Below are 144,179 nucleotides of genomic sequence, written 5' to 3' on the forward strand. Positions count from 1 at the left end.
AAATATCTATGTCTCTACATATCTTGATATTATCTTAATTAATTTGAATTAAGGGCTATTTATTTTGGACAGGGCTCTTACTTAATTAAACATTTTAATTTTCAATTGGCAGGCTTAGAGGAGATCTGAGTTTGCAGCTAGACATATTGCTTTTAGTGTAAACAGGAAATTAATAAACACCAGAAGATATCAGCAAATAAAGAGTGAACAGTGAAATGGTGATATTTTTTTCTTGCCTCATTTTGTCTGTCTTAAAGAAAGATAAAACCATCTTTTGAATGTAGAACAGCATTCTCCACATACTGTTCTTTTATTGACATATTGGAGTAGTGAAACTCCCTGCCCGTGTTTTATGGTGCCATAAGATGAGAGGCCCACAATGAACTTTCTTTGCTTTACACGCCCCATAGATCCTGCTGTGGAATATCCCATATCCTGATGTATTTTTTTTGCTCAGCCCTTCTTGCTCCCTGTGCTCAATCCTTGTGTCTGTTCTTCCAGCTGCATAGAAGGAATACTTTCAGGAAGGTGTTTGAGTGGAGATATGTTTTTATTATATGGGAAAGGAACAAAGTCCTGAAGACCAGAGAGAAGGAATGCCTCCTTTGCTACCTGCCAATGCATTCTGCTGTTGAAAGAAGTGCAGAATTCCTGAATGCTCCCTCCATGGGTAAGAAAGGGCTAGAAGCAATTTGTCAAATGACCTTACTATCACCAAGAAGTCTATTGTATCTATTAATATAAACATCAAATTTGCAGTGCATAGATGCATAATGCTTTTCTTGCAAACAGTAGTAAATCATATTAATTCTGTGGATTGGGTTGTACTAAATTTCTTTTTGTTAAGCAACACTTGCTAATACTGAGGACTTCCACAAGAAAATATGACTCAGCAAGGATCATGGGAAGTATCCTTTTATATTAAAATTTTATTTCTATCTTTTACAAAAATACAGAAGCAAATCTGTCCACTTACTTTTGCACATATGGACGCATTCTTTCATCATTAGAAGAAACAATACAAGTTATTTCATTCTGAAGCAAAAAGAAAAACAGTGGTGGTCCTTCAGATGAGACACTGGGGATGTGCTTTAGTTCTGCAGTACGTATGCATTCGTCACAGGTGAAAAGTTTCTGCTTTTAACTATGCTGCACAAGGTTTTACCTGTCCTGCCATCAGCTCTTCAAAGGGCCCACATCTTGACTCTTCAAGACTGGCTGCTTTCCCATTAGGCAACAGGAACACTGGCTGCCCTAGAGACTGCCCCTGCCACCACCCAGTCCCTGACTCTCTTTACTTTTAGCCACAGACTTGGTGGATTTGCCATGAGGGGTTTTATGATCAGAGGACTAGAACAATTAGCTAGGGGGGCAGTGTATGCAGGTGACTCAGAACCCAGTGCTGGCTCCTATAGCACTGGAGCCTGAGAAATCCTAAAGTCCAGGAAACAGCTCCCCTCTCTATATAGTTCATCAGTAAATAGCATTGCACACTTTCTTATGATCTATTTTCTCTATCTTGCAACTGTAAAGCACTTAAATTGCTTAATGACTTTAGCTATGTACTAAGCATGGGGTCCAGTGATGCTGTGTCACTCCTTGTGTCCACACGGGGACTCCCGGCCCGCTCTGGCACAGCCATCAGTGGGGGAACTCTCCCGTGCCTCGGGAGGTTGGGAGGGCAGCTAAGGATTTTGGCCTTGTGGGGTGATATGGATGTGACAATGGTGGAAGTAAGGAGTAGGCTCCAGTTGAGGGTAAAGTCCAGATTTATTGAGGAGAGCTCCTAAGAGATCCGCAACCCAGGGGAACCGGCCGACCAAAGCACCGGACTGGGCTGTGCAGCACAATATAAATGGGGGTGGAAACATGGAGGGAGATCACCCACCCACCAGTGGGAATGTTCAGGGGAGTGGAAGGTGGGGAGACAGACACATGGGGAATTCATTAGGGGAGGTGGGAAGGAGGGACCCCTGGCCCCTGTCCAATCACTCAACGCCCTTTGTGGAAGGTTCTGGATGAGTGGGATGGGGAGTTGAGTGATGGACTGATCCAGCACACTGGGGGGAGATTGACATCAGGGAAGGAGGAGAGGATTGGCATACAAGGAAAGGAGTAGTTCAGGGTAAAACCATGGGGGAAATGGGGGTAAAGAGATGAACCACTACAGAACTGGTACAAAACATGAAACTTAAAAACACAATACAATAATCCAGCACTTGTCATTAGCAGCCTTGTACGTTCAGTTTATGCTACGTATCTTTAAATAATATGTTTAAAAATTATTTCCTATATAAGACTTCAGGTGTCCTGCACTGTTAGTGCTGTGAGGAATTGTAGGTATTCCGCTTGTTAGTCCTTTATCAAGCTCCTTATCAGTGACGTTCTGGTGATTCAACTGCATAACTTTAACAGTCAGACTTCTGCTCTCTCCAGGCCTGCAAAACACTTCTTTAGTCTTAATTCTGAGGTCATGTTTCTCAGAAACAGTTTATTATCTAGATGTAATTTTAAGTATCTTGCACACAAACCATTTCAGTAGCCTCATGAGTTCCTGGAGCAAAGGCTAAGGTTTGCTTTTGAATACTGAGGTGGGTCTTAAACCCAGATAACCACCAATATCTCTATTTCATCTCTATTCTGGTGGAACTGACAAAAAGGGAACCTTTCAGAGTCTGGACCTCTCTCCTGATCCCACAGGATTACAGGGCATACAGGCAAGCTCCGAGTTTGTTTCTCAGATCTCACTCCTCCTGCAAACACTATGGTTCTCAGAGATGTGCTTTGGTACAATAATTTAAAATTATTTAAAACACTGTCACTTCCTTGGTTTAAGCTCTGCCTCCTGGCCAGAGACTGCTGCAAGGAATGTTTATGTTAGAGGTGAGGTTTGTTTGTACTGAGATAACAGACTGTGAATTGAGGCAGGAGAGACACAAATATGTCCTGTTCTACTATGAGGATGGTATGCTCTGTGAAGAAGTCTGGCATACTGCAGTGGGCATTAACCTTTCAAATTCATTCATCTAACTGGACCCCTTAGGCACTCAAATAATTTTACATGGTTGACTGACACTTTTTTTTTTCTGTGTTGTTTACAGCTACTTCCATGTGGAAACCCACTTGCTTTCCTAGACCTGTTTGGCATGAAGGTTGAAATCTGCTGGACAGTTTTTGTATGCTTAATCTGTCTAACTAATAAATTTATCCAGCCTTAGGAGGAGAACAATGGCTGAGCCCAAGCACGCCACTCAGCCTGACAAGCCCAAGGACACTGAAGAAGACATTTTATAAGCATACATGTCACTGAAAATGACAGCCTATATGCTAAAATATTATCTCAAGACCATCAATACAATTTAGCATTTCTAGCAACACCAATCCAGTAACCCAAATTAAATATTATCAGTACAAAAGATAATGGAAGCAAAAATGAGACTTGAAAAGACTGAGCAGCTGCAAGAATAAAAGCTGGACTTTAATTTCTACTCTTACTTAAAACACATTGCCTGCAAAAACCTACAAGAGGGAAAAAAAAAAAAAAACAGAAAACAAAATAAGAGGAAAAAATCAAAAACAAAACAAAAAAGCCCCAACTAAACAAAAAAATTCCCAAAACCTAAATCTCGTCAAAATACACTAAAAAGAGAAGAAAATAAGCAGTGAAAGGTTGAAGGGCTGAAAGGCGTCATTATTAGTGTTCATGAAGGCACATTCAGTTTTCTCTTGGTTTCTGTAATCAGGCAATTAAATACCCATCATAACTTCAGCATTACTGGTCTGTATGGCTGCAGAAAAATTAGAAAATAACATTTTAAATGACTCGGTATTTAGATAGTAGGTAAAAATGGATCATTCATCTGGATGTTCCCAAGTTTATCTTTCTAAAAAAAGGTCATGCTGAACACTTTGTCTCAATGCCCAGACTCATCAGAAAAAATGAAAAAAATAACATTGTTTCCAACTTTGCCTTTCCTAACGGTGGCCTGTCCTCTCTGTTTTCTGTTCATGGCTGTGCATCTGGCTTGAAGAGACACTGAACTCTACTGGCAATCATACTCAGAGAGAAAAAGGATCTATCTTTTGAAAACTTGGTTTTAATACAGAGGGGCAGCTGAAGGCCACTGGGGGTTGAACCTTTTAATAATAATATAAGAAGGCATTTGTAGGAGGCTGGTGCCTACAACAAAAGTGGATTGACCTATTTCCATGATATCTATGCAAAATATATTTGAATTAATATGAGTCACTGAATGGATTTCACAGCATTTCTAAGAGAGATCTAAAGGAACAGCATACAACCGAGTGTAATGGTCTGAAAAACTGAAGCTGTAGGGAACTGCCACTATGTAACATCAACAACCATTAGATTAAATGACAGGATCAAAATACACACCCCCTGAGGGAACAGTCAACTTACATTTCTATTCACTAACGGAAGTTGTACCAACTACGATTCACGTTGACAGTCATACAAAAACTCTGAGTTAAATAATGTAAAATAAAGTACAAAAATATTTTGCTATGTCGTGAATGTTTATTTTCTAACTAACCAGCTTATTCTTTCCAAGCATTACATTTCCAGCATTGCCACAGTGTACACACAGCAGGCTACGTGTATGGCCCAGGATCTGGACACGTCACTGGCACCCAATGTAGAAAATACAATAGCAGAATTTGTTTCCAGCCTTATCCTATGAGTGTGGAGAAACAACCCTCTGTTATTCGTGTGACGCTTTAGCAGGAGACAATGCCTTTCAGGAACGCCGCTGGGGGCCTGAGCAGCCATCGCACACCTGACCGATGCCAGGCTCTCCGTGCTTTGGCTCGGCGTTGCCCGCGGGCCGCCAGAAGAGCCGAACCCGACTCCCGCCCCGCGGGCTTTGTGACAAGGTGAGAACGTGTTTCTGTCCCCAGCACGTTCAGCGCTGCAAAACTCGTCAGAGAGCTGAAAGGGCGCTTTATACGTGAATTTTGGAGGTCTGCCCGTCTAAACTCTCCATCCCGGCGCCGGGCGCCTCCGCCTGCCCCAGCGGCTCCGGCGGGACTCCGGCCGCGGCGGAACCCGGCCCGCGGGAGGCTCCCCGGCCGCGGCGGGCGCGCGCCTCGCCCGCGGAGCGCTCCGCGCGGCGGCGCTGCCGCCAGCCCGGCTCCGCGGCGGTCCCGCGGGCGCGGAAGCGGCGCGCAGCCCCCGAGCAGCAGCGGTTGGGGTTCCCTCCCTTCAGCGATTCCAAACTCCGCTCCAACGCGCCGATTTCCTCCTGCCTCCCAAGCCAGCTTCCTGCCCGCGCTGCCACCGCTTCTCCCCGGCATCCCGCCCCGCCGCGCCGCCGGTTCGCGGGCGGCCCGGGACGGTGGCGGCGGGGGCGGTGGGCGGCCCGCGGGCGGCCGCGATTGGCGCAGCCGGCGCACGTGGGGCCGCCCTCTCGCCTCGGCGCTGGCAGCGCGGCCGCCGCCGCGGGGCACGGCAGGGCAGGGCGGGAGCGCACCGGGCTCCGCTCCGCGCGGGTCTCCGCGCACCGCACGCGGCGCTGCGGCGGCGAAGGGAGAGCGAGGAGTCAAGCCGAGCCTGCGGAAAGGTGGGTGCGGGGGCCGCGGGGCGGGCGGGGGCGATGTGCCCATCGGCTCCCTCGGTGGCGCGCCGCGCTCGCCCCGTTGGGGCTGCCGGCTGCGCGGCGCCCGCGGGGGGAACTCTCGGAGGGAGCGGGGCAGCGAGTTAGCGATCAACTCCGCCGTGGCGCCCTCCGCCCCGGCACGGCGCCGGGACCTCCTGGGGGTGCCGGGCCGAGGCTGCCGGGTCTGCACCCCGGGGGGACGCGGCCGTGCCTGCGAGCGGGGGCGGCGCTGCCGGAGCCGCGGAGCTCCGCCGGGCGCCGTCTGCGGCGCGGCCGGGGCGAGGCGGGCGGCGCGTCCGGCAGCGCAGCCCTCCAGCCCTCGCCGTCGGAGGCTGTGGGAGCGGGGGGGCCCGGCCCTGCAGCCACCCCCCGGCACAGGAGGCTTTGCTCTGACACCGGCCCCGAAGTCTGCGCTGTCTGGAGCTGCTGGTACAGCCCGGCGGTGGTCGGTCCCTGCCGACCGTCCTCGGGAGGTTCTGCGGGTGGTGAAGAGCCTCGCAGAACCGGCCAGTAAACGTTAAGCTGCTGAACTGGTCGCCTTCCAACGCGATGTTTCAAGAGTAACCTTGACAGTCCAGTGAAACGGCCAGCACCACCTTCCCCGAAAGCTGTTTGAGCCAGCTTTGATAATGGAAAAGTAAAATCTTCAAAAACTGTTGTCATTATCCACTAGTCTTGTGCTGATACTGATGAAATCTGAAGTTCAAGGAAATATTTACCACTATTTAGAGAAATGTGTTATTCGTTTTTCATCATATTTTGCCCCCTGTCAAACAGAGGAGCTTATGTTTAAGGCATTACATCACTTTGCAAATCCCTCTATCTTTCTCTAAATATAAGCTGTCTTTTAGGATGTCTTCAAGTTGGCTGTTTTCCTTTTGTGAGTCAGAGCTAGTGTTACTGCTTTTCATTGCTTGAACAGGCTCCACAGACCCATGACACCTCTCTTAAGAGTCTTAAGAGTTGTTGCTCATATGATGGGGATCATCTGGCGACTCTGCTTAACGTTACTGAGGCAGACAGGACCTTTTCCTTCCTAAAATATGGAAGATGACGATACGGTATCTTGAATTTTCATTTGTTTATGACATCTAATCAATGCTGCAGTGACTAACTGTAGGGGAGGTCTGTAACGTGTCATCTCTTGTACGGGAGGGGTAAGCAGAGGGCAGGGAAGTTGTATCTTGCTGGTGATGCATTGTGTTAGCTACTCAGAGGTTTCTTTTTCACATCTGTAGTTTCCAAGCACACTTTACCCCTGATTTCTTCTGTAATTCTAGTAAGTTATTGTAATGAGGCCCTAACAACTCAGAACATAATGAACACAGAAGAATACTTGTGGTAGTTTGAATGCAAGTAATCATAATGGGGAGCTGGCCATTATTTTCCCCCTCCATGCTCTGTGAATAGAAATTTACAACTTCTGACCCTCAGGAAGACTTCCCTGTGGGGCTGATGTTAGTCTGCTTAGTGAATTCTTGAAAAAGTCACTTTCAGTGAAATATTTAAGGCCTTTCTGCTTGAGGGAATGCAGCTACATTGTAGTCATGCCCCCTAATTTCCCGTCTATTACTCTTGATTTTCTTCAGGACTATGCCTTAAAAGTTGCATGGCACCTTTAAAAATGCACTAAGGTAAAACAATGAAAATAAAAAGTACTGTAATATTTTGAGTGTAGAGTGAAAGCACTATTTTGGAAGTTAGCCCAATCACCATTTTGTGATAGCTTCCTCAGGTGAAGGAGTTTCCAGGTGGAAAAACAAAAAGGCTGTGAAGAATTGTGCAATGGAAAATAAGGGGTATCTTACCCTTGAGTAAGAGTGTTTGCTGTGGTAACTGAGATTTCTGTTAACTTGCACATGTTCATTGCTCATCTCTTTCATTTATTCTCAAGTTTCTGAATGTCTCCTAGACATGGTCTGGATAGGAACATGTAAAGTCAGGGAAGTGTGATGATAACATGGTGTTATGAGTTATGGAAGGTTCAAAGAGAAGTGCTTATTTTTTTTTTCTTACAGATTTGTGCTCAGATCACTTCAGTCCTGTGTGGATGTGGGATGTTTAGGCAGTGAGGATGATATAAGCCATTTATAAAATCCTCAGTATGAAGGGTTTTTTTCCACCTAGCTAAATATTTTTTCTTTTTACTACTTAAGGCTGCTTTTGCTAGAAGTTCACTTAAGTCAGATTAATTCATTAATAGGTGGTACTTGTGTTTGTAGTGTTGTTATTAGATTAAAGCATACATTTTAGAAAAGTTAAAAATACCTTTTTTAAAAAATGCAGCCTATAAGACTATATGGGATAAGATGTCTTCTATTTTATGATGAATAAAATTCTGTGAAATGCCAGCTCTGTAAAATAGTAGCTGTTAGTCTCCTTTGGGAAGAAGCATGCTAAGTAATAGTGCATTTGTTCTTTCTTCTTTCCTTGTAACTTAATGTCTATTTCCAGTGTCCAGCTGGTAAGCTGACATTGTCAAGGTTGTACAAAAGTGTTTTAATCGTAGGTGTTTGGATAATATGTTGGCAAGACAAATTTGTTTTCTGTTTTTAACCAAGCAGGAACGCTATAGCTAACATGTGTGCAGAGAAAAATCAAGTCCTTGAAGGAACACTTATTTTTCCTAGTCCTGGGCTAATGATCTAGTGATGTTGGAGATATGAAAAATGGATGAACTAAAAAGCCTTGACATTAATTTATATTGTATCCAGACATGCCAGTGAATTCATTAATACACTTCTGCGTATGACTTCAGCCGTTAGTGCTGGTTTAACTGCATAGAAGCATGTTTAAATTTAGGCTTTTGGTTTGTCTATTTCTTCTTATTCTGAGTCAGGACATGCAAACTAGGATGTATCTAGTGCTAATAAACACTGTGTGATTGTTTACAGTTTCTTGTTGTGTAGCATTCCTTGGTTATACAGATCCTTAATCTTATCCCCAAAAAATTTCTTAAGCTTGGAGAAAAGCAGAGGAAAATAGTAATAATAATTCCAAACAAGACCATGTTAACAAGAGAAGAGACTATTGGTTTTCCTGCTTAAACAATGTCATAGAACATTAGGCTGTGAACATTAGGCTGAGGATCTCTGGTTTTAGGGAAGTGGGAGGAAGGACATTGCCTCTTATTACCTTTTTTTTCCTCCTCTGGGTAATCTTCTATCATAGAAAGGAATGATGATTTTTCATAAGCAAATGCATTTCTGAAGCTATTTATAGCAGAAATAAACTCCTGAAATGTATTCACTGGGTAACTGAGGACCAAATATATATTAGACCATTTAACAAAATCATTGTTTTCAAGCTCTTTCAAAACTGCCAGTATCCTCCTCCATCCTGAAAAACCTTTTCCCAGTCATCCATTTTCTTTTTCCAGGTTACATTTGTTGGAGGCCCAGTTGACTTCTGGCATGTGTTGTTCATTGTGATAGCTTGTAGTTGAACATTAAGCTGCCTTTTCCATCTTAAGCTTAGGCAGACATCCTCTTCACCTGAGGTTTTTGACACAGACAGTGCTGTGGGGCTTCTTTGCCATAATATAAAAGATTCCTTTGTAAATGGGATTTCATGACTGAGTTAGCTTGTTATATTACATATTCCTACTTTCCCTTTCATAATTTTTCTTTGCAGATCATTTTGGGAAAGGATTCCTGCTGTGCTGAAGTCCTGTCGGGACTGTAATGTTCCTGGAAGGATGGGCTGTGTTCTTTAAAAGACAGCAATTGTATTGGATTTCTGATGCTTGGAAGATCCAAGTTTCTCTATGTGTGTATTGTCAGTTTCAGACTTTTATATGTATATAACAGTGGTAATCTACTGTCAACAGCCCCAAGGGAAAAAAATCAAGACATTTCTGCTCTGTAGCATTTTCCTTAATAAAACAGGAGCATTGTGGGAGCTCAAGGTTGCTCAGTGGTGCAGAATTCTTACCAGTGCCTGTGAATACAAGTTACTGAAGGTTTTACGGTTATGAACTACGGATTAAAGCCCAGCACTGAAAGCTGGACTTGGAGTTTTTTTGCCCTTTAAACTTGGTACTAGTCTTGCTGTAGACATGAAAATGGTGCCAGCTCCAGGAATATCTTTTTTTTTTTGTTTTTTCTTCTGCCTTTATTGTCTTGTGTGGTTTTAAACTTCAGACATTTTCACTTCATTATCCCTTCCTAGAGACTGCCCATGTTTTTTCTATATGTAAAGTTTCTAAGTAGTGTGAAACATGCTGTCTTTCTGTACAGACAGATCCATTAATAATAGGGCAAACCCCTGGATTATGTGTACCTGTATGAAACACTTAGGATGGAGAGACTTTGGAAAACAGGTTTCTGGGTAGGTTGAGTTTTTCTTGTCTGTGCGTAAAACAGTACAATTAAACATGTAACAGTAATAAATGATGAACTTGTTTTGGATGAGATCAGTTATTGACAGATTGGAATTACGCAGTTAGAGTGAGTTCCTGTGAGTTCATTTATTTCCTTGAGCTTGTATGGCACGTTCCTGAAAGTGTAATAATGTGTCCAAGTGCTCTGATATGCCCAGAGGATAGTGACTAGTCTGTTAGCACCTCTGTGACTTTAATGTAAACATGGCAAATAGTTTTTGAAGCGCAATTTGTTCAGTGTTAACAATCAACTCTACCTCTAAGAGCAAACCCCTTGTAGTCTGTAGGACTCTGTGCTGGGGCCTTAGGCTTTCAGGCAGCGTGGAGAAAGGATGGATGCTCAGAGATGTGCTCTGCTTGTGCATAACAATGCAAAGGGGCTTCTTTCTGGCTGCCTGGTGGCCATCAGTTCCTTGGTGATAGGCATCCACGGCCGGTGGGCTCTGCACCTGGGCACTTACCACGTTCTTCATTGCATGAAAGATTCAGGGAGACAAGGAAGTGTCTGGTGTCTTTCCACAAGAAAGGGCCAACAAAAAAACCTTGTATTCGGCTGCCCTTAGTGTCTTAAGGAAAGATTTAAAGGCGGGTGTTTAAACTCAAATTTACAACTTAGTTTTTTTACACATTTTACAACCTAGATATATGCTGAAGGCATTCCCTTAAAGAAGCAGCCTGACTTTAAAGTACAAAACCCCCCAGGAGATCACAGAACTGTAGAAGAGCTGACTGGGGATGGGATCTCTGGGAGTTTCTTTTTATAGTTTTATTATACCATTCTCTTAGGAGAAGAGCTGTGTTAAGCTTAGCTTTTTTTGGACAGTGCTCTTAGGCCTGTGGTGTGAATCTTGGGTTTGACTGTGCAAGACCCGGAGTTTGACTTCATGATCTTTGAGCGTTCATTCCAACTCAGGATGTTCTATGATTTGTTTTGGGAGATATAGAAAGGAAGTTGCAGCTTGTAAATATAGAGGTTCACTAGATGTTAAACAAAGAAGACTTTGTTTTGTAAGCAGACAGCTGAGTGAAATCAGAGGCACATCCGCAGATGGAATGGAGTTCTTGGTTTCTGGAACTGAAATTTTCCTGACCTAATTTTTTGAGCCTTAAATGGAGACCTTTTTAGAATCATCTTACATTGTGCCCAAGCTATTAAGTTTTGTCTCAATCAGTACAGAATTTCAGTTTCAGCATAAACACACTTTCAATATGTTCTTTGAAAAAGCATTATTCTTGACTGATTTCAGTAAAACTCACAACTTAAGAAAATTAATGTGTCAATTGTTTATTTAAAACATCGGTTTTACTGTAGCCTGTGTGCATTTGCAGCTGTTCAGAAGTGACTGTCAGAGGAGCAAAGAATGATTCAACAGCATATGAGGTGCTGGATGCTTCCCACATCATTGGTAGCATATGATCTGTATTTAAAAAATGTAACCAAGACTGAATATCTACGTTTCAATGGGTTTTTTTTTGGGGGCAATTGACTAGTTTGACTATAATATCAGACTGGGTTTGCTCTAAGGGTATTTGGATCGCTTTCAGTTTAGCAGGGCCTGAAATATACTTACAGAAATTCACGATGGAAGTGTTTGTTTTGAAGATTCTGATTTAATTTAACTCATGTGGAAGCTAAAGGCTGTAGCCGACTTCAGTGAGACTTGAACAGAGCAGGTAGGCAAGCTGTGTCTCATAAGAGTTGCTTTAATGTTTCTGTTCCCAATGTATCTGCTTAGGCTTCAGATGTTCCTTTAGTATGTAACTATAGGATGAGGTAATGTGTTTCTTTGATGCTGAGACACAGTTACAGTATATGATCTATTGTTTAAATACCCAAATACAAAATTAAGGATTTGCCGTAGGTGATCAGTTGTACCTTGCAGAGTTGTTAATTAACCTGTACTTAGACACAGATTGCACTTGTGATTGAGTCTGCGCTTAAAACGAGAGTCTTTATGTCAGTTCTGCATTGACTTGTGAGTTAATGCTGTCTGCTTGGGCACCTGATTGTCTTCTGACCTGAGGTGTCCACATTTCCTGTCAAGTCAGTGGAAGGAGTTGAAAGCCTTGGGGGCATGAAGCACAGCATTGTAGTGTTTCACAAAATAGTAATGACATTACTTCAGTAAGAAGTATTAAAAAGCATGAACAGAAATAGCTTTTTTGTGTGCTGGGAGTAAGGCAATACAATTTTGTGACTACTGTATTAGCTGAAGGTAGCTGTGTCTGTTGGGTTACACCTCATTTACACATCTTGACACAGCACTGTCCCTGCTTCCCCAATTTGCCAAGGTCATCCTGAATTGTGGGCAGTTCTTGTTCCCAGCCCAGGAAATCAGTTGCATGGGGGTGTCTCTTGAGAAAGCTTGGGAAGGTAAGCTAATTGATTATTATTATTGAATTTTTTCTGGAGAAAGCTAGGACTTGGGACTTCTAACTTGCTTTAATTATTTTATGGGATGTGAAATATGACATTTACTGTCTTAAAAGTAAATTCTTTGTGTCTAATATTTTTAACTCAGAGCCCTTATCTGACCAAAGGCTAATATGACAGCCTTGAAAGGATTAAGAAGCCAGTGTGCCTATACCTCGATTAAGGAATTTAGTAGATAGGAGCCATCTATAGGGCACCTTCAGATCCTTGAAAGAATTACATAAAAGACTAGTTTCAGGTTCTGTTTGGTTGCTAGATGATGTTTCATTTTAGAGGACAAGAAGTATGTAATTAAAACATACTGGACTTCATTAACCTTTATTATTATTTTTTTTTGTAAACATCATGCGTTTTAACCTCCTAAAAAGAAAACTTCAAAGATAAGCTCTGTAAACTAAGAAATATACTGTATTTAGTCATGTCATGTAAAACAACAGTACATTAAACTGCCCTTCTTTTGGTGGTGATTGTTGTATTTTGGAGTTGGAGTGTAAGGCTTATGATGGTTCCAGATGATTGCGGGCCCAATTCTACTTCCAGTTACTTTTGTATAAATCTTCTCATTTATTCTTGTAGAAATGACTGTTACTAGTGAAAGTGGGCAGGTCTGGGCTGAGGCATGACTTGATCCTGTTGTCCTTGGAGTGCAATAACAGTGCTTCTGCATTCCTCTTAAGGGGGTGATAAGACCATGTTTGCAGCTCTGCTTTCTGTTCCTCTTCACTAGTTTATTAGGGAGCTGATTTGGTTTTCTGGATGCTTGGCTAAAGAAAACTGGGAATTCTCCAGTAGTATCAGACACATGTTTATTTCATGTTTGTCCCCTATGGAAACTTGTGAAGCAGGATATAGCCAAGATGCGGACATAGCTTGTAATTAGTTGCTTGTTTCAAACAGTAATAAATAATGAACTTGTTTTGGATTAGGTCAGTTATTTACAGATTGGAATTATAAATAGCTGATATCTTCAAATCTTAACTTGAAAATATTGACTGGTTTTGTGTGTGAAAGTAGGTTTGTTATTCATTCAAAAGCTAAATTTGAATTTTGTTTTTTGTTTCTTCTATTTAGTTTGGTTACAGTGGAAAGTGCAGGAATGGATTGTCTTTGACAGTAACCCAGGTACCACTTTGGGTGCTAAGTGAGGCTTCCTTACAGCTGTCTCTGAGCAGTGGTTAAGCTGAAGAATGCATTTGTGCAGCCCTGTAATACTGACCTGGTGGTCTCATAAGTGCTTAGCAGATGCCAAACTCTCCCATACATTCATGAGCTGGGTGTGGTGACCAACCCCTCATTTTCTGCATGAGGAAAGGAAATTATCTTGAATGAGTTGTTCAAGATGATATCTGTGGTAAAACTGTGATAATACATCTATTTCTGTTTTATTGATTATCAGCATATCAGACTTTATCTTTTAAGCCATTCAATAAGAAACTTGTAATCAACTCAGTGTGCATTTGAAGGCCTCTTAAAAATTTGTGAATTCATCTCACAGAGAATCTTGCCCAATGTATAACACAAACATCTTCCTTTTCCAGTTTTAACAAACCTGTTACTTAGGTTTATATAGTAAAACAGGCAGTGATGTGTATAGACTGTTTTTCTGTCTCTTTCGTGGCGCATCTGTTGTGTCTTCCTCTGTGTCTGACATAGTTTGTGCATGTACCCCACACAGAGTCTGTGCATGTCTGTGCACAGAAGGAAATGAATTTTCACAGGTGGAGCAATAAAAGCCACCCTTGTGAAGGTGTAGTGTCTGGGTGTTTCATAGGGAGCTGGTTTGGTGGCTATGAGCATTTTCTCACTTCCTGCTGCTGACAAAGCAGTAAATCCCAGATTCTTTTTCTCTATGTTCTCCCCGCTATGTGGATTTATTTCATGTTCTTACAGCACAGGCTTATCTGAATTTCAGGATGTTTCCAGCTTTGACTTGAGCACTCATACTTATTTTTGCCTTTTCATTTAAAAATTTCTCTTCCTTCCCTTTTCAAAAGGGTAGCATAAGGTGAGGTTGTCTATTAAAAGGGAGTCTTGCTTTTCAGATAGTGGGGTAAATACATATTTTAGTTTGCAGTAAGAGGAAAATACTTTTCATTTCACTTAGTGAGCAGTGCTGAGTAGGGATCAGAAAAATAAAATCCAGACTGTGATATAATGTATTGTAGTTTGTTATGTTGAATAAAATTTTCTGAAAATAGAAAAGAGATACTAGAGTACTCCCAGGAAGTGCAGCAATTCCCCTACAAACGTGTCTGAGATGGGAGGAGAGTTCAGTACCACTGAAACACAGAGAGGTGCAATGAGTTTCTTCTGAGGTGTGGGAGCTATGGGAGGTATTTATCTGATTAATGAACCAGTAGCACTGGTTCAGCTGTCTTCCATGGGCAAGGATTATTTCTGTAATATGGTCTCAGCTGTGTCTGAACTCCTTCTAATCTCACTCTTTGTTTCCTGCCTTTGTAATTTTGTCTGTTTCTTCCTCATTTATCACTATTTTTTGTCATAGCAACCCTTGTATGTGATTTTAGTCATGAGGCTGTTCTCTTTCAAACCTCATTTAGCGGTCCCCAGGGACTTCTTAAGGGACTTAATAGGTGTGTATTTCCCTGTCATGCGTCAGTTTAAACATTAACTTTGGCATCTTTGGTCAAAGAAAGTTGGCTAGAGATTGATTTCCTCTATTTTCTCACCTTTCTTCATGTTCTTATATCTTCATTTAAATAATTATACTTTTCTAGTTTATCTTAGAAACTAGGTAACTTTTGGGAAGAGTAAGATGGGACCCAGATGACTGGAAAAGGAGAAGGATTGTGCCCATCTTGAAAAAGGATAGAAAGGAGGATCCTGGAAGCTACCAACTTGCCAGCCTCATGAAGGTCATGGAACAGGTCCTCCTAGAAGCCATGCTAGGGCACACTGAGGACAGGAAGGTGACTTGAGACAGCCAGAACGACTTCACCCGGGGCAGGTCCTGCCTGATCAAGTGGCCTGTGTTGGAGTGACTCCATCAGTGGACAAGGGAAACTACAGATGTTGTTTATCTGGACCTTTGACAAGGTCCTCCCCAGCATCCTTCTCTTTAAATTGAAGAGAGAAGGATTTGCTGTGTGGACTGTTAAACGGGTAAGAAATTGGTTGGACAGTCCCATCCAATAGTAGTAGTCAATGGCTCAGAGTCCCAAGGGACATCGGTGACAAGTGGTGTCCCTTAGGGATCTGTAAACTGTGTTATTTATTATCTTTATAGTTGGCATAGACAGGGGGATTGAATGCACGCTCAGCAAGTTTGCTGATGACACGGAGCTGAGGTTTGCAGATGACACCGAGCTTCAGGTTGACACACCTGAAAGATGGGATTCCATCCAGAGGGACCTGGACAAGTTCATGCATTGTGCCCATGGGAATCTCAGGAGTGTTAACAAGACCAAGTGCTGGTGCTGCAGCTGATTGGGACAACCCCCAGTACCAGCACAGGCTGGGGATGGACAGACCAGAGCAGCCCTGCCCAGAAGGACTTGGGGGTGCTGTGGGTAGAGGCTGGACATGACCCAGCCGTGTGTGCTGGAATTGGATATTCTTTAAGGCCCCTTCAACCCAAGCCATTCAATAGTTCTGCAGTTGTGTGACTTACTTTATAGTTTCCATTTCCCTATACTTTCAATTCTACTCCTCTTTTACAACTTTTCTTCTGAGTTGCATGCTTTAAATGAAACAACAAAGTTATTGATGATAAGGGATGAAAGGTAAGTGTTCTACAAATGCCACTGTGGTATGTTCTGGATCTTTCCAGATGTGTTAATACAGTCTGTGACGGGATTAAAATATTTTACACACACTGAGTAAATAATAGCTGTTATGAATAAATGCTTTTAAATTAGCAGAGCTGGATAACTTTTTTCTGAATATTTTAAAATGAAAAGCCTGAAGAAATGTAGATAGAATAAGGAAGGACCTGGAATTATGTTAGATATCTTATTAAATGGTTGCTTCTTATTCTGTTGTGGAACAAAAGAAGCTAGTGCTTTGCCAGTGCTAAAGGGTCACTGAAAAGAAAAAGACAAATTTGAAGTTGTGGGTGGTTGTTTGCCTCAGTGTGGTGCTGGCAAATCTAATATATTATGTGCAGACTATTCTGTATTTAATTAAGCTTAAAATGTGAGTAATATACATTCAAAGGCAAGATAAATGCATCTGTTATCTTTTAATCTTTCATTGAATGGAGCAATTGATTTCAGTGTAGAATTATCTGTATTACGATGTACAGGACACTGAAGGGCTGCTTCTGGTTGGCATTTTTCATTGTTCTAAAATGTCTGAGCACTTTAAGTATGGTCAGACATACTTAGTATCTATAGTATCTATATAGTACATATAGTATCTATATAGTACTTGGAATTTTCTATCGTGTTTCTTTAAAATTATTGGTTAAAGGTTATCTTTAGTATACATTATTTGTAAATTAATTACATATTTATGTATACCTGAGATCTTGCTTTTTAAGAGATGAATTTGCATCTCTGCATAACCATAATTTTTTTTTTTTTTTTTTTTTTTTTTTTTTTTTTTTTTTTTTGTCTTTGGCCTGAATGGACAGCTGAGAAAAAAGTTTTGGAAAGTTTATTAGCAGTAGGTCCTTGATTCCAGATGGAAATATCTCAGTTCTCTTGGGGGTCCTATGAAATTGTTCTTTTCTACGGTAATAAAATAGTCTCTCAAGTATAAATGATGCTAGAATTGTCAAGCTGAACAAGCAACTAAAACTAATGAGTTGCAAAGAATTCCAAGTATGCATCTGGCTATTAGGGCTATACCCACAGTTTTGTGATATCTTTATTTGGGAAAAATCTCTTGCTTTCTTTACTTGCTGTGCAGATGGCCATACAAATGATTGCTCTTTGAGGAAAGACTGAAACATCAGTAGGCATAGTGGATAAAAGCACAGAATGCTTAACACTCTCTTAATTTCAGAATCTTTCTTTCTTATGAGGATTTAGAAGCAGCTCTTATAATGATGTAGCTTTTGAGAAATTAGTATCCTTGTAAAAGCTAGATGAAAGCCTTTTAAGAAGTTGTAAGAACAATATTTGTACCGTGTGCTATATGCCTACACTCATGGCTCTTTTATTATAGATGTTGGTTTTTACAGAGTTGCCTGTCCTTGCAAAACTTTCTGTATTACATTTTCTTGGAGAGACAGAAATACTCATAGATCTTGTAGTCCATAACATGTACTTTGCAAATGAAATGCTTCTTTCTTTTTTCAGCAAATGGAGTAATGTGAATCCTTTTTTGAAGAAAAAACCAAAACCCTAAGCTTCCCTGCCCTCCTTTTCCCCTTGCCCGAAGCATTTAGGGATATTAACTTTAAAAATGTAGTTGATTTTTCTTTTCATCTTTGAAAACTTTCTCACATGTAGACAGGAATAGTAAATTTTTTTAATTACTGCAATCCTGATAATATCCACTTTTTAAAAAGTGATTGGTTCTGTTGGACTTTAGAAAGCATATGAACTTGCGGAATACTAAGTTCTGCTACCTAAGTGATGAATGACCAGAGGAAAGCACATGTAGTTTCCATTTTGGGTGCACTAAGACTCTAATAAGGATATTCCTTAGTGGGTCTCTTTTTTTGAAACTTCCCTGCCTATCTGTATACATTGTGTTTCATTGGTGGCCTCGCTGTACTTGTCAGGTTGAATAAAGGCTGTAAATTTATATTCTGACCCAGTATCACCCCTGAAATGTATACTGTACATCTGCATTTTACGTAAACTCCTTATTAAAAAAAACCCAAACAATATTTTAGTATTTCTTTTATCTACCAAGGCTTGGATTCAGACCTTTGAGTGGGTGGGCTGTTTTCCTTGAAGACTGAAACTTACATATGCAACCCTGAAAAACTGTTGTGATGGTAACATGATAGCTGATACTTACTGGGTGAGGATGAAAATGTTATTTGCAAAGTGAATGTGTGCAAAATCAAACAGGTCTGCCTTATCTTTGTGGGGTATGGGAACTTTTTGGTTCGTTTGGGTTTTTTTTTCTTTTGTGTTTTGTTTATACTGTGTTTAATGTATTTTATTAGTGATAACATCTGCCTTATCTTTGTGGGGTATGGGAATTTTTTGGTTCGTTTGGGTTTTTTTTTGCTTCTGTCTTTTGTTTATACTGTGTTTAATGTGTTTTATTAATGATAACATCCATCATAAAATGCATGGCTGAATCCTTGCATAATGGGAAAGCTACTGAAAGAGCTCTTAAGTATAAGTAATTATCTGTGAGGCTTTACCTACCTGTCCTGAAGATCTCTCTCAGGGATTTCTCTAGTTGTTGAACATAATGAGCACAGACCATCATTAACTTTAAAGATACTTGTGTGCCTCACAGGATTCTGGGTGTCTCTTGAATGGATGACACTTACTGATTTTCTTCCTCTTGGAGGAAGACATTTCTCCTTTCTTTTAAGTCTGTCTGGTCACTGTTACACATTTGTCTTTATATAAAAAGTAGCAGGGATTCCCTTCCTTGTTTCCTTCTTTCTTATGTTTCCCATTGTTCTGGTGTTACATACTTGGATTGCCTTTCTTTTATCTTCTATTCCATCCCTTCACCAAATTTCACACAGCTATGGGTGATTAAAAAGACTGTAGTTGCATCAGGTTGCTTACTTGGGTTACAACATGATTAGTGTAAAAGCTTAATATTAAAAGAAGATGTCAAAGAAAAGTGTTAAGCAAAAATGTACAAAACCTTGATATTTAACAAGGTATAGAATGCCATGCACACTTCAGTAAAGAGTACTGATCACAGAAGTGTATTAGTAACAATAATCTGGATAAGATTTTTACAATTCTAGAACAAGATCCTAGTTGATGCAAATTTGCTTAAAAATATTTTCCTTCTGACTTAGTGTACGTTTTCACACTTCTCTAGCCTTGCCACTTTTTTGTAACAGGGCTTACACCCTGAGTAAAGCCATTTTTGATTCCTTTCAGGAATGAAAAGAGCAGGGAATTGCGTTTCTGGTGAAGACAGAGCTGAGTACAAGGAAGTAAAGTACTAGATCTGAATCGTTCTTATTACAGTTGTGAAAAGGCATCAGTGGTAAATCGTTCTGTTGTACAGCAGGAAAGACAAAAGACAGTAAACATTTGCATTTGATCTTGAATTTGATTTGCATAGTTTATTTAACAAGGCTATCTGCTTTGATTGTAGAAGAGCAGGAATTGTTGGTGATAAAGTGAGCAATTTGAGTTTCCTTTTATGCCTTTCCTCTGGTGTTTGCACCTGGGGCTTTCTGGGTGTCAGATGCCTTGAAGCAGTTAATATATCCGCAAAAGCTAGAAGGGTACTGCGCACATTTGAATGCTTAGCAAACATATGTACGTTATTTTAGGAAACCTGACAGGTCATAGGGTAAACTTAAAAGTCACCAAATGTGCTGGTACATAGAAAACACATCTCCTCAGTGTGAATGCAGCTGTACTGCCCTCCTGACTACTGGGAGATAAGATCCTGGGAAGGGTGAGTTCTGACAGAAGGCAGAGAAAACCTGGTGATGTTTGAAGGACCTAGTTCTTTCTGTGCGTGAAGTGCAGTTAGCATCATCTTTGCAGGACAAGGGAAGAGAAAATGAGGTAACCTTCTTCTGAGAGCTTCAGAGGCCAGCCACACTGACTGGGTTTGAAAGCACTGCATGAAAACGTTGTCATTTTCTGTCCCTGCAATAATAAAGCCTGGGAATAGGCCTGAAGGCTATGGTTAATATCTTTGGGTGTTGGCAAATTGCAAATGAAAAAAGATTACATGGGCTTGAAGGGAAGATGAAATTCATCTTCTTTCATTGTCAATTTCATCTTTCATCTTCATTCATTGTCAATTACAGCAGAAATAGCCAGAATAACATGTTAATTTCAAGTAGACTGTTCAGTGTAGATTTAAAAACCCTGAAATACATAGAATCACATTTGTTCATTAAAGTTGGGTAACTTCAAGCAAATTGGGAATGTTGTTCTCCCTTTCACCTACACGCCTCTTCACATTTTGAAATTATATTGGGATTGTACCACCAATTTCTGTCATGTGTGATTGCAGTGTTTAGGTTTCTGCCTCTCTTTAAATAAATGACATCATTCCTATTTTCATTGAAAATGTGTTGAATAATAACAATGAGGGCATTTTGTTAAAGCTGTAAAACTGTCCTAGATTTCTCTCTCATCAAAACATTGTTCTTCAAACAAAACTGAAATATTCCCAAAATGTAGTCTATCAATATATGTGAACTAGAAGATATAAGCTCAAAAATCAGGCACAAAGTAGTGTAAGCACTTACTAAAACTAAGTTTATGTAAAAAGTGGTAGTAGGTAATTTCTTTTTATATCTTCTTTGGGAAACACACTCAAAAAGCTAATAAAAGCAGGGTTGTGTGGATCAGAACTGGTAATATTCCACCGTTATGGCATTCAGATCCAGCATTTTGCTTCCAATTCCTTTTCTTCTGTATCACCTGCATAGTACTGCCCACTCCTCCCATACTGGAGATGCATAAATTGGGAAATGATTTTGTCTCCTGTAACCAGCTAAGTTCATTATCACTTCTGTGTATTCAGGTTGTGGTATGAAATTTGCAGATTTAAATTGCTCAAGGCATTCTTCAAAACTATATCGAAACTGGACAGGAGTTACAACTCGATGGAGTTGAAGTAGAGGTGTTGAACAGAATGTAGTACTGTGGTGAAAAAATAATTATATGCCTACATTATCATAATAATTTTAAAGGATCTTGGGGCTGATTTAGCATAGAGACAAACATCTTTTTCTTAAACTGTATAATCAGAGGAAACACTGCAGTAAGAGACAGACAGTTCCTGCCAGACACTAGAATTAGAACTATATTGATAAAGTTAGTTGGGATTATTTTTTTTCTTTCTAAGGTGGAGGTGGCAATTCCTCTCTTAGAATATGATTTCTGAGATCTTCTCTTAATGTGTGTCAAGTGTGACTGCCAGAAAATGGTTTTCTAAAAATGCAATCTCTTAAGTCAACCAAATGCTTCATTGCCAGCAGTTTCTTTTAATCCACAAGTCAGTAGGCATCAGTCTTGTTTAGTGATTTGAGTTTTAAAAGAAGAACACTGATGTCACACTGAAGCTTGCTTAATGCCAGTGTGGCTGCCTAATACATATTATTTCTGTGAGATGTTCTAAATTCTAGACTTCACTGGTAGTACAGATACTTTACATCATTTTATGGAAAAATAAATGGGTGCTCTTCTGGATACTTTTTCCTGCATTATTTTCCATGTTCAAGATTCAGAGTGACTGAAGAAGGTCCTTTTTGCCTACCATTTTCCACCAGTGGGCACAGCAATGTTTGTAGATATTTCTAATTTAGCAAAATTAGTTTACGAAGGTAATCAAAGAAAGGTCATTTTGAAATAGAGCAGGAAGAGAAAGGGAGCCTTCCCCTATGGATACTCTCCCTGTAGTCAGGTGAGAATGGTTTGGAAACCTGACCTTTGCATATGGGTTTGCTTCTTTCTTTTTAGCTTTTTTTCCTTGTTGGTTTAATAGAATGGGTATACTGGACATAAACACATGTTAACCCCTTTGTTATAGTATGTGAGGTGCTGTCTCTGAACTAAAATGGGAATTGGGAACGTTATGTGGGACAGCAGGATACAACTTATAAATGTGAGTTTTCAAATCTAGTGCTTTATTTCAGTGTACTTTGTTTGCATCTGTTTGTGTACTTGGCAGACAATTACGACTCTTTACTTTAGGATTGACCATTCAATTGGTGGTGTTTTTTTTTTTTTTTTTTTTTTTTTTTTTTGTGTGTGTGTGTTTTGGAGCATTTTGTATTATTAGACCACCTAAAATGTAACAGTTTGTCAATGAAGTTGATAATATCTTTTGCTGCTTTGGCTTGAAGGAAGAGCTGTGCTCTCTGCTCATTGATAACCTCTTTGTTTTGTATGATTGTGCTAGAAGGTGGAAACTGGCATCTTGCTTTTTCGTACTGTTTAAGGATGCCTTGTAGTTAATATCATTTGCTGTTCTTCAAGGTAACTAATTTACATGTGCAGTAATTCAAAGGAAACTAAAAGGAAGTTACATGGCATTTCTCTTTTGGTAGTGCTTGGTAAGCATGTTTCATCATCCCAGAAATTCTGTTCAGTCAAAACCTAATTTTGGAAAAGTTAAAAAACTGTTTCTGTCTGGAACTTGCTTGATACAAAGCAAGCAATTAAGCTTTCTGCCTAAAGACTTGTAATTCATAATTTGAGAAAATTAATAACTATAAGGGAAAACTCAATAGGAATTGTAATCTTAGGTTTTTCATTTGATTTCAACTGTCACTAAGACTTGACTGGTTTCATTTCTTCACCTAACCTCTTTTTATGAATATGCTCTAGGTTTCTAGTTTCCTTCTCCTTTGGGAATGCTTGATGGCTGTCATTGTGGATTTTTATTTGAGTGAAAATGACAACTTAAGTATAAGTGACAGTTTTCAAATCCACTTTTAAATAGATATGAATTTTCCAAATTCCTTGTAAATTATATCAAACCCCTTGCAGTGCTTTTAATGGCTGTGTGGGATCTCTTCATCAGGTGGAAAGGATAAAACACTTGTCAGGATCATCATTTATCCTTTGCCCATTGTACTGTCTGTGGTTTTCTGCAAAAGTGCTGAGCTATCCCAGCATGGATGCATGTGACTGTTGCATACTTTTACCTTGTGCATAAGCCCTGCAGCTACCTCATGCTTATGTGTCACAAGCACAGGCATGAACCTGGTGTGTAACAAGGAATGCTCAAGTAAGACAGGAATGCTTGGCAGAGCACTGTAATTAAGCATGGCTCAAACAGGACATGTCCGTCTGCCGACTATGAGCTGTATATTCTGCAACCAAAATGTCCAAGTAAGTGCTCATCCTTTGCATGGACAGATTTTTGGCATTTTTGATCTGTCAGTTCCTAAATGACAGGATTATCATGTGCTAAATAGAAAGCTCTTCCTTTTTTCAGTTTTAAATTTGAATTTTGAAGATATAAATCTGTATTTCTTCTAATGCTGTTCAAACTAATTTTATCCATCAAGACAGGGACAATAGTTTCTGATTTTGAAATGTCAAATTGCTAGTTTCATTACTACTTTTTAGTGCATTTATTAACTCTGTCAGTGCTTGTGAGTTTGAAGTATTATGCAGATGCAGCTGAGGTATAAATTGTAGAAATTACATTAGTAGTAAGTTAGACTAAAGGCTATTAAAACAAGCCAAGAAATTGCTTGTTCCATTTATTTATTCATTTATTTATATCTTTTATGCTTAAAGTGGGTTTCCTTTGACTTAGACAGATGTAGCTGCAGCTAGTTCTCTGTTCTTTCTAAGGCCTGCTTTCCCAGCTTTCTGAACATTTTCTTACCTTTACTGTTTCCCACAGGAGGTTACCTTGAGTTGGTGTTAACTGCTTAGAGAAATATCAGTTGTAAATAATACATGTTTGAGTTACCCCCATTAGGGACTGGATCTTTTGAAATACTTTTGAAATCTATTTTCTGAGTTTCAGTAGAGTTAAAACTTCTTTCTGAACAAAAACTTCCTCATTCTTCTGTCACCAGAAATAAGTTGATCCATTGTTTTTGGTGTTCTACTATGAGTAAGTCTTAACTGAAATTTTGCCAATCATTGGTACCTGTTTATTTAGATTTTATTGATATTTTTTGCTTTGCATTTCAAAATGTTGTCTCCTTATGCAACAGAGAATGCTGTAAAGAATCTAAGTGGGTATAAGAGGAAAAACCTTTGGAAAATAAGCCTTTGAAATTCAGCAAGGTTTATTTTGAAATATTACTTCAAAACTGTTCAGGGAGAAGTTGCAGTCTTATTTTTTTTATATACCCAGCATTTTGAAAGATAGAATTATTGAGGCTTGTACCCTAGTGTCTTACTGATAATTACATATTCTAGTGAAACTAGAACATCTGTGAAACTGCTTTTACTTTTTTTGAACTACTGCACAAATTGCTCAAAAATCTGATTTTAAGTGTTAATTCCACTGTTATGTATACGCAATAGCAATGCTAACTATTTGAACTTTTTTCTTTCTGTTTAGATGTGGTTATAGGTTCAAGGATTTATTTTCTGTTCTAATTTCAAATTTACAGACTTTCTTAAATTCAGATGACTGCCTATTGGTGGCCCATATGGAACAGGAACCAGTTTTAACTGTGAGCGAAACCATTTTGTGCATAATTCTCCTTTTTGCTTTGCTCTATTTATCATTTTACTAGAATTGGATTATGCTCCCAGGATGTTGCTAAATGTTGATGAGTTGTAATCTGAGCACTATTATGCATGAACTGTTGTATTTGAATAACCAGGAATTTTTATTGACATATAAAGGATGTATTTGTCTCTCTAATTATCATACTGTTGTTGAAGTGGTTATCTTGTTATCTTGACTTAGAGTGGAAGAACTGGCAAGGCTTGCAGCTCCTTTACCTCCTATCAAATTTGGGTTTCTTGCCAGTGTCACTGAAGCAATTTTTAATGTGCTTTTATTAGACTGGAGTTGCTTGTGTCATTTTTCTTTTCTACTAAGTCTCAGCTCAGAGTTTGTCATTAGTTACTTTGGCTCTGTGCATTGAGGCTTGCCTACAGGAGGTGTGGTGACTAAGGGAGATTCTGCAGCCTTTTTAGGCCATCGTCAAATCAGGCTGCTGCTGTCATTCTGCAGAAGCTTTGCAGCCCTCCCTCTGAAGATCTCCATCTGCAGTTTTGCAGTCCTTGCTGCCCTTGCTAACCACATATAAGCAGAAAGTTTTTGATTCAGTAGTATAGCTTTTCAGATGCATGTTGTCTTCATTCCCACTGCTGAGCTGGGCAGTCTCTTGCATAATTACCTTTTATTTGAAGAAGAAATAGCTCCAGCTGGCTACTGCTGCTGCATTACTATGTGCAGGCAATGATTAGGTGTTCTGACTTTCCTTCCTTGTGCTTCTCTACTCTCAACACTTTGCCTGTCCTTTGCTGGTACCTTCTGCAGTAGTGTCTCTCATGATCTGCCATCCATTACTTCTAAAAGAGAGTAAAAACAAGTTTTGTTTGCTTGATGCCTTTGTTTTCCCTTCCCATGTACTTACGAACCTGGAGTAACTGCAGAAGGCGTGAGTAAGCCCAGGCTTTGGATCCTGTTTGCCGCCTAGTGCGTTTGCTCAAGCTGCTGCTGGCGTTCCTTGTGCAAACAGCCGCTGGTGGTTTTAAGCTGATCTTTGGTTTCTCACGTTGGTTGAACCTGCCCAGGTGCCCTGTGAGTGGAGGTTCCCTGTGGCCGTGGCACCAGCATGGTGAGGTCCAGCCTGTCGGGTGGCCTCAGCCTGGGCGTGAGACACCTCGCTGGGGATGCGGTGGAGCCAGGCTGGGCTGCCAGCCCACCGGCAGCTGGGCTGGGTCACCGGCAGCTCTGCTGGGCAGAGCTGTGCTCACTCAGGGCTGGCGGGCTGGGTCACAGGCAGCTCTGCTGGGCAGAGCTGTGCTCACTCAGGGCTGTCAGGCTGGGGCTGGGTCACAGGTAGCTCTGCTGGGCAGAGCTGTGCTCACTCAGGGCTGTCAGGCTGGGTCACAGGCAGCTCTGCTGGGCAGAGCTGTGCTCACTCAGGGCTGTCGGGCTGGGGCTGGGTCACAGGTAGCTCTGCTGGGCAGAGCTGTGCTCACTCAGGGCTGTCGGGCTGGGTCACAGGCAGCTCTGCTGGGCAGAGCTGTGCTCACTCAGGGCTGTCAGGCTGGGTCACAGGCAGCTCTGCTGGGCAGAGCTGTGCTCACTCAGGGCTGTCGGGCTGGGGCTGGGTCACAGGTAGCTCTGCTGGGCAGAGCTGTGCTCACTCAGGGCTGTCAGGCTGGGTCACAGGCAGCTCTGCTGGGCAGAGCTGTGCTCACTCAGGGCTGTCAGGCTGGGTCACAGGCAGCTCTGCTGGGCAGAGCTGTGCTCACTCAGGGCTGTCGGGCTGGCGCTGGGTCACCGGCAGCTCTGCTGGGCACAGCTGTGCTCACTCAGGGCTGTCAGGCTGGGTCACAGGCAGCTCTGCTGGGCAGAGCTGTGCTCACTCAGGGCTGTCGGGCTGGGTCACAGGTAGCTCTGCTGGGCAGAGCTGTGCTCACTCAGGGCTGTCGGGCTGGGTCACAGGTAGCTCTGCTGGGCAGAGCTGTGCTCACTCAGGGCTGTCGGGCTGGGTCACAGGCAGCTCTGCTGGGCAGAGCTGTGCTCACTCAGGGCTGTCGGGCTGGGGCTGGGTCACAGGCAGCTCTGCTGGGCAGAGCTGTGCTCACTCAGGGCTGTCGGGCTGGGGCTGGGTCACAGGTAGCTCTGCTGGGCAGAGCTGTGCTCACTCAGGGCTGGCGGGCTGGCCGGGGCCAGGCTGGGACGTGGGACTGGCTTGGTGGGGCCTGTGCCCGCCTGGGGGTAGCTGGACACAGGCCCTGTAGAGAAGAGTAATGCAGGAATATGACTGCCATGATTTATCTTTGCATACAAAGTAAAGCCTGAGTGTTTTTTGTGTTTTTTTTTGTTTTGAGCACGACATACTGAAGGAATTAATTCATAAACAAAACATCTGTCTCTCCAGCAGTTTTTTTACTGGGATTGGAATGAGTCATGGGTTTGGGAACTGTGCTGGTCTCAGCGCAATGAGATCACCAGACGACTTAAGGATTTTCACTGTGCTTTCCAGAAAGAAAATATATGTTGTGAAGTTAGTAAAACCTACCCTCCTTTTACACTTGCACATGGGCACCTACTTTTATGCTTTTATGATATTGGGAACTGCCTTCTAGGAGAGCAGCTTCCTCTTATTCTCCAATAAATGCATTAAAGGGACTTGGACAAGACTTTCTATACTAGTAAAAGTTAACAATCTGAATGAGATGAGAGAATTAAAAATGTCAGGGGCGGTAAAGAGCAGTGTGTTGTTGCCAATTCAGTTTTGGCCTAAACTAACATATGGGTAAATACCATTATTGAGGGAAAAAACATTGAGTTATCTGACTAAAAGTAGTCCAGAAGTGTTTCAAACAAAATAAGATTTTAACTGTAAATTACTTGAAAAACTGTATTATGGCACTAAGAGATGGAAAATAGTAATTGAAAATTAAGCTGTGTTCCTCTGCACTTCCCTTTTCTGAGGTTTTATTTATGAAATGTTAGTTTATTTATCTGAGTTATGATTTGCTTACAAGAAGAAATTGAAATGACTCAGCGCTTTGACTGCTGCTCAGTCAAGTTGAATTGACTCAGTTAATTCCTTCTAACTTTTGTAGGAGTTGTAGCAGATTTTTTGGTACTGTCTAGCAAGACTATTGTATCTGTATTCTCTAGATTTGGTTCTGTAGTTGTTAAGGTGAAAACAGTCAGTAATTTTCTTGGCAGAAATGCTTGCAGTCATGTTAGCACAATCACCTTGCACTTGAACTTTCCTTCCTGAAACTTCATAAAATTCTATAAATTTGATTTTTATAGAAACTGATCCAGTCTCAGGCCCTTAAGAGAATCTAATATTGTACCTTAGCTGCTGGATCCTGCATTTGTGATATTTTATTACCATGGTGATCAGTGGCTCTGTCTCCATGTCTCTTGGATATATTCTCACTCTGAGATTCTCTATCTGACAATCTCATTAAGCAGTGGGCTCCTGTGCTCCATTCATTAGTAAAAGGCCCTTGCATAGTTTTTTTTTTCCTCTTTAGAGTGGGAGTTTTAATTTCCAAAGTTTATTTTATACATGTTAATATGTTTTAGATGCATAGACATTGAGGAAGAAGGCTTATCCTAAGGCTTTTGGAGCCTGAACCATTGTTTTTATCCTTGGCAAGGCTATTTTGGCACAAGAGTGAATTGCTTCCCATGTCTTTCTGAGTCTTATCTAGCCAGCCCCTGGCATAGCTGTAGTCCAGTGTGGTAAAGCCCAGTCCTGTATTTCACCACACACATTCACACTCCATAGTATGGCCTGTGAGGACCACCTTCAGTGCTGCTGAGTGGAGAGGCTTGGCTTCCACTAGCACAGGAGTTTCTGCAATAAAAGAAACATCTTCCTCAGTGCATGAGAGGAGACTTGTGGAGGCTGAACAAAATGACAAGATGTGTACTTCCAGCGCAATGTATTTCTCTTCTGATATCATCATAGTGTTTTGAGAAGTGGGGCTTTATTCCTGCCCTTTTTATCATAACATATGTTATTTCTGTTATTTCATAAGTTATTATAAATAACTTATTTATGTTATTAGTTTGTTTCTTCTGCTAAAGTTTGGGTCCTTTCTGCTCTCTGCTAGGAGATGGCTATGTTATGTGGGTAAAAGAAGTTTCACCCTTTTGTCTGGAATGCAAAGATATCTTTGTTAATCTCTTGTGGTAAAGTAGTTTGTTACTGTGTCATTTGCCAAATGCTTCTAAATCACGGGTGTCTTGTGCTTGGAGTTATACTTGATTTTTACTGTTATTTCAACAGATATTCTGTGTCTCCTTCCTTCTTCACTAGAAGTTGGGATTACTCTGAAGTTTCTTGGCTGTACCCATATTGTTTTTACAAACATATATTTGTTTTACCTACATCTTACCTTCCTTGTACCTGTGCTCATGGTGCCTATCTGGATGGCTAGTGCTTTAAGGCAGATGTAGTGAGCTTTTTGTTTATTATGTACTTAATGTTGGCAAAGTGCTATTTTCACTGTGGATCAACAAGCCACAGAAATAAGCCTTAATGTTAGTTTCTCATGTTGTTTGTCTTAATAAGTTCTTATATACCTTAAACATGTGAGCATATTTTAGGTGTTGGAAGTTGTAAATGTGTATTGTGAATTATGCCACCTGTGAGTGTTCTTAAGGTTCTTTGCCTGTTATGTTAGCTATTATGAAATGACTATGTTTCAAGTAAATTGTTAGAGTGATTAAGTCTAATGAATGGCCAAGTATCAGGTTATAAAGTCATGTTTATTTACCTACTGACTGTGTGAAAAGTAAAGGGTAAAGTGAAGCTTAATTGAATCCTTCATGTTATTAGATTAACCATTCTCTTTCAATGTAGCTGATTTCTATATGGGTGATTTTGAGAAGTACAAGTCTGGAGATAGTGCTACTGATAACTTCTATGAATTTTATGGGTTTTGTTGTTACAATGTCTGCAAAATACATGAAAGGAAAAACCTATAGCAAAAACACCACTTGATTTAACATAAGATGTACTTACAAAATTTTCTGCATGCTGTATGTAAGCAGTTAATTACTGAATGATGGAATTGCTTTTAACTACATATGTTGATTGTTGGATTACAAAGGCAAAGTAGTTTAATAGTTTTTAATTAAGGTGTTAGGATTAGTAGAGGTTATGGGTCCTGTTGAGTAAAGAAAGAAAAAGATAAAAACTGTGCAGAGGAATCTATAAGTTCATTGTAACAGGACATATCATTGTCTCTGAAATGAGTTCAGGATTAAAAAATGATGAAGTTTAAGAATGTAATTTTAGGGCTTGGTTCTAAAGGAATGTGCAGAGATGAGGGTAAGGTTTGAATAATGAATTAACCTAGTGAACTGTAGATTACTGCCAAGAGTGTAGTGCATATTCCTCCCACAGTCTCACTGTTTTGATACTAATGTAAAGCAGCTACAAATTTTAGTATAGGTTGAGTGTTCTAATAAATCAGGAAAATACTGGGAGATTAAGGATATTGAGCACTTCATTTGGCAAAATCCCACATTTTATCTGGCATAAGCCGCTACTGAAAAGCTTATTTTGGTTGAGGACAGGATTAGATTTATTCTCTGTGAAACAGTATTCCTGTCTGTAACTGGAAATTTCTGTCCTTGAGCAATTGTATGAGTTGCTACTATTACGTAGTGGTGGTTAAGTTTTGCACAAGAGGAGGATTTTCAAAAGGCTGTTTATGGTAGAAAAATAATGATTTGAGAGAAACACATCTGTATCTACATGGATTTGTTTTCTAGGCTGCACACCACAACCAGGGCTGCATGGTTGTCAGTTTTCCTTTACCTTGTATTCAGATGTCTTAGTTAAAGATGGAATATATTTCTTCCCGTTGTTGGTGCAGATTGTACCTGTGGAATAAAAATCTTAATTCTATATGGAATACATGCTTGTTCTTTTGGTTGGATGCCATTTTATCTAGGGGTGTGGCCATGTAAAATATGATGTGGGTTGTATGAAGTTGATTTTGGCACAGAATTGTTGCAGAGGATTTGTTTCTGTGAACATTGTCAGTTACTATACCTACGAATCTGATAGGGAAAAATTAAAAATGCCACTCAATTTTAAAATGTGTATTTATCAAACAAGTGTGCACTTGGTGGTAAAATTACTTTTACATAAGCCTGTGAAGATATACTAAGAGATTATGTTATTTCAGGGTCCATAGCTATGCCTGCTCTTTAGAGACAGCATAAATCATTAATTACAAAGTTGTGGTTGACATTTAAGTTGGAAAGGTGTGTGATACATTGATTGAGCTGGTGTCTTTTGGACTTTGTTTAAAGGAAGACATACATTGTATATTTTGGTTTGTATATATATGTTTTTTGTTATTTAGTTTGTTTATTTTTTTTTAAACAGCCCTCTTACTTTGACGTGTGAAATGGGTAGATGCCTGCTGCCTGTAAGTCGAAGTGCTATGTGCAATAAGCATGGAACCACTCCTAAATATGTGAAGTGAATGATACAGGGGGTTTGTGTTATATTGTCTTGCTGCATCCCCATTCCCTGGACAGGATGCTTCTTAACAAATGTAGGTGTTACCCCTTAGTCCACCTTCTCATACCCTCTTGTTGCATTGTCTTAGTTTCAGGCATGCAAAGCAGACCTGATTATCCTAATGTTTTCACTTTAAATAAAGGCATTCCAGTCTTCTCCTTGACAAAATATAAAAAGACATAATAGAAATAGAGAAGGATGTTGGTTTTTTTTTGCCTGGGCTATCTAGGTTACCATAGTTCTTTCATCCTTCACTGTGTTGTTATACTATTGTTCTCAGAATTTAATGTAGAACTGCAAAATGTCACTGTGTTTTACAGGTATCCTATACATTGATTAATACCACGCTGATCTGTAAGAGATACTAATCTAAAACTTAATGGTTTGTCCAGATCTATAAAGCTGATGAAATCTTCCCCTACCTCAAGGAGTTCCTACTTATTTCCTGCAAGGAGTGAAGAGGGAAAATGGTATTTTAGTTATATTTTTATTTTGAAAGAAGACTCTTGTTCCTAAGCAGCTATCTCGACAAAATTTCTGCATTACCATCTCCATGTTTGATGGAAATTTTCTAGGTATTAAAATAAAATAATTCTGCCACTTATCACTGATTGGAAATTACTATGAAAATAATTAAGGAGGACTTGAGAGGAAAGAAGAAAAGCCAGTAGTTTCCTTTCTAAGTTTTTCCTCAGCTTTCTCTGAGACTGAACAGGTCAGTCCTTAAAAAAACCCAACCAACCAAAAACAAAAGCCCCCCCAAAAAATCAAAAGACACCCAAAACCCCTCCACAAAACCACAGAAATTTTGAATGTACAAGGTTTGCAGTCATTGTTTTCTTAACTCAATTCTGTCAGGAGAACAGAGCTAAGCTATTAAATATAGTGGGGGCTAAAAGCCGTGGATTACATTTTTAATAATTTCTGAGATGATAATGTCCCATGAACAAAACACTGGATAAGGCCATTTTATTTTTGTTTGTAATTTCTTAAATTTGCAGAGCACTCTGCAATTTTGCAAGCTTTGTTGAACTCACCCATTTTGAAGTGAGTGATGCTTGTAATTGCTGGAAGATTCTTGGAAAGAAGTATGCAGCATGTCAGAAATGTGTTCAGGTTGTGTTATTTGCCAAAAAGAGAATTATTTATTTAACTGCTGCAAAGTATCATTACACTGCTAACAGATGGTTTACTACTTTTACATAGTGCTTGTTTTCCTTCAAGAAAAACACTCATGTAGTAGTTTATAGAGGTGTGTCTGCTCTTAGAGATTTTAATATCCCCAGAACCACATGTATTTCATTCTTAAAAGCATTATGAATTTTGCTAGTAAATTTTTCTCATAGGCATTTGGAGTGATTTAAACAAACCACTGTTTATACTCACTGAGGAATGTTGATTCACCTTAAATGGATTAAATAAAATGCTTTAACACCTTGATGTTATGTTTTATTGTCTTGTCCCAATGTATTACTATGTTTTTGTACTTTTCACCAGTATTAAAGTAATATAAAGGAACCTTTTTTTTTCTGGTGTGGGTGTTGCAGGTTGCAGTTTAGAAAATTGAAAATATATAGCCTGAAAGGGCCTGACTTTGTTCCCTCCTTCTCTTTGGGGATATTTAATTTAATGGATGACTGCAACTTGTACCAATATCAGTTATGTGAGGAGGAATGGAAATGGAACTGGGAGGATTTGTAAAACCTGATTTCAGAATGTACTGAATTATACTAGTTGGAGAAAGCAAGTGGTAGGAGTACTTTGTGCCTGCCAGCTGTTAGTTCAGACAAATTTGTGGGGTTTTATATTTTCTTTCTTCAAAACACCTTCAGCTGATGCTATAGGAATAACCTGTCTCTCTGGCAACGTGTATACTAAATTATGCATCCATTTAATGTATTTTTTCAATTATCAGTACATAATAAGTCAGAATCTGGTTCCTGTGAGATGTCTTGATAGAGTAGGTGATGTGAGTTAGTGTGTTGGGTGCTATACTGCAGTAATAGCATTGCATCATGCGTTTTGTATATTTCTATAGACAACAGTTCTGATAGCTGTGTAACAGAGCCAGATTTTTACCTGATTTTTGATACTCCACTGTTTCAGCCAACAAATAATGGAATCAGTATACCAAGAAAATTTATACTATATTGGGCCCCATTTTTTCTAGGAGCCCCATATTAACTCCTGTTTTAGCACTTTTTAGTAAGTTTGGTTCTTCATAGCCAGTTTTGATTTTGAAAAATTTTGTCTAGATTGGCTCCATGCCATGTCTTTAGTCAGTGGATTCAAAATTTGATGAAAGTACATGACATTTTGCATTCCCTCTTTAAAGCATAATTTAATGATCCTTGTAAACTAACACTGCTGGGGGCCCTAATCTTATCACTTGCACTTCATTCCCCATGTGCTGACACACAGCTGTGGAGTGCACTGTATCAGGGAGCTTGATCTGAGTAAAATCAAAAGTAATCACTGTTTTTTTGAAGATAGTTTAAAACTGGATTAATTCTCATCTAGTTCAGTGCACTACCACAGAAGCATTTATGCTGTCATAAGGAAGAGAAGTACAAAATGAAATCAATAATTTCTGCCAGTACAAGTGCTCGAGGTGGTCATAAGTTAAATGAGAAGCAACACAAACTACTGAAAGAAACTGTGCATGTTCTTAACTACAGTCCTCTCAACTAGTTCCCCTTTCCTTGAGGAACATGGCTGCTCCTCACCAGTATCATTTAATTTCTTATTTTTAGTGATTTTTCTTTGCCAAAATATGGACAAGCAATTGAATAAGCAATAATAGCTCAAGTGCAACTTCAGAACAGTTGATTCGGTTTGTGATAAAGTATTAGGCCATGTGAATAAGTTGGAACTGCTTTAATGGTGCTTCTGATGCTGTCTCGTAATATTAGTCACACTGGATAAACTAAGGAAATTAGGTTCACATGAAAATAGCATAAGATGTAGAAAACCAGAAATCATTTAGAAGTGTATTCTAAAGAGTTGGTATCTTTCTAGTTCTTACTGGAATATTGAAAGGAAGCTTTGTTAGGTCTCAAACAATTTTAACTGTCCAAAGTGGTGGCACACAGAATGTACCTCCTGACTTTTGATGCGTGTTAATCTAGAGAACTGCAAGTGTTAAAAGATAAAATTGGCCTGTAAAACTATTGTACAGTAGGAGAAATAGCCTTAAAGCAATAAGTACAAAAATCCCCTGTTAAGTTGGAATAATTAGTTATTCAGATGTAAAATGTCTTTTTTTTTTTTTCTTCCCCACAAAAATTGAAGAACATGGTAGATGTTGAACTGAAGCTCTTGTGTTTTGCTGACTATGTATGGCAGTAGCTGTATAAGGAGTTATAGAAGTCCTTATACTCCTTATAGAAGTCTGTAGATCTTGAGTTGGTAGGGGCCCAGAAGGGTTACTAAGTTCAACTTCTTGCTCCTCACAGAACTACCTAAAACTAAACCATATCATAAGGGCATTGTCCAGATGTTCCTTGAACTCTGACAGGCTTGGTGAGGTGACCACTTACTTGATGAGCCTGTTCCAAAGACTGGACAAATACTTCTTTCAGTTGACTCTTGTGCCATCAATTAAACTGTGAGTCCAGACTTGACGATTGCATTGCAGAAAAGATGTAGGCTAGTGGGAAAAAGTCTAGGGAGGTGAGGTGTTTGGAGGAAGAAAACTGTGAGGAATGGCAGAAGAAACTGTGACAGTCCCTCCTGCAAATGAAAGTCTAAGGTTGGGTGTAATGACTGGTCTTAAGATCTAAACACTTCTGAAAGGTCATAAGACTTAAGCTAACCTCTTAAGACTCTGTTTTTCAACGTTGTTATGCAAAAGTAGTAGTTCTTACTGTTGTGAATGTCCCAGTGTCCTGAGGACAAATTTCTACAAATGCAAATCTGGTCTCTTTGTGGCTTTGTTATAACATCTGGTAGTTCCGAAATTTCTTGGTGAATCTGTGTGATTCAAAGTGCTCCTGTTTCAAAAAGGATGACTCCAGCACAGTCTTCCCAAGAAGTTCTTGACTGACTTTTGTTAAACAGTTTTGTAGATTGGGTGGTGCTGTTTAATGTGGTGCTGTCCATCTTTATTTTCAAATTCTTATATTCTTGAAATAATAATGACTTTCAGATTGTTACAAGGAGAATATGAGTGGGTCTCTAGCTGTTGCTCTGCACTGAGAAAATCCTGGAGAGGGCTGTGCCACCTCCACAGAGATGCCTTTGCTTCCCTGGGACATCTCTCAGAAATACCTTCAGCTTTTCTTACTGGTCCCAGGGGAGGACATTTAGGGAACACTGCTGCTTTTGGCAGTTAAGAAAATGCTGAAAGAATCAGTGTTCACTGATTCTTGCATTATAACTTTATTAATTTCTTACGAATGTCGTCTTGATCTTGAATGCTGTGAGAACAGAAGCAGAAATTAGTTTTAATTTGCTGCAGTTTTTGAATATATATTTGTTTTCTTGCACACCTATTTAAAACAGTCTGCTAATGGTCTGTAGCTATTCACACACAGAATCACAGTACAGAAATGTTGTGTTTTATATTTGAGTTGGATTTTCCCAGATTGCAGTATTTTTCCCAGATTGCAGGTTAATTTCAGTATTACATTCTTTTTGTGAGCTGGGATGTATGATATTGTTTACTAGGACATTAGCTTCTAGATCTGGAATTGCTGTTTTCTTTTCAGAACATGAAATATGACCTGGAATATATAGTAACCCATTTCTCAATATGTTTCTGGTGCCTTCTTATGTCATCTCCTACTTAATTTTCTGTACCATTTGGAGACAGTTTAGGGGTACAGTCTCAAAAGAACCAAGTGATACTGCATCTTCTGCTTTTGCTGCATCTGCCTTGAGGAAGTACAGGTATCACTTACCAGGATGCTCTGTGTATGTATTTCACTCAGCAGAGCAGAGTGCAGAAATGAAAGCAGCTGCTCTGACTTCCACATGCAAGTGGGACTGGTTCTCATTTGCCCATTTATGGGCTTTCTGTGATGTCCCTGATAATCTGTCTTGGTAAAGAGATGTATGGGTTTTTTGAAGGGTGATGGAGAAGGTGTACCAAACTTCTAGTTGTATTTTTTTAAAGATTGTGTTACAGATGAAACTCAAAAGTACCCTTTTTTTTTTTACTATCTCTTTATAAATATGTATTCTATTTAGAGCTCTTTATGTCTTTAAATCTGTAGGTCCTCACAACTTGCACAGAATTCAAATCACCTTCACTTGTAATGAAAGGTTATAGGAAATGCTCAGGTTCTCAGGTGAAGAAAAGTGTCAAGCATTGAGGTATTTACTGTCTGACTGTAAGATCCTATTACTGTGCACTTCTCCTTTCCTATTTTTTTTTCCTTGACTAAAAACATCACATGTTCTCAGGCCACACAGTATGATAGCCAGTACAGTCTTTGCCGTTTCTTTTGTGTATTCTAGGAGCTTTTGAGCAATTCGGTGAGTCAAACAAGGCTTCTTGAGGATTTCAGTAAAAATTGCTGCTAAATTCCCATAATCAAACCAAGTTAAAGCTTGTATTTCAGATTTTCAGTAAATTCTGCCACATGTTGGTCTTGGATTAGGTGGGCTACAATATAAATTTTCACTTAAAAGGCAGAAAGAAGTTACTTCTTTAGCATGTAATATTCAAGTTTTGCATTTAGGAGCTACTGTTCTCTGAAGCCTGCTTATGTTCTGTTCAACTTCATTGGGCAGTTTTATTTTGTAATTACATACGTAAGTGAAAACACATTTCTTGTTTCTAGTTTGAACTGCTGGAAATACAGTTCCAATTTTGTAATTTTCATATTTTGGAATTAATACATTATTCAAATGAACCAGTCTTAGCTGAGAGGTTGTTTGGAAAAATAAATTGGAAATGTGGCAGCCTACAAATAACTCTGGAGAATGATTGAGTTTTTTTCAGTAAACACTTCTAAAAGTCATAAGCCCGTGTTAGTAGGAAGTAATATAATTTTTCTGGCTGCTGCAGTGGCTGCTGCTGTTGTCCTAATATAAATAAATATCTTTCAAGCAAAAGTTAGATTTGAAAATAGAAGGATGACAGAAGATGATCTGATTTACTTTTTATGTTCAGGCATTTTAAAGATTTTACCTTGACTGTTTCCAAATAAGGTTGATTTACTGATTGGATCCTTGTTTGCAGAGCTAATGAAACTTGGTATTATTCCTCTAGAATAAAGTTACACTTAATAAATGTATTGCAACTTTTAAAACTTATATGTTATAATATTTGTTCTTTAAAGATTTATAAATTAGTTGCCTTGGGTTTTAAATGTATTTCTGTTTTTTTTCAGAATTGTACTAGCTATTTTTTTGAGATGACAGCAAATACAGGATTTTGATGACCTGTAATATTCAAAGTAGTTAAACACTTCCAACAAGTAAATACCAGACAACTATCACAATAGGAAAAGCTGTTATTTTGGCAACAGTGTCTTGCAATGATTTCCTTAAGTAGATGTCATCTTTTAGGATAGTGGCTTTATTAAAAGCAGATTTGAGTGCTTGCTAGAGTTACTATTCCAGGAATAGCTGGTTGCTCAGATGATTGCACACTGCAGGCAGCATTTCAGTGGTTAGCCTGTCCTGTGAGCCCTTCCCTGTTTGTGATTAAACTAAAGATCCTTGAAAACAGCTAGCTTTAGCATACTGAACATTTTTTCCTTTTTTTGGGAACCTTTATGTCCTTTTCCAGCTCTTGCTTTATATTGTAATTTACTCCTATTTGAATTCTACATGCTGAGGATTAGTTTTCTTTCTGCATACCTATACCCTCAACAAAGATACTGTAAAACCTCCCTTTTTCTACTTATTTGCATAGAGTCCTATGAAACATGTGCGTGTAAAGATAAATTAGACATTTGCTGGCTGTGTGTCTGAAAACTATCTGAGATTCTGGCTGACCAGAAAACTGTCCGTTTTTGGTTGTTTTTTGTTTTTTTGGGGTTTTTTTGTGGTTTGTTTTGTTTTTTTTTTTTTTTGTTATTGAACAATCCATTAAGGATTCAGCTTAATTATCTTGGTTTCTTTTTCATCTTCTTTTTAAGAAATTGCCCTTAATTATTGCTCCCTCACATACTTCTAGAGGAATAGTCAGCTGTTCACAGAGGGAGCTTTTAGTGATAGAAATATAATGGAGAAGAACTGTAGCAGAGAAAGATGTGACAAGATGCAAATGAGCAGCGCATTGCAGGCCCTTTTTCAAATCCACACAGGAATCTTCCCTCTCTGTTTCTTTTGTGTGCTGGGGGGCAGAGTGTAAATGCTGACATCCTCTTCCATAATGCTGTAGTAGATGGAGTGAAAAATTGAAGAAGAAAAATGGGGTCTTTGTTTAGCCAAAAGCATCAGTATAATAATTTGAGTGGAAGTAAATATGTGGAACAAAGTATGTGAGGTAGGAAATGTGGTCTCTCTTTCTGAAGTCTTAGGTTTACTGAAACCTTTAAATCCCCCCCATTACCTCAGAGGGGTTAATGTTGCAAGCAGTAATGCATGGTCTGAGTGCTCATCCTCCAACAATGTTTCTTTACGGCTTTTTATATTGTATTTGAGTATGAATTGGAGGAAAAAGTTTGTGTTCCAGTGCATGAGCTCATATGGGCCTTAAGTGGAAACTGCTGATGGTTTGAATTTGTCCTGGAATGTGCACCAAGAGAAAACATTTTTGTGCAAAGAAATAGGCATATGGAACGTGAAGTTGTGCATGTACAGGCAGTGGTTTGAGGGTTTGTTTTTTTTAATGAAAAGAGGCATTTTGTTGGAGAATGGGAAAAAATGAGACTTATTCATGTTCCATGAGGAAGTATGTATTTTTTTTTTAAGTAAAACTGCCAGAGATTGTATTATCTCCACTTGTGAAAACAAGGAGCATTGGAAGGCTTAACTTATTTAAACAAATGTCTTTTGCATACATCTACTAGTGCATAGGAGAAGGTTGCTTACTTGAATTCAGCTGCTGATTTTTTGACCTATGAAAAGCAACTTCATCTAAACCATATTGACATCTCAGTCGCAGAAGTCTGTACACAGGCACAGTTAGTTATTTTCTTCTTGAAATAAACAGGCTTTTGTGATTTGTGTTAGTGTAAGTTTTCACATCAGATTTAGCAGTTGTGTCAAGTACACACTGTGTGTTAGATTGTTAGAATATGGCTTATGAAGCTGTTGTCAGCCCAGTTCTGGGAACAGAAGGATCACAGTCTGAAGCCAGGAGTCCACACTTTAGTTAGAGGTTCCAGTCGCAATCCAGGTATCTACTGTGTCTGTGTACAGCTTCTGGTAGATGTATACAAAACAAGCTTAATGTCAAAGCTATATGTCAATAGCAAATGTCAATAGCAGTAGCATGCAGCAATAAAACACTAACATTTTATGATACTGTAGGTAAGAAAAACTTGCATCTTCTCATAATCCAGGAAGCTTTTTCATCCCTGAGTAATCTTTGAGGTCATATTTTAATTTACATGACCATTAAGAAAACGTCTGTTCAGCATTTCAGTTGCAGAATTAACAGCATCAGATCATTGCAACCGGGAAAGCACTTTTTCAGTTGAATGTCACTTTTAACCTGACAGCACTTCTGTGAGTTTTCCCAAAAAGCTATTCATTGAAAGTCATTTAGGCACATGAAGGTCTGGGTTTTGCAAACATTATCAGTCTCTAGCTTAGTCAGGAGGAGGTGTGTGTGTTTAAATCCATAGTTGTTAACAGTGGCCTTGAATTTTTAAAAAAATGAAAAACAAAAAATAACCCAAAAGCTACTTGCAATGTCCCAACAGTTTAAATGCTGGTATGATGTACTCTGCAAATATTTCTACAACAGAGGAAGAGAGAAGTATGTGATGAATGTGAAAACAACACATTTTCTTTCACAACTTTTTTCTAAGTAACTACCATGTAAGTTTAGTCTTTTGATTCTGTTTTCTTGTTGATAGATTCATTGTTAAAGAGCTATACATTCTTTGTTCCCTTGAAATTGGTCTGGATTTTTCTTTTGATGGAGACAATTTTTAAAAGCAATTCACTTTTGTAAAAGTTCATGTAAAATGACCCGATGCTAAATCATGTCAGAATTCGCATACCTCTGTATTGGTTAACTGAGGTATACTGCTATAGATTATTTTGGCACAGGATTCTGTTTGCATCCCAAAATTAGCAGGTGGTGAATTCAGTTTGGATGAAGTTGTGCTGTCTCACATATACTTTTTTTAAAATTTTCCCATTTTTTTAAGATAAGGGAATGTCATAAATTGTGACAACAAAACGTTGAGACTTGAAAGTGTTAAGGCAATTACTTTGCTGATTGTATGCACACAAAAAAAATGAATCCATGAACCTCTTTATTTCATAATCTAATTTGACTGTAGTTTATTTAAATTTATTTTTAAATTATGGCAAATATCAAATGATCCGACAGACAGAATTATCAGGTAATTCAGGCCTGAGTATAATCATCTTCATACTAAGAAAGCTAAGGGTCAAAAAGATCTGTCAGCTTGAAAGTTTTAGTAACACAGAAATGTGTAAATTAAAGTATGTGCATTGGAGTGTTCATTATATTGGAACAATTAAAGGTGTCATTTAGTAGTTTCCATGAATGAGGGCCTCTGTATGTGTTACAAGACCAGTGCAGAACTAATTGGAGTTACAGCTTACATAAAGAACCTGCTCATGTCCCCTCTGAGTTCTCCCTCCTTTAGTTAGGCTGTTCTGCAAGCTGTGGTGAGGTTTGTTTTTTGGGATGTGCATGACTAAGCAGCTTCCCTCCTCCCTCCCTGTTCTGTACAATAATTCTTTCCTCTATGAATGTGTATGTCTCTCCTGAGACAAATGTCTCTCATAAGTCAACTGTGCTGTTTTGTTATGAAACACATTGAGGAACTGACCTGGGTCAAAATTACACAGCCCAAAAGTAGAGGTGTGGTTTTGTCTGCCTTGACCCCGATGGTCTCTGACACTGTTTCCTGTGCAGTTGCCCAGTCAGTAATTCCAGAGTTGGAGGGGATGAGGTGCTAAAGCTGCAAGAGGTGCAAGAGCCGTGCAATCAAGTGCTGTCACAGGAGCAGTGCTCCCGAAGAACAGTCTCACCTATTCTGAAGCTGTCTCTGTCCCCTGTGAACGTGACTTCTTGTGTGCCAGCACAGCCACGGTGCTCCTTCCCTGTGCCCTTGCAGTGCTGTCCCTGTGTACGCGGGACACAGACCCGAGTTCCCCTCTGTTATCACAGGGGGAATTAATGAAGCTTTTTTTGCTACATGAAGTTAAACAGGGTGTATCTCTGAGAAGATTTTGCAACATACTGAAGTGCTAGTGCTTCTTCCCAAAATAAGCTAAGCTAGTATAAACAAATTTAAGAAGTGTGGAGAACAACTTCAGTGAAGACACGTAAATACTTCGAAAATTCTGCCTTTAAGAATATGAAATTATTTTCTAAATTCTTGAGGCATTAAAAACAAAAACTTTCTTTGAAGGTCAGAGTTTTTAATGCCTCAGTAACTGGACTTTGATATAAATTAAGATATTCTAATATTGTTTTATATTTATGATTTTATTTTTAGAGAGCACCAGTGTACTATACTTGCGATCTACAATGAATGCCAAATCGGCAATCAGCAAAGAGATTTTTGCCCCACATGATGAAAGGATGCTGGGAGCTGTTCAAGTGAAAAGAAGAACAAAAAAAAAGATTCCTTTTCTAGCTACTGGGGGTCAGGGTGAATATTTAACATATATCTGCCTGTCAGGTAAGTTTAATGACTTTTGACATCTAGTAATTTGTTTACGTTTATCTTTGATTAACTGATTAGCTTTTGTCTGTAGCCATAAGGAGCTGGGTGATTCCAATCTTCATAATGTAATGAGAATTACAGCACTTATACCTTTTATCTTGAGGAACCATGTTCTCTTGGCTATTTATATTTATATAAGTGTTCTCTCACAGCACAACTGCAGAGTATGAACAAATAGAATATTTGGTAATAATCTTTCCTTAGAGTAAGATATTTCTTAGAAGGATGAACTTTGCAGAACAATAAAGTGACATACAATGTAATTTTTTATGCCATGTTTCAATGTCTGCCAACTGAGCATATGTGAATACCTTTGATATTTTAGGGTGATTTATTGCTCCTTTTTAGTGTGTGCATCTTGCTGGAAGTACAGCTAGTGGCCAGAAGAAATGTTCTATGACTCTCAGAGTAAAATTATTTTTGGACTAAATAAGAGACTCTCATGACTCTTTCAAATTATGCTATTATTTTTTAAAATAATGTTAAAACTTTCAAAGCATAGGAGGTAAAACTCAGTGACTCTACTACTGTTCTAGCACATCACACATCTGCCCAAAAAGTGTACATTTACTGAATGTTATTGGATGAGATGCTATTCAGATACATACGTACAAATAAGTCTGTTAAAATACAAACTGCAGCGGAATTGCACATGCATACTGGGGTCAGTGAGACAAAACAGAAGGCCTTTCATTTACAGCTGAGTATTTTGCTTGTCATGTAGGATCATAGAATATCCTGAGTTGGAATTGACCCACAAGGATCATCGAGGCCAACTCCTGGTCCTGCATTTTGGTAAACCCAAAAATGGCATCATGTGTCTGAAAGCATTGCCAAATGCTTTGTGAGTTCTGCCAGGCTTAGTGCTGTGACCTGGGGAGCCTCTTCAAGGGCTTGAACACCCTCTGAGTAAAGAACCTTTTTGATACCCAGCCTAAGCCTTCCCTTAGAGAGTTTCATGCTATTTCCTCAGGTCCTATCAGTGGTCCAATTTTCTAGACTGAACAAGCCAAGTGACGTCAGCCATTCTCCCCACATAGAGAGCTTTAAGGAAGGATTTAAAAATTGCTTCCCCCAGGCTGTTCTGTAGACTTGTGGTTGGGATGCTCTATTTGGATGTAAGAATTGCATGCTTCAGTCTTCTCATGGTGTAGACGAAACCTAAGCCTCTCAACTCCTAAAGAAATGTTCAAATCACTAATGTTCCTAAGTAAGCAAAGCTAAACTCTCCTTCTTTCAGCAGTCATATTTTTCAAAATCAGTCCATTTTTTTTTCTAAGTCTTCTTGTAAAGAGCAATCTTGTTCTAGGTCTGTGCAGTAAGTTTTGGGATACATAGGTGTTTGATACCCATGTTCATGATTAGAGGTTAGAGATATGCTCATTCATGATTAAAGGTTAGAGATGTGCTCTATGCTTACAATTTTCTGTAGGCTAAGTATTCAATAGGTGGATTTTTTTGTCGTTTTTTTTTTTTTAATTGCCATTCTGTAAAACTTATCCCTCTTTCCACTTCCCCACCCCATATTCAAATGTATCAGTCAATATGGATTTTAAGGCAGTGAATGGTCTTAATGCATTTCTTGTTTTACTGCCACAGCAGTAAAACACTTATTCTTATGACTTATGAGTAAAACACTAACTCTTATGAGTAAGAAAGAAATAGTGGATGTGCTGACTTAAGCAGAGTTTGTCACTTGTGATTAGAAAAAGCATTCAGGATCTAAATAAAATTACTTTGTGGCAGGCACTGAAAAGTGGCATATTGGTATTGCAAGAACCCTCAAACGTGGCTCACTATTCATGGGGTTTGCACAGATCTGAGACCAAGTTTTCTCTTATACATTTACAGTTTATGTTATGAGAGTACATATGATTGGTAATATCAGTAGGCAACAAAATGACTAGGGAGAGGACTGCCTGGCTGTGCTTGATGTCACATTCCAAGCAGTCTGCTCAGCAAGATTATGCAATACAGCAGGGTCAAGTGCAATTAGTTACATAGTCGGGAATCATCAAATGCACAAAGCCGTGCATTGGGGAGCAACTGTTTCTGCCACTCTGTTTAAAAGAAATTGTGATGAGGACAAACTGTAATTTTGCCTATTCCTAATGGCTGTGAAGCAATAATGGTTTTAATTGCAGCACGAAGTTGTTACAGAAAAAAGTTTCTGTTTAGTAAGGCTAAGTTAATGTGGTCATGGCAATTTAGCTGTGCCCCAAACAGTCCAAGATGGATTGTATCTTGGGACAGCAAAATATACTTGATTACCTTCCTTTTTTGATGTAATGTATACAGTGAAGCAATCACAATGGTGGCTAGCTCTGAATTTGTATTTACATTTCAGGCAACATGTGCTTTAGTGTGCTGAGTGTTGCAATTTCTTCCCTGGAGTTGCCTTTATCAGCCTTTGACTCTTGTCCCATTTTTGCCAGGTTTGCTATGTATTAGGTAACAAAGTGACTGGAATATCTGTATGTTCATAGTTTTCTTGGACTAATTTAGTTTGGTCTTTGCTGAAAGGAATTTGATCATTTACTCTTTAGAACAGAATTTGTCAGTTGAAAGAATAGAAACTGACTCCTTATATCCTTAGGGGCTATAAATATAAAACATCTTGTCTAGTCATAGTTTCATCCAAGATACGGTACAGAAAATGAAACATCAGCCAGTGTGACAGCTAGTTCTATTTACTGCTCACTTTGAAACTGAGAAATTACACAGATTGTTATAACCAGAGTTAAATGTTTTCCTTTCAGTGTTAAACTGAAGTTTGGTGTTGAAAAGACATTTTATCATAGCTGTTTATTTCAATTTCTGTAAGCGTGGATAGAGACACCAAGCAGGGAGAATGCCATTAGCCTCAGAGATGGGGCAGTGAAGCATTAAAAGAATCAAATACTGAGCAGAGCAAGATGGGAGAGTAAGGAAGATTCTTCCTTATTATTGGTATTTAAAATATTGTAATGTATGTATTGGTATACTGGGGTTTTCTATTTTACAATATTGAATACTGGAATGGTTAGAAGTAAACATTAATGCTTGAAACAGGTATAGCTAAAGCCTGTAATCTGAAACTGGACAGAGATTAATCTGAAAAAGCTGTAGCAAGACTGCTTGACAGCCTGGTGGAAACCAGCTGGGTTACCTGCAGCTTTCTAATCTAGAGTTGGAGCTAGCCAAGTTGGCAAATAGAGCCAAGACAGATCTTTAAGGAGTTATTTAGTTGAAGAAGAACAAGAAAGGAGTAGACAAATGGGAAACATAGAGGTGGGGTGGCTGTAGGCAGAACAGAGAAAATGAAGACTGGGATTTTTTGTAATGTAAAAGAGGATTTAACACATAAAAGACAAGAAATTCAAAGCTGAAAGTGGATATTTATCACCTCCTCCACACTACCAGACCTAGTGAGAGTTATTGGATCAGGTCTAAGTTTTAATTTTGTCACCATTGTCTTATGTAATTGAAACATAATTTTTAAAATAGTTCTTAGCCTTATTTAGAATTCTGAATTAAGTATAAAATACTTAAATGGTAACTTCAGAAATATAGGTCATTGGCCTACTCACCAAAGAGTATTTCCCCCTCTGTTTAAATGCTGTGAGAATGTTACTTCAGTGTTCATCATGTTCACTTTCAATCTGACCCACTTAGATGTCGGACTCTACTAAATATTAGATTACTTATACAAAAAAGGTCATGACTGGCATAGGAGATTTGATCAGCCTAGAAGAGAACACCAGCCAAATGGTGGTCCAGCATTCTGCAAGCTCTGACCTGGACAGCTGTTTGCAGACAGCTGCAGGGCAGTTGTGGTGCTTTGCCCAGCCCCATGGACCCAGACTGGATCATGGCTGAACATCTGGGCAGAGACTGGGATGTTCAGCAAGGATGGAAAAGAGACCAGTACAAGTTTCGTATTGTGTGTTGTTGTCAAAACTCAAGTTCCTTTTTTCAGAACAGAGGAAAAAAAAAAAAAAAAACAAAGCTTCTTTCTTCACTATCTTATCTTGGTAATGACTTCTTTAAGGTGAAGGTTTAATAGTTCAGGTATCTGTAGGGCAAATAATGTCTAGCTCCTCTTGCTGTATGCTTAGTGACCTACATTTACTGCTTTAAACTGGCCATAAGTTGGATAATGGAAAGCACTGATGTTTTTGGAATTGTCGTGCAGCGTGGTTACATTCATGTACTGTATTTTGTGTGGCTAAATAAATATCTATTAAATATAGACATACAGCATAAAGCTTCTAGTGCTAATATTAAGCTGTCAAAACATAAGTGCCTTCATCTACTTATAATAAATTATTATGATATTGAATATAGTTCTTAACCAAGACTCTTTTCCTTCCTTTGTTAGAACATACTTTGTCTTTGTTAGGTATTTCTGGTATTTTTCCAGGGTTCCCATAAGGAGTTTCATAAGGTCAAATATCAGTTGCTTATAACGATAATAAATTTCAAAATCCATTCTATAAAATAAATTTTGAAATCTTTTCTTAAGGGTCTTTGAAAAACAAAATTACTACATTTTGATTGGAAGCCAGATTAACCTTCTCTTCTTCATTATTGATCTTTTTGCATATATTGAAATAGAAGGGAAATTATGAACTACTTTGGAGGATAGAATGCTTTTATTGTTATATCCTTAATATGTCTTGGTACTCTGATCCCTCCTGATTCTGAGTTGTCCAACATAATATAACCAGTCCATTTCCACAAGAATTTTGTGTAGGAGGGTATTTTTTTGCAGCAAAGCTACAGAATTATGTATTTGAAAGCATTTAGTCTTAAGATTGGTGTGTTTTGGTTTACTTTTTTTTTCTCTTCTTAAGGTGGAAGAGGAATGTATGTGTGCTTCTGTGCATCCTCCTGATACCCTAATTGATCTTATTCATGTGCAGGAATTATTTTCTAATGGCAAGCTAAAGGTGTACAGTTATGTGTCTGCTGTTTAGGGCTTTTTTTTTTTTTTTTTTTTTTCCCAAATCTTTCAGAATAGGATTGTAGCAGATTGACAAAGCTTTACAGTTTACTGTGCATCAGCATTGTTCCCCAGAGCTCAGTATTGCACCCAGTCCTGATTGATACCTTTATTTATCATCTGTACCTTTATTTATCATCTGGATGAGAGGGTCAGGTGCCTCCTCAGACAGATTACAGACTACACCAAGCTGGGCAGGAGTGTTGATGATCTGAAGGGCAGGAAGGCTCTGCAGAGGGATCTGGGCAGGCTGGATTGATAGGCCAAGGCCAGTGGTATGAGATTCAACAAAGTCAAGTGCCAAATCCTGCACTTGGAGCACAAGAACCCCAGGCAGCACTACAGGCTGGAGACAGTGGCTGGGAAGATGTGAAGTGGAAAAGGATCTAGGAGTGCTGCTCAACAGCTGGATGAGCATGTTCCAGTGTGTGCCCAGGTGGCCAAGAAGGCCAATGGCATCAAGGTCTGTATCACCAATAGTGTGGGCAGCAGGACCAGGGCAGTCCCTCTGTACTCAGCATTTGTGACGTTGTACCTGAAGTCCTGTGTTCAGTTCTGGGCCTGTCACTGCAAGGAAGACATTGAGGAGCATGTCCAGAGAAGGGTAACAAAGCTGGTGAAGGTTCAGCCTCTTCTCCAAGGCAACCAGTGATAAGACAAGAAGAAAATGGCCTCAAGCTATGGCAGAGAGGTTCAGGCTGGACATCAGGAGGAACTTCTTCACAGAGGGGGTTTCTTAAACACTGGAATGAACTGCTCAGGGTGGTGGAGTTACCATCCTTGGAGGTGTTCAAAAGAAATTACCAGATGTGGTGCTTAGTGCCATGGCATAGCTGACATTGTGATGTCCGGTCAAGGGTTGGACTTAATGATGTGAGGTGTTCTCCAATCTAAATGATTCTATGACTCTCTGAGGACTTTCAGTTTTTAAAATGTGTCAATACACAGAATTTCTGTTAATAATGTTGCTTTCAGTTCTATTCAGACTTGATCTCTTGAAATTCCTTTTCCATCCACCTCAACCAGACAAACTCCTTGGAAAGATTTCCAAAATCTCAAGTGAGATATCTTGGAAAAACAAGAAAACATATGAGGAAAACAAAGACATTGAAACCTTGATGGGAAATGTGAGGCATCAGATCTGTTTATTCAGTCGTATGTTAATTTGTAGTAATTAAAAGGAATAAATTCAATATTCATAAATACAAAGCCAGCTTTGATGCAGCAAATTTTATGGATTAAACAAATCGGCTGTAAAACTGTAGATTGGAAGTTGTGCACCGGGAGCTGCTTGTTTCCTCATTCATCATGAAAGAAACTTGATGAGATTACTAGTTGGACTTTGTGGCTTTTTTTTCATGGAGGTATGAAAAGATTGCTGTGAGAATTACTACACAAAGTAGTTATGTTGCAGACCCCCTTGCTCCTCTCCATGTTCAGAAGAGAATGTGGCCTCTGTAGAGTTTTATCCATTTATTGTAATTACTTGTGCTGGTGGGTTTGTATTCCTCAAGAGTTGGCAGCACCTTATTTCAGTGGTGATGATGTGTATTTCAGTGCCCTGTTTATCCCAGAACATGGCAGATGCTTGTATCAAGTTTAATGCCAGGTTAAAATGTTTGAATGTCATGATGTCTTTAGAAATAGTTTATTCATTCTTTGTCCAAGTGAGGCTTTTGGCAGGATTTGTTGCTATCTTGTATGCAATAAAAATGCAGAGCTGTAAAGTAAGGCTCTACTAAACAAATTTCCATGGTAACTCTTTAAGTTGGAGTACAGCAACCATGCACATAAGACCTGTGTGAGCATCCCCTAATTGCTAGTTTTGGCAGAAGCTATTCTTGGGGTACCATAACACATGAAACTGCTGTGTTTTGCTTTGCAATAGGATTCATTCCAAACAGTTTTCTTAGCTTCTGTAGTGCTGGAATGTAGTATATATAATACCCTGACTCACTGAATGCAGTGATGGATGGATTGTTGAACTTGAATCATACTGGGCAGAAAACATCTGGAATGTTCCCTTGATGTTGCATTTCAGAAGCATTTCTGTTGATTGCTGTATAGTTCTGCTCTTAGAAGTAGTATCATCTTATGAAAAAAGACAGAAGTTCTCTTGACCAGTGCTTACTATATTACTCTTTTAATAGATAAACATCAGATTAAAATCTTATCCTTTTATGGTACTCCAGGCTGTATGAGTCAAATCCTGCAAGTTTTCACCATACACCTGGCCTCTAAATACTGTACTCCAAATATCAAATAATTATTTGTACTATCAAATAATTTTTGGTGCAGAGCAGCACGTAAAAAGTACTTAACAAAGGAACTGCTAAGCTGATTAGAATACTACATCAAGCTTCTCTATCATTAGGTAGATTTTATTGTTGCCTTGACAAAGAAAAAGATGAATAATGCAGTTCTGATATCTAAATATTTTCTGTTTGGGACTTTAATCTGTAAGTAATCCTTTTAAAGCAAGTAAAATTGAAAAAGAGTAGATCAGAACTGATGCTTGATTTTCTGGTGTATTTAGTCAGTATCCCCCAGTTTATGCAAACTGCTACCACAGGAGCTCATATGCCAATTGAGTAGCCAGACACCTGAACAGTAGGGTGGTATTAGTTAATGAACTAAGTCTGTCCGATCATCCCTCACTGTTAAAATATTTGAATGTTTCAGACTGTTGCAATAAAAACAAGCTCATATTCTCATGTATGCATGAGAATATATGTGCTCCTCTGAATAAGTGCTCTGCATTTACAGCAGGCATTGTTTTTCCTCCAGCCTACTTACATTGAGATTTTTAGTAACTTGTTTTTGTACTCTGATTATGCATATCCTAACAAGAAGTTAAAAACAACATATGAAGGGTGGGGAGACTGTGAGAGAATATAAACTGTGCAAAGTTTTGTTGGCCTTGTATCAGGGAGGAGCCTACCCATTAGTCCAAGTTAAAACAATCTCTAGTAACTGTTTAGCTGGAACAACTTCACAGAGAAAGTCTGGCACACCCAGTCAGCTGCTTTTCTGTTCATTAGAGCTCAGCAGCACACAGTAACTCTCAGTAGCCTCAGGGAATGACAAAGTTAAAACCCTACAAATTGTCTGATGTTACTGTTTTAAAGAAAATTTCATGGGTGAATTTTTTAGGGGCTGAGTTTGAGAAAACTTTATAACATTCTGGAACATACTTGTCGGGCAAAGAAGTTCTTGGGCATTTTTAGCCCCTAATTCTAAATAGTTATTGGAAAACTAAATATTTCATTCTCTTTTCATATTGTGTACGTAGACCTGTCTTGAGAGAACAGGCTCAGCTGGAGGGGAAGCTGCAACATAAACGTCTTGCTGGATGAAATAACTGGTAAATGCTTTTCCTGGATAATATGATAGCAGCTCCTGCTGTGTTAGTTTTCTTAGACCTGTGCCTCATGTCACTCTGTGGAACACAGATAGTGTGGAACACACATAGTGTGTGTTGAAACTGCAAGAGCAGTTTGCTGTGGCTGGATCAATGACTTGGAAGGAAATAAAACTGTTTAAGGAATATTCTCTTATTTCTAGCAAGAGAAGTGTTTACAACATGTATTTAAAGCATTTACACAATGTATGCTTTTTCTGAGCGAGGCAAAAAATTGGAAGCTGAAATAAATAAAAGCTTTCAACCTCCAGACATTATATTTATTCACTTGCATTAATGACAGGTTGCTAAAGAAAACTTAGCTGTTTAAGTGTCTGGGAATATCTAACGTTGTCTTGAATGCTATCTGAGAAGATTTTAGGCAGCTGAAAATTGTTGAATTTACTTCAAAAGAAAACAACATCTAGGTAGAGTGTGCTTAAGAGTTCCGGAATAATTTCTGTTCTCCTTTCTTTTTGTACTCACATATTATGATTTCTTTTAAGAATGTATTTCTTAGGTTTAGCACACATAAGTTTGCTGTACGAATGTACAACCGGTCCTTCAGCTGTACCATTTCAGGGAATGCTGCTTTTTTGCCCAGTGTTCAATCCATAATGAGAGGTAGCTGGGAAACAAAACAGCACAAAAATGTCTTTTACTATGAGGAACAGAAAATGGGTTGAGGAGATGCTTTGAAATTTGTTAGGAACTGGAAAAAGGGAGGGATTTTACAGTGGCAATAGGAAGAGTCTAAACTGGTAAACCACTGTATGGACTGACTGATAAAGGAATTCATATTTTATTCATCTGGACTTCTAAATACATTTTTAAAAGATTAAATTTAAAGATATGCTTTCCTTTTGTTTCCTGTTTTCCCCTGACCATCCAGAAATACAAAGTAAGCAAGTTTGCCTTTGGATTTTGTCTTGTGCTTTGGAAGTATTGAATCATATAATCATTTAGGTTGGAAAAGATCTCTAAGATCATTGAGTCCAACTTTGACCAGTCATCACCTTGTCAGCTAAATTGTAGCACACCAGGGATATGTTCTGTGATTTGTGTTTGTATCATTTTTAACTAAGAGTGAGGTTTGTTTGTGTTCCAGCTAGAACCTGATGTATCCTAATAAAATTTTTTTGTGCTTAGGTCAAATAACTTTTATTCTGGCCAGGGAGAAGGGTGAGGAGTGCAAGAGCAGAACAGGAAGAATCCATGCGTGCAACTGCACCAGCTGGTGGAACCACATATTTCTCTTGCCTCTAAAGATGTGTTGGAGCATGATGTTGCCATTTTGCAAGTTAGGGCTTTTAGTCTGTACTGAGATCCTAAAGTATCAGGCTGTACTGAGGACTAAAGTATGTCATGGTTGTGAGGGTTTGCGATCCATGTGATAAAAAACAACTTTTCATTAACGACTCTAGCTGCCTTTTAAATGTGATATTTCCTTCTTTAGTGATTTTTCAGTCCTTACGTCACACTAATCAGAGAATGGTAGAACAGCCCATGTTGAAAGGAGACTTAAAATAATTATCTGGTCCAGACTTCATTTGTTAAATAATATACTAAAAAAAATAGTGTGTAGTGAGGCATTGGTATTGTTCAGAGTGTCTGCTGGAATTATCCAGAGGAGCAGCAGCCTAAACAAGTAGAAATGGTGTCAAGAATAGTTTTAACCATTCATGTAGATAGGTAGCACAGTCTTAAAGACTTGAATAACCAGAGGTGTACTACTGCTTTGGACTCAAAATTTAATGATGTCTAGAAAATCTTGTAAAAATTACATGTATCTGTGACTATCTACTGCTCTGCTTTTTCTGTTTATCCATAACCTCTGCTTTTTCGCTGTTTCCGCTCAGTCACTTCTTTAAAGGGTTTCATATGGTTCTCAGGTCTGCTTAATGTGAACTTATTCAAACAGCATTTCTTTATTTCAATTTACTTTTTTCTGTCTTTAAAAAACACCTGCATAATTTAGGTCAATCAGCTTGGTTTCATTATGTCTTTCTCCTTTTTGCACAACTGTAATGCCTTCAGAAAATGGAAAAAATGTTTGAAATTCCCTCTTTCTGTGAGTAGCTCCTATTCTGAAACAAATCAGTTGTGGAGAACTTTTTAATCTTCTGATTTGTGGAAGCTTTACTTTGGCAAGGTTTCTGTTTGTTACTTCCACTTCTAAAATATGCCTTTTTCTTTATGATTAATTAATGCATTATTTAGCCATGGCTATTGCTTCTTGAAGAAGTTTCGTCACTAAACATAGTTGTTTCACTTCAAGTTAATTCTTGTTTTAATTTTGCGCACTTCCTTCCTGAATGTGAATATTCACTAGTAACAAGCCATTGTCCACTTGGCACTAGTTCTGCTTAACTCAATCTCCAGCTGTCTAGCTCTGTGCAAGAATCTATCCTTTTTTGAAACAAACTATAACACTAATCCTCCTCTACTTATGCCAACTTCTTCTGTTCCTAACACACACTAGTAACGTTGCTGATTGTTAACCTCATGTGATTATTCCATCCCCTTTTATTTTCCTGATGTTTTTAAAGAATACACTTTCTGACTTTTCCATCTTGAAGTCAAGCTCTTAATTTTCAATACCTCATCTGCTCTTTTGGACCATATTTTTGTTTTCCTTTGTTTTTCCTTTTGTTTCTAGAATCCTGCTGCAGTTGTAAACCCAGGCTTCCGCTATGCCATTTCCATGAAAATTTGATATGCTATCACTTGGCTTCATTCCAGGTTCAGGAGGAATCACATGGAGTGCATAATTCCTATTTCTTATTTTCCCTGAACACTTTGTCTGCACTTCAGTTGGATGTTTGATGTTTCTGGCAGGTTTTGTGAACTCCATGTTTTCTTAGTGATTGTCTAATAGGAGATCAAAAGATATTCAGTTGATTTGTGTAATATTTGATTAAAGCAATCCTAGGAGTTGCTTGTCAGCTCTGTGCTGGAAGCTTCTGCACATAACAGAAGGGCAGAGAAACTGTTCCTAAAAAATGGTTGGCTATTTTTTGGCCATAGAGCTAGGTTTTAAACTATTTGAAAAAAGTAAGAAGCTTACAGAATAGTGAAGAAATAATGATTACTTGAGCAGCCTTGTAGAGCTGTATTTTTGTCTGTTAATAAATGTTCATTAGGACACATTTGTAGGGATGGAGTACTGGAAACAACTGTGTTGCATTCTTTTAAGTGTTTGACATTCTTCTGTAAACTCCTGTGACTGCTCTGGCTTCCTTTCCACCTGTTGAAGTGTATTACTCTTTCCCTCTAGGAAGCTTTTAGGCTTTATTGTTCATGCTTCATTCTCTTTTGCCTATTAATCTCAATGAAAAGAGAATTTACAGACTCTTCAGCTTTTTTTTTGTCCTCTACAAATACTGTCACATATCACAATTAGTCTATTACATTGTCCATGTGTTGAGGCTTAACATGGAAGAGAGGGGTACAAATTGAATTCAACACACACACCTTCATATGTTTTAAAATTAGCTTTAGACCTAGTTTCTCTATTTGTTATAAGTTTTCTCACAGCATTTCTTGCAAAAGAATACAGATAAAAAATAAGTAATATGGTGACTTAATTTTTTTCTCATAAAATACTTTGTTTCTAATAGTGTGGCATGTTAATAACACAGTTATTCAAACATCTGCATGTATATAGAGAATAGAATAGAAGAAAGGAAAACTTTTTCTGCTTTTAAGTGCTGCCTAAGCAGAAAATTTAATTTAAATCATAACAGAAATGTTGTTGAGGGCTGATATTAAAATTGTTTTTATTAAAATTGCCCTGTTTGAGGGCTGATATTAAAACTTTTCCTATAGTAATAGAAATTGTTTTTTTTAAGTATGGGGTTTGTTTCATTTTGAGTATATTACAAACATTTCAAGAATTGGATGGAATTGATATTCATAAAATTCTGAAAACTTAATATAGGCACATGCCTCTTTGTCAAGCTATTTCGTGACTGTGCTTTATCTGTCAAAGCAATCTGACTCAGAGTACACACAGTTACTCCTAGAAGAGGAGTAACTTGACTGACATGTCTTTTATTTTAAGATGTTATTTTTACTGAATCAGTAGTTTCATAATCTAGTTATCAATATTCTTGAAACAAAGGCAGGTACCACCAAGTTGCTATGTGACTATAAGCTTGCATAGGGGTAATTAATACTGTAAAGAAAAGGGGTAGACTGCCCACTTCTGCTGTTTCCAGTATAAATCTAAGAATTCTTGTCTAACTCTTCAGAAGAGTTGTTTGACACTGATGTGGCTGTGATTTATACAGAATGTAGTTCTATCTTATTTGGGTAGTGAGTACCAAAAGATATCTTACAAGAACGCTCAAATCATAATGTAGTTGATTGTAGGATTGCCTTTCCACAAGGTGTGGTACTTCCTTATTACCCTAAGTGTTGGCTAGTACTTAGTTTCATTTTTTAAAGCAAGTGGAACAGGATCTTGGTACAGATGTCTGGAAGTATCAGGACTAACTGATGCCATACTGTGCAAGGTGTGCTCAGTAGAGTGTGCAGCCTGCATCTCAAGGTGCAGCTGTGTAATTCCTCTGCTCACACCTGCTCTCTGGCCACATCTTTTTAAAGCACAGAATCATCAGCCACAGGTGAGTGAGGCTCAGAACCTCTGGGGCACATGTTCATAGATTTGGTATTTTAGCTTTTGGTAGTCATTGTATTGAAATAGAGTCTGGATTAAGGGACTTAGCAGCGTAAATTAGTATGTACCACAAAGAATATTATTCACTGGAAATTATGATGGCTGCAGAACACCCAAAATGTGATTAAGCAAGGCATCAAGATGCTATTTCTGGACATTTCAAATGCCATGGTGATCTATAGGAGTTTCTTCACCAGTGTAATACAGTATGAAAAGAGTGAATAGTAGAAGTTATAGCAGTAATAAATGAACTTGCATTCCTTTCAGTGTTTATAGTAATGAATTGAACAAGCAAACTGAGGCATGCAAAAGGACGTTGATGTACTAATCTGATGTTTATCAATAGATGCAAACCATGTGTTGGTAAGGCTTAGAATCTGGAAGGGATCATATAATATTTGAGCAAGGAAAGACCATCTCTAAAGAATTTGGTGTACTTTCAAAGGAAATGCAGAGTGACATCATGGGTTAGCCCTTTTCATATGTGCACCTTTGGGATTGTTTTGTTGTTCTGAAGCTCAGAGAATGTTTCAAAATTACATTATTGTCTTCCCCATCTTTTGGGTTGTACTGGTAAATGAGTAATGTACAATTGATTACACTTGTGTAATACGTAAAACCCCAGTCTATGGATTACCATTGTCATAATGCAGTAATAAAATCTAATGGTTTTCTGTTTATGCATTGATGGGAGTTTTTTAACTCTGCAGGGTCATTTATATGATAATCAGTCTTGGCTGTATCTTGTTTGTATTACATATTTCTATAGGATCTCTGTGGGTAGCATTTGTGTCACCTTTCAAGATGCAGATGCTGCTTATGTTATTAAATCCTTTTCATTATGTATTCATTACAGAAGTATAAATAAAAATAGGTTTAATAACAATGGCAAGAGAAATCTACTGCAGTCTGGGATATACAGATGCAATTTGTATAGTCTTGTGCTTCATTTTCTGTTCAGTTCTAAAGTTCATATTCATTAATACAGCAAGAATCCACTATGAATTTGGGGTATAGTTTTTTAAAGTTAAGATTGGCCTTCATAGGATGAAAGAATGAGTTGGTAAAGTCTGGGATTCCTATTAAAGCTAACTGATTAGTATACTATATTGGTAAAGGAAAACCCTGAAAGAGCTATTAGTCTGAGAGCAATGATAGTACATATAGTTTAAGATTCTGATTTGAAAATAATTTGTTGAAAAGTCTAATTATCTTTAATACTTAGGGTATCAGGATTTCTTGCTTGTTGATGCAAAATCTTAAAAAATAGGAGAACTACTCCTCCTGCAAAACACTGTATGTAATACTGTACATTTTATAATTTCTCAAGATACAACCCCTTCTCAGACTTGTTCAACACAGAAGTTGGTCTGAACTGTGTATGTGGAAGGGTAAGGAATTCCAGGAACTTGAAGTAGATGTTGAGATGGCTGATTTTTCTCAAACAGCTACAAGCAGGGATGGAGAGTAACTCAGCCAAGTATCACTCCAGGTACTTGAACTAGCTAATGTTATTCCAGGCCATGGGCTTTTGAATCCATGTTTACTTGCTTCATTGAGAGAAGTACATGCAACTCTGATAGCTGTTTTATCTTTCTCAGTGAAGTAGAACTTGAGATTTTTGTCATATTGAGGAGGACTCCAGGCATTCTTAAACAGAATTCGTGTTTATACATGGAATTTCTAGACAAATAGGTATGAAAGAGCACACACTGGTGTTTCTCAGGATCCTGGTATGTAGTTCAAACATGTAGTCTCACCCCTAGTGCAACAAATTGTGTGGGGAAACTTGCAAATGTTGAAAGTCAGGATCTTATGTATAGGGAAGACTGCAAGGTGGAAAAAGAGAAGGATGTATCTGAGGCTGAACACAGGACAGGTCTATTACTTAGATTTGTTTTATTTTCAGCTTTCTGGCAATTGACCTGATTTATGAAGAAAATCCTGAAATAATAGCCTTGTTTGATAATGTTAAAATAATTGATCTGCAATAGATCAATTATTAGATACTTAAGTAGAATTTTTTAAAAGTATACTCGCATATTGTGTGTTAGTTAGGCTTTGGTTACCCCAAGAAGTTGTGGATGCCCCATCCCTGGAAGGGTTCAAGACCAGTTTGGATGGTACTTTGGGCAACCTGATCTGGCCTGTCCACATAGCAGAGGAAGATGGAACTAGATGATCTTTATGGTATCTTACAATCCAAACCATTCTAAAATTCTGTGAACTAAGTGTGAATGTGTTTCTGTTTTAATTTGATTTTTCAGATTAGAGTGCTTTATCTTCTTACTGTGATCTGCAATTAAATGCATCTGGTGGATCCCCTTTAGGCATATGTGAAATACAGTATCTTAAGCAGCTTCATAAATCCATGTGTTCTCATTCCTGTCTGATCAGCAGTATCTCTAGCAATAATCCAGAGAATTTGCCTCAGCATTAATATAGGTATATTGGATGAATTTAGTAATATATCCAGTGGTGCTTATTGTACCGGTAGTTGTAAGATTTTAATTATCTATTTCTTGCTGCCTTTTTTTTTCTAACTGTTACAACCAAGGTCTAATTGGCAGTGCTGTCATGGAAGAGTGTACTTAGTGGTCTCTTGTCAGACGTTTTGTTAAGGAGAGAAGTGTCTGGCTAATCTAGCAGTAAAAGACAGGTTAGATGTAAAACATGAACAAAATTCACATGCTATTTTTTTAATGGTATCACATTGTGCTACATTGTGGTGAATTGGAAAATGGATTGGGTCCAAAGGCAAGAGGAGTTATTCTGCAATTGCATTTATAAAAACGAAGGAATTGAGTTGCTTGATGATAGCTTCATATATAACTGTTTGCTGAAAGATATATAGACCCCTTCTTTTAATCTCGTATGTTAAGATGGCATAATTTCAGATAAAGTTATTAGGTAAAATACTTAAATTCATTTCATGTCAGAAGATAGAGTTCAATTCATATATAGTATCTTGAAAAGAATTATAGGAAATTCAAGTCAATAAACTTTTAAATTAGTATTGTCTGTTTTCTTTATGAAAGTGACTTACTGTGATATAACTTTTGACAACTTCATAGTTTCTCACTCAATCTACTAAGTATTGGTTGTTTTTGCTTTTTCTCTCTTGAAATAGTTTGAAACAAGTATTAAATCAACAGGTAGACCACAGCTTGAAGCAGAACTTCAAAAATTACAAAACATTAGATTAGAAAAAAGTCTGTCCACCAAACTGACGTTTGACTGATATTTAGTCAGCTCTTAGTTCTAGTGGGGACTGACATAGTCCAAGTCATGAAATACAAGGAATTAGCTCAATAATGTACTAGGGGATGTGTCAGAAGGGGGGGAAAAAAAAAAAACAACGGGGAAAAAAAAAAAACACAAAACAAACAAAAAAAAAAGCAAACAGAAAAGAAAAGCCACACAAGTTAAAAACAAGAAATACAAGTCTGAAAGGAATCTGCAAAGCAAGTCCTTCAGCATACATCTTTATTTTATTTCTTTGGTGGCTCTAGGGAGTTGCTATTCTCTCCTTCTCCAATGGCACTGCAGTTTGTGCAGTCATATTACTGATCCAGGTCAGGAACTGATTCAGCTGAAAAATATTTTTATTTTCCTGTGTTCTTTTTCATCCTGCTCACTCTGCAGTCTGGTTCTGCCTGTGACTGAAAGCCATGGCATGGGACAGAGTGAAAGCCAAGGCAATGGAAGGAGGCACCTGACAGCAGTACCTGATTTATGCCAGAGAGGTACCAAACTCTGACCATGACCTCTGCTGCCTCTGCACTGTCGCTCTTGCTTGGTGTTGGTACAAATCCTGGACACATTTATTTCATGCATTTGTCCAAAGCTGTATTTGAATTTATTGAGACCAAATGGTGTCTTCATAAACAAGTTATGTATTTATTAAAATTAAAAAATAAAAATATTATGTTGTAGTAATCAAATCAGGAACAAAGTGAAATTCACAAGACTGATTTACTATGCAAGGGCTTTCCTAAGCAGCAACTAATGGTGTTACCCTACTGCTTACTTCAAATGTGATTCCCCCCTTATACTAAAATAGTAATTTCCATTGGCTCCCCTTAATGAATCAGTTATATGTACTAGGATATACACTCAGAGGAACTGAGTGACATAACATCCCATTACATGAAAGAATCTGTTCACAAGCAGAAGAGCATTCTCAGCCACAGAATTAACAGCTCACAACCCAAATAAATAAGTGTTCTGGTTCAATCACCTAAACCTTACAGATGACTAGCCCATTGTAAAGAGGATATCTGACTTGAAACATTTATTTCTACTGGATTTATGTGAAATATAATATTTATTTCCACAAACTATTGTACTTTAATTGCTAATGAATGAAGTCTTACTAAGTATCAACATTGCTGATAGTCTCAAATCTTCACTTCTATATGCATTGCAATTAATTAACATAATATGTCATGTATTGCAAATATATCCTTATCTTTCTAAGGGGAAATGTTGATTCTGATTGGCAGTGTCAGGTGAGTTTGGGAGAGTATATGCAATTATTTTTATCGTCACCTTCTAATGCTTGTGCGTATGTAGGGATATCAGTAGGGATATCAGTACAGGACTGCTTTTTTCTAAAGCAGAACTATTGCATCAGATAGCACCCTTTTTCATAGGAGTACAATACTAATGGCTGTGTTCCCATGGGTGGGCAGATGCTTGGATGACCTTTCTGCAAGGTCTTTTTAAAATTAAATTAATTACTTATGTCTGGATATTTTGGCCAACACAGAAGTGTGGAACTGTTTCTGCCCCTTTTTTAGACCCCTTCTTAAATGCCTGGTATGGAGGGGTGTTGTAGCTGTGAAATGTCACTTGACTGATTATGCCTTTCAACCCTCCTTAAGATAAATTGATGTGGTTTAATTATTTGATTTAAAGTAATCCGGTCCTGGCTGTATTCTTCTACTTTTGCTAGTCAAATTCAATACCTGTTAATCGGGGAATGTTCAAACATAAAAAATACAACTGAAGCAGATATCCCTTTAAAATATAATTAAAACATAGAGACCTTGCTATTCCCACATTATTGTCCAGTAAGCTATTGAGAAGCTTCTTTTAAAAGTCTGTTCATTATTACTGTATTTCTTGTGCATCATGCTGCTGAATTTTACTAGGGAGAGCAAGACATTAAGACAGAAACCTTCAAATGGGATAAGGCTGCTTTGCTCCCATCCCCTGTAATTTTAGTCCTTGTATCCTTTTAGTCCAAATGCCTTTGCTTTCTTTCCATGATGTAGTTTCTATAGCTATATTCTGGATCATGTTCAACTTCTTGTGTTGGCAGTCTTTGCAATTATACCACATTCAATAACTCTCTGAAAAGGCTAAATTGACTTCTGAAGAGCCTTTTGAAGGCCTCATTACCATCAGTTTTTATCCTGACATGCTAATAGGGACACACCCTTGCACTTGTAGCAGTGCCAACTTATTAAGTACTTGAATACCTGTTCCTATAGCATCTAAATTTTCTGGGGTAGTGCTCATTTCTTTTAGTATCAAATAGCATATTCTGTATAGCTAAATTGACTTCTGAAGAGCCTTTTGAAGGCCTCATTACCATCAGTTTTTGTACTGACATGCTAATAGGGACACACCCTTGCACTTGTAGCAGTGCCAACTTATTAAGTACTTGAATACCTGTTCCTATAGCATCTAAATTTTCTAGGGTAGTGCTCATTTCTTTTAGTATCAAATAGCATATTCTGTATAGCTGTGATAGTCAGTCTGTGAAAACCAAGAACTAGGATGCAGATGTGTTCACTTAAGAACTGTTAAACCAGCTGATGCTGCAATGTACTGCTTGTACATAGCTGTTTCCAACAGACAAAACCTTTTTTAGATTCTTAGGTAATCTTGTGGATTTAAGATTTTTTTTTTTTTTAGTTCATGTAAGAGAAAACCATTTCAGTTTTCTCAAATTTGGGAGGACAGTGGGCACCTCTTACTGATGCCACGGGAAATTTTGCAGCAAGCGTTATGAACAGCTCTTGCAGGAGTTAGGCAACTCAAATGATAGGTACTAATTACTGTGTCCCAGGGGTTCTCAGGTATTCTCATGTCCCATTTTCTGTTTCATGAACAGAGACTTAAGCTTTGAAAGACAAGTTGTTTCTTCTTGAAAAGCTAGTGACAGAAAAAGTGCCAAGTAAGGAAGGGATGGCGTAATGATTTCAATATGTAATTTTAATTAAATTTGAGTTCTCAAATGCTCATGTGAAAAGATGGAATGGGGAATAAAACCCCTTAAAGCAAGATGTCCTATTCTTGATCTTTTATTTATGTATTCCAGGGTGAAGTACAACTACTTTGGTTTTGGTAGAACATCTTACCTAGTAGCAGAATGCTGTTTTGAGTGAGTGTAAGCTGAAATGGTTGTATTTGCAATGGGTCACTAACTGGGAATAACTACCAGATGGAAAAGGTAGTGGAAATTAATATTTTGAAACAATGTAAAATTTCTCATTAGGAGAATTAGCCTGTAGGGTTGGCTGTGGGGTTTTTTTTCTCCCTTCCCCCACCCCCCTTTTTAAGGTGCTATGTCTAACTCCTGCAATTAATGTATACTTAGGGGTAAGTAAGCTATTGAATACTGATAATTTTTTAAAACTTGTATTTCTAGGAAATGTCTCTTAAATTTCTCTCTGGAGCAACTTAATATGATACAATAGCTTTATTGGTACAGTCTTGGGATTTGGAAATATCCACTTGATTTTCCAACCTTCACTAGGAGACAGGGTCAGACCTGCAGAAATTATGATAGCTGTCGACAATATGCTTGTATTGTAAATTCTTCAAAGCTGTGAAAGCAAGTCTTTAGAGTGTGAAGCAAACCCTGTGTGTTTTTTTAAGTACACAGATTTTTGCATTTTTGTTTGAAGCATTTTTTAAATTTCTGTTCCCAGCTTATATCTCTAATCTGAAATTTATTTATTCAGTAAGGTTCTAGTATGCAAAAGAAAGCAAAATAAATAGGTTTGTTGAATAGGTTTGTCTTTGCAGGGACTAATTTGTGATTTTTATTGCTCCTATGGAAAAATAGTAAATGCTTTTCCCTTCTATAACAGAAATTCTTCAGCAACCATTCTGTTTAATTTTTTTAGTTTCTAAGGTATTCAATCAATACTCTGAATTTTCTAGAAGGAAAAGGTCTGGAAGTGCCCTGTATTTTCTTAGTGGGTATAGGACAGAGAAACCAACTATAAAGGCACCACATTTGGCTTGCTTTGAATTACCTCTGTCTCCTTAAGATGTGTCCTTATCTGAAAGAAACAAAACATTAAAGTGATTCATTGTTTAGAGCTTATTTGTACAAAAAATTGATTCCTAACATTGAGAGAGCCAATCACAAAATATAGATCTTAATAATAAAACAAGTCTTTATGCAATGTAGTGAGTTCTTCCAGGCTGAACAAATCAAAGCAGTTATTTATTGCTGAAGCAGGACACAGTTTGGCACTGCAGGGATGGAATTGTCCTCAATTTATACAAACATAAAATATTAGCCTTAGGCCGTGTGTTTAAGACAGTGGTCTGGAGCTGTTTTCTCCTGAAACATTGGGCTCTGAGACATGAAGCTCTGATCCAGTTCTCTCTTGGTGTCTGGGCCTGGCTGGCTGGGAAATGGTGCAGAAGAGAACCATTAGGAGAAAATAGATTGTGACAAAGCTCCTTGTCTGTTCTCCTTTTTTCTTGACTTAAGAAGATTGTCATACCGTTGTTGCAGTGCTCTGATAGAAAAGGGAAGTGTTAGGAGTCTGAACTGTGCAGACAGTAGTTATCTGTAATACAAATGTGTGGTCTAAGCATTGAGAAACAGTGATAAATCGGCTGCAGTCCTGGATCTCCCAGCCCCACTTGCTGCAACTGTGTAGAGCAGAGCCCAGTAAAGTAAATAACCTTTGATTAGAAATGAGACTTTCACTTGCTCATACCAGTATGCTTTAGACTTTTACAATGTTCTTGTCACTGCTCAGCATTTTCCTTTAGCCACGTTGAGTCTGTCTTTGTCAGATAACTGTTACTTAATCTTCTCTCCATTTTATATTTCTTTCCTTTTTAGTATTGGATAATATATATTGTTGAAATGATAAGTGATTCCTTTTAAAATTTATGATTGTACAGTCTTTGCAAACCTTCTGACTCATATATTGGGTTTAGTATTCCTGGTTTTGCTTGTAAGCTTGAACTTTTTAACTGGAGTTATATGGATTTGTTTCTGTGGTACCAATAATGCCTTGCTCATAAACAATTCAGAGGGATAGCTGGCTTCCAGGCTAGAATAGTCACTCTTGAATGTGTATAATTGTCTCTGCATGAGAAAAAGTTATTACGGAAGAATATTGGTTAAAGGAGGGTTTTTTTCTTATTTAGATGGGAGTGGTCTTAATAGAAGACGGGGCAAAGGAAGCACAGATAATTCAGTGTTAAATTCTCTATATTAGGAAGAATGTAAAACAGTGTTATACTTAGAATATAGAAGATTATATGTTTCAAGATAAGATATGCGTTTTTCTTAATTTTTGGCATAACTTCAAAAATATGTATCCTGGATAAAAATGCAAAAAAAATCAAACTCATATAAATTGAGATGGCTGGGGTAAGGGGCAGAGGAGAGGAGTCTAAAACGTGTTTACTACAAATAGGTATTCTTTGGCTTTCACGTAAGTCACTATTCTCTGAAGTAAGTCCTGGTTCAACTCTTTAAGTGGCATTTAGGCATTAAAAACTAGAAATATATTGCTTGTAATGCTTACATTTATTTTACTGTTACACTGTTCTCCAGGACTTATTTTTTATAAATTTGAGGGTTCTTTATAAATCATAAACAACATTCACTGGAACCGCTTGTGACGCTGAAGTTACTTCTCTTCTTGCTTTGGCTGAACTTCATTGTTCTTTTGCTTCTTTAATCCATAAAACATCCAATCTTAAGCCCTTGGTATAGACAGTCATGAAAGGATTGGTATTGATTGCATCATCAGTTGATGAGTGGGTATAAAGGCCATGTGTGTAAATTAGGATTGGACTGGGACTTGCACCTCTTGACAGCCTGTCAACCAGCTGGACAGATAGCATAACATATTGTAGTCTGTCAGAGGGACTTCATGTCTTCTGTCTTTAGTAAATGCTAAAGTTCTCACTAAATAGGGTATCTTTAGTTAAGTCAGTTTTACTTTTAATGTGTTGATAGTGATACACCAGAAACTTACAATTCTAGAGTATTTAATTTTTTTAAATCTGAGATGACAGTGTCATATTTTTGTGTAGCATTACAAAAGTGTTATTCACTAAAATGAATACTTTTGAGGGATCAATTTAGTAATGTAAATCACTGGACAAAGTTGTTGAAGCGTATTCTAATTGACAAAATGTACAATTTTAAAGGAAAATTATTTTCTTCAGGAAGTTTTGACCCTTTTTTGTTGATCAGCTCTCCTCATATGATTTTTGAATGTTAAGCTTAAAAAGTAGCTATATGTGCCATTGATCTATGTGTACCTTTTTCTTAATGCTTTTAAGCTCAGAAGTCAATATATTCTGTAAATTACATTCTGAATGTTATGACTTTAGTTCTTAGTTGATTGTTTGATCACATGGCAAATGTAATTTCAAAGGACATTAGACAGTAAACTTTTCCTTACAGTGACTTAACATCTGTATCATTAATTGATATACCAGGAAATTAGTAACCTGCGGTGAAAATACATAATAGCATTACTAATAGGAGGTGAAGAAAGTAGTGTCAATTTACTTTATGGTGGTGTCTTTGGAAAAGTTATTTTTAGACTATTGGAAGAATATAAAAATCTTAGCCAATAATTAACTTTATACATTTGTACACTTGCAATATTGCTCTAGTATAGAGATTGACAACAAAGAATCATAGAATGCAGTAAAATTTTGCAGTATCTTCTAAAATATATCCTTAATTCATGTAGAATAAGCAGAAATAGTTCATGGAGTATCTTAAGGGAAGTGCTTTGATGTAACTTCTGAATTCAGAATTTAACTAATTGCCAAAGCTGAATATGAATGCATGTGTTGTAGTGATACTGATTTGCTATGCAAAGATATTACTCAGGACACAGTCTCATGTTTTTGTCTGCAGATACTAATAATTTCAGTAATGCAACTATATTTTCATTTAAATTTTTATAATAAATATTTATATTGGACTTTTTTATTTTGAAAAGGCCAGTTGTTGTCTTTTGAGGGGAACATGGCTAGCTGCTGGTCTCAGAAGCTACCACTATAGAGGTTTTATATGTTCAAGACTTTTGGCAAGCTTAGAAAGAATTTTATTTCACAAAGAGTAATGGCTTAAGGAAACTGAAAAACCTGTGGTGGTATTATTGCTACTACTACTACTACTTGGTAGCTCAATTAAAGCCATTCTGTTCATCATAGCAAATTTTAGTGTAGTTCCAAGCCCTTGAAAAACACATTGATACATTTAAACCAAACAATTTACAGTCAAGATGACAGATTTTCTTCTTTGCCACACCATTTGTCTAGTTTTATCAATGAGTATTTATGGATGATTCTAACATGTTAATTATGGGACAGCCTTCATGGATTAGGCAGCAGACAAGCCAACAGTCATGGTGATTCTTGACTGGAACAGTGCAGTGGGAAGAAGCTATTAGCAGCAAATTTACAAGCTATGAGGCTTAGAATAATATATTAATACTGTGTATTAGAGGACAGAAAAATCAAGCAAATGCTCCACTATACATAAAACTTTAGAAGAGACAGAGGCCTTTCTCTTTCTGGATGGAATTTTCTGTATTAGAGGTATATGAAGCAGAGAATAAAAAATATATTCCCAAGAAGTCATAACCAACTGACAAAAAATCCCTTTTTACAAAGACAGCTTCAAATACAAAAATGCATGTAAGTTGCATAGTAATACAGTTCATACAAGAAAAATAGCAATTGTTTTGTGTATGTTGAAAATCCAGTTGTTAGTCCTGGTGTTTGGAGATTCTTCCATTTCTTTATATTAGTTTAATTCTGAATGGAGGGAAGAGAAAAAAATGTATAGCCTGGTAGAAATACCTAGGATTTTTCTTTTACTTTATTCTCCTCCCTTAAAGTACTTGCAGTTTTTACAGAGTGGTCAGCACAGTAAAAATGAGTGACATAAATGTTTAGAATATAGAACTTGATCAGAAGTAAATGCTGACAGCAAGAGGGCAGTTAAGTTGAATAACAGAGTTATTTCTGTTATTCACACAGAGTAGTGTTTAATTTCTGTGTATTTTTAGAGTTCATTCAAGCTCTCACTGTAAGATTATGGAAAAATTATTTAAATTGAAAATTGCAAATCAAATTTAATTTGAAAATCTGCTCAGTGCAAGGCTCTTAAACACTATGTTTGGCATTACAGAATTGGACTGATTTTAAGTGTTAGACCTGGAGCTTTCAATAATTAAGTAATTCTAAAGTAAAATATTTGTGAAGGAAAAATTTGTGTTACATAAAACTGACACTAGAAGACAGAATATGGTTAGCTCATTACATTAATGTTCTACATTACAGTAGTAAATTGATGCTTGTAAAGGAATTTATGAATACCTGAGTAGATCCAATATCCCTCACTTAGATGGGAATAGTCTTGTAGCAATGTAGCACAGCTTCCACTGTCCTTGTAGGCAGTAATTTGTATAGCGGAGGTGGGCTGCGAGGTGAGAAGAGCTGAGAGGACCAAGGGGCTCAGAGGTGTGATTCTGTGTCCCCTCAGTGGCTCAGTGTCATAATGGGATGGCTTTTGGTGGCATGGTGGGTGTGGAAGCTGATCCTGCAGCCAGTCCTAGTTCATTTCCTTTTCCATTGTTGGGATAACAGGATGTGCTGTGTCCCGCAGGTGGCAGGTGATATCAAATTGAAGGGGACGGAGGTAGAACTAATAAGATGGCTCTGGATGTGGGAATGGGGCAACAGAAAGGGACTTCCTGTTGTTTGGCTGAGATAAGTGTGAAATCCTGCACCTGGTCTGCAGTAATTCACTGCCTGGGGTGAGGGCTGCCTGTCAAGTCTGGAGAAGAGAGGAAAAAATCCCCATAGGAAAGGAAGTTCTTCATTTGGTGTACTATCTTTTGCAATTAAGTAACCTCACTGAATGATAATGTTGATGATAAAATGTCATAAGACAAAAAAGCTGCAACGTCAGATTTCATTTTTCAGTTTGTGCATGTCTTTCAGTCTGCTTGTGTTTAGAGTTCATAAATCAAGATATATAGTTTTAAAAACCTGTCAATATTTTTTGTGGGCCTCTTCACATTTTCACAGTCTTGCCAGGTAACAAATTTGCCTTATCATATGCTGGTCTACACCCCAATTTCTACTGTAGGAAAGCTGAAAATCAGTTAGAAGGGTTAAGTACAGGGAGATGTAATGAGCACTGTAAAATACACCACTCTTGCTGCATTTTGCATAAATGCATAGTGACAAAAGTGGGAACAAACCTTCAAGACATTATAGTGTTGCTTGTAGTATCAGTTCTCTCTATGTTCAGATTGTTGGCAATTTTTCTGGATTTCTCATACCCAGGCTGTGTTCTTACGGCCTTTTTCTTTTTGGAGAATTATCTGTCCTCCAGATGCTAATAAGGTTTTGGACTTTTTTGCATTATTGGAACTTTGTATTTTTCCTCTCCTCATATATGGTGGAGCTTCTTTTAAATTTGACTGCAGTACTACTAATGTTCTCTGTAGAACCACCCACCAAGACAGAAGGCAGCTCCATCCATTATAGATCTTGTACCAACATTCACAGCATGGCTAGAAGCTAAAGGGTCATGTCTGATGTCTCAAGTTCAAAATGCTGAGTGTCCTAGATAGTGAAACTACTTTAAATATTTAAGATTATAGATCTCTCTGATTGAGACTTTCTATATGTTTCATGCCTGTTCTTTGGGTGTTTTTTTTCTCTTTTCTTAGTCTTTCAAACTGTTGCATTTATCTGCTTCAGAATATCTTTAGTCGTAACCTTTCAAATCTAGGAGAAATCCGGATCTGAGGAACTCTTCTTTTTTCCTTCCACCTCTTTTTAATTTGGCTATAAATATAAATGTATTACTAATACACAAAATCTGCAAAAGAGAATAATTGGATTTTCCCCCTCAAGGCCTGTTATTAGTGTACTGTGTCTAGGCACACTAATGGATATTGCTTTAAAAAAAGTATACTTCCCTCAGTATAAGTTTCCTTTACCTTATCTTTTGTGTACTGTCAACTAATTTATGCTTTCACTGCCTGTAGGAAATTGGTCCAAGAGAGTCAGGCAAAACACATATTTTCAAATAATTAATATTTATCTACTTGGGCAGATAAAATCCAATTGTTCAGATACTTGAAAAGAAAAAAAAAACAGCAGTAGTGCTTTTAACAGACATGGGTTTATTTCTGGCTTCATGGCAGTTTTTTTTTTTCAGATTGGGTTTTTCCGTTTTATTGTTTTATTTATTTTTTATTGAGTTTTATTGTTGGCATTTACAGATGATGGACAAAATTAGTTCTGTCTACACAAACTTGTTGAATAACACTTCAATATTGACCTGGAGCCCAAAATAAAACTTTAAAATGTTTTAAAACTTTAAAACTGATTTATTTTCTCTTTTGGCTTTATATCACATTTCAGCTGTACTTTTAGGTACCTCCCCGCTGACACATTTCTAGGGTGTTTATTGGTTTGGGGATGTGTGCATGAGTGTGTTTGAATTTCTTCGTAGCTTTAAGTGGGTGAAGCCTGACAGGCTTTTTTAGTTGTCTGTATTGAGATGTGTGTACGTGAAGGGTTCTCTAGAATTCTCTTGGACAGTTTGAGTTACAAGTGTATGGAATAATTTGCCTGCTGCTGTTCTGACTGAGGCCCATTGTACAGCGAAAGCTGGGGATTTTGTCTTGAATGGCTGTAATAGTCCTTTCTTACATCTGGTAATGGAAAGTATTTTCTTTAGTATCAGTCTCATCTGCTGTATTTTAGGTCATTGATTCAGTGTAAAATCAAGAAAAAAACAGTTTTCTAGGTAACTTTAAAAGCTCCAGTAAACCCTCTATCCTGTTACAACAGGATTCTCTTAGAATGTAGGATCTTAAAAGTTGTTGGCCAGTTTGTTTCAGAACCTGAAGCCTCTCAAGTCACCTGAGCAAGCTTAGAAACGAAGCACTATTTGTTAAATACATGCTCATTGTATGAGTTACTGAGTAACAAATTCAAGTTTTAATTTTCCAGAGCCTCTTCCTGCCTCTCAGGACACTTGCTGTGAAGTTCAAACATTGTTTTCAGGCTGGTGAGGTAATTCCTAGTGTACTCTCTGCTAAGGATGCACATCTGTTAACTTGCATGGGAATTATGCCAAATTCCGCTTCAGTTCACAAGTACTTTTGTGGTATTGATTTTAATTGGTTCCTCACAGTTTCAGGTTCTGAAGTGACCAGAATGTGATAAAAGGACAGCCCACACATGTATTCAGTGTGGTCTGTGTCTTCAGCCTTGATTTCTAAGCTAAATTGAAGTGAGATTTTCTGCAGTGTGCATACATGCTTACAAGGTGATTTTAAAGTATGCTTGCTGTTCAGCAAAGTCTGTGTAGAATGCTGCCTTCCTTTTAAGGAAAGGAGAGCAAAGAAGATTGAAGGTATAAGTGATCCAGAAAAATAGTATGAACTGAAATTCTCAATCACCAAATACTCTCCAGTTAAGAGACAAGGCTCTATCATGCCAGGACAAGGTGAGCTACTAGTCTGAAATGCTCTAGGTCAGGATCTGCTTGAGCTCTATTCTAATTGAGTGGTCCCTGATGAAAATTTTGGTGTCTGGGTTGTGAGAAATTCATCATTCTTCCCTGGGATCTGGCTGGAATGTCTGTTATTTTTCCCTACAGTGACCCTGCTTTGGTAGATCTGCTTGAGCACCATGCTGTCCTCTCAACTAGGTTTTAACTAAAAACATACACACAATAATTCTGCTGGCTTTGACTAGAAATATCTTGAGTCCTCAAATGCAGCTGACTGTCCTCAGGAAAAAGGAGGTGGGAAAAGTTTGAAAGTTAGCTGCTTTGCAACATAAAGTAGTAAAAGGCAATTCAAACAAAACCTGGAAGTTCAGTCATCATTCTGGAAGTGAAAATGTGTTTAATAAGATTCCTTTGCAGATATTTGCAGTTAAGCAGAAGCTTTCTTTCTGGAGACAAAATGGAGTCTGCCATTCTTGCCACTGTTACCTACATTTGTCTATATAACTGCCACTATGAAAAGCAGTTGCCTTGATAACAGTAACTTAAACTATATTGCTGTAGTATCTTAATAATAAAATTTGGATAGAAATGAAGGATGAGTAATAGAAATGAGGAATGGATATGGATGATGGGGGATTCAGGTATTTGAATAGTATTCAGGTATTTGAAGGACAAGTAATGTAAACATTGTTCTGTGAAAAAGAAAAATCTCTGGGGAGAAAAACAAAAGACAAGGCATTTTGCCTCTAAGTAGCAGTTTTTTATTAATACAGTCATGTTGGAAAGCATACAGACTCACTTCAGGGTTATAACACTTCATGGTGTCATACGCATGAACAAAAAAAAGGCATTTCTTCATTGCAACTCAAAGCAATATTTTTTAATTTAAATTTTTTAATTTAAATTCACCAGAACACATTTTTATCTAATCCTTTATCTTGGGTAGATACAGCAAATATCTTAACCCAGTTAACCAATATTTTTTTAGTACTTGATTTTTCTTTTACTGATAAAGATAACTTGCATGTAGAAAGAAAATTTATTACTTACATAAAACTTCATTTCAAACATTGTATGAATATATGATAATTAAGAGAGAGGCATTTCATATATTTTTATCCTGAAGCATGAGGCTGGCAACTTGTTACGGGCAGTGATGCAGTAGAACGGATTTAAGCAGACAGATGATGCGTATTGTTATCTGAACTAGTGGGAGGGGCTGTGGGAAAACCAGTATGTGTTTAGACTTAGGAGTAGTTTGCCTCTTTTGTATCTGAAAGCTTCTCTTTCTTCCAATTTGATTTCAAAACATTATGCTGTGCCTAAAGAAACAGAAGGAATTAATGTTTGGTTATACTGCTGTGTATTCAGGGCCATTTACATCCTCATGTCCTATTTGGCAAGTGGAGAAGGTGGGACTGTGCTGCTTGTCCCTGCTTTCAGCTCCTTAGATCCCAGATGGTGAGAAAGCAACACTGTCAAATGAAAGAAAGAGGAAATATGGGCAAAAATAGGAGATACCATTCTGAGAAGTCAGTCCTCAACTTATGAACATTTTGACACCTGGCAAGACTGGACCAGCAAGTGGAAATTTAAACCTGCCCTAGTTTTAGCTGGTTTTGTTTATTTTCAGTGAGGCTAGCTGTCTTTTGCTGCAAACACATCTTTTCTCTGTACCTAAAAAAACGTTAATCCTGGAAGTAGCAACACAAGTCTAAATTCTTTTTGCCACAGTCTTCTCAGAGCATCCCTTTGTATTATAGATACTTGAGGTCTAAGAAGTGTGGTGGGTGTGCAGGAGGTAATAGTTGGACAATTGCAGTGGGAAGGCTCAAGGTTTTAGAATTAATTCAGACTGCACATTAAGTCAGTATTAGTGAAACTGTTCTGAGAAAACATGAAACACTGCAAGTTTTGCTGCTCAAACTCAAAGCCAGAATTGATAGGTAGCAAAGCTCACAACCATCATGTAAAGCAGACTAGAAACAGTTTTCCTAAAATTCACATGGTATCATGAATATCAGTTCATGATAAAACTAAGACAGTTTCATGAATATCTGGATCTTCCTCCTCATGACCTAAATAAGTCAGAATGCACCTGTTTGCTCTATCTTAATTCTCAGCTTCTTTTTTCTTATTGTCAGGAAGTTATTGTAGGAAAATCTGACATTGCTTGCCAGGACCATACTTTGGGGACCATGTGACTTGAACAGTAGTAGCTTGAACTACCTTGTAGCCTTGCAGAACAGAGTAATACACACTTCTGTCATAACGATTAAGGAGATATGTTAGTGTCCTTTCCCCTGCCTAGTCTTCATTTCCTTGCTTTGGGAAGAAAATAGGGAGGATAAGATTTTGAAATGGGGGAAAAAACAATTGTAAGGTTGTTTTACTGACAGAAGGAAGAGCTTCTTATGCTGGAGGAATAGAGATAGATCATCTTTTCTTGCCTTTTGCTCTGGAGTTACATAGGTGAGAATAGCAAATGGGGGCCAGCCCTCATAGATATCTTAGTGTCTTTTCTTTGAGGCTTTGTACTTTGACATTTGAAAGAAAACCAAAAAAATATTTCTTTCTCAAACTTCTGGGGCATTTTACAAGTTACTTGTGCTTTATTCTCTGTGACAAGATTGCAGAACGACTGGACAAAGATACAAAAAAGTCACCAAACCTCACAATGTCTTCCATCATAAATTGCTGTAGCTGATTTCTCACACATTTTCTTACTTCACCAATAACGATGTTGCTTAAAAAGAAGAAATCTTATTTCCATGTACGACATGTAGAAATGCCATATGAGCCTACCATTTATTGATGAGTTCCATAGAAATATATTCTGTCCACACTGCTACAGCTTTTTATTTTGAAGGCATAGTGTTACAGTTTTTAAAAAAGGCAAAGCAAACAAAAAACCCACTTAAAATTGAAGCATAACTTAAATATTGGCTTTTAATGAAATAGATAATGATTATGTAAGATCTTAGCAAAAGTGCCTAAATAATTTGTCAGAGAGAGACTGTATCTAGGTATATGTAATTGCTTCCACATTTTTTCATTTTCTTCAAAAATACTTTTTTCGTGTTTGCAAGATAACTCCCACTCAGTGGCTGGTGAAATGCTCTAGTTTTTTAAGCAATATAATGAGCAGCTAGTGAGGATGGTTTTCCCAGCTGCCAAAGGGTTTCTCAGAGTTACAGTGACTGCCATATTACTGTCAAGCTGTCATGGACTAAGTGATGGTTTTAGAGCATGTTTGGTGGGTTTGTGTGTAGCTGGTTTTTTGAATGCTATAGAAATGCTGGCTGTTTCCTAAAATACTAAGACACGAAAGGTGAAATGCAACTAGATCTGTTTGGCTGTGTACAGTAATCATGAGTATGAGATGTAAAGGAGGAGCTGCTGTTTTCCCGAAGGGATTGCACCATGTAGCTTAAGACTGAATTTCTGCCTAACATGATGACATACTCAAGGTCCTTATAGGTTCCTCCATAGAAGAGTAGCCCTCTTGGCCTCTCCCGGCATTATGTGTTGGATGATACAGAAACAATCATCTAATCAAGATGCTTTTCATCACTAACAGGCATTTTTGGGAGGTGATGAAGTTTGGAAATGTAATGTGAATCTTTCACTGCAGTGCAGAGTGCTAATGGCTCCAAAGACAAAGCTGCTGTTTATGGATTATTAAAAATCCTATATAGAGAAGTTTGGAGAAGTAGATTTTGGATATGTCAAACAAACCAGTTTCTGGAGATGCTGAGATTAGACATTTAGTATTTAAATATCATCTGTAAAATTTGATATCCAAGAAATCTGGAGAGGGACTTTTTACAAGAGCATGTAGTGATAGGAGAAGGGAAAATGGCTTCACACCGAAAGAGAGTAGATGTTAGGAAAAAAAGTCTTTACTAGGAGGGTGGTGAGGCACTGGGACAGGTTGCCCAGAAAGATAGTTGATGCCGTGTCTCTGGAAATGTTTAGGACAGAGCAGCTGGAGATCTGAACAACCTGGTCTAGTGACAAGTGTCCCTGACCATGGCAGGGAGATAAGAACTGGATGATCTTTAAGGTCCCTTCAAGCCCAGGCCATTCTGTGATTCTGCAATTGTAAGAATGAAATGGAAAGACCTTTGCTGTAGTTTGGGGGATTTTTGCCGGATTTTGGTAACTTAAGTTGATAACAGCTAAAATATATCCAGTTTTGAATACGAAACAGCTTGTTTGGCATCATACCACCATTCTGACAATAAGGAATACGCTTTGCAGTGTGTTATCCTGGAAAGATAATGCATTCTGCTGTCAGAATGGGTGACATGTGAAGTAAACAGCATGTTCCTGAATCACAAAGCCCATTTCAGGTATATGTTTTTCTATATGTTCAGTGACGAACAAGAAACCAGCTCAAGCATCTATTACAAAGGTGAAGCAATTTGAAGGCTCCACATCATTTGTCAGGAGAACGCAGTGGATGCTCGAGCAGCTTCGCCAGGTCAATGGTATAGACCCTAATCGGGTGAGTTTGAACAGTTTCCTAGAAAATGAAAATTGTGTTTTTATGTAACCGATTTATGAACCAGGCATTCTTTCTATTCAAAAGGCATCTGGAAATATAAGATACAGGTTTAAGTGCAAATTCTCAAAAAAAGAAATAAGTGGAATATGTGAAGTAAATTTTAATGGGAAACATGGGAGGAGGCTAAAGCTCAGTCATATGGATTTTTTCTTCTTGTCTTTCCATACTTTCCTTATTGCTTTCTCTTTCCTTTGGGAAGAGCAAATTAATAGTTTGTTTGCTTCAGCTTTAAGCCTCTTGGGGTCTACTTTGGCATGCAGCTGTGCTGTGAGATAGAGCAATAGGTAGAAGTAAGTACAGAAGAGGTTGCTGAGATTCAAGTTTGTGAAATCTTGTGAATCCTGCATTTTTTCTAGGACAGTCCTTTCCTCAGATATTCTGGCATTTCTTATCTTATGTTAGAAAATGTGGTAATGTCCTTTAGCTACAAATGGCAAATGAACACTGATTTAAACAAAAAACTACCAAAAATAAAATAAATCAATCCTGTATTAAATAGTTGTGGAATTATCCCTTTAATTTGGGCTATGCAGCCCACCTTGAGCTATCTCAAGACAAAGTTGTAGTAATATGTGTTAGGCTTATGAATACAATTCTCCACTACTAAAACAACATACTTAGAAGTTAAAAATGCGGCTCATGCTATGTGCTTACAAAGTGATTTAGTGTTCTTTTTATAGCAAAATATTTTTGTGACTAACTCCCTTGGTTCCTTCAAAGTTGAGCTCTGATCAGCCACCTAAGTGTCTTAACTGTGGTGCACCAAATTGTCTCTACCCAAGTCTTAGTTCTTAAGTGCCTAGTACCAAGTCTAGTTACTACCTAAAATTTGGTATAAAAAAGAAGCCCTTGGCCACTGCCCTATGCCTAAGGAGTGGAATTATATTTTGTGTGGGTAAAAGAACTATGAAAAAAAGCGAAATGACAAATAGATAAGGGACAAGAGTTTTACGTCCTTTTACAGCATCTGCTATGCAGCTAGGTACATAACAGTTTGAAAGTCCCACCAAGCTCTTAAGCTTAGAAATGTTTCTTTCAAACTTCTCTCCCTGTGAACTCCTAGTGTCAACAGCTGGAGAAAAACATTTTCTAGATTACATTGCAAAACAAAGGTTCACAAATATGAAATATAAAGCATGACTTCTTGCATAAAATCCTTTTATTTTGGCAGCCGAATCTGAATTGGAGCTGCACTGTGATTTGTTCTGGGAGTGGCCTTTTGCTCATGTTATCCCGAGTCCTTTGAAACACTTCACAAAAATGTATTAAATACAATAACTATGACTTATTATTTGCTTAAGACTTAGCTTATTTGTTTGGTTGAGCATGGAGAGCAGAGCCACATCTTCTATAAAATAGTGTGACCATAGATTTTGTATTGAGAGATATAAATGATTGCATAATATAGAAGACACAAATAATTATATATCAGAAGATAGCAATGGTTTCTTATGAGAATTTGTCTTTTAATGTTTTGATCTAAATTATTTTTGCCAAAATATCCAAGATTTTTTTTTTTGTCAATGCTGACTATTCCTCATTGAAAATAATAGTAAAAAAACCCTTCCTGTTTGGTCTTTTTCATTCAAAAATATGCAGTAATACCAGGATGACTATTAGTTGCATGACCTTTCTACTTTTTGCAACACAATACATTTTAGAAAATACCTTTCTCAAAATCATTTTTAAAACTGGAATAACAACAGTCTTATTTTTTTTTCTTCTAGGATTCCCCAGAATTTGATTTACTATTTGAAAATGCATTTGACCAATGGGTAGCAAACACAGCTTCAGAAAAATGCACATTCTTTCAGGTTCTACATCACACTTGTCAGCGATACCTTACAGACAGGAAGCCAGAATTTATCAACTGCCAGTCTAAAATTATGGGAGGTAAGTGAATCAAAGCTTAATACTTTGCAGTTGGATGTGAAATGATCTGCATGTGATTTATTCTCTGTTCAGATAAGCTTGCAGCCTAATGACATCTTGAAATCATGGGTCTGAATATGCTAACTTAGCAGTAAACTTCTAGGCTTCAGCTTTTCTGCACCAAGCACCACATCACACTCTTGTTACCTTGTCATTCCTTTCATTTTAGCTACTGAAACTGGTAACACATACAGATAACCTTGTCAATCAATAGTTTTCTTTTAGTGTCTTTTCAAATGAAGAAAAAAATGTGCAGAATTTCTTGTGTCTTCTCTCATTCTATGCTTTTTCGTATTAATAGGATTTCCTTTGCTCTTGGTGTGGTGGTGAGGAGGGAGCTGCATTAATGGGTGAAGATATACTGTACAATTTTTCTATTTCATACGTTAAGTCTCATGTTGGTTATCTGATTGCTAATGTTTCTCACTTCCATCCTTCCTGCAAATAAGTTGTTATTAATAAACCATACTACTGCAATTCATAAATGTATGCTTAACTTCTACTTTTTCAGCACACTAGACCCTGCCATGTCCCATGATGCATACCCACATTCTTCCTTTGACAACTTCCTAGATAAAGTGGGAGTATTCAGTAATCCTCAGTAGCAGATGGTGACCATTTCCATATTCCCTGCATGTCATTCTGACTGTGCACATACACAGTGCTGCATATAGACATTGTATAGGAGCTAATAAGTCTCCTCATGGATACAGTGCTTCTGCTGTTCTTCAGCTCTCAACGTTTTCCTCATGCTGGGTGATAAGCTTCCTGTGGGTAGGTTTAAATTTGACAGAACCTGCAAACCAAGTAATAGTTGACTCTAAGTTTCAGAGACTTGCTGTGTGTCAGCCTCACTGAGCCAGCTGTTTGTATCAAAACCCATTTAGTCCAAAAGCTGAAATAGCAAGAATTATTTTCTGGAATATATGTTGAAATGTATTGTCAAGCTCAAATTCATGTGACTAGAGAAAGTAAGGTCCAAATATGGCTAAGCAAACCAAAGAACATAGAGACCTGAGAATATAGTTTGAAATTTGTTATATGCAGTTGAGAATTTACAACTTGGGTTATTTTGTTGTTGCTGTTATGTTGGTGTATTTTCCTAACTAGTCAAAACAGTATGTTTGAATCATACTTAACTCTTAGTGGAGTCAGATTTCAAGATGAGGCTTGTCATTTAATCTCCTCAGCTAAGGCAGCATAACATTTTAAGTGATGTTCTTGTGAACTTTCTGGGGATGTGAAAAGTAAAACTTTTATTTTGGATGGCTAGGCAGTTTAGCTTCTAATACTCTACAAAACAAAAAAGAATTAATATATATATATATATTAATGCACCCACATGTTTTTTTTTAAGTAATTATATAGATATGCCCATCATATGTGTAATGTATATCTTGTAGCTAATGCAGTTTTTAAAAAAATGCCACTGAAGAACAGTTTTTCCTAAGTGGAACTGAAGATGAAAGAACTTGAAGGGCTTGTTTACAAGCCTGCTTAACTTATTGAACCTTATTCCTTCCTAAAGGATAAGAGTGAAGAAAGTGAAATTCATGCTGCTCCTGTTTCTGCAGGAAGTGCTTAGGATCTTAGCTTTAAGTAAATAAGCGTGTTCCTGTGGAACTCCCAACCCTCTTCATGGCCTTCCTCCTTTTACCTCCTTTCTCTCTTACACATAGACACACACACACACTTCCCCCTGTAGACCAGAGCCCTGCCACTGACTCTCCTTCTGCAGAATAATTTTTTACTTTATTTTCATTTGCATGTCATGTAATTGTAGTCTGCAGAGTTAAATAGGCTAGACTGTTCTCTCTTGATTAATGACATCAGTACTTGCAGCAATAATGAGAACTGACTGAAGGTGTGGGTGCTAATCTGAGAACAAAGAACAAATTCAAGTTTAGGCAGACTGTAACAGGATTCGTCCTACTAGTGTCTTATGTGAAATATTTCAGGTTTGTCTTTTGTTTAGAATTTAGGTGAGCGCTCTCCGTAGCTTACATGCATTCTGGATGTTATGGTGGAGAAAAGGCAGGTTTTGGGGCTAGAGGGCTTTTTTTGACTGTTTTTTCCCCTTGTGTAAATTTATAACATACAGGTTCTGATAGTGGAATGTGTGTAATTTGGAGTATCTTTGTGTTATGTTATTATTTGGTGGCCGTGTTAGTCAGGTTGTATTACTTATACAAAGCAAAGTTAGAGATGGCTGGTGTGCAGAAATTTCATCCCTTAGAGGTTGCGTTCATTGGAACATCTTGATTCTTGACATAGCATTAAACTGACATTGAGGATGCATTTAATCTCATTTCTGGATAGAACCTTGAGATACAGCTATTGAAGCTCTTTGGAGATTAACTCTGGCCTTATAATAAAGAACAAACATTTGCTGCCACCTTTAGATGCATATTAGAAATGCATTTGGTTTTAAACTTTGTCCTACCTCTACACATTGGTATTTAACAATTGTTCTGCTGAATTAATCAAAATATTCTTGGAAACCCAAAATTATGACATCTTTACCTTTGTGACCTTTCCTGTAGGACACCCTGCAGGAGTTATTAATGAATCCCTATTTTTCCCTCAAGAATACAATGCCAGTGTGAGAATGGTAATGAGTACTTTTTCCATACAGTATTACTTATGTTGGCTTACCACATTTGAGATCTGCTAAGCCTACAGTGGTGTTTACCATACACAGCAAGATTAATGACTGACTAAAGTAGACAAACGAAAACTTGTGTTAGAAATTGCCCCAAGCATCCTGATCTAGTGGGTGGCATCCATGTCCATAGTGAGGGTTTGGAAATAGATTATCTTTAAGGTCCCTTCCAACCCAGGCCATTATATGGTTCTGTGAATTAGGATGGGAAAAAAGAAAATTGTTGCCCTCCCTCCTGTCAGATACCTTGGTTGTTTGCTTCAGTTCCTGCCTGATAGATATTGAAAAAAGTGTGTATTTGAACATACTACTCTTGCAGACATTCATATGTAAGTTAATTCTGATAGAAATTAATTTGACCCAAAAAAAATAAAAAACACCAAAAACAACAAAGATTAATTATCTGCAGTATCTGTTATTTTGGTGGTGTTTTGCTGGTTTGAAATTACCCATCAAATTTAGCTATTTTCCCAAAAAGAAACAATTTTTTTGCAATTTATTTAGGTATTTCTTGCCAACATATACCAAATACTCAGTTATTGCATTCTAGAGATTAAAATATTAGAAACTTAATTTTTTGCTGCCAGAATAATTTCAAATGCTTGCTTTTATGCCCTGGATATTCATGTCAATATTAATTCTGCTTTGCAGTTTTACTTAACTATATGTATTTTAGTGATCTTAAACATAAAAGCTATGCATTGAAATTAGAATGGATAAGAATAGTTGAGATCTTTTTCCATAGAAATTTGGCATATAATCTGAGCTCTAAATTGACTGCTAAAAGGGAAAGCTTGTAAGAACAAAAAAACACTGTTTGTCAGTCCTGTCAGCCTACCTCAAGGACTTATTGAGGCACTTCTTAACCGGAGATGGAGTTTATCTTGAATGTAATTTACAATCATAGTGGCAGAGCTATTCACTGCCATTTTTACCCTGATTTCTTTTACTAAGATATCTTTCACTGTTTCACCTCACCTAGCTTCATTAGTTTAGTGGTTTTGATAGATTTTGCAGTTATAAGTCTGATTTGCACATACTCAGTATATTCATACTTACATAGATACATTTTGTATGGATAAATCATAGGCTTGGGTTTGAATATACATTTTACAGCATTTTGGAATTCATCCGTTTTTGCTTAAAGTGAGATGGATGCCAGTTCTGTTTTGTGCTGCTGATTACTTGATTGGTGACAGCCATTTTCTGATCACCTTTGTGTGTAACCAAGCAAGACCAGACAGAGATTTTTCATCCTATATAAAACTTCCTTTAATCTAGCTGACCTCTGATGTGGGAAGGTGATTGTCCATGTTCATAACAATTTCAGAACTATTAGAAATGTAAAATAGAATTGCTTTTCTATTTCTTATAAAGAAGGAAAAAAAGCAGCCTTAGCTGATAGACACATCGGTAAAAGGGAAAAATCCACCACCTGAATGCCCAACTGTTTCAAAAATTGAAATTTTCCTTTTCTATTCCTGCAACCCAGTATTTCCTATATTTCCACATTATTCACTGTTACATCATTTAATGCAGCATTTTTCCCAGTCTGGAAAATGAATGCAAGGGTGCATCAATATTAATAGCTATGCAAAATACCTCTATGGAACATACTTTGTTGAATGAACCCAGATACATTTCTCAATGTTTCTGAGCATCTTAGACCCTTGAGAATAAGGGTCTAAGAATTCACATAAATTCTCAGGTTACTTGAGACCAGAAGACTCAAATTAAGCATTAAATAACAGCTTTGTCTTAATGACCCTGCGCTGAATATTTTACCACATCTTGTTTGTAAATCACATAGCCACTAGCTCATTTGAAATAAGCAGACATATATTGTGCTTAATGAATTGCTTTATAGTTCCTGCATTTATCCTTTTGATACCTTTTTCAATTTGGATTCTTTCCAGTGTCTATCAGAAAGGACCTCTCTAAAGAAGCACCTCTTGATCTTCTGTATGAAAAATCTGTATACCATGTTTTTCATTATCAGTCCCTATGAAAGTCACAAGGCAATGGCATTGCTGTATATTGGAACAAAGTCAGTAGGAAGTGTGAATTATCTTGTACTTGTTGTCCAGCATTGTCTCCATTCCAAAAATCATTCTAAACTTAGTACATTGTAGTTCCTTATGACTAGCAGGAATTCGCTCGTGTTGACATTTTCAGACTTCTGAACTTCTTCTGTTGACACAGATAGGATCAGTTCAGTATGTATAATGTCTCTCTACTTTCATAGCATATGTCATTTCTATTCTGAGGCATTTTAGAATTTTCTTTATCTTTCACAGTTCCCATATTGACATAAGAAATTAGAAGACCTTGTTTGGATAGTCTTATTTACTATTTACTCTTCATTCACTGTGAGCTTCAGCTCACAGTTGGTTGGCTGTTGAGGACCTGGATACTGTGATTGCTCTACAAGGTTCATGCTCAATAGTGATCCAAAAGTTTATTTTGTCAGTTTCTCATTTAGAAGATTTTCACAAAGTTGTGATTAATAAAGCTCGTGCAAACATGTCAAGCATAATTCAGCTAGTGAGTAGAGTACTAATCTTAATTGAGTAGTAAGAGTCTGGAAATCAGAGCATTTACACAAGTCCTCAGACTTCACAGCTTCTTCTGGGTGCAGCTGTGACAGAATTGTTTGCAAGACCCTGGATAGGAAGCACTCCACCTCTGGAATGGCTACATAGGCTGAAGGCATTGCAGGAATCTGAAATATACACATTCCTCAGTCAGTCAATGCAGGAAAAGCATATACCTTTCTTTTTTTGGCTTTTTTTGGTGGAAAATAGGTTAAACTCAAGGCCAAAACTGGGATGTTACCGACTAGACTATTTTTTTTTTTCTCCCCATCTTAAAATGTACCTTGCAAATCTAAGGAGCTGACACGGCTAATGAGAGCAGAGGAAGAAATTTATCTCTGTTGTCAATAAGGCTTATCTTGTTTTGCTGCTTGCTAATGAAGATGCTGAGCAGTCAGGATGACTTCTACATCCTCTGTAATTGGTAGGACCTTTTAGAAGTATAATGTTGTGATGCACAAGGTGTTCTTTGTTATTGTTAGAAATAATTTGCAAGCATCTGTTTAACTCCCAGTGTCATAGGTATTATTTAATTACTAGCAGGAATAAAATATGCTTTTTCTTCATATAAGAGTTGAGATAAATTTGCCCTGTTTTGGCCTTAAAGGTACAAGATTTCAGATACACCAAAATAAATTGTGTGGAGATGTAAATAATGTTCAGAAGCAATGAAGTGACAAACTAGGATTGTATTAAAATGTACTACAATATAAAATAGTCTATGTTACTATGACTGATATTACAGGTTTTATTTCATGTGTTGCAATTCAGGAAGACAGAAATGTATGGGGTCAAATCTGAATAGTTTTATTGAAGTTTAAAGAGCGATTATACTGGGGTTTTTTTATTATTTAATTTTTTCTGTCTTACATGCTTTGGACAAAATACTTATTAGACTAATTTTTAAGTCTCTTTGCATAAACATAATACACAATATTTGCCCACCTTTTTATATTTAAATCTGTTCCTGGCCATTTTTTGTATTGATGGATATTAAAAGATCCAGATGTGTCAGAAGAAATTGCCTAGCCCACATGGGAACAGGGGAAAGTACTGTAACCAGTTTAAATTTGAGATCACTTCTTAGTCTGAAACATTTATAACTTCTCAGGGCAGAATAAGATTTTTTACAAAGGTGGAACCATTGATTGTGTCCCTTGGTAGTACAATGACTCTTAAGTTTTCATGACTAGTAAAGGCTAAATTAAGTGCAAAATATGTACCACTTAGATCAAAATAATTACCAGACTTGATAACTGATGCTTTTTGAAGGTGATAAACTTTCCGAATTCAGGTGCAAAGATTTACAGAAGTGTTTTATTTACTTTCAAAGAGAGTGAAAGTTCATGGCAATCCAGCTCTCCAGGCTCTGAGACTTCTAGATTTTATGGATCAAATATAAGTTGGGAAGTAAGTTATCTTTGAAAGATAAATTGAGAAGTTGATGTTAACATTCAAGTTCAGATTCAAATTTTCAAAGCTGGAAATTCAGTGAAGATTCTACTTTTTATAAATGTTTTGTCTTTCAGACCACTTAGTTGTCCTTTCTGGATGATAATTTAAATATTGAAATTATCTAGAGAACATTTCATTTGTGTGATACTGGAATTCATTAAGTTTCAAGAGTGTATAATCTTAGAGGATTACAATCACAGAAGTACTGTTTCTATAATCTTCTGCATATTATCTCAAGCTGTTTAATAAGGCTTTCACATGGCTGTTTAAGAGAGGTCAGAAATGTTTTTTTTCTGTTTGGGTCTTTTTAGTGGCTCTTCCTTCTTTTTTTCAAGAAAGCTCTTAACCAAGGCTGTCAGTACAGCACCAATATGCATGAAAGGATGTGTAACAGACAGGGAAGAAGGAGGGGAAGAACATGTTTGTCCTGTGGATCTTTATAATCAGCTATTGTGTTACAGATGTGATGGACAGCCATGGGTTAATGTTAGTCTAGGAAATGTCTCTGGTAATGATGATTTCAACCAAACAAATATGCTCAGCAAGGAGAGGCAGCTAATGGGTATGTCAAGTGCCACCATCTGTAGAAACTTCATCAATTTAAATACATTGATTTTTAAATACTGTAGCATCCTGAGTTAGAAGCCTAGAGTTCACCTAATCCTTTATAATTATTGTGGTGTGTGCTGGTTTCTCAGGTATTGTTCCAGACTAAGTCGTTCCTTATTGTGAGCACTTTCATGGCAGTCTTAGCAGTGGAAGAGGTTTGCCTTCATGTGCTGTGTTGCAGTAATGAGCAGCTCTTTTTATTTATTTTTTTATGGCATAATTCTTTCTTCCAACCAAATGTATGATTTTAAATGGTCAATATAACTAATATGTGGGAGTCACCTGAACCTTGACACACCAGGAGAAACTTTCAGATTAGCAAAACTGGTAGTTGCCTCTTGAGCTTTCTGTGGTCACTCGCTTCATTCTAAAGTGTTGTTTTCAGTGGTTCAGTACAGTTTGGAGGCTGGAAGAAGAGATCAGACAAATGCTGTCTATAAGAGCAATATTCAAGCTGTTTTTTATTGACAGTGGTTGATTGAAACAGATGTGAGTAATGTGCATAATTAGAAGAAAAAACTATTCAGGCATAAACATATGCCAATCTTACATGATTGGGATGGTGCTAAAATATTGCCTATAAACATATAGCTCCTGGATTACCCTGAGGAAGGGCTGGCACAGCCAGTCACTCTTGTGTCACATGCTTCATTTTTCATTTGCTGTTTTCCAACCATTACTCTTGACTGATTACATCCTGATCTTGACCAGTTCTTACTCAGTCTTCATTCTTACTCATGAACCATAACTTTATTTTCAGTTTATGTGGTAATAGAAGTTGGTGATTTTGAATATGCTGCTTAAATAGCAAACATAAAATTTTCAGTCACTTACCTGATGAAGAACTAGGAATCTGTTGACAAATGCACAGTTTTCCATGCCTCCATTGTGGCAGGTTAATGCATTATGTTTCTCAATAATAATTAACACTACTTAAGCAGAAGCTCAGTCAATAGTATTGACACAATGTCTGCAAGAACTACCTTGGTTTTGAAAAATTCTGTGGTTCATTTTCAGGGCATGTGGCTGTCTAAGTCTCCTAACCCACCCTAAAAGAAATGTCAGTACTTTGGTGAATTCAATTTGAAACAAAACAACAAAATTGCAGCAGGAGACGTGTTTTGGACTGCCTTGGTAGGGAAAAGTGTATTGGGCTTTCTATTGGATTTGGCTGAGATGGAGCTTATTTTTCTTCATAACAGCCAGTACAGTGTTGTATTTTAGATTTGTGACCAAAACTGTGTTGGTAACACACCAGTGTTTTAGGTGAGGTGTGCTTACACAGTGTCAAGACCTTCATGGTCTCCTCCTTCTGCCTGCCCCCCAGCAAATGGCCTGGGAGGGGACACAAACAGGGAAGCTTACCAAAACTGACCAGGGAGGTGCTCCATGCCATGTGACAGCATGCTTTGCAATAAAACCGGAGGAGAAATTGCCCTTTCCCAAGGTAGACATTGCTCAGGGACTAGCTGAGCATTAGGCCAGTGGTGAGTGTTGGGTCATGACTGATTATTTTCCATTATTTGTACTATAGGCTTTTTTTTCTTTAAAATATTAAATATTACTCTTTATAGTAGTCACTGGTTGGGGGATTTTCTTATTCTATATGAAAGGTTTCATCATTCTGAATATTTCCTATGGAAAAATAGTCTGATTTTGAATCAAACTTGTTTGAATATTTCAGCTTGTGGTCATGAAGAAATATAGTAAGAGCAGCATTTTGCTAATGGGAGAAATGGCTGGAAGGATTTAACCAAAAAGCCACATACTTTTTCTTTATAGGATGATATCAATGTCAGTAGAAATTGACATAGGAGTCAACCATTTCCAGATTATTTTACCTGTCAACTGATCAAAATCAGAAAAGCTTGCAGGTTTTTTCAGTCACAGCTCTCACTTGTGACCACGGGGGAGCAGCATTTAAGATTAATATTTAAATTTGTCAGCTCATTCTTAAACAGAAGCTTGCCATGGTGCATAGCTGCTGTTCTATGTTTTAATTACACATTCTGCTTCTTGTCAGGTTGGCTGTAATATGAGATCCTGCTGAATTGCAGAACTTTTCCAGAGTAAGCCTCTTTAACACAAAATTGTTGTAATGGGTAAATGTCACTGCACAGTAAGATTTTTGGACATTATTGATTTTATACTCCCAAGGGAAATTACCCTTTCTACAAAACAAAGAAGACTTTCTTCCTGCAGGGTTTTTTCACATTTGGATCTTCAGAAATGAAGTTTTTCCCAAAGGTGCAAATTTATGTGAACTTAATAATCTTGACTATAATGGTTTGTCATTAATATAAGCACTAATCACAGAATTGTTAGGGTTGGAAGGGACCTCTGGAGATCAACTAGCCCAATCCCCCAATTTAATATTAATCATCATGATTGAATGTAATTTAATACTGTTTTTAATTTGTTGGGATATATCTATAAGACGATACTTGCTTTAAAAGAATAAATTTGCTAAAAATATAGTTAAACTAACAGCATGATCCACATACCTCACCCCCAACCCAAGATTAATAACATTTTGACCAGAGTAATGATCAGAGACAAATTCCTATAATAGAAAGATGCAAAGATAATGCCAAAGTAATTTTTCTGATTCTACTGCTTGAAATTTGACTCTGTAATGAATTAAGCTGTTCAAAAGTATTAATAATTTACATTATATCCTTGCTGTGGAGTACTGAATAAAAGAAAATCTCAGGAGAGCAGGAGGTATTTTAGTTATTAAGATACCTCATCAATGAAAAAATCTTATTTGCATTACTCTAATGGCCCCTATATCTAAAATAAAAGGACACTAGCATCAGAGATAAAACTTCTTTTTTCTTATGACTGCAGCAGGAAAGCTTGTCCTATTTAACTGCCCATAGAAGAAATTTTTCTAGTGCCTTGTAGAACCATAATTAGCGTTGTTTTTTTTGTAATACAGCTGTTTCTAGATCTGGGATTTTGCAAGCCACTCTGAGAAATGTGAATACACTGTGTTTGTGAACAATAAAAATACTGAATTGTTGAACCCTTAAGGTAATTTAGGTATTTTATTTTGTCATGGTTTTGTTGGATGTTTTTTTTAAGACCTCATCTTCACGACTTAATTAAATTTTATTTCCTATGGTTTGCAGAAGTCATTCTTTCTGTTCATGTGCTGCTTTTGGTTAACTGTCTGCTATGTCTCAGTCTATGTTGATTTTCTTTCATTTCTGTGTTTCTGGTTTGCATATATTTAAATGTGGGAGTTAAAGCAGCAGAAATCATCCAGATGTATTTGATATGTTGGCAATGATACTGTTTGAGCTAAAAGTAGGAGTGGGTTGTTTTTTTTTTTTGAGAAGTTTATGGAAATAATTTAGTCAAGATATATGAAAAGTACTTTTGACTCAAGAAAGCCCCAAAGCCACAAACAGTATTGTAGACTTGGAAAATATACTAGATAAGTATCACTTATATTTATTTTGCTCTAAAAGGTTTATTGAACACATTGGCTGATTTTTGCATTTTTGTAATGTTCATAATTTTCCATTGATTTTTGTTTAGATCTTCAGAAGTTTTCCTGAAACATAACATTCAAATCAGATCAGTGTGAAATTTATTTAGTCTTGTTTTTTGTCTTTTATAGCAACATTGTGATTTAGGAATGGTATTCCTCTCTCTAGTGTTCCAACCAAAACTGCGACAGTGTTTGTTTCCCATCCTCCTCCAGCAGAAAGCACAAAAGGCAAAGATTAGGGGTTGAGATAGAAGATTTTACTGAAAGCAAAAGTATGAAAATGAACACTAACAGCAAGAATACTAATAACAAATAATAAAAGTTAACTGCATTTATTTCCTTCTCAGAAATAGGTATTTGCTAAATGTTTTATTAATGCATGTACAATTAAAATTTAATGCTTGTGTTTACAAATCAGTCACTGTAGAATCTGATCACTAATCTAAAGATAAATCTCTGCATTGAGCTGAAATATATTTGATACGGCTAATAGAGAATGCAATGAACCTTTTATGAACGTGTGATAAAACAGATTATGCAATCTAAATAATGGAATCTCTAGAGACCATTTAGTTTCTTTGCATACTTGATTATGACAGTATTCCTGTATCTTTCAGGTATTGGGTATGGGGCTAAAGGATGTACTTTTCATTCTGCATGATAAAAGTGCTGAAGCTGACTTCATAGGGTGTAAGAGCCTCTTGATACAGCTTGAATTGTAGAATACCCTGAGTTGGAAGGGACCTACAAGGATCATCAGAGTTCAGCTCATGGCTCTGCACAGGACTCTCCAAGAGTCACACCATGTGCCTGAGAGCATTATCTAAATGCTACTTGAACTGTGTCAGGCTGGTGCTGTGACCGTTGCCCTGGGGGCCAATTCCAGTGCCCAACCACCCTCTGGGTAAAAACTTTTTTCTAATATCAAAAATAAACTGAAGAGGTCAGTGCCTGCTCCTCTTCTTCCCCTGATGAGAACTTGTAGGCTGCTGTGAGGTCTGCCCTCAGTATCCTTCAGGCTGAACAAGCCAAACTCCTTGTATGACTTCTCCTCTAGATCCCTTACCACCTTTGTAGTCCTTCTTTGGACACTGTCCAGTAGCGTCATATCCTCTGAGTGTTGTGGTGCCCAAAACTGCACACAGGATGAGGCAAGCAGAGCTGGACAATCCGTCCCTTGCCTGGCTGGCCATTCTGTGCCTGATGGCCCCCAGGACTGGTTTGGCCCTCCTGGCTGCCAGAGCACTGCTGACTCAGATTCAACTTGACATTGACCTGGATCTTTCCATGGCACTGCTCTCCAGCATCTTCTTCCTCAGTCTATACATAAATCCAGGGTTGCTCCATCCCTAGTGCAGAATCCAGCACTTTCCTTTGTTGAACTTCATGTAGCTGGTGATTACATGGCCCTCTAATTTGTCAAGGTCTTTCTGCAGAGTCTCTCTGCCTTTAAGGGAGTCAACAGCTCCTCCCAATTTAGTATTGTCTGAAAACTTGCTCACACGAGTCCTGCATCCAAGTCCTTTTTGAAGATTTTGAAAATCGGGCCCTGCACAACCCCACTAGTGACAGGTCACCAGTGTAATGTCACCTCATTCACGGTAACCCTTTGCACCTGAGCCATAAACCAGTTGCTCACCCATCACATGATGTGTTTATACAGCTGTGTGCTGGGCATTTTGTCCAGAAGGATCCTGTGAAAGACATTATATCATATATATAAGATATATAAGACAGTCTGAGTAGCTTTACTGAAATCCTAAAGGAATCCATTGACATGGAAAACATCTCTCAGGATATTATGAATCAGAATAGTTACCTCCTGAAGAACAGCTTAAAAGTTTTGTAGGTTGTATATTTTGTATTCATAAGAGTGATTGTCCAGTACATCCAGTGCAAGTGTTGCTATTCCTGCAGTGATACTAATACAGGGATGAGGCATAGTCAGTCATACCAGCAACCACCTACACATGCTCTAGAAATACACTGATGAAATTCTGTAGACTTCTGACATGTGGGTTTCTGAGTTGCTCATAGATGAGAGCAGATTTTTTTTTTATTGTTTTACTGACATTCCATTGGTAAGGATACTCCAGAAGTTCTTCAGAACAGTCTCAGAATAGCAGCTTCTCTGCAAGTCACTGCTCATGGGAAAATACAGCAGATCTTACCTGGAGAAAACCCAATATTGTGTTAGTTAGAGGGAAAAACAGTTACTGTCACTGTGCCAAACTTTCAAGTTCATTCTTCTTTGCTGAAAATAATGTGGAGAAATAGATACCAATCTTTGGCCATAAATCTACAAACAGTTTTAGGAGTATAGAAAATAAAGATTATGTTTAGGAATATAGAAAACGAAAAAATATTTTTGTCCTGTGGTTTTCTATTTACATGACAGAAGGTCAGCAATATGTTAAAGTCTGCTGCCCAGCACATTTTAAGACTTTGGAAGATGCTTAGTTTTATAAGTTTATCCATATAGCCTGCTTTCCTTGAATTCAGCAGAGGCTTTGTGATGTTGTAAAAAACCAGATTTAATTCAGTGTTAGGAGCTTTTAAAACTCTTGTCCTAGAGAACTAACATTATACAAGAGGCCAAAGCCATTAGATAACACCACCAGAAAAAGGAAAACTATTTCCAGTGCAGTGTTGCTCAGTACATGTGTTTATTGGAAAAGCTACCCAAACAGAAGCCAAAATAATAATCTCCTTAAAAAAATTATGAACTAAATAGCAATTGACTGAAAAATTTCAAATTAAGAAAATGTGCAGGATGTAAAGGTGTTTGGTTTTACAATCAAACTCCTCAGGTTCTGAACAGAGATCACTTGAAAAGATTAATTTCTGTCTCTGCAAAGTTCCAGCTCACAGTATTGTTAGATATGAATCTCTTCAACAAGAATGCCAGCTATTATATTCCTTTTCTAAATGCAACAATAGAACAAAACCCCAAGCCTGTAGCAGTTCCACATATACTTTTTTTTTAACTCCTCATGTGCAAAATGTAACAATATTGGTATTTAGAAAGCCTAGGTGTTCTTTTATTGCTATTTCTCATATTGACTCATCATATGTGAGTCACTTTGTGTAGGTTCTTAAGTCTCTCCCTCACCTCCATAGTTTAATACTTAGTTGAGTTTTAGTTTAATAAAATTGTAAGGCAGTTTTCTTTATCTCAGGAATTCCTGCATATGTAGCTTGTACCATGCTCCACAGGCTACTCAGGGCAGCCTTCAGTTTCACTATTATTGATTGTTTGGCCTTTCTAAGGAAAGGATTATTGTTTGAAAATTGTATCTGAAAGGATTGTTTGTTCTTTTTTCTGATGAAACTGTGCTAGTTTCAGCTGTATTAATTTTTTTCACAGTGACTGGTACAGGGCAGTGTGATAGATTTGTGCTGAACATGGGGTTGATAACATGGAGATGTTTTTGTTATTGCTGAGTTGGTCTTGCAACTCTTGAGTTGCACAGAACCAAGTCCTTCTCTGCTTTTTGTACTGGCCATGCTGGCGAGGAAGTTGGTCCTGCATGGGAGGTTGGGAGGAGGAGACACAGCTTGGACAGCTGACCAAAAGGATATTCCAGACCATATGACATCATGCTCAGTACATAGGTGAGAGGAAGGGGAGGAAGTTTGGGGTAATCACATTTGTTTTTATGAGGAACTGTTACTGTGTGATGGGTGCCTGCTCTCCTGGAGATGGCTGAACCTCTGCCTGCCGATGGGAAGGAGTGAATTAACTCCTTGTTTTACTTTACTTTAGTGCATAGCTTTTGCTTTCTCTGTTAGAGTGTCTGTATCTCACCCCAGAGTTTTCTAATTTTTGCCTTTCTAGTTCTCTCCCTGGTCCTGCTGGTGGGACAGTGAGCAAGAGTCTGTGTGGTGCTTGGTTGCTGGCTAGGGCTAAACTACAGCAAACTAGTAGCAAAATTGCCCTTTAAACTAATGTTTGGGTTTGATTTTTTTAACCCAAGAATATTTTTGAAGTAGGTACACTTCTCAGATAAAAGCAGTGTGTTTGCGTCTGTTTTCACTTGTCTTTGTAAGTTAGTAAGAACAGACTTTAACAGTAGATTTGCTGTAGTGCTTGAATTTGTTTCATACCTTTACCAGAATAATTCATTTAAGAGCATTATATATTTGGTTTTAATGCTGTGGGAAAAAATGAGGACAGCCAGAACAACCAGGAGATAAAGGCCAACCAGCATGGATTTATGGGAGGAAGGTGCTGCTGGACTTCCCTGGTACCCTTCTATGACAAAGTGACTTGTTCAGTAGATGAGGGGAAAGCTGTGAATGTTGTTTCTCTAGACTCAGTAGAGTGCTTGACACTATCTACCACAGCATCCTCCTGGATGAGCTGGCTGCCTGTGGCTTGGATGGATGGACTCTTTGATGAATAAAAATGTGGGTGGATGTCCAGGCCCAGAGAGTTGTGGTGAACAGAACTAAATCCACTTGGTGACCCGTCGCTAGCAGTGTTTTCCAGGGCTCAGTTGTAGTACCAGTCCTGTTTAACATATTAGTGATGATATGTATGTGGGGATTGAGGGCACATCTAATCTTAGCAGGTTTAGAGATGTTACTAAGATGGGTGGGAGTATTGTCCTCTGGAGGGAAGGAGGCTCTGCAGAGGGGCTGGACAGACTCGGGGCTCAGACTAAGGACAGCAGCTGAGGCTCACTGGGGCCGAGTGCCGGGGCTGCCCTTGGGTCGCAGCCCCAGCTCAGGGGAGCCGGCGCTGCCCAGGTGGCCGAGCAGGCCGGTGACATCTTGGCCCGTGTCAGCATCGTGTGGCCAGCAGGACCGGGACAGGGACGTCCCTCTGCGCTCAGCGCTGGGGAGGCCACACCTCGGGTGCCACAATTCGGTTTTGGGCCCCTCACTTTAAAAATGACATTGAAGCGCTGGAGTGTTTCCAGTGAAGGGCGGCAAGGCTGGTGAGAGATCTAGAGAACTTGTCTTTTGAGGAACAGCTGAGGGAGCTGGGCTTGTTCAGCCTTGAGGAGGCTCAGAGGAGAGTTCGTCACTCTCTACAGCCACCTCAAGAGAGATTATTGTGAAGTGAGCCCAGTCCAGATAGCACACCAGCTCTAGAACATGATAATTTCAATTAATTGTATTTAGTACAAAGTATGTATAGACTTGAGTGCTTTAATGGCTTCTTTTGGTATTGCAGAAAACAGCATACTCCATTGTATTTATTATGTATTTATTATGTACTCCTTTGTATTTAATACAAAGTATGTATATACTTGAGTGCTCTAATGGCTTCTTTTGCTGTTGCAGGAAACAGCATACTCCATTCAGCAGCAGACAGTGTGACAAGTGCAGTACAGAAGGCAAGTCAGGCCTTGAATGAGCGTGGTGAAAGGCTAGGTCGTGCAGAAGAAAAGACAGAGGAGCTGAAAAACAGTGCTCAGCAGTTCGCAGAAACTGCACATAAGGTAAGATTTCAGCAGGATAAGACTCAGTAAGTTGAAGTCAGACATTTGGCTGTCAGAGTTTGTTGAATGAAAGCATGTATCTATACTTAGTTGTATAAAGGCTTGACTTTAGCTCAGGGTGTGTATCAAATCCTCTTTGTGACACCTTCTTTGCCTCTAAAACATCCTTTCCATTTGTTGGTGACTGCACAGGATCTCAAACTTATAAATTCTGTATAATAAAAACTTCTCAGAGTTGGCTGCCAAGGACACAATTAAAAAAAATATTCTGTTTGAGGAAAGAAAGAAAAGTGTTGGTTTAAGTTCTTTCATGCTGAAATGCAATTCTAGTATATCACTACAAATATTAATTTTTTTGAAAAGCATATTTATAACTATATCCTTGAGTATCAAAGGTTTATGTCAATTTAGTTTGAATCATTTATTGGTCATCATTTCACCGATAGCAAATAAGTGAATTTTAACTGCCCCTACCAGTTCTGTTTTCTAGGTGTTTTCCCAGAGGATTCACTCATCTCAGCATTGTTAGCATGCTATTATCTACAGATTGCAAACCAAGCAGAGAGCTTAGTTCCATATAATAAAAAATTGCTAAGTCCATTTGCATACACATTTTATACAGGTTTTAACTCTTTTCATCTCTTCTCCCTCTCATTCCCAGTTAAGTGCATTTTTGAATTATTTGAAATAGAAATAATTGGTAATCACAGAGGTGGGAAGGCAATCAGTCCTTTATTTTTCATCATTCTGTAGTGTCAGAGCTCTTAAATAGGTGTTTTAAATTACTTATCTGGAATTTCTGATTGTAGTTAATAATCAAAATCATTGGATCAAAATTACTGTTCATCTAAGCATGTCTTTGTTTCTGGTGCCTTGCTCTAGCCTTCCTCACAGATAGCAAAATAATGGAACATTAGGAAACATAGCTGGGAAAGCAGATAAATCCTGCCTCCTCAGCATGGCAGAGAGAGGCTTTGCCTGTGTGTCCCAGGAAGGGGAATGACCGTATATCCCTGTGCAAAGAAGTTAGTGGATTTCAGGCATCTTTTGAGGAATTGGTCTTACAAACTCTTATCCAGACTAGCCACATTAAGTTGATACAGCTGTCGTTCTTGGTGATATCTCCTTAATTATTTTTTTTTCTTTCTTTTTCAGCTTGCCATGAAGCACAAATGCTGAGATACTGCCCAAAGCTGAAATCTTCTCAAGAGAAGCTGAAAAGGCTACAATCAGCAACTTTCACAGGAGATTCAGTCTCTTCTGTGTGCTTTTTCCTTCCCATTCAGTGGAGATGCATTCTTTCAGTTTCTGTGCAGGAAAAAGTGTTGCGTTTCTACTTTTCTGACTTCCTTTTGTTCCTCTTTTTTAATATTGCTACACAGTCCTGCGGTACTTTCTACCTGTATTTCAGTTGTTACAGGAGTGAAAGCAGACATTGAAAAGGACCAAATGACAAGCTGATCAGGATTAAAATAGTAATATTCTTCCATGGTTGTACAAAAAAAAAAAAAAAAAAAGGATTGAACTGATTGTGGACATGTATGTGGAAATAAAATCCAAAGAAGGGGTATAATTTTCTTCATTTAATGTAGCATCAGCAGAATGTGAATGAATGTTACAATTAACCATCTGGGTTTGTAGCTATAGTGGAGGACAAAGTGACCTGAGAAACAGAAAAAAATTGTTTCTTCTAATGTAGGAAAGTGTTGCATGTGCACCAGCATTCAGAAGTGCATATCTAAATTTCATTCATATCAGTATTTTACATGTTCCTATGCTCACTTTCAGACTGATTATTTGAATAGTATACTGAGACCTAGCAAATGTATGCTTGAAGTTTCAAAATAAATGGAAAAAGTCATTTTTACATCTATACGCACATAGCTGTGCCTCAAACACAATCTATAATTTAGCAGTTTTGTTATAAAATAGCATTTCTTTATAACTGTGTGGCTAAAGGCCCATGTAAATGAGACTGCAAAGGCCTGGGAAGATGAGAGTGCACTATTTTCAAGACATCTGTTTTTCATAAATTCCACAGTTTTTGGAACACTTTAGAAATGTGTCTGATTTTAATGACTTCTCTGTTAGCAAGTTGTCTGATTTTTAATATAGAGGCTTTCAAAAAAGCATGTCTTGGTACACTAGAATCAACTTCTAGTTTGAGTCTCAGCTTTCAATATGTTATCACTGGAAGGATGACTACTTCATCTGTATTAACTATATGCAATATATGCACTGTATTTCTCTTACAAAAATAAATAGGTTACCTTTTTCCTTCACAGCTGTTTCCTTAACATTTATAAGATGGTCTAATATGCTTCAAGAATGAAAAGGAAAAAAAAAGAAAAAGAGGTTGCATTTTTATTTTTTTAAACCAGTAAGCTAGAAAAGAAATTCCTGCAGAAGGTACAGCCTTCATCTCCTGAAAATGCCTACTCTTCATTTTTGCCCTCATCTTACCCAAGAAAAGCTGGCATTATGTTAATGTACTGTATTCATTGTAGAATATGATTTTTGCATTATTAATGACACAACAGTCTAAAATCCTCAGAGCAGTGCTTGTAAGAGAGATAAAAGCTATTGTAGTAATTGAGAATACTTACTGCAAGCTGAAATAACTAAAAATTTCATGGAAATGCCCATTTTGTAAAAAGATGCTTGCCTTTTGGAAAGTATTCTCATTTGAAATAAGCACACTGTCTAGTTAGCTGATTGCATTCCAACTTAACATCTGTTTTGGTTTTGGGATTTTTTTTTTCCTGTAATTTAAACAGTTTTGTATTAAGCTTTTTATTTAATTTCACACAGGGAATTGAGAGAATGGGTCATTTGTGTAGTACCATAGGATCATTTAGCTCTATTTAGCACCAGCTCCAACAGTTACCAAATCTAGTACCTACTGAAAGGGAATTTGGCCACTTCTGTTATAAATCAGAAGAGGTTCATTAATAACACAAGTTCTCAACACTCTTGAGTTATGTGTAAGTAATGCTTGTCCTGGAAATGTTGGAATGCTATTGTAATGACTGGGTATTTCTGCAGTTAACCAGGAAAACAGTATCTGTTTTTTAAACAGAAATTAAACTTCTGCTAGATACAAAATGCTAGACTATTTTTTTTTTTTTTTGAACATGGGTTATAAATCAGTCAGGGAGTACATTTTTGACCACATAGCTGTCTTCTTGTCATATTTTCCATTCTTTTAAAATTATATTCTGCTGCTAACCTCACAAGTCTTTCTCTCAAGAGAAGGTGCTGTCATCAAGCCAGTCCTCTAAGCTTGCAAATAATTAAGAAATGTCTAAAACCCAGGTAAGATAAGCCTGAAAATAATTAGTTGTCTAAATGTAGATAAAAAGGCATATATTTTCCAGTGTTTACATAAATATCAGCTGGACAGGACAAGATCGTAATTGCACTGCCAAGATCCAAACCTCTTCTGAGCTGAACTGTACTTAAACATTGGTTTAGTCCCACTGAGTTTTTCAGCATTTGGGGTTATTTCCTATCTTCCAGTTAAGTGTATTGTTTTTGTCATAACTCAGGACTTTAATCCAACCATCAAAAGCCATTTACTGTGGGAACTTTAAGTAACCTAAGTCTTCTGAATGAAGGAAAAGTGGTTTTGTGTGTTTACTCTGTTGTTTCTGTTGATTAAACTACAAGGTTTGGTAGTTTTTAGGGAAAACGAATCAAGGTGTATAAATGTTTATCCAAAGGTAAATCTTATTAGAGCATTGCAGTTTCCTTCTGGAGCTTGTAGTGTATAGAACCTAGTATTATTAGATAGTCATGTATATAATATATACTATGATTCAGATTAATGTTTCATATGAAAGAATGTATTTGTAAATTGTAACAATATTAATAGTTTCTTTATCTTTTTAAAGTTCTGAACAGAATAAAAAATGTATTGTTAGAATTGACTGCTGTACTGCAAACTGTCATAAAAGGTTACTTTTGTGTCTCGCAAAAGTTGTGTATTATGTGAAATATTAACAAAAATGTGTGCTCTTAAAACTGATCTTAAAGGTAGGTAGATTTTGCCATGATATGTCAGAATTGTAATATTTGCTGATATCTATTGTAACCAATTCCTTGGAAGTTCTCAAAGATGTAGAAATTATTTTGTGCTATTCTGGGGAGAGAAGAAAAAAAAAAAAAGTGGGACCTGCTCTCTTGACTTACTACTGGAAACCCTGATTTTTGTCATTAAATACTTTACTGTGATGAAAAATGTCTTTGGATTATTGCAGTTCTCTATTCAAAATATCAATTGTTTTTTGAGCTAGGTTTTTTTCACTCTAGCAAAATTATATTAAATCTTAGCAAAACTGAATAAAAATTTTCTGTTATAGTGATAAAAATTTTCTCTAGTGTACTGTAATTAAAAGAAGTAGTGGTTAGTAGTAGGTTAAAGCATTTCCTGTCTAAGCAAATTTCAAAGAATAATTACCACAGGTTGAAGTTAGAACCCTACCTAAAGGCTCTGTAGGTTAAAAAGAATCCTGATAATTTACTTTGCATTCTTTTGAAGTGCTTATTTTCAAGTTGTTAGTATCTTCTTTTGGCTATCTAATTTTATTGATAATTTTTTAATCAAAGCACAAGCAATTTTAATTACTCTATAAGAATAAAACTATAAAGGTAGAATTCTTCTACACACAGAGAAGCAATCCCTTGGATTCAAATGAGGTCTACTTGCACAAGAACCATATCCAATATGAAGTGACTTTGCTGCCATGTCTCTTTTCAGGCTTAATTGTGATCTCTGAAGTCGTAATCTCAAAAATTTCTTGTAGGCAAGTACTGTCAAATGTTCAATTACTCTAGTTACTAGGTAAGTTTAACTTGAATTTGTTATCCATAGATGTTGAGTACCATACATCCCCAATGCCTAGCCTGTATGAACCTCTTAGTGAAAGAAATAGATCTCTGATGGATCAAAAGCTAATTTTATCTGAACAGCATTTTGCTGTAGATTGAACATAACTATTTGTCAGTTCTTTTCTATTGTTATTATATGTTTATCCTATAGGATAGAAAGACAAAATGTTCAGTTCATTTGTGAACATTCTTTTAGATCAATTTCACCATGTCATTTTTTAAATTGATGTTACGATTTTCATAACTCATCAGCCTTATTTGTTGCTGTGTATAAATTAAGGAAAAGATAATAGGGCTTTGTCATCTTTGATTCATGAAAGAAGCTCAAGCATGGATGTTTGCTGGTTCAATATGTTAGGTTTCCTAAGTATGTTAGTGTGTTCCTGGCTTTCTCTTATTTCAAAGTTAATCCCTCATGGAAGTGGTCAACTGCCACTGGGGTAATGATATGAATTTATGTAAACAGCAACTTCCCTAATAATTTCAAAGCATCAACTTCTACTTCATAGCACATTATTACAGCCTGCTTTGTGCATCATTCTGGAAGTGCTGAATGGTATTTAATGTCTGTTTCATTTATGTTTTTTCTATTTGAGCTGTTACTGTCTTTCTGTTGCTGTTACCTCATGCAGTCTAAATTGTGGCAACATTTTTTAGTGATAGTGGCTAGCTTTGGCAGGGGTTGACATGGGATTACAGGCTCAAAAAGTATTTCACTATTTATTTTTACAGTGACTGAACAAAGGTAAACTGAGTGTAAAGGTCTGTTACACAGAGGCATAGTATTATATTAGATCTTCAGTGTTCAGTATCCAGAGTTGCCTTGTTAACTAGGCATGTCAGGTGGCTTAAGAAGTGTAGAAAATAGATATCTAACAAAATACTAATTGATATTTCAAAGTTTCAGAGGTTCATGGTAGCTAAAAGGGTGATAACATCCCTCAATTATCAGCACTCTTTCCAGATATAAAACACAGCCCCTTGCTTGCTTCTGTGAAGAAAACTGTATCAGCAAAAGCAGCAGACTGGTGTTTTCTCACAAATGGGTAAAGAACCATTTGCAATTTTGGCAGCAATTTTCTTCAGGACAGTTCTGAGGTGTTTTAAACCTACATAGAGAGAAATGTGAGTGCCCTTGGTTTTTTATCTTACCTGTTCTTTTCTGGTGCTTCCTCATGTGCACTTGTTCGGTATTTGAGACAAGCTGAAAACATGTCTATTAAAAGTCAGAGCAATGAAACTGCATGACAGGTATTATTCTTCACTGGGACCATGAACAATTGCAGAGCTTCCAGTGTCTGAGTGAAATAATAGCTGTAGATATAGGATCATTTGTAAGACAGATGGCTGAGAATGGTACCATTTATCTACCAGGCAAGGTTGCACAACTTTTGGCATCCATTCTTGTCAAAAGCATAATTAATGGTTAGCTATTTGCTAATCATCCAGACTTAGAAGATGTTAGATTAAAATCCTTTTTTTGGTTTGTATTTTTTTTTTAAGTCTATTCTAGGTGGCAATCTCTGCAATGGCACTGAAAAAGGAGAAGGTTATGTGTTTATATTCCTTGACTGGGTAGGCTTCACAGAATCTGTTCCTCTGTCTAGCATAGTACATCTGCAAGGTTATCTACAGTTCCCTTTAATACCCCAACTGTCCTACCTAGTTCCCATTTTGAATAGTCTTCAATATTCAGTGTCGTGTTTTTTTCATGTTGATCACTTGAAAGTATCTCATCCTAAGGGGTGGCTCCACAGCTGAGCTATCAAGATTTCAACATGAAGTACAATCTTTGGTGTTTGAATAGTTGCTCTTGCATTATTTATTGACTGCAGATTGTTGTTGTTTGTAGATGAAGATGTAGGCATGTACTGCACATGAAATGAGGATACTTCACACCACAAGGGCAAATTTATAGTGAAGATGTTTCAGCATGTCTGAAATATTTAGGATAAGATTTTGCAGTCAGAAATTCAGAGTGCTGTATCACCAGCTGAAGTGTTCCTTACTCTTTCAAAAGGCTTTTTTTCCAAAGTCTGTGATGAAGCTGTAATAAAATATACAAGTTATCATTTATACAAGGTAATAAATGATACGCTACCTTAAACATAGCAGGTTTCACCCTACAAGAAATCAGAGAGAAACATCAGATTTCTTTAACATAGGTATAAAATTAGCTCTGGAAGTAAGTAATTTACAGTAAATTAATGGAGCAGAGTAGAATTGAGATCTGAGAATATAAACGCCAGTTTCTCCAGTCTTAATAGAAAATTTCAGCATTATAATGGAAATACTTCTAGATTTCTTGATTTGCTAAAAAAATCGGATACAAAAGCATGCTTCTCTCTGTCTTGCTTTAACCCCTCTTAGCAACCAAGCACTATGCAACCACTCAATCCTCCTCCAATGAGACTGGGAGAGAATCTGAAGAATAAAAGTTAGAAAACTGGGTTGATATAGAGACAGTTTAATAGATTAAGTAAAAACCACGCACACAAGCAATGCAAGAAAAGAATTAATACATCATCACTCCAAATGTCCCCACCTCCTCCTTCTGCCCCTTCTGGCTTTATATGCTGAGTGTGACACCATATGGTCTTAGAATATCCCTTTAGTCAATTGGGGTCACCTGTCCCAGCTGTGCCTCCCTGCCTCCCATGCACCCCCAGCCCCCTCACCAGCCTGGCAGTATGAGAAGCAGAAAAGGCCTTGGCTCTAAGCCCTGCTCAGCAGTAAAAAAACCCACCTCTAAATTATCAACCCTGTGTTTAGCACAAATCCAAAACACAACCATATAATTACCATTGTCAAGGAAATCAACCACTGCCAAAGCCAACACAAGACATTTTTTCTTTCTGCTCCAGCAGTATAGTATCTTTCATGGCATGCAGTATATGCTGTTTGCAAGGATCAATCTGTTGTTGCAAAACATATCTGGAGAAAGAGAGGCACCAAAGGAAAGCGGAGAAAAAGCAGCAATAAAATCTCATTGCTGCTCTAGTTGGATTATGCAGCTTTCAGGCCGAATGCCTTTGTATCAATGAAAGAAGCCAGTTTAAGGCATTTCAGGGAATGCTGTGTGTGCATGCCTCTTGTCACAAGCTTCAGCAGCTGTGAGGAAAAAATGTCTATTGCCTTGTGCTCAAACAGTTCTCTGACATTCTCTGATTTAGTCTAAGGACAAAAGGATCTCTGTGTCAGAGACACACAGTGCTTAGTGTCAGCTTCCATTAAACTGCCATTTTGAAACAAATAAACCCTCCCTCCTAAAATAATGGGAAAATTAATTCAATAATTCAAGAAAAGGAAATACATCCTAATAAAGCATCAGAAATTCTCATATTCTAGTATGGTATTTGCTATAGGAATTCATACTGCAAAAAATATTTCAGGTAGCCAAACTTGAGCAGTTTTCTCATGTCAGCAGAATGCAATTAATACATACTTCACAGTATTTTCTGCCCCTTCATTTGGAATTTTGAAATAAAGCATTCTGATTCTCAGTTGAAAGGTATATTACAAAAAAACAATGTGGTACAAATAGGATGAGAGTACTCATAAAAACAAGACTTGTCACTACCCATGTATGCGACCCATAGGGGAGTCATGTGCTGAACACTGGAGGCAATAGAAACACCAGTCATGCTAACGAAATGCTACCTGGGCCACCTTGAACATAAATGAGCAACAGAACTCACCATTTCAGGATGCAAAAAATATGTTATTTGTGGCTGTCATGAAGGGAATGACCAAGGCATTCATGTAGAATGCATGATCTTACGGAATTCAAGAAAAATTATAAACAGAAAAGTAGGGAGACTGTTTTTTAACACCAGTTTAGCTGTCTCTAATTACCAGCATAGGTAACTTCATTTCAAGATATGCTCATAATGGCTTTAACTCAATCATTTTCAAGTTTAATGCTCAAAGCAGTAAGCAACTTTTCCATTCCTAATCAAATGCTAATGTAATAGAGCTTAGTTTAACCCAAATGAGAAGCAAACAGATGTCCTAATTTTCCTTCTAAATAGGCAGAAAATACAAGAAGATGTTAAGTGGTCATCCCTTTCACATGAAAGATCAGTGTTGACAGTTTATTATTTTACCAGCTTTGTTAAGATTTCTTGTCCTGTAGTGGGGTTAAATGAAAGCTTCTAGTATCTGCCTCCAGATACTAGTCTTCACATCTGGAATTTTTCATTTCTGATATATATATATATTTTTAATAATACTACTAAAAGAACATAAAGTCTGTGTCTCTATTTTGTTATTATACAGCATAGTTTCTATCTGAGATACACTATCGTGGATTTAGGGAATGACAACTTGTGCAATGAGCTGTAATGACTTGTCAAACCAATGTAATATTGTCAAGTTTTAATCAAATATTTTATATTGGTAAATATTAATTCCTCTCTTAGTAGATCTTGTATTAAAATCTGTCATACATTTTACATTCCAAGGATTGTAAATCAACAGAATAGCATTTTGCCAGACAATGATTCCCCAAGTCGGGCTGCAAAGGCAGCTTCTTGTGCCAGGGGAACCTAGGAATCTCTCCAAATAAAATAGCTTCAGGAGTTTTCTTGCTATATCAATGTAAAAAATGATGGAAATGCTTAGGGAATGGTAGTAATAATGTCTTTTATTTTTTTAAATTGAAGAGAAGGGTTGACTGGAATCCCTAGAGAACACAGAGCAGGGGCTTTCTAGGAGGTTATGATAGGTAAGGGTTGTTTGTATAGTCTTAAATTCCCTTGGCAATTTCTGTGCCCCAGCTTCAGCTCTGAGATTTTTATGAGCTGCAGCACAATACATTAAGGCACTTCTGAATTTGATGTACAGCAAACAGCATGCTGTCCAGGAAAATTTTCAAAGATTCCATATGATATGTCTAAAACAAGACATGCGAGTGTCTTTTTATGCTGTTGCACTTATTTAGAGAGAAATTCACAGAATTTTTTGTATTTATTGCAATGTGTGCTTAATCGGTTGGTTTTCCTGCTGTTCTTCTCTGTGTATTAAGCATGTTTTGTCAATCTTCTCTGTATGTCTTAGTAATTAAGACATAAATGTGGTGCATTTAAAACTATGTCTACTCTAAGGGATTATTTTACTGAAGTACATGGAATTTTGTGATGGTCTTTTTTGTAGTGTTGCAAGTTCATTCAATGATATAGAAAATAACTTTCAATTTATTAATTTGGCCTCTTAAATGTTACAAACTACAAATACAGTACAGATTCTATAGTGCAATTTATTATTGCTGTAGGTGTTCTTAGCATGACAGTTAAAATTGACTTGTGGTCAAGGATACACTTGGATACCTCTGGATTTGAGATTTCAGATTTTGGAGTGGAACTTTAGCCTCGTTATAATCCTTGAGTTAGGTAACAAATGGTCCTTCTCTTTTGCTTTCCCTTTGTTTCCATTTGAAAGAATGGTACCTGGTCACAAAGGATGGCACTGAGCCACGTGTTTTGAAGCCCTTTTGAGGTGCCCAAGGAAAAGAGCAAATGGGATAAGTGGCACAGAACATTTTTCTTCAGTGTTGACCAAACAGAGAGATTGAGACTACCCTGCCCAACATCATAAATTGCTACTTAAACCTTCTTTGAAAAGCTTGAAAAGATAACATTGTTTATGTCTCAAAAATGTAAGTTACAGGAAGTAGAACCCAGGAAATAGATTAATTCTGAGATCACCATAGAATGGCTTGTGAAGCACAGGCAAGGAATGCAAGACAGAATAATGAAAGATGCGGTCATTCTGTTCTAGGATTAAGATCTGAAAAGTGAGAGATTTCCAAATTGTGATTGTTATAAGAAATAAAAAGGGGCTTGCCAGGCTTTCTGGAGCATCTGAGGAAGAGATACAAAGAATTCTGCCTTCTTAACTGCAGTGATTGCTAAAGTTAGAATTACAATGTGCACTTAAAATCAGAGGAATTAAAATTTAAATATTTTGGTCAATATAGCTTTGGGTCACAATAGAGTTAGGTATGGCAATGCATGCACTGGATCAGCTTATGATCATTAGCCTCTGCAGGCACAGCAGTTCATTTCAATTTCCTGTAAATTACATCTTTACTGATTTGCAAATAGAACAATGCAGCAACCATATTGGCATGAGGGAGGCTCTCTTTGGATGTTTAGTGATTCTTTTATTTGGATAGGTTTTCTTCCCCCATACCCCTGCTTATCCCCCTGTTTATTCACTTTTTAAAATCAAAATTACATCAGTTTTTTATGTAAACATTCATCATTCATCTCTCAAGCACTGTCCCTGGAGTTTGGAATTGACTGCAAACTTGTACAAGTCTCACTCACACCCAGCTAGTAGTTCTTCATGGCTTTTTATGGAAAAGAAAACAATTCACAAATGCACAGAATGAGTTTGTAGAATTTCCATTACATATGCACATGCAACATCAAAACCATACTCCAATACATTATATCTCTAATTTGTAACATTACCACAATGTGACCCATTTTGCACATAAAAATCTTCTACTTTCCTGCAGAATTTCTTAACCTGTATCCCAGTTTTTCATTTGTATCTCAGTAAGATAAATGATGAGGTCATTTGAACCAGGAAACTGAAAAATTTAAAGATTGTCTAAGAAAATTATTTTTGAAACAGTAGGTATTTGTCTATGTCACAATAAATCTTTAGCAATCAGATGTTGATGCACTCATCTATTAAGTCACTTTTGTTTGCTTATAGCGATATTAATTTTAATTGAAAAAAAGCTCTAAAGTCTTTAAATCTTTAGGATAAATTGTCATTGTCATTACATACAATATAGGAAGTATTAGTATACAGTTAATGCATTACCAATAAAAAAATAAAGTATAAAAAAAGGAATTCTTCCATCAGAATTTAATTTCAGATGTGTTTCTGAACTACAATGTTTTATTAATTGATCTTTAATGTGAGATAGCTGGTTGTTGAGATAATTCACTTTTTCCTTAATCATCCTTCACAAATAATGTGCCTTCTCACCTTGCTACAGTACATAACTGGTATTGATTACCTGCTCTCTGTTAAATTCAGCTTCTGTTCAGCGCTGAAGGGCAGAAACAGGAGTTCTGACAGATTGATCAGAATGAAGTTTAAGGAGATGATATCTCTGACCTTCAACCAAGAAGCCAACCCAAGCTGCTGTGTGAAGAATGTTCTTTAATTACCCAAGTCTTTGCATTGATATTTTCTCTGACTTTAGAAATATGTATTTATGGTATTTATGAATGTTTCTATAGAAACACACTAAACAAAGGCACACAAAAGGGTGTTAATTGTGCCAGGACAAAAAGAAAAAAACAAAAAGAACCACCCCCAAACAACAATAACAATAAAAAAAAATCACCAGAAAAAACCCAAACAAGCAAATCCAACCCCAAACAAGCCCCCTTCCCTCTCAAAAAATTCATTTTGAATCTTTGAATTTTATCTTTTTTAATAATTCAGTTCCTAGAAATAATATAGTAATACAATGCTGTTATGATTTAACACCAGCTGGCAGCTATATATCATGCAGCCACTTGCTCACTTTCCCTTCCGTGACACACTTGGTGGCATGGGGAAGAGAATGCAAGGCTGAGCAGCAAGAAACCTCTTGGTTTGGTCTATTATTAGATGCAAATTACAGGCTGGTCCTGTACTGTTGGGAAGGATTATTCCAGCAAATTGGAGGGACAGAAACTAGTTAAATGTACAAGAGGAGGCAGGAATATTGCTGCAATAAATGTTGCCTTTATCCAGAGAAGACCTCATATGCACTCAGGTTGTCTGGTTAGCCCAAAAAAAGGAAGGCTGGTGACGCTGTTCAGCTTTTGCAGTTTTATTGTAGTCATATGGAAGGAGCTGGGATACTGTACAGGGAATTTTGCTCAAGATCTGGTAAGCACATCAGTTCTTTAAAATAACACATTTCTAACACTCATCCAAACACCCATGTTGTTTGCATCAAATATATTTTAAGGAGCTTGCCATGAAAGTTTGTTTTTTAACAAAGCAGAGGTAAGATTTGTATGTTAAACGGCTGTCTTATGTATTTGACCAGTAGAACATATGGCTGTAAAATATCATAGCTAATGCCTCATCATGACAAGAAATATGAAATAACAAACATCAGGGATATTAATACCATGTGAACAAATATTTTTCCTGTTCAAATAGACACAATTTTCTCTCAAAGTAGTTCTGTTGGCATTTTTTAATTTCTTTTGTTTATTTTTTCTGATATCTTACCTGAGCAATAATTTCATTTTTCTGGAACAGTTCTTTTCCCCAAGTATATGCAACATTCAACTATCAGTGCTGGAATACACTGCTATTATCCTTATTGCCATCTCTTTTGCTTAATACAGTTTTGCTATCCTTTAATCCCCAGCATGCTCCTCTTCATTATTTCTCTTTCACTACAAAACAGACTATAAAGTTCCTATGGTTTGGGTTTGTTTGTTTGTTTGTTTTAAGTTTTCCAGGTGAAAAACTCTAAACAACTTATTGTTCACAAAGTCACAAATACTTTTTGTTACTTTTGGTATGTAAAAATAAAGTAAAAATTTCCAATATTTCTTGTGCACTCATTCTCTCTTCCACAAAGAGAAGTCTGACATGAGCAAAGAGTAGCCTGGAACTGCAGGGCAATAAAAATTATCTGTAACATGTAAGCAGTGGGTAAAGTCTGAATGTATTCAGGTCAATTATTGTAGCATAGAAAATCATAGAATACATGATGGCTTTCTGTTGGGGAAGATGAAGTCCAGCGTCCTCATAGCTTTCAAATATATGAAAAGACAACATGAAGAACAAAAACAATAGTGTTTCATAATAGATAGCACTAGAAGCCATGGTATTACAATTCAGGAAACATATTTAAGTTAGACAATAGAAAATATTTCTTAATGGTGTAAATACAGTTGAATGGGCATTACTGCATTGCATTTATGAAGACCAGAAATGATGGCGCTATGATTTATTTTCTCTCAGGGCAGATAACCTCAATATCCTTTTCATCCATATTGATAATGGTGCCATGACTTCTGATCTCTTTTCTATTAACTGTTCACTTAAATAGACTCCATCAAACTGGATTTCACATCATCATTATCCTTGTACTGGCTCCTCAAATGAACTCATTACATCATGAATTAAATTAGGTTGTAAGTGACCTTTCCTTGAGGACTGTTATAAAGTGTCAGTTCAGTACATGGCACTGTAGAAAAATCTATTGAAGTTACTCTGAACTACATCTCTCTCTCTAAGGCCACTTGGAAATTAGAAGGAATTAGAAGTATGAAGATCAAGGATGAAGGAAAAAAAATGAAATTGATTGGCTTGTCACACTTCTGAATAGTCTTGAACTATGTCACTGAACACTGTAAGCAGGGTCTGAAGTCCACAGCTGCCTTTAATTAAAACTGACTTGTTTAGATCTTTGTGAATGTAACTGAACAGCTAAATTGTAACAGTACAAAACATGGATGTGACTCCAAGTCTAGCAGCATTAGTATGTTATTTTTCTCTACTTTCCTTATCTTATTCACACATAATAGTGAACATGAATGTAAAAACTTCTGTAAAGCTTTTTCTGAATATAAAAAAATGTAAAATTTCTTAGAAAAGAATTGTTAGATTGCTTTTTGTTCACTACATATAGAACATTTAGTGTTTTGGATTGTATCTCCAAACATCAAGGACAGAAGAAAGATATAAGAGTGAAGTGTATACATTTCTATTAAATACCTCTACCTTACCCTATGTGCAGTTGAATACATTACATGGTTTTAGAACTCATGTTTGAATTAGATATTTCATATGCAATTTGTGCATGTCAGTGTCTGATGTTGCCTAGTGGGTCAAAAGTAGTGACCTAGAGATTTTGATCTACAAACTTTTCTGATGTTAATTTTTTCAGAAGCCAGTAATGATAAGGAACTTCTCAGGCTGTCCCACTCCCAGCCAGGTTTTATCCCTTAAATATGGGATATTATCTCAGCTAACAGATGAGGTGAAGATCTTGGTAACATTGTCAGGTCTTCAGGAGCTAAGGTACATGGCAGATAGGAAAAACTTCCATTGCTGTTGCTTCTTTTTTATCGCCTCCTTAGCTGAAGAAACTAGCTTCCTTCTGAACCTCTGATACTGTATGATGAGCCTTAGTCACTTTTTAAAGTAAATAGACAAAAATGTAAATTTTGTTCATTAAAATTTTACATTTTGTTCATTAAAAATTAAAGAAAATAGACAAAATTCTAAACAATACTAGCATTATTTCTTATTTTTTAATTATGCTTCAGATGGCGTAAATCACAAATATCATTTTTAATGAGTAATTGTTGATTATTTTCACTAGGTCCTACAGCCATCAATCTACCACTTGTGCATTTATTTCCTACATTGCTTAATATCAAGTTTTAGAACTAGTTGATGGTCAAATATATACAAGATTAACCTTGCAATGAAACATGTGGTTCTGACCTGTTATCCAATGCACCGTATCTTTTACTCCTGTGAATGGAAGTAAGGGGAGATAGCGAATGCCAAAAGATTAAACTCAATTGCTATTAGCTTTATTTTACAAAAACAAAGGTGTTTAAAAATGAGTGCATTAGTGGCTGTGATTGGTTTCTTTTCACTTTCTGAAAGAAAAAAGATTAATTGTCTGATAAGACACTGCATTAAAGAATTATTCTTAAGTTAAAATATTTGAACTCTATTCTCTTATTTTATGCCTTTTTCTTAGCTATATTTTAACATGAGAATTACTTCATTATATTTTTCAGTTTTAAATAGAAGGTCATGCTTGGTAAAGGTCTATTTTAAATTGTGTCCATTAAAATGGCTCCTACTGTTTTGCAAGTGATTGGAACGGTGGGTACTTTTGCTGAAATCTTTTTTTCCTCTTCCTGTTAAAATGTATCAAAAAATCAAGAGCAAAAAAAATTGTACTTTCTACCAAAGGTGTTCGAATTTAACAGGATAACACTTCAAAGCTACCTGATACAGCTCTGTGACTGTCGGTGGATGATTTTGCCACATAATACTTACTGAGTTCAGGGTTTCTGGATCTTTACTTGTCATTGGTAACCTGCTGTTTTCATAAAGTAATCCTGCTTTTTGGAGAAGGTGGTAATTCAAATGTGAAGGCATAAATCACCTTTGGATTTATAGGAATAAGCCCACACATTTTAATTGACTTTGTTCATGATTAAAACCACTTCCAGGTTATCTTTGGTGAGTGATGTGTTTGCAGTAATGTACATGAGTGGAGAATTTGGCTTAAGATATCCTCATTAACAACTTTGTCCTCCTAGCTGACTATGCAGAAGCAGAAGAGAACTCTACACTTTCTTATATAAAATTGCAATTGATATAGTATAGACCAAGAAGCAAATTCTGACAGAAATGAAAGAATACATCCCTTTAAGATATAGGTCAAAGTTTAGGCACAAAAAATATGACAGGTTTTCTTGCAGCTCTCTCTGTTTCCTTTAGGCTTTTCCCATTCAATTCCTTAAATAATTTCATTATAGTCTTGGATATGAATGATGAGATATGTAAGTAGCATTTATGCAGGAGAGTCAAGCTAGATTCTGACCACATTTGGTATTTTGGGATCCCATTATGCATTTTGGAAAAGCAAGACTCTCATCTTCAACAGGCTTGATCATAAGGTATAGCCACATTCTCTCTGATCAAATTCTCATTGCAATTTTAATTGGATGTAATATTCTTTATCATAGATGCTGAAAGAGATGATAAGATGCCTATACCAGTAAAGAAACAGTAATCTTGTTAATACCTTTAAGTCTGTATTTTTGAGATGCTTTTGTGAGTATGCAAGTTTGATATAAATATGCTGATAATGTACATGTCCATATCTATCGGTGTACATAGACACTAAATTTGCAAAATTGGGCTTTTGATAGTTAGAAAGACCCAGTCTGCTTATGTACTATCAACTTGTAACTAACTTTCTTAGGTTTATGGTTCAGTATTTGCAGTCACGCCACCAACTTTTCTCCACAGATCTCTGGCTTAGTTCCAGGCATGATAGTATTGCAGATGTAACTCTGTGGAATTTTTGTCCATCTTTTATCCCTTTTAGATACAGTGCCTGAAGAATGAGAAAAGGTCACTGCAGGGTTCAGGCAGGTAATGATTTCCTTGGGGAATGAGTTTCTGTCCCTGTTATTTCATCTGATGTGAGTGTGATTCTCTCCCTGTTTAATCCAATGCATTTCTTTCTAATGCCTCAAGGTTCACTTTTCCGAGTATACACTGATACAGCTGCACTTCAGCCACAGTGGGTCTTAGAAAATGTTCTGATGCTCAAAAACTGAGGTCCCATAAATTTTCCAATTCATGAACCTTAAAGTAATAATGTGGGTTTTTTTTTTGTCTACAAATAAAGTGGGAAATAATGTTTCCCACCCTAGTAAGTACTCTGAAAATCAATACTGCTTGAGAAGGACTTGGACTATATTCAGGGATAAACACCACAGAGAAATCATAGCCAAACTCATCATTCACTGTTCAGAATAGTTTGGATGATGGATCACATACAAAGTAGGGACTGACAGCCTAAACATTACATTAAAAACAAAACAAAAAATTGCTGCTTTGTCGTTTTCTTATATGTAATTAAATGCCAAATAATAAATGTGCATTATGAAAATCATAAAATACCAGAGATCTGCAAGGAAATGCTTCTTGCAGTAATATGTGATTTTTGGAAAATTTAGTAGCAGAAAAGTCATTTAGTTGATTCTTTTTTCTTTGGGGCTGGTTTTGGATGAAAACCTCAAGAAGATTTGGCAATGTCCTCACAGTTCAGAAAGGCAACAGCACCCTGGGCTGCATTCAAAGCAGCAGTGTGAGGGAGGGGATTCTGCCCCTCTGCTCCACTCTTGTAAATCCTACCTGGAGTACTGCATCCAGCTCTGGAGCCTCCAACAAGAAAGACATTGACCTATTGGAACAAGTCCAGGGAAGGGCCACCAAGTTGATTACAAGGCTGGGGCACCTCCTATGCAGACAGGCTGAGAGAGCTGGGGTTGTTCAGCCTGGAGAAGAGAAGGTTCTGGGGAGACCTTATCGCCTTCCAGCACCTAAAGGGATCGACAAGAAGGCTGGAGAGGGACTTTTCACAAGGGCATGTAGCAAAAGGACAAGGGAAGATAGCCTAAAGATGAAGCAGGGTAGGTTTAGATTGGGGATTAGGAAGAAATGCTTTTTTGTAAGGGTAGTGAAGCGCTGGCACACATTGCCCAGAGAGTTCGTTGACTCTCCATCCTTGGAAGTGTTCAAGACCAGGCTCAATGGCACTCTGAGTAACCTGTCTAGTGAAAGTTGTCACTGCCCAAGACAGAGGAGCTGGAAATGGATGACCTTTAAGGGCCCTTCCAACCCAAGCCATTCAATGATTCTTTTTTTCAGACCACTGCTGAGCTGCCAGTATAAAATGAAGTTACATATACAAGGTTTCCTTCAACCTTGGACATTGTGAGGGGCATGTTTCTCAAGGAAAGACAAAAGCATTTCGTAATCACAGGTCTCTAGCAATAGGAATTTCTAGAGATGTATTAAATATTTTGAAACATGACATTCTTTTAATAATTAATGACAATCCTTTTTCCAAAATGCTAGACTTGTATTAGATGCTGTAAGCAAATTACTGTTGTCAGACCTGAACAGCACAACTGAATTCTGAAAAACACTTGTATACATGTGCAGCTCTCATGACATTCACATGGATCAGCTTGCAGGAACTAACAAAGCATTCTTGTATACAGACTAACATCTATATAGTTCTATACTGTTATTGTGTTATCCGTCAGGAGACCAACTAAGACTGGATCTGTGACAATAAGTATTAAAAATGATATTTATAATTTTCATTTTGCTTTTAGAAGTACTCACAGTGGCCAGTTAAATAAAAGAATAATCAGAAAATTTCTAATTATTTTAAAATTTACTTTCATATATTTTGGTTTTGCTATTCTGAAAACACTGAATTTCTTAGTTTGCAGTCTGGTTAACCTATTTTAAAAAGAAAGAAATATGTTTTCTTAAAAAATTAGAGCTCAAAGAAAAAAAGTGGTGACCTTAAAACTCCAGCATTATAAAAAGATAAGCAGTTATTGCCTCTCACTGAAGCTGGTGGAGACACATCTGAGATTTCTCTATTCTGTTTTGGAGGTATAGTTCAGAAGGTCTGTATTTTAATACTTAATCCAAATATAATGAGTAAAGCAAAAGTCTAGCTGATAAGGCTATTAATATTTTCTCTGTTTGGAGAACAAGTCAACATCTAACTGTACTTTTTATTACAAAATGCAGTCATAAACCCTGAAGATGCTGAAATATAGTCTGTTTTGGCATCCTGCTAATAGCTGTTCAGAGTAAACATTTTCTTGTGTCACCACACTGCAGCCCAGCTGGTGCAAACGATAGATGCTTTCTATTTTCTTAAATTGGTTTTCAGCCTCTAGATGGTTTGCTATGCAAATGCTGCTGTCCTAGAAAGGTTCATGGCACCTTTTTAGAGACTTGATATGCTCTCATTAATTTCCTCTGTGCTTTTTTTTTTTTTTTTTTTTTTTTTTTTTTTTTTTTTGTGAATTAAACCTGGCACAATTTTGGCTATTTGCTTTTGATTAAACATAGGGGACAAGAACTGCAGTTCGTTTACTGCCTCTCAAGTAACCATGTTGAAGTGTATTATAGAGCATGATGTCTGAGGAGGTGTTCCTGCAATCTGCACTAAGCAGGCACATTTGCAAATTCATGAGCTGTTTTTGAAATTCATGAGCCATCCTCTGCCCAGTTTTTCCTTTTGTTTTCTATAATAGAACATTCAGAAGATTTAATTTTTTTCCAAAAGCACATTTCTGCAGCTTTTAAAACATAAAAATATTAAAATAAAATTGAAATATATATATAATAAAAAGGTAAACCAAACATACATGAATTATGGTCTTCTTCCTTAGCCATGTTTTATTCTTCATTCAATGCAATCATAGGATATATGGAATTTCCATCCATTTCATCATCTTTCAATCACCTGATTTTTTTGCTGAGTATTTTTTTTTAAACATATTATTTTGCTCTGTGATATGTTCCAATAATGAAGTATTTGTCTATACTCATACATTAGCACAGGAATTGTACCTGATTATAAATATACTATCATGAATAAAGGTGTGTGTTTTTGTTCAGTCCCATTCCAGTGTCTGGGCTTCTCACCTGATAAATCCCGTCAGGTTTCCATACTGGAGAGTTTTCCTCGTCTTGGGAGAAGGATGTGTGGACAGCAGTAATCACCAGGTAATTTATTAGGCCTTTCTAACTGTAGGACTCAGGTTCACATGGACATTCCATGGACATCACCAAAATGCTTTTTAACCTGAGCATGTCCTGTGCTATTCACATGGTTAGGAGACAAGGTCCGAAAAGCAATTATTCCTCTCCCCTGTGCAGGTCAACATGGATAACAGAATATACACTAGGAGCTGGATGGAATTCTCTGCGAATTGACACATTGCAAAATCTTTCTTGGTAACTCAATGGTCTTTGTAAAACACAATAACAGATAATTATGGAAATGAGTACTAATGCTTATAAACGGCACTAATCTTTTATATAGTGGTTATAACATAATGAGCTTCAATAAAACATCTGATATTCCTTTTTCATTGTCACAGTTGACTGTCTTTAGTCTCTTACTAAAATTGTTTTTCAGTTTTACCTGGAGAGCTGTGAATGGAATAAATAAAAGACATTGTGGGAGAAACTATAAGTGTTGCTCAGTTCTCTGTAACCCTGCATTAAATAAGTATAGCCACAAAATATCAAATAGAAAGAAAATGAGCAATGGAGTAGGATTTTGAAATATCATTGACAGGGAAACATGAGAAAATTATACAAAGCACCTTAAAAATAGAAATCATTAAACAAATCCATAAAATAATGTCAAAAGAGACATTCCTACCAACTCCACCAATTGCAAAGGGAAGGTTGCTCTTCTAAGAGTGCAAATTTTGAATCAATGAGATTGTATGAGAAGAACTTGCAAAAAAAACCCCACATAGTCTTTTACAGAAGAATGGCGTTCAGAGCAGAGAGGTTTTCACTGCTATGTGGCAACATTTCTGAGAAAACCATGGATCTTGCCATTTTTTTTTTGGCTGCTGGTTATCAAGGAAATTATTGTTCAGGTGGTTCCACAGAATGAGGAAGCTTTTTTGTTAAATCCTATGTTTGTGACCTGCCTGCGCTTGAGGCATTTTCTGTTTGTCAGTTCTGCATATACAGATCCTGGCAACCTTACAATGCAGACAGCCAACATTGTATTTTCTCCAAATGGATGTAGGCTGAGTGTAAGTAAACTTTCCAGAACCTTCCTATAAGTACTGCCCCATCCCTAACTTTAGTCATGTTCACCAGGGACTTCTCTGTTTGGGGTAAGAAATAAGGAATATATTATATTTTTAGTCCTATGATTAAAAAATTACTTTTAAAATATGTATTTACTAATAATACTTACTCAATAAAAATAATAGATGTTTCAATGCATTTTTAAAAAGATTAAAAGTTAGATGTTTTAGTTATCTAAAAATAGGTATTTATAATGTGTGTGTGCAAAAAAGAAGAAAATTCCACTGAATTCCTAGAAATATGTGTTCAGCATTTATTTTCATCTCACCTAACTAACTGACGCTTACAGTTATATTTGCAGCTATATCAAGGTTCCCCTACAAGTATGTGAAAGATGATATTTTGTATTGAATATTTTTGCACAATAAGCACAGGATAGGATAACATGGTTTTGTCTCTATTAGAAATTGGAGTAGGTGGAGCTAAGATAGATGCTGCTAAATTTGCATCGAGGTTTAACACAAATTGCTGAAGTAGAAGAAAAGCTTAGATGTGGGTCTTGACTGGATTTTTTTCTCAGCTTGAGAATAGAATTTGAAAATTTTGAAGTGATAATGTTTTAAGATTTGTCAGAAATATTTCCAGTCTCACACACCAGAAATAAATCTATGGCTGAATTCAAAGCAGTTTCTTTAAAGACAAAAAAAATGAAGCACTGAAGAAATTCAAATTACTCAGGCGATCCCGAGTGGAGACTACCAAGAGGTTTAATACTGGAAGTATGATATGAAGAAGACAGTTTTGTACTGTATGGTAGACAATGGTATTAGGGTAAGTTTTCTAATTACCTACTGGACAAAGAATATCCATTAAAAGTATCAAGTTTAAAAAATATTTTCAAATAAACAGGTTTATTTATATTTCTAAGCATTCAGGAACTGATTCCTTTCATATAGCTTAAATGTTTTTTCAGCCCAGTTTAGAAAATTCCCAGCTTCAGGAAATTTAAGAGAATAGTTTTTCAGCTTCATGGTACCTAAGAATGCAAAATTGTTCTCATTTTAAGCATATCTACTTGCTGGATGGTGTATTCTTTCTATTGTGCAAGCTACTGGATGTCAAATGAGCTATATTCACTTGAGTGAGTGCATCTGCCAAATTACTTTATCAGTGTAGAGAATGTATCCTCTGGAAAGGATTGTATGGAAGGGAAAATTGCAATTTCAATGATTGTTCTTGCTAAAGAACATATCTTCAAATAAATTTCCGAACATATTCTCAAATCAAGTTCCACTAGTGTTCCAACGTTGCTGAGGATGTCTTGTGGCTGCACTGACTATGGCCTGTTTTTGAAAAAGAGATTAGAGACCAAAACATCCAAGACACAGCAGAAGAAATTTAAACTTTGCTTTTCCTTCCCCCTCCTCATTGCCCTTCTCTCTGCTGAGAGTCTGGGTGCAATTCTCTTTTGTTAAGGCAACATTTGAACTGAGGAGTACAAAATAATGAATAGCTTGTGTTACAGTGAGCTCATGGGCACTCTGTGCCCCCTTCCCCGGGCCCCTGTGACTCTGATCAAGATATCCCTGGACCCCTCCTTCCTGCCCCAACGGGGTTGGCAGAGAGCCAGAGAAGCCCACCCTGTCCAAAGTCTGTATAGACCCCTGACATTTCCTGTTCGTGCTCTTTGCCCCGCTCTCCACATGGACATCACAGAATAAAGAGAGCTGAACCAACATACATTGGGGTAAGAGCCTCCTTTGGAAATCTTTGCCATCTCCTGATATTCGTCCCCTCAAAGCCTCGGATCTCTGGGCTAGCCTGATATTCAGGGGGCTGTGTGAGGGGGGGAACGTCAAGCTTGCACAACAGGAAGAGCATTATTATATTTGTCAGGATTCCACATGCAGTGAATCCTGAGAAAGATACTTTAAAAGCAAATTAGTGATATTTCATTAGCTAATTTTTGTCTTTTTCCCTCCAGCATGTCAGTCCTCTACACTTCCATAATATTGGTTCCTTTAAGGATTTTTAATGTAGGGCACTGACTATTTGTTCGTTTTCCACTTATCCCTTTTGAATAATCATATTGATGTGAGCCATACATTTTGAGAAGATACTTCATAGGCTTTCTTTCATTCTTTCACTGTGATTTTAGTGCACCAGTATGTTGACTTTTAATAGCCCAGTCACTGGCCTCAGTACAAGAGGTATCATGAGGAATGTTGATGTAATTGGATGTTTTACTTTATGGGTAAAAAGTTTACAATGGTCTTTAAGGTAAAGAATTATGACAGCATTCAAATATTGCTCTTCAGACCTGCAGCATAAACATGTTTGTGGGCAGTCCCAGCTTTTATATACCATAAAACCAGACATATTAACAATGTCATTACTACACCACAGAGGTATTCTCAAAATGTAAAACAGAACACTGAATAGACAAGATGGTGATAATTACATAGTTTGGTGTCTCAAGAGGCTTAAAAATGCAGTAAGACCTAAATTAATTTGTCATATTGAATCCCAGGCACAATGAAAGTTTATTTCATGTGCAGGTAAGTTAAAATACTCCATCTGAATATTCATCACAAATCGACTTTAAATCTTCTGAAATTACACAGGAGGAAAAATTCAATTCCAGATTCCTTAGGGTGGTGAAACACCAGTGTTTGGAAGTCCATCTGCTGCGGCTGAAAGGTGACCTTGAATCATCAGAGCCAGCACTCTCTGCCGAGGCAGTCGTTGCCATTATCACACTTTGGCTGCAGCCTGCAGCAGCACTGTAATATTGTCACTCCTGGCACAAATCCCTATATGCATTAATATGAAATGGTATTTAAAAAGCCTCTATAGTCAATAAAGATGTAAAGTCTGGAAAAATTGAAGGAAAACATGGTTAATTTGCTTAGTTCCTTGGGCTCATTAAATTGGCTCAATGGCTGGATTTAAAATAACTGAGGTGATATATCAACCCCAAATAATTTTTTTTGCCAGAAACAGCAGCAGTGTACTCTGTAACTCCAATGCTAGATTTCCCTGTGACATGCTGCCCTCTTGTGCATCACTAGCTTTCTTATAGAGATAATCTAAGAGCAAGACACCCATTTAATAAATAAAAGTTCTCAGACTCGCTCTTGATCTCCTTTGACATTTTCTATGTTTACCCAGAAATAATGCAATTTCTTAGATCATGATAGAGAGGCAAAACAGGCTGGGCTTCACCAGCCTGGAGAAGTGAAGGCCAAGAGGAGAATCCTACTGCCACGAGGGGAAGTGGGGAGCAGACTGGACAGAGTTGAGGGAGGAGGAACTCCCTCAGGACCAGAAGGAACTGCACCGAGTTTTCTGTGACCTGGGAAGCCAGTGAGTTCTCTGGAGACAGACCTAGATATTTTAAATATTCCTTCCTATCTTCAGTTTTATTCTGCTTAAAATGTTAAAAACTCTAATTTATATTTTGTGATGCCATGAAAAATTTTGCATTTAAACTCCCTTTTGTTTATCTATGGCGAAAGCACTATGAGGAGGCCTTTGTAACCTTCGACCTTCTGCAGAGTGTTCACACTTTTATACCTGAGACTCTGTTTCTGGGTCAGTGATACTTGTGTTGTAAAAAATGGAAAGTCTTCAACCAAGAGAGATCCTTTTAGATTTTTCCTGCAGGAAAGTCACTTTTCTGCTTGAAGGTTGATGTTAAATCAAGCCTACCCAGACAAAAGAAAAAAAAAAAGCTGCTGTAACTTCTCATTACAGTCGTTGTCCATTAAGCTCTGGGTGAAGGAATGTCCTCTTTCACAGTTATTGAACAGGGGATTCTCAGGAATGCCAAGTACCACAGATGAAATGAACTATACCCTTACCTCATAAGAGGTTAGATGAGAGTTGTAGCTGCAGTTAGTTATGTTTGGCAAGGATTTCTTGCACTGAGGCAAGCTTGGTGGCAGAAATAAGAGGGCATGAAAATAACTGCATCTTAATTTATTCTGTCAAATTTGGCAGTAAGCACTTAAGCAGCCACATTAGATATCAACATCTTTTAGTTGATATAACCCTTCTGTAACAGTAATATCTGGAAAAGATAGTGAGGCTTTAGTGCTTTTCAAAAACTGTTTTACTGTCTTTGGATAAAAATTAGAAAACTATCTGGTAATTTAAAAATGAACCATATTTCCCTTACTTGTGGCAATGTTTGGCCCCTGTAGCTTTATGAGGAAGGAAGTAATGGTAGTACAGATATTCTACCAGCAGTCATATACCACACCTCTATTAAAGTGCTCGGAGCTTCCAGAAACACAATAGTTCAGATTTCTTAAATAATAATAATAATAGTAATAATTATACCAGTACTATTAATAGTAGTATTAATGGTTGTAGTAGTAGTAGGAAGTAGAAGGAGAAGATGATTTGGAAAGAAAATATTTTTCATGTAAAGAATAATTGTTTAAAATATGCAGGGAAAACTCTCCTACCCATTAGATACTGCATGCTATACAGGTTTCAAGTTTTTTTTAGCTGAAAAGGCCTGCATACATTTCATGTGTCTGCCAAGTGCCAAAACATGTATAATGAGAGGTGTAAAACTGGCAAATAAGTCAAGATGCCTGTGAGGCTACTGGCCCTGAACAGGAACCAGGAATTATATGAAACCAGTGGGTGGATTGTGTAGCTCAGGTTGAAGTGTGAGCCAGTGTCTGGAACCTAAAGGCTGGAAGTCTTGAACTCCATCTCCCTGGTTTTAACTGCAAAGGGACTGGACTCTGCCCATGCAGAGTAGCAAAAAGGCTCTGAGTACTCTGAAGGATAATTCAGAACAGAAATATTGCTTACTACTGTCTAAAAGAATCCTAGATACAATTGCTTTCTAATTTAAAGTTCTTTGTTAGGTGTATAAAATTTTACAAGGACAAACTTGACCAGCATCCTAGCAAAATGAACTCTGACAGTTTATGCAACATTCCCCAGCTTCTAATTTGTTCCAATGTAATATTGTTATCATCAATAGCATTCATCACGAGGGTTTGATGGTAAGTTATGTCCATTAATAGAATTCTGAATAATAGTTTTAAATCAGTGTTATTTTCAAAAGCCATTCTAGTAATAATTTTTGGTATCAGAAGTAAACTCCAACATCTCTAATATATTGCTCTTCTGTGTGTTTAGCAGATTGTCACAAGAAATTCTGTTCAATTTTACTACATTTCAGGCTGTGATTAGGGGAGAGCCAGTGAGTCATAAAATAAAGTTTGTAAGCCCAGAAGTAAGAAAATAAATCTTTGAAGTTTGTGTTAAGTTCTGATGTATAAGATGATGTGTCCAATACAACTGGAAAACAATGGGGATAAAATATTGAACAAAACCAAATAATAAAAGACCCTCTAATATTTTAATTTAAAACAAAAGGAGAACCAGCTTAAAACTTGCCTATTTACTTGATTCAAAGCAGCAGCTCAGTTATGCCACAATAAAATAATGACAGCGAAGCTGCCCCTATTGTAGCTATTTTTAGTAATTTGTTTTAAGCAAATAACGTCCTTACTTTATGCATCGTGTCTTTCCCAGCTCTGAAAAAAAAAAATGCATCAGTGTTTAACCTTATCTTGCATGCGTAGTTGTAGTGATTGTTCTAGAGAAAAGATCAGAGCCATTGCATGCAGCAGAGGTGGCTCAGTCCTGAACTTGTCTCAGTACAATTTGGCATCATCTTCTACTGTCACTTATCTACTGGTGCACTTGTTCTGCAAAGATATTATCTGGCCTGTGGAGTGAAATCTGTCCAATAACTCTGAAGTAATTGGTAAAATCACATTTTCTTCCAACAGAACACATAACATTTCCAATTACAGAGCTTATTTACTGTCATCTTTCTAAGCTACTTCTATTGGCTATTAGTAATCTTGTGGTAGGTACACATTTCAGTTATGCCACCTATCAAAACTGTGCTGTTTATTAAAATCTACTCTAGCTGCCGAATTACAGTGGATATTTACATATCATAAAACTAACTTAATGACCTATTGCCTTGGTCCAGATGTACAAAAAGAAGTGGCAGTTAAGCTCAGAGTATTAGTATGAATGAAGAAACCCTGTGGTAAGAGGTTTGCGACCTACTTATACAGTATTTCTGTTTACTATTATGGGGTAAAATATCTCAGTATACACTGTAAAATGTGGTGACAATGAGAGAGACCTTTGTATTTCTTTTCATGCAGTGTGAGTGAACGTTAAATGAACACATTTTAAAGGAACAAAATAGTTCTGATTTGTAAATTAAAGTGATGTGTACAGACTGAGCTTTGCAATATGAGTATAACCTGAATGTCCTAAAATTTTGTAAGTTCAATTTGTGCAATTTGTCTTCTTATGACAAAAAATGATGATGACAATAAGTTTTTTGCAGAACTGGCCACCCCAGGGAGATGTTTTCCTTCACAGCTCACCTCTGCTGCTGCAGGTGTGCCTCACAGTACCTGACTGCCTGAACCAGGCAGTGCCAAGGAAACATAGGGGATGACTCTGGGACAGCTAATAAATATATTTCCTTCAAGAATCAGGAAAACTAAGTCCATTAAATGTTTTAAATTAGCCCTTTCCTTTGAAATAGTGAGTGTCTCAGTTCTGTCACTGCTTTTAGTGGAACAGAGGAATTAACATGGACTCTTTTTGAAACCAGATGTGTGTTTGTTCCATTAAAAGCCAGTCACATATTTGCATATCGTGTAGCATATGCTTCTCATTACAGCTATGTAGATTAATAGGTTGAGGTTTTATTTCCAGACATGGCCTATGTAAGAGCACAGATGTAGTTCTGAGTTGTTGTAAAACAGGTAATAAATTTTTGTGTACCCGAAGTTGAAATGGATATTTTACAATAAGGAAGCTGACTCTTCTGAGAAGAGACTCATGGTTGGAGAGCTGTAAAGTTTGAGGAAAAGCATTGCACAGTTTTATGGTCAACATAAAGAGTATACTTTCTATTAAATGTTCCAAGCATACTGGTCAGAAAGTGTATTTTCTTTAATGTTTTGCCCTACCAAACACTGCTTAGTGACAGTTGATGTCAAAATCATCTTCATTTTACTGGCATAGTTACATTACTGTGATAGCAGTAGGTAACATCAGTGGTGCATGCACTTTCAGAATGTGCTGAGGCTTTTCTTTGCATGTGTAGCTCTGTCATGTGTTTTGGTGCCATTTGTTGTTGGCAGGATCTCTCTGGCAAAATTGTTTACTGCATCCAAAAGAAGCAAAAACAGAATAAAACCCAGTTTTGAGTTTTCTAGTGTTGCTAACATTGGCTATTATAGATCTTATAAACAAGCAGAGCTTTTATTGAAGTGCAGCTCTATTTTCCTCCTTCACATGACCATATTGGTGAGTGAGCATCAGATTTCAGTGTTTGCCAATGGGAACATTTATAATGGAGGTACAGGTTTCATGCATGAAAAGGCTGTCTTTGCAGCTTTGTCAGAGAGGGACTAGAGACATTTGTGGTGGAAAGCAAGAAGGAATCACCAGTCAGTACATGCTCCTGCACAAACAATATCTTAGAGCAAGTATTTCTGGAGCAAATTAAAAGAGAAAGTATTACTATTGAAAGATTACTTTCCCTGAAGTAGACCTATTTGCCATTTGGAAATGGATGATTGAACCATATCCACATGCAGTGGTGAAGACCACTATCACAACTGTTGGCAGTGTCGTTTCTGTAATGACCAGATGCCCAAACCAAACATCACACAGAGACATAATTATTGCAGCAATTATGTCACTTAATATTCCAGAGTGACCAGTAGTTTCTCAGAGACAGGGGAAAGGTGCCTTTTAGAAAAGCTGTTGATTTTTCCAACAGCCATTTCTTCATGGCATCTTATAAAACACTAATTGTCATGACATTTGTTGAAAGCTTCAATCCTCATAATGAAACAGGAACAACCACTAAACTAATTCATAGCAACATGTTCCACTGCAGACCTGTTATCTGTGGGTTTAAGATAATGAAATTATGATAAGAAGAATGTATCATTTTCCAGTCAGAATTTACCACATGCATTTTTTTCTGTTTATTAAAGCACTTGAGTAATCCCCTTCACATAATATCTGGACCCAGACCCAATATTTATTTATATTTATTTCAGATAGTTTTTCTTTAGCATGTAGATGAAATATCTCAGAATTACTTCAGTGAAGAGAGAGTTAAGAACAGGACTAACTATTGAGAAAACTCCAAAATACCTTTGTAGTTCCCAATAGGTGTACATCTGCTTGTCCATCTCTGAGTTGGTTCTTTTTTGGTTTAGAGCAGATTCAGAAGCTCACAGTTAAGCCAAGGAGGTCACTTGTACCATATGCTTCCCTTACTTTTAAAGAGGATAAACTGGTTTTGTGTTTTCAGGAGAGGGTTCTTGCAAAATTCCCATCTCTTTATAGCTCCTATATTCTTCATGGAAGTGTCTCATCAAACCCCCCTTATCTGAGCTCTGAGCTGGCATCTACTCTTCTAAAATCTAAAACCTGTGTCTTTGTCAAAACCTTCAGTGTACTCATCAGGATTCCAAACTCCACAATATTGTGATCACTGCAGACAAAGCTATTAGTAACTGAGATATTACAAAGCTTTTCTTGGTTTGTGAGTAACGAGTCCAGCAGCACTTCACTCCTGCTTCTCACATCTGATGTTTGTAAGAAGAAGCAGTCCTCTATGCATTCTGGAAACGTGATGGATGACGTGTGAACTGCTGTATTGTTCTTCAAAAAAACTCACATCCAGTGTTCTCTGTAACACAGAGAGCGAGTCCTCCTCTTCTCTCTCTGTCTCTATGAAACAGGATAGCCATTCAACATAATACTTCATGTAAGTCAGTGCACCCAGTTGCAGTCATTCCTATGTAATCATAACTTTCTGAGTGCATGTGGAGCTCCAGTTCCTCCTGGTTTTCCCCCAGGCTGTTATGTGCATGTATGCATACACTCCAGGTGGTTAGTCTTCTGATTCTCATCTTGGGAGGTAGCTAAGGAATATTTGTCACTGCTCTAGTTGGCCTGGTTTATCCCCAACTTGTTGCCATGGCATGAACATCGCCACTTTGGACCCTGTTGCCCAAGTCCTCAGGTTTAAAGCCCACCTCACCATGTTGGCCACTCTGCTGCCAAAGATTGCCTTGTCTCTTCTAGAGAAGTGGATCCCATCCCTCTCTAACAGGCTATAGTCACCGAAGAAGCCCCCATTGTTATAAAACCCAAAAACCTTGTGAACCTACCCTGCAAAGCCAGTAGTTGATTTGCATTATACATCTATTTCTGGCTCCACCCTTTTCTCTAACCAGTAAAATGAAAGAAGAGGTAACTAGTGCACCAGTACTTCATGCTTGCTCTGCCAGGACTTTGTAGTTTTCCTTAACTTTGCCCAGGTTCCAGCTTCCACTGTCATTCATGCCCATATCAAAGAGGAGCAGCTGAAAGCAGTCTGCGGTCTTGACAAGTAGTGGCACTTTCTCAGCAACACGTCAGCTCTGGGAAGTCAGCACACCTCTCATGACTCCCTGTCAGGATGGCAGTGGGAGCCTTAGTGCTCCTTAAGAGAGAAGCAGCAACTATGAGCACTTGTCTTCTTGCAGCATCCTCTGTGTCACTGGCATATTGTCTATAAACAAACAAGGATTCTTTTAGTTTAATAGTCATTCAAAATAATACAGTTTTTCATACTTGTAACTCAAAAACAAAATTAAAAATGAGACAGCTCCCCAGTGAAATTTGTAAGCCTGGCATTTTAATTTTATGGAGCATATCTGCCAAGGCAGGGGGCAACTGTAGGCCCAGACCATGTAAGCAGTTGCCTAAGGCAGCAAAAGAGACACAAAAATCACAGTGATTGCAGAGCAGCTCCCCCAGGCGCCACCTGGTCTGTTGAGATTATAGAATTTTCTCAGCTACAATAATGAGAAAATTTATCCCACTCCCTGGCTTTGTTTTCCTTCATCCTCCTGCTGGTAGACAAAGGAGGTCTGGAAAGATCCCAGCATGGAGCCAGAGAAGAACTGCTCTTCCCTTTATCTCCCTTCTCTCACACAGTCATGCTGTATCGGGTCAGAAAGTCCAAGCAGGTGTTTGCAATTTTAACCTCATTAATTCTGAACCACTGCTGTGTAACCTTGAGTCTGCCTGTGGCAAAATCATTATTATATAATTTCTGTATGACTGTACTGGTTTGGACTAAGGTAGAGCTATTTTTCTTCATATTGTGGATCTGTGTTTCTGGTCTGTGATGAAAACAACGTTGGTAACTCAGGAATGCTTTAGCCATTGTTGAGCAGTGCATGCACAGCACCAAGATTTTTTCTCTTTCTCACACTTTCTCGCTATCGAGTGGGCTGGGGAGTACACGCATCTGTGAGAGGACACAGAACAGCTGACCCCAAATGACCAAAGGGATATTCCATATTGTACAACATCATGCTCACTAAGAAAACCTGAGTGAAAGAGGAAAGGGGGAACATTCCAAGATAAGGGTGTTTTCCCAAGTAACCACATGTGTGATGCAACTCTGCTTTCCTGGGGAGTGCTGAACACCTGCCTGCCCAGGGGAAGTGGTGAATCAATTATTACTTTACTTTTCATGCATACACAGCTTTTGCTTTACCTATTAAACTGTTAATGCACAATGCACAATTTTTCTAATTTTTACTGTCCCAATTCTCTTCCCCATTCTTGGAAAGAATAAGTTGCTGAGTAAGGCTGAGCTGCTGACTCAGGTTATCCCACAAAGACCATACAGAATTTAGGACTGTAACTCCTGAACAGCAGTGGATTTAGTCATTCATTTGGTTATTGTTTGTAATCCTTGTAGCTTCACATTTTTATTAATGTAAACAAGGCTTCAAATCAGCCAGGCAGATTTTATTCCAACGTATCTTGGGTTTCAGCAGTGTATGCAAATGCGAAGTGAATTTACACTAATTAATAGCAGTCTAATTCCTGCTAGCCTTTCTCTTTTTCTCTCTCCCAATTTTTGTAAAATCATTGTGAGTTACATTAGGCAGCAGGACAAATAAAAAGAAACCAAGCACTGCAGCAAGTTGGCGTCCCAAACTCTTATGAGCCTTATGCATCCAGCCTCACAATCTAACAACTGACAAAATCATGTGTTCCTGTAAATTCATTGGCTGTTAACTTTACATGAGGTTTTCATAGCTAATTTCTAAATGCTTGAGCAAAGTGGATGAGGGAACCATAATGAATTGTTTCTAGGATTTGAAAGTACAGGCTCAAGTAACTTAGCAAACAATTTCTAGCATTGGATTCCTTGAAATTTTCTCCAGAGGAGTAAGGAAAATTTTAATAAGACAGAATATATGCAAGAATTATGCCATTATTCCATTTGGAAAGTTCAAATGCTAAACTGCCATTACTCTGGGGTCTGATTTTCACATCTGTTGTTTCACATGGGGTTATTCTATATTCATATCCTTCTGAAATTAAGTATTCATAAAGACTTCTGAGGTCTATACTTTATACATTTTGCCACCTCTGGATTTGTTTCAACCTTCTTTTCAATCACCTGTTTAGCAAAGTCATGAATATTTCTTGCTGACAGAAAGGAGTCTTATTTTTCATGCCAGATACATGACCATCTCTGGTGTTTGCAGATTACTAGATTTTTTTTTTTTTTTTAACCTATCTAGGGAGTTTCTAGATGTTCCTGAATCAGAGAATTCACACTTATCAGCTCTCATTACCTTGTCCTTTCCTAGGCTAAATCTGATATAGCAACAAAGCCAACGGCAGCTGGTTTAGTTTGAAGATGCTTTAAATAAGGGGAGAATGCATATATCTGGGCTTGACTTGCTATGAGGTAGCTAATTTTTTAGAAAGGTTTTACCTTAATTATTTTTCGTTTCATTGTTCATCATCATTTAATGATGGAAAAATTATCTTAATAAGAGATCAAATTTAGAAAGATTTAGAAATCAATAAGGAAGGAGTGTCGTTTCATACTGAAGGAATTCTAGAGAAAAATAATTGAACAGTAATTACATTTGAAGGCAATTGCAGACTAGTACAGACTGCAAATATGAGAAAAGGCAGAGAGAATTTTTTTTGAAAATCAAGATTGTAAATAGTTGCTATTTCAAGCATGACTGCTGAATCCACATACTGTACTTCACTCAGATAAGGAGACTTAGGATAAAACAGCTCCATAGCATAGGACAAAATAAAAATGTCGCTAAACTAGCTACCTCCAAGCTAGGTAGAAGCAATGTTGCAGAGTAAATGTAGCACATCACACCAACTGGTTGTTTTTCCTGAGAGATTAACCATTTCTAACCTGAAGGTAAGTTGCTCCAAAGTACAGGGCAAGTGAGGCTGGGATTGCCTGCACCAGACCATGGACACATGCAGCAGAAATATTGAAGGAAGATTCCTTAACTCTTCACAGCTTTAAGTAATCTAACTTTTTGTTATGACGGTGATTTTAATCTTAGTCTATCATTTTGTCAGTCATCTTGAACTGCCCTTTTAAAAACAGGAATTTATAAGCTTCCTTTTTACAGAGGTTGCTTTCACCATTCCAGTCATGTCTAGGAGTTACCTAATTACTCTACAGATTTTTAATAACCCTGCTCAGAAACTTTCCATTGATATGAAGATTTTTGGTGACTTGCTAATTGTTTAGGATTACAGATAACCTCATTTTAAACACCTTCTCATAAACCCCACAAATGAACCAGAGAAAAGATAATAAGTAATAGTACATTTGCTTTCTAAAGATTTTGTATAGGCTCACAGACTTAATGGAACTTGCAGTAGAAAGTAATTTTCATTCATGAAGACAGTTAAAAATGAAGATTTTGTAGTGACAATGACATCGATTGCTGATCTTCCTTGTATAGCTTGAAAATTTTCTTATAACTTCACCTACTACATTCTTGTTTTCATGCATCTTGTTCCACATAATACAGAAAGGCAATTTTATCAGTTCTAAAGAAGAGTAATGTTTTCAGGACAGCAGTAATTTAGTTTGTGCTATATGTATATATGTATATATGTATATATGTATATATGAGGATGGTAAAACACTGAATTACCTAATCTTTACTTCCTACCTGAGAAAAGAGGTGAGACTGAGGAAAAGCTGGCATAGGAAATGTAGCAATATAACTGCATGCATGATTTTAAAAGTATGTAAACTACTCAGTAACTGAGGATATATCTACAGACCTAAAAATCAGCTCACTTTAGGGAAGTTCTGAAAAGAATTTTAGGGAGAAATCCATTACATTACCACCCTAAAGTATTAATCTAGTTTTCAAAGATGAGAGATCTGAGGAGAAGGAAAAACCTATGACTCAGAAACCAATAACACATAAGGTGTGATTTCTAATACATTGTATTATATATATTAACATCAGTGAGTTTATACTGCAGCAGAAATCCAAGAACTGGGCATCAAATGAGAGTCCAGTTAGTAAACTTCTCCTTTGGCTTTGACATTTATTTGGACTTGGAATTTCACTACAAAGAAGAATGCTGCATCCTCTTTGCATTTACATTTATTCAGATATCTGAGATTAGAGTATCAGAATGATAAATTATTATGTGTTATATTAGAAGCTTCCAACACGTGGCTCTGAATTTTCATCAATGATAAAACTTTTGTGCTAGCTTTGACTAAAAGTTCTAGGTTTTGCTTATCAGGGTTTCTATACCAAAGCAATTCATTAGATGCCTCCAAAAACTACTACTGTTATAAAACAGGTCACAATTTAAGTAAATTTTTATAAAACCACTAGATGGTGCCACATATATTGTTAAATGCCTCATAAAACTAAATTCTGGAGAATACCCAAAGAACAAGCAAGAAAAAAACAGAGACATATTACTGCTTCATTAAATAGCAAGGCTGTGTTGAGATACTATTTCCCAGGGTCTCCATCCTGTCATTTCCCTCTACTACCTCAAGTAGTTCTGTTCTTTCTTCTGTGTATTGGGTACAACTACACACTTCAGAGGGATCACCACAAGAGCGTCAGCTCACTTTAGTGGATATGATCAATAGTCTTCTGTTTTCTCACTGTAAATTTCTCAGTGTTAATTTCAGTAATGTCGACAGATCTTTTGGAAAGTATCAAGCTTTTAATGTATATTGTTAGTGTGTAGTTGCCATGTATTATCAACAACAAAGTTTTCCTGATAAGTCAGCCAACATTAGTACTCAACAGCATAAGGCAGCAAGACTGCTGGGATTCATATCCACTTGAGTAAGCTGAATTATTCTATGGGTTGTGTAGTGAGTGCTTTTAAGGAAATAATCCTGGTGGATTATTTTCCTGGCCTCATAGGCAACTGTGAGAAAGTATAGAAATCTATGGCATTTGATTGGCACAGTATGTGCTCAAAAATGCAGCCTCATGCTACAAGCTACTGGGTTGTATTAGGTTGTTGTATATGTTCCTTTCAGATCTGTCAGTGCAAACTCAGAACAAAATTGCATATGAAGAAAGGGATTACACTTGGGCATGGCACTTATTACAGCTCACAGCTCATTGTTATCTTGTAAAATTGAGGTAGGGGTTGCACATTGTGACAATACTCAAGGTATACTCAGTGTTAATTCTGCAGTGAGTATAAATTTCTAATTGTTTTGTTCTGTTCTCAAGTTTATATTTTATTGTGTGGTAGTGCATGTGAGACCTTCTTACACATGACAGAGTATCAGCTTGAGATTACTTGAGAAGTAGCTGTATGGTTTTATTTCTGATCTAATTTTAATTTTGAAAGTTTTGTTTGTTTTGTTCTATACAAAATCTATATTTATATGCTTTCTTAAGATTTTGACCGGGGAAGTCAATGAAGCTATAAACAGAGGAAAGCAAAAATGATCAGTCAGAGAAGCTGCTGAATATTGAAAAGGCCAAAGCAATAAAAAGTAGCATTATAATTCATAGAGTATATGAGGCATTAAAATTTCATGCAGGCTCAAATTTTGACCAAGATTTATTGCAGACAAAAATCAAATAAAATCTGATTATTTTTTCATTACAAATATGGTAAAGAAGATAACAAACAAAGTATAAACTTACTGTATCCTAAAAGATTTTACAAAATCAGGCTGTTCACTTGCTGTTCGCCATCAGATTCAGCCAAGACTTTATTATGTATGTTTAATGGAAAATATTCTCAATACTATAGAAAAGTAAAGAAGGATGTGATAATTTAATACTATTCTTTCTAGCCCCATCCCAATACATACTTACATGCCATAACAAGTGCTTTTTGTTGGATTATTTTGATTGAGGATTACAGGCAGATGCATTTCTTCCCAATATTTTAGCAATCACCAACTTAAGCAGTTACATATAATTTGTATATTAATTCAATTAGACATATTGAAGTCATGGAATAAAGTTCTATTTCACTTAGTGTTGCAAAAATAGGCAGAACAAGGTAGGCCTTAACTGGAAGGCCTTACTGTTTCATTTCCATCAGAACAAAGAGAGTTTTACTGCAGAAAAATAGGCCACAGCATCAGATGGTATTTTCCTAGCAGATATATCTGAGTGCAAATTCAGATATTTTGCCTTAGGGATGAGACAAGACAATAAATAATGAAGTGAGGGGATATTTTCAGGAGATAAATGTACTCATAGCCCTCATGTAGATGGGATAGAGGGAAGCTGCACCTTTGCTAGTGAATCATTGGACTTGTAGGTATATAAGTCACACCAGGAGCTCAGTTTCCATTCTCTGGTTTATAAATGTGTGATTGGGCATTTTCATTAAATATAGGCAACAGTAAGTTGAAGCTTAAAAATATAGAAGAGGAAGTTATATTTGCTGAAGCACATAAATAGTTCTCAAGTGAAAGCTGTAAAGGATTGTCAACAATAATTCAGATACTGTTAATAACAGAAGGCAAAACTAATCTTGAGAACCAGATAATTAAAACTACATGAGCAGACATAAAATTACTTAGTATATGTTTAAGTAGTCAGAGTTATTCCTCTTCCTTAAGTCCTGCTCTATCCCCAATGGCAGTGAAGCATTTGCCACACTATTCAAACCTAGAGGTGGCTATTAATGCAAATAGAGTTGTCCAAACATGTAAAAAATTAATCTTTCCAAAGCTATCCTTCATCTTAACTATCTGTCCCATTATGTAATTTCTGGTGAGGAATGTGACCTAAATGGGCAAATGTCAGTCAATTAGAAAGGACCTTCAGCCTCTGATGCCTGACTTCTGTTGGTTCATTACCAGTGCTATTTAGTATATCTTAAGAGTATGAGAAGGCAATGCTTTATTACATATAAGCTAAATGTTTGCATTTGTTTAGAATTCCAAAATTTGAGGAAACACAGAAAGGGAGTGACAGTTCTTTTACTAACAAACCAAACTCCAGATTTGTTGTCAGTTGCAGAACCTCTTTGACTCCCCTTAAGAGTCCTGCAGGCTTAGGAGGATTGCAGCTGCTCCCCTCAGCCTCTTCCTTAAAGGCTCAGGAAATCCAGCTCCTCCAGCTCCTTGTCAAAGCGTTTGCTTTGCATCCTCCTTGTCATCTTGGTGTCCCTCCAGAGGTCTTTCTCCACCTGCTCTGTATCTTTGTTCGGAGGTCTCAGCCTGGGCTGGATACCCCAGAAGTGGCCTCCTGGGTACCAGGCAAGCACAGTGAGCAGCCACGTCCCTGGCCGGCCGGCTGTGCTCCCTCTCTGTGCCTGTCGCCACCAGAGCGCAGTGCTGACTCGCATTCAGCAGAGATCAGCTAAATTATCCGCTGGGATCCCCTCAGCTGGATAGAGCTGTAGCTTCAGACGAGCAGATAACTTTCAAGGGATATGCTTATATCTTGGCCAGACCTTTCCTTACTGTAGCTTCTAAGGCAGCTGTCAAGTTTTGGCTACCAATTTGTGTGCCAGTGACTATTTAGACTCTTGCACAGAGCAGGAGCTGTAAATAAAGCCTGGTAAGTTGTGTGCAGAAGTGAGCCCCTATAGCAGGCATACTTTAGTTTTAGAAAAGCAAAACTATTATCAGGCATCAAAGTTTTAAAAAATGATTTTAGTTTGGTCTTGACATTTCCTGTTGTTTTGGATTCTTTTTGCATATATGGACAGAAATTTCACAGAATCACAGAATATGGTGAGTGACTTCAGCTGCTCCTCATACCTGAACACCCTTCACCATCTTTGTTGCTTTCCTTTGGATGCTTTCTAATAACTTAATATCTTTCTTATATTGTGATGCCCAAAAATGCACACAGGCCTCAAGCTGAGGCCACCAGGGCAGAGCAGAGCAGGACAATTCCCTCCCTTGCCCGGCTGTGATGCTGTCCCCGATGCCCCACAGGACACAGGTGGCCCTCCTGGCTGCCAGGGCACTGCTGGCTCATGTTCAACTTTCCACAGACCAGGACCCCAAGGACCCTTTCCATGGCACTGATTTTGCCTTGTTGGCTGTCAAGGGTCCCCATGGGGACCCATGGGGCATGGGGCCATTGCTCAGGTGTCCCTGAGCTCAGGAACTCCCTGTGCAGCTCAGTCCAACCCTCAGCCCTGGACTTACCTCGGTCACTGCCACTGCCACCTCACCAACTTCTTGATTTTCTGACCAGCCCTAGAGTATACTGTAGCTTAATAAAAACACTTCTATCTCAATAGTAGGCCAAAATCCAAGAGAAGCATCCTATGGCCAAAGCCTGAGGCAGCTGTCTTGGCTAAAAACCAAAGTTCTCCATTTTCTCAGGGCCTTCTATTCATGGTCTTATGAAGCGCCTTTAAAAAAAATCATCCCTAAACAGAGAGAAAAAATTGAGCTGAACAGATTTTCATTTGACCAGAGGTTATAAAAATGATTAAAATAGTTATCAAAGTTAAAAGCCATTCATACAAAAAATGAAGGTCCTCTTTAAATGCCCAGTCTACTGAAAAGTTCCAAATACTTGGATTTACTACAAGTTATTCTCACTGCAAACCAACTGATAGCTGCAAGACACTGTCCTGTGGGACGTGACCTCTGAGTAAGAGTTAAATTTTAAGCCTGAATAGGGCCATAAAGATTCAACCATGTGTGAAAGAATTGCACAAACAAAACCTCTTACACAAACAAACCATCCAACTTGGTCTCCTACATTCACTGCCAGTCATGTCTATGATTTTAATTTTTTTCAGAGAATCCAAGCATGTTTCACAAATTTTCATCCTGCTGGCAATAATGTGCCAGCTCTTTTTAGGACAAATACATTATTTTGATTAGCCTGATGCCATTCTAGAAATCCTGAGGCATTATGCAGTTTTGTTTATCTAAAGTGTTAAAAATTCTTGAGCGATCTTTGGCCCCTTCAAAGCCCTGGTTTTGTGGCATCTTACTGAACTTCACTGGTAAATTCAGCGAGTCAAGAAAGTATGTGTCAGGCTGCCATCTTCACACTTGTTACCTTCCCACTCTGAGCTGTCTGTTCCCCATCCAGTCTTAGGTGTTTTCCTAAGACAGTGGAAATATGCCTTTTTTTTGTTTCATGTAACATTATTCTTACATTATGCTAGATAACTTGTCAAATATTTAAGTGCATTTTACTCCTGATCTTTATCATACAATCAGCTAGACCAAAAACATTAACTTTGTTGGTTAATTTCTAAATGATCCCAGGAATTTAAACCACTTTAAAATTGCTACTTCCCAGATTATCATCTTTGTACCCTGTACATAAACAGAAGTGCAAAAACATTTCTGCATTTTGATATTATGGTTTACCTAAAATTGCAGTAGTACTAAACAGGTTATTTTAATGTCCAAGAGCTCAAATAACTCTATGTAAGAATATGCAAACAGTCTTGATAAGCAAGTTACTTCATTCTGAACTTCCCTTATTTACCCTCCAATGCAGAACACCTTCCTAATCTTTTCTCTCAAACAGCACTTGTATATGATCTCTTATATTCTGCACAGCCTTCTCTAACCTGAAAAATTCTCTTAATTTTATTATCCAAACAGGTCTATGTTAGAGATTTCTCCTCAGTTTTTGTAAATGAGAAGAATATGCAAAACTTTTCCCATAGGTGTTTAAAGAAATTTTTAAAACATAAAAAGCCTATAAACTCAAATGTAGTTGTATGGAACTGACAAGTTAGTGTTATGTATCCCCCAATCCCAGCCTTGATTAAGATAATTTCCTGGAGAAGAGACACACAAGATGATCCAGGAAGCAAAATCTGACACCAAGCAATGAGTAGTTTAACAGTTGACCAGTGTGAGCTGGTGCCAGAGCAGACATCCTGCCTCTTAGCACTGGTATCTTGGGAACAAGTCTGGAATCTATGGGTCTTGCAGTGAGTGCTTCTCTACTGCTGATGGTGTAAAGGTGTGAGTATCAGTTTTAGGATTTTGATGAGAAACAAACAGTAGGACAAATATTCAGCACATGTATTCAGCATAACTTTATTAGGAATGGGAGAAAGGAATGTGAGAGTAAGCAGGTTTGGGATTACTGTGGTTAAGCAGGATAAAGCCAGTGGAGTAAATTAAATCAATAGCTGAGATGATGACAGAGCTCAAAAAGAGAGTAAGAATAATACTGTCACAAAACCAATAACTTTTATAGTTTGAATGGGCCCTCCATTCACCATGACTGGGTGCTGAATCACTTTAGCCATGTGTATTCCTAGCAATGTCATGCTACCATCATAATGTTGCATCAGCCTTCTAATTTATTTTGGCAGCTGATTACATTGCAGCAGCTTGCCACTTAATTCAAAATGCAATCATATTGCATCCCACTGTTGATTTTTAAGTCGTTGAGAATCAAATAAATACCTCTGGTTATTGTATTACTGTATTGCACATTCTTCTCACACTTTGACTCCTTAACATTCAAAACTTTGCCATCTGCATATAACTTCATTATAACACTGCAGAGGGCACTATTGGTGCATATGAGCAGCTGTTAAGAAAACCCACAATTCAATCTGCATGAAATTAGGACATGGGATGTCCACAAGTATGCATTTATTCATTCACGAGTGTTAGACCTATTTGGTTTATTCATGCTAAGGGCCTGGTGATGAAATCACTTCTGGCCAAACATCCTTAGACATAAAGAATATAGAAATATGATAAGATTTCAGTGGTCAGTATATTTAGAACTTACTTTAAATAATCATGGCAGAGGGAACCTCCCTCCCCACCCCTGAAACTCTTTCATTTAAGTGAGGGTTAAATAGTTTTAAATCTCTGTGCAGTTTTAAATCTCTGTGCATTTTTCTCAGAGATCTCTTAGTTTTTTAGAAGACATCATTTGTGTGTTCCCATACCCATTGAAATCCTGATTTCAGTATTTAAATGAGAAATCAGCTTTTAAAATTTTCCCTTGTGGTTCAAATAAGTATGCTAAACTATCATATAGAAAACCCTTGATGTACTCTCTGATAGCCATTTAAAGAGAAGGCTTGCTCCTATTTCCAGATCAGTTCCTGAATAGTATTGTGACTTTAAGCAAGTGAATACTTAGTTCATAAATGGGGTGTGATTGCTAGTAAAATTATTTATAATTCTTGGATGGAATGCTAATATTTTTAGGAAAATATTTTGGCATTTTCAGTTCTTCAAGTTTTGCTTTTAAACTGATTTCTATTTAAGATAGTTTTGATGACAAATAGGGATTTGGGCTCTTTGGAATTCACTATTCAAGTAATTGGGCTCCTGTTTTTGCCTGGAGAGCATAAGTAGCCAAAGCCACAAGTGTTCATCCTGAAGGCATTTTGCTGACATCCGTTGTCTGTCATATCTACTTCCTTTATGTCCAAATAGGGCCATTACCTTAAAGAGCAGAAAAACATTCCCAGTAGAAAAAAGTTCTAGGTAATATCTGTTCACACTAATTCTAAAAAAAATTGATGATTTGATCAAAGGGAATAAACAGTTGATACAGAACGTGTTCTCAGGCTAGTCGAGAAAGGTATGAAAGGATCCAGACTGGCAGCTGAAAACAGTTATTTTTACAGTAGGTTTATTTGCATTTTTAGAGATGTGAAAAACTAGCTACTGGAAAGACATGTCAAGATGACTTCTTTATCATTATATTCATGAATGTATTTACTTTTATCTCTGAAAGATATGTTTTTCTAAGTTTAGAAATTAATTCAGAGGGATTCTGTATTCCTCTACCAAGGTAAATCCCATATAGATTCAGATCTAGACCTAGATCTGCCATGTGATCCTAAAGGAGGAGCACAAACTATTTTGCAAGTCTATTCCTAAGCTTCTCTTTGGCTTATGTAAGGCTTATTTTATACGATTGGCTCCTGACAGCCATTCATAAAACTTGCAGCATTTGCTATCCAAATAGCTTCCAGCCACTGACATTATATCCTCTAGCATATCTGCTTACATTCTGCTGTTGTCCTACTTCCAGACACCATTCATCTTTGAGTGCACAGTTTCACTAGATGCATTAGTTGCTTGCCCTGCTGATATCTTCATTGAAAGCACTCAGATATTACAAACAACAGCTGCCATTTAAGCAAGATAACCACATGGTTTGATATGTTAAAATACTGTATGTCTCTCTAAATCTGCTAAGCTTAAACATTGAGTAAGATTGCTTACTCACTGGCAGTTCATATTGCTTTTACTGGATTAGTGCAAACAATATAAAAATTAGTTGGCTTGAAGGAAAATTAACTGACAGCACTAAACTTGCTATATTAACTATTTTACAGTTCTACTCCTGAAGTGCTTGAGATGATCTTTCCATTAATGGTAAATCCCCATTACTCAGCATATTCAAACAGGGGAGTGGACCCAGAAGTTCATACCTGTTTCTATACCTTTCCTTCCCATTTTATCTCCCTTTCCCATCCCAGTGCCCTATGCCACATTCATAGGACTTTTACTCTAAAATTGGGATGGTGGAGCTGATCTGGGTTAAAACTAATTCAGCACAAGCATAGCTAACTGAATGGTTTCTGCAGGCTCTACTTGCACAGTACATTTATTATGCAGCTCCACAACAGTTATTGTGCTGTTAAAAAAATAAAACAGCATAAGGTTGTAAACAACTATGAAGGACAATCAGAGTCTCTTTGGTGTAACTGCTCATGCTCAAATCTTTTGTGAAACTCCTTATTCTGTGCTACCTTAGACATCATTGCCAGGTCTGGCCTCAGCATAAGATTTAGAAATAATACAGCTGAAATATTAGATATCTTCTTACAAAGGTACCACATCAATCAGCATTTCATATGCACAGACTGTAAGACTATTACAGTAATCACGATTCCCTGAAAACTTCAATAAGAAGTAATTCAATTTGATATAAAAAGGACACATGCAGCATTTTTTAATGAAGCATATACAAATCATTTCAAGATATTATTTCACATTAATTTTTAAACAATGGATAAGCAAATGAAAGTTAGCATTATACATCACTGAATTTGTTTTGTCATCAACTTCACTGTCAGTATTATGAACATCACCATGGAAAAAGAAATGCGACATTATATTACATTGCATTTGTTATAAAATATTAGTTGTCTAAACCAAAATTAGCTGTAAAGTAGAAGAAAATTATGCTTATATCTCCTTTAAGTCTAATTTCTTTATGAGTGATATAGAAAGTAAATTGGAATTTTGTCAGGAAGGGCCCTGAACCACTGTGTTCTTTGTTGGAGGCCCTTATAACTTTCTTATACTTAACACTGTTATATTATCATTTTACTTAGCAACTTTGCATTTTTTAAAGTAGGTTAAGCATGAGTCATATTGTTATAACATGAATGTATCTCATTCCAGGCTAAGTTATTGAGCTTGCAGAACTCAAATGAAAGCTATCTGGAAAGAAATAGTAAGTCATGTACTCTAATCTTTTTAGATTTAAAACTTCTTTTAAGTGAAAAACATATTTTTCAACACAGGAAAAATATCTACAGAAAGGGTAGATTCAGGGAATAAATCACAGAGTTAGATCAGACGAGATCAGAATAGTCCTATCTTTGTTGTACATAACTGCAATGTGACCTTAAAGTCCATCTGCACAGTGCTTTGCATCGACTACCTACAGAGATCTAACTGGATCTCTGTTGTCTAGAAGTTAGGTTTTAAGTTATTCATCTGGATTGTATTTATCTTTTGTCAATACAAACATTAATATATCATTTAGATGGGATGGACCTTCCTTAGGAACTTTCCCCATTGGCAGTAGAGAAAATGTAGCATGATCCAAATGCATCCATTTAAATTAGATAACTAGGTAAATTAAGTATTTCCCTAGTAACTCACTGGTTAATATTGTTTTCTTTCTGGATGGTTTCTCTAAGAATTTCAAATGTCATTAAATTATGAGATTGAAGTAGCACTGGAATTTAGGCTGGCTACTTTGTCTTAACCTCTTTTTAACCCCTCCTGGCTGCAATATAGAAATGATAAATATCTACTTTTGTGTTCTGGTTTCAGCTAGGATAGATTTAATTTTCTTCTTTCTAGCCGGTACCATGAAGAGTTTTGGATTCAGTATGAGAATAATGTTGATAACTCACTGGTGTTTTGGCTGTTGTTTTTTAGGTTTAGGTCAAGCAGTTTCAGGACTTTCAATTTCCCATGCTCTGCCAGTGAGGAGCTGCACAAGAAGCTGTGAAGAGTCATAACCAGGACGTCTGACTGGAACTGGCCAAAGGGATATTCCATACCACAGAATGTCATGCCCAGTATGGTGGCAGTAAACTCGAGGGGCAACACTTGGTTGGAACATGCCAGTTGGTGCTCAGACTGGGCATTGGCCAGTACATGGTGAGAAATTGTACAGTGCATCACTTGTTTCCTCTCTCTCCCTCTCCATTTCATTACAATTATTACTATTGTTATTAGTCACTTTATTTCTATTAGTTAGTTCTTATACCAAACTAAAGATTTTACCTTTTTCTGTTTCTCTGCCCCATCCCACCAGGGGGCAGGAGGAGTGAGCGAGGTCTGTGTGGTCCTTAGCTGACATCTGGGGTTAAACCATGATATTTTTGTAAAAGTTTCATTTTCCTGCCTGTTTTGCAGTATCAGTAATGAATACTAAACAAATTAAAAGCTAATGTGATTTGACATGGAGTTTCTTGATTATTGATTCTGCCCTGATATTGATCTCTGTATGGACACTGACATACTGCAACTACTGACATGCTTTTTGTTGCTGTAAGGCCACAAAGGCCACATACTGCTTTCTTAAAAATAGACTGCATTCCTGTCTGATCTAATAGTGGTTTTGGCTAAGACTGCAGTACAGAATAAGTCTCCAGGTCTACATGCTTAGGGTCAATATGAATATTAGTAAAAAAAAAAATTAAGACAGAAATGAACATGTGCTAAAAGACAAAACCCTTGCTTTTAACTGAAATAAATCTGTTGCTTTAGCAGCTCATCCCATTGGGACACCTAAAGGCAGTAGTTCTTATTATGGACTAATGGGCTGCAAAATTTCAATGTAATGACAGAAGTTTGTTTCTGGCAGATTGACAGAAATTTGTTATTTTGGGGAAGGCTGTAGGGGTAACCATAGCATAAAAGTAAGGTCAAATCCAGTCAGACAATTTTTAGTAACTGGAAGATTGTGATGGTTGCCTGGCAACTACAGCAAATATAAACTAGCTTTTCCAGGTGACTTGTGAGACTTACAGCATTTTCACTTGCTGTATTGAAAAGATTGCCTTTTAAAAGGGTCTGGCAGTTAGAAAGGTAAATTAATCATGGTTAACTTGGCCTATGGTAGATACAGATACTGGTTGATATGTCTTCTTCCTAGCATTTTTTTTCCATGTTTCCATTAAGTACCAATTTAGCATCTAACTCTTGAGATTGAGAGACACTGGCTTGTTTCCTTTGCTGCATTTGGACAAACCAAAAGCATATGTGGGCTCAAAATACATCTCCATCTTCCTAGCATCATCCCTTAAGCATTTGCCTTAACTTGCAGAGGCTCAACAGTTAATAGGTGGGACTCACCCTCTACTTTTACTCCAATGCTTATACATCAACAGAAAATTAATTCAGAGAGCAAAGTCAATCCTTCACCCCTTCTGATCCAGGAAAGACTCTTATAAGAATGCGACTTAAATTTTAAAGCTTCTCTGTTTTGCTGGGTTACTCCCATCTCTGGGAAATTTATCAATACTTCCCACTATTTCATTAAAGAAGTAATTCAACTTTCAGATTGGCAAAACAGATTTTTGATTTTTTTTTTTTTAACAAAGGTTGGCTCACCGTTTCATTCCAGCCGCTGGCATAGGACATATTTTATCAGGATTCTCCACACTGAGACCTTTCTGAATAAACTCTAAAAGTGCATAGAAAGCATTGACAGACATAATTTGTAGTACCTAGTCACAAGCTGATTTTACTTTCTCTTCTGGAATGGTTTTATCCATTTGAAAAGAACCTCAGAATATCCTGAGTTGTAAGGGACTCACAGGGATCAAAGTCCAACTTCTGGCCCTGCCAAAAATCAAATCATCATGCCTGAGAGCATTGTCCAAATGCTTGGTGCTGTGACTACTTCTGTGGGGAGCCTCTTCTAGTGCCCAATCACCCTCCCAATGAAAAACCTTTTCTAATACCTAACCTGAACAACTTCATTCCATTCCCTCAGGTCCCTGTTGCCATAGGTTATCTAGCAACAATTTCATGGATGATGCAGAAAGACATCCCTGGTAAGGAATATTACTGCTGAATATCTGCTTGGTTTTTTCTATTCTGCCAGTATCATCTGGATATCAGCTGTTCTGAAAAAATCTTTCTAGTCTTGTTTTCTGGTAGTGTGCATCATTGAAACAGGTGTTGCTTCACTAATCTATGGTTTTAACTGATATTCTGTACTTCTGAACCCTTCCTCTCAGGTAACTGTACTAGACAATTTCTGAGATACTATATACAGGGCTCCAAAGTGTCAAATTCCTAACTGCTCATTACTGTATGGTTTAAATGCCACACAACTATTCTATTTCTTTATTAATATTGTGGGGAAAATTTATTTTAATTCATTTTTATTTTGACAATCTCTGTGAGTTGATTTTGTTGTAACAGACTACACCAGCATATTTGCCTTGTTGGCCTTCCCCCTGATTTTTACTCATAAACACACCTCTCAGCACTGTCATCAGGTTCTAGACAACCAAACCCTTCAACAAACCCCCTCCAGCTCTGCTTCCTTTCCTAGCCATTCTGAAGATTTCAGAGCCACATATAATAAATGTCTGTTGAAAAAATAAGTTTTCAAAAACAATAACAAGTGTGTGCACTAGACTACTACTCCTTGTACATGAGTCTCCAACAATAATGAGATGCTGTGTTTTTTAGCATTTCCCACCTCTTTTACTTTACCAGTAATGTCATCAAATTTGACCATCAGTTATGGCTCATTTGCAAAGAAAGGTAGGTAAAATAGCATTGATTCTAAGACCTTTATACTATTTCAATTGTCAGCGAATGTGTTTTTTTCCCAAGAGATGTAGGATTTCCACAAGGATTTTCATTCATGCTTCTCTCATTTTGTGCTAGAAATTGTCCATGTACATACTTCTTCAGAGTATTGTTCTGAAAATAGCTTGTGTTAAATGTGCTGCACTAATCCATCACCTATTTGAAGATAAGATATTTGGACAGCTGCTAAAAATCACAGTACCTAGTGTTATGGAATGTTAATTCCTTTTAGTGCCACAGATGCTGCTGTTAAATAACTAATGCATAAAAATAAAATATAAGACTAGTGAATTGTCTATACCACACCCAAGGCATGGCAAACATTTTTAAACAGCCATGTCTGTGTTGAACAAATTTACAAAACACATTTCTGGTCGCAAGAACTTTAGCAGAGAGAGCCTTGAATATGCTCACATAATCATGCTTCCCTGAAAATATCTTCACTGGAGGTCTTAAACAATTATGCTGTGACACTGATGGATTTGGGGACCCATCTGGAGGTGACAGGTAGTAAGTAGGGAGCATAAGGTTATGGATAGCCTTCATTCAAAGCAGTAGTTCATAAGTAGTCCACAAGTGTTAATAGATTCACACATTGCATTCATCAGACTACTGAAAATGGCAGAACAAACTCAGAATACTCAAGAACAAAAAAATCTTAGTTATACATAGTGGGACTAAATTCTTCCTCTCAAGATATGCTTCTAAATACTGCATCTAAGATACACTTAGAATCTATGATAGAATTAAACTTTAATTCCTGATCTCTAGTCTAAAATGTGTCAAATTTTACAGTCAATTCATACTTAACCCTTCTTCACACATATTCCAACAAGGGTAGCTGCAGTCCTTGTGCTAGAAGCAAACCTTGAGACAAGACAGGCTTAACTTGGTTAAACACAGCTCCTCTTGGACTGTGTTCTCTGCCTCCCGTGTTGGATGTCAGGGAGCAGGCATGAAGTGGTGTCATGCTGTGGAAAAAATTATTTCCCAGTGCCACTACAGGGAACTAGGAGGTTCCCTGAAGTTAATCTACACATTTGCAATTAACAAAGTGCAATCATACACAAGAGAATAAACTGCAGCATATAATGTCTAGCACTTCAGTGGAAGTCTGTGGAAAATCATCTCAAAGTCGCTTTTATCCAATGTCAGTTTTATTTCTCTAATACTTTAGCATTAAACACTCTCTTAGGTCCCCGATGGCTCATAATGAACTACACATTTTACACCAGCCTACACAAAGAATCAAGAAAATTTCTTTTGCATTAAAATGGAAGGTTCCAATTTTTTTCCTCCCTCATTTTTTTTCTTCCCTTTAACTTAAAATTACTTGTAGACCATCCCTTTTGGTATCAGACACTAACATATTTACCCATCTACTGTGTCCTAGCAAAATGTTAGGTAGATGATATTCATTTAGAATTCTGATTAAATCAGAAATTATCTGTATATTATTTACAGTGCAGTATTTGTGGGACAAAAAGGAACTAGACAAAATAAAGTAGAGGAAACTTAAATGCTGGAATATACCTTAGTGCAGAAAAGTTACAGAAATATTTCAATAGACATAAGTTAAAAATAGATTATTTTAAGAAAAATTTAGACAAAGTATGGCAATTACTATTTCCTACTTATTTATGTAATGACTTTGCAAATCACCAAGGTAGAAAGGATTTCAAGTCTAAGATGAAATAAAATATATGAAAAGGATCCTACGTAGGCACATTTGCTATATTAAATATGTGGTAAAAGTAAGAGGTCCCACTGATAAGCAATCACAAGATGAACGTGCATCCTATGCATTCATAAAACTATAAATGGCCCCATGAAAAGGGCTGTTCTTGAGTCTCTCATCCATTGCAGGGCTTACCACATGGTATAGCAGCCTATTACACTTGTCTGACAGTTTGCATCTGGGTTTTCTCCTATATCTTTAATTTTCTTTGTTGCAGGAACATGAAGATCTGATGGTTTTGGTGAAATGAAATGTTTCTTTACAGCTGACTGTTACTGAGGAGATGCATGGTATGTGATGCTGCATATGAAATATTGACAGTGCATACAAAAAAACATTTACACTAATTATTTTCTAGGTAGTAATCAAAAGAAGTCTGAGCACAAAATACACAGAATTGATGCTTTGATTCTTGTACCTGGAACCAAACTATATTGATCTTGAGGCAACAGCCTTTGTTCTTTCTTTTTCCAGCCTTCCATTCAGTACTGAGCAGCTATCATTCAAAGTTCTCTTTCTGAGATAATCTCCCAGTCTGTCACACAGTCAATACACTCTGCCTCTAAGAAGACAGATCTTTGCTACGAGCTTGACAATAAAATAATGTGACATTTTCTTGCAAACTCTTCTTATAGGTCACTTAAAAGCAATACAATATTGTTGCAGTGTAGGCCTGCCTTTTTCCCAATCTAATATTCACTAGTAAAATTTGATAAATTATTCAACAAATTTTGGCTCTCTGCCTCTAAGCCTCAGTACACAGACTATGGTTCCACAAACACAATTGCTCAAATACTTTGCCAAATATTTTGTGTTTCTATATATTCTCTTGGTAGTTAAAAAACATTGTATAGCTTTCAGTGTCAGTTACAGATTTAGTTTCCTCCTGCAGCTACAAAAGAACAAGATATTTTCTAAGACAAGAAAAACAAGTTAAAAAAAAAGATGCCAAATGGAAACTCTGACTGACCTCTCACAGACACTTCTCTTTGACTTAAGGAACAAACTGAATGACACAATGAGGCATTAACCTAAGTATTTTGATGAAAAATACTTACTTTAAAAGCAGCATTCTTTATAGTGTGCCTGCTTAAACCAGATGACCTAACCTTATTTAACATAGTCCTGGATAAAAACTCAGTCACTTTTTGTTAACTTCAAACCTCTGGCTACTCCCTCAGATTGTCTCATGACCATCTGAGAGCCTGAAGCCAGAGCCACGGAGCTGACAAATATTGCCAGCATTGAGTGTCAAAGGATGCCTTTCATCTGCACACAAGGGCAAGCACCAAGGGTGCCACAGATTGAGACAGAAAAATATGCGCCAGTAGCAATCTGTATCCAGACAAAATCTTTTGTACTAAGAGCATAGGTATTCTTTTGCCAAGGTGTTAAACATTTATGAAAGCTTTAAAGGAGATATGTTGATTTTCTGAATGGTTTTGAAAGTAAGTGTTATCAGGAGGCAACAATAGGTTTTGACTGTTTCTAGTTTCGGAAACATACTGTGCTTTTCACCCCAGATCACCTTGCAATTCTCACATTCATCTTTATGTGACATAATACATAATAAATCTGAAACCAGCCCTGGAGCTATTATGCAATGCTAATGCCTTTTTTGTTTATAGTTGAAATCAGCCATTTTGTGTGAAGCTTGGTTATTGTCATTCTGAAGAATCCTACAAAATGGCATAGACATTTTCCCCATGCTTTCTATATTTCAGAACTAATTATAATTAATAATTTGTTCTATTATGTTTTTAGGTTATATCTTCTGTACTTGGAAATAGCAATACAACTGTTGTGCAGCATTTCTTAAAAATATTTTTGAATTACTCTTAGAAAAGTAGCTCTTTTAGAAAAAAATTTAAAATCTATGATGATGTCAGAAATCAGAAGCCTATGGCAAGAAGAAACTATAACTAGAATTTACAGTTATTAGTTTCTAGTGAAAAATAAATTTTACCCTTGACATCAGCAGAAAGGAAGATAGGCCTTTTAAATCTTTTTTAAATCTCTATCACAGGTATCAGGGAACCTATAAGGAAGGCAAAACCAACAGCACTCTGC

General features: G+C 37.3%; 1 protein-coding gene across 3 annotated transcripts; it reads left to right on the forward strand.

The window, feature by feature from the left end:
* Positions 1-4,820: 4,820 nt before the first annotated feature.
* On the forward strand, positions 4,821-96,887 carry STXBP6 (syntaxin binding protein 6). Of its 3 annotated transcripts, XM_021539318.3 has the most exons (6): positions 5,472-5,579; positions 41,795-41,980; positions 74,252-74,382; positions 76,170-76,335; positions 92,486-92,643; positions 93,799-96,887. In XM_021539318.3, exons 2-6 carry the CDS (start codon positions 41,827-41,829, stop codon positions 93,820-93,822), a joined length of 633 nt encoding a protein of 210 aa, XP_021394993.1. In that variant the 5' UTR covers positions 5,472-5,579; positions 41,795-41,826; the 3' UTR covers positions 93,823-96,887. The 3 variants fall into 3 exon arrangements, with proteins under 3 accessions (XP_077640189.1, XP_021394993.1, XP_077640188.1); XM_077784063.1 differs by lacking the exons at positions 5,472-5,579; positions 41,795-41,980 and adding an exon at positions 4,821-4,893; XM_077784062.1 differs by lacking the exon at positions 41,795-41,980.
* Positions 96,888-144,179: the final 47,292 nt, after the last annotated feature.

Source organism: Lonchura striata, chromosome 6 (genome assembly GCF_046129695.1).
Source record: "Lonchura striata isolate bLonStr1 chromosome 6, bLonStr1.mat, whole genome shotgun sequence".
NCBI classification, from domain to species: domain Eukaryota; kingdom Metazoa; phylum Chordata; class Aves; order Passeriformes; family Estrildidae; genus Lonchura; species Lonchura striata.

Bases quoted from the DNA above. Each gene is read 5' to 3' on its own strand.
- STXBP6 (XM_021539318.3), top strand. From the start codon at position 41,827: ATGAATGCCAAATCGGCAATCAGCAAAGAGATTTTTGCCCCACATGAT. The intron at 76,336-92,485 runs GTAAGTGAATCA...TTGCTGTTGCAG, and splicing joins CCAGTCTAAAATTATGGGAG to GAAACAGCATACTCCATTCA. The intron at 92,644-93,798 runs GTAAGATTTCAG...TTTCTTTTTCAG, and splicing joins TCGCAGAAACTGCACATAAG to CTTGCCATGAAGCACAAATG.